The sequence below is a fragment of the Bacillus rossius genome, chromosome 16 (assembly GCF_032445375.1).
Source record: "Bacillus rossius redtenbacheri isolate Brsri chromosome 16, Brsri_v3, whole genome shotgun sequence".
In the NCBI taxonomy this organism is placed as follows: domain Eukaryota; kingdom Metazoa; phylum Arthropoda; class Insecta; order Phasmatodea; family Bacillidae; genus Bacillus; species Bacillus rossius.
This window is the reverse complement of record NC_086343.1, coordinates 6971340-7111054: the sequence shown is the minus strand read 5'-3', so window position 1 is coordinate 7111054 and position 139715 is coordinate 6971340. Positions and strand designations below refer to the sequence as shown.

The 139715-nt window shown below is 39.1% G+C and overlaps 8 protein-coding genes across 9 annotated transcripts; 3 read left to right on the top strand and 5 right to left on the bottom strand.

The window, feature by feature from the left end:
* Positions 1 to 7846: 7846 nt before the first annotated feature.
* LOC134539939 (serine/threonine-protein kinase TBK1) lies at positions 7847 to 15536 on the top strand. Its single transcript, XM_063382310.1, has one exon. The coding sequence runs from the start codon at positions 8719 to 8721 to the stop codon at positions 11002 to 11004; it is 2286 nt and encodes a 761-aa protein (XP_063238380.1). The 5' UTR covers positions 7847 to 8718; the 3' UTR covers positions 11005 to 15536.
* A 1314-nt stretch (positions 15537 to 16850) lies between these two features.
* LOC134539997 (uncharacterized) lies at positions 16851 to 23029 on the bottom strand. Its single transcript, XM_063382411.1, has 4 exons — positions 21970 to 23029; positions 20728 to 21177; positions 20059 to 20118; positions 16851 to 17191 (listed from the first exon to the last, which is right to left on the bottom strand). The coding sequence occupies exons 1-4, from the start codon at positions 22863 to 22865 to the stop codon at positions 16978 to 16980; spliced, it is 1620 nt and encodes a 539-aa protein (XP_063238481.1). The 5' UTR covers positions 22866 to 23029; the 3' UTR covers positions 16851 to 16977.
* A 5894-nt stretch (positions 23030 to 28923) lies between these two features.
* On the bottom strand, positions 28924 to 40223 carry LOC134539865 (receptor expression-enhancing protein 5-like). Of its 2 annotated transcripts, none has more exons than XM_063382205.1 (4): positions 40000 to 40223; positions 33601 to 33833; positions 30388 to 30514; positions 28924 to 29249 (listed from the first exon to the last, which is right to left on the bottom strand). In XM_063382205.1, exons 1-4 carry the CDS (start codon positions 40124 to 40126, stop codon positions 29176 to 29178), a joined length of 561 nt encoding a protein of 186 aa, XP_063238275.1. In that variant the 5' UTR covers positions 40127 to 40223; the 3' UTR covers positions 28924 to 29175. The 2 variants fall into 2 exon arrangements, with proteins under 2 accessions (XP_063238275.1, XP_063238276.1); XM_063382206.1 differs by lacking the exon at positions 40000 to 40223 and adding an exon at positions 36200 to 36290.
* A 2343-nt stretch (positions 40224 to 42566) lies between these two features.
* On the top strand, positions 42567 to 49724 carry LOC134540482 (bis(5'-nucleosyl)-tetraphosphatase [asymmetrical]). The gene is made up of 3 exons (XM_063383264.1): positions 42567 to 42732; positions 43600 to 43712; positions 47634 to 49724. The coding sequence occupies exons 1-3, from the start codon at positions 42609 to 42611 to the stop codon at positions 47844 to 47846; spliced, it is 450 nt and encodes a 149-aa protein (XP_063239334.1). The 5' UTR covers positions 42567 to 42608; the 3' UTR covers positions 47847 to 49724.
* A 616-nt stretch (positions 49725 to 50340) lies between these two features.
* LOC134540481 (cleavage and polyadenylation specificity factor 73) lies at positions 50341 to 67547 on the bottom strand. Its single transcript, XM_063383263.1, has 13 exons — positions 67320 to 67547; positions 65673 to 65736; positions 64540 to 64637; positions 63415 to 63543; positions 62436 to 62613; positions 62201 to 62290; positions 61090 to 61240; positions 59251 to 59426; positions 57628 to 58195; positions 55885 to 56069; positions 54444 to 54572; positions 53427 to 53549; positions 50341 to 51633 (listed from the first exon to the last, which is right to left on the bottom strand). The coding sequence occupies exons 1-13, from the start codon at positions 67388 to 67390 to the stop codon at positions 51529 to 51531; spliced, it is 2067 nt and encodes a 688-aa protein (XP_063239333.1). The 5' UTR covers positions 67391 to 67547; the 3' UTR covers positions 50341 to 51528.
* Positions 67548 to 67850: 303 nt separating this feature from the next.
* LOC134539789 (3-ketoacyl-CoA thiolase, mitochondrial) lies at positions 67851 to 86222 on the top strand. Its single transcript, XM_063382044.1, has 8 exons — positions 67851 to 68294; positions 70859 to 71025; positions 72594 to 72725; positions 75986 to 76250; positions 79442 to 79617; positions 81595 to 81795; positions 83777 to 83931; positions 85890 to 86222. The coding sequence occupies exons 1-8, from the start codon at positions 68276 to 68278 to the stop codon at positions 85972 to 85974; spliced, it is 1200 nt and encodes a 399-aa protein (XP_063238114.1). The 5' UTR covers positions 67851 to 68275; the 3' UTR covers positions 85975 to 86222.
* A 1356-nt stretch (positions 86223 to 87578) lies between these two features.
* LOC134540215 (leukocyte elastase inhibitor-like) lies at positions 87579 to 100362 on the bottom strand. The gene is made up of 8 exons (XM_063382808.1): positions 100274 to 100362; positions 98916 to 99049; positions 97239 to 97421; positions 95496 to 95709; positions 92480 to 92694; positions 90716 to 90895; positions 89112 to 89250; positions 87579 to 87830 (listed from the first exon to the last, which is right to left on the bottom strand). Exons 1-8 carry the CDS (start codon positions 100287 to 100289, stop codon positions 87709 to 87711), a joined length of 1203 nt encoding a protein of 400 aa, XP_063238878.1. The 5' UTR covers positions 100290 to 100362; the 3' UTR covers positions 87579 to 87708.
* A 3929-nt stretch (positions 100363 to 104291) lies between these two features.
* LOC134540300 (protein disabled) lies at positions 104292 to 136336 on the bottom strand. The gene is made up of 8 exons (XM_063382959.1): positions 136300 to 136336; positions 127027 to 127241; positions 115249 to 115392; positions 113316 to 113456; positions 112099 to 112662; positions 105706 to 108884; positions 105440 to 105663; positions 104292 to 104980 (listed from the first exon to the last, which is right to left on the bottom strand). Exons 1-8 carry the CDS (start codon positions 136334 to 136336, stop codon positions 104292 to 104294), a joined length of 5193 nt encoding a protein of 1730 aa, XP_063239029.1.
* Between the last annotated feature and the right edge of the window lie 3379 nt (positions 136337 to 139715).

Sequence of the window (139715 nt, the reverse complement as noted above, 5' to 3'; positions counted from 1 at the left end):
GTATTCGACAGCCGCATGGCCTGCGAACTGAATACGTAGGTAGGGACAAGTTAAAACCAAAATAACACCAAAAAAGAATGTCATAATACATCATACAGCACCAAAATGCATGTTAATACATTATGTATGTTATACATTAAGTAGCATTAAGTAGCATTAAGTAGCATTTCAACAAGTAATTTTAGTGTTTGAAATTTAAGGGCGGTTATCATTTCCGGACAAAATTTGTACCAGAGTGCATGGATCAGAAAAATAAAATTTTATTTGTTTCATTTTGCAACTCTTATTGAATCACTTTCAAAACACAAATGCTCACTAATTTGTTTGTATTGTTCTCTTGATGTATCTGTTTTAGACCAATTCATGAGAGATTATTTTATCGTTAAAATGCAGCACATCAATTTTACTACTATTTTGGTGCAGTGAATATTACAAAACAGTTATAAAAACTAAACCAATGACACCGAAACCCTGTTTTAAAAACAAAATTGGACTAAAAAATAAAACCCAAAAATCTTATCTCTAAGTATTAGTCTGGGAATTTTGTAATTTTGGTCGTGGAAATTTATAGATATTTTATTACATAATTGTGTGAACATCCTTAACATATTGTTGCTTAATTTCAGTTTATAAATATTAGGCTTTTCAATTGCTAAATAAATCAAGTGCAAGTGAGTAAGGTGATAAATATGAAAACAAATATTTTTGCCTTTATCATGGCTGCATGAGGCATTTTGATTTCTGCCCAGTGACAAAATTTTTTTGTAATCCGCCTATCCAAAGAAAGAGACAACCAAACGTCTAAAGGTTACGTGTTTTGAAGTCTATTGTAATTGCAAATAGTAGTTTTGCACATCTTTTAGACTAATGATTTTTTGAGTGACATGTGATTTTATTGATGTAATGATCGATTGATGGAATTTTCCATCACAAACCAAAACAGTATAAAATCAGAGATAAAGGATTTTTTTTTCTCCATTATAAAGGCACATTTTCAACCACACAGCAGCTCCGATAAGTAACGTCTGCTGCTCTGCTATAGGAGAGGAGAGGAATATCTAAAAATAAACAATCGGAGAGAGCAAGAGCGTGTGTGCGAGGCCATGTGGCAATGTTGACTGTTTTTCCTTCCTCTCTTTGTAAAGGTTCTGTGAACTGGCACCCACACACAATTAACATGTGTATCTTGACAGGTTTTCATGATGCAACTGTGCCCAGTCATGGTTTTTCAATGAGATTTCTCATTCTTTCAACTCAACGTACCGTGACAAAACTGCAGCCGTCGCTGGTGTTCATAAGAGCACCTTTCATATTCCTCCAGTCTCGCTGTTAATTGTGTGCTACTGACGAAGAGTAGCTTGCCCTTGTTTCTCTCCGCGGAAAGCTGAGAAAAGGAACACTTCAATTGTATCCGTGGAATTCTAGTGAAGGCAGGTATATGATGCTGTGACCTCATGCAAAGGGTCGACCCTTCTGAGGGTGAATCTTTTTCATCTAGTAATTTTGTATTATTGATGTGTCGTATGTGAACAGTAAGTTCAAATTTTACTGATCTTTGAGTGAACCAAAGCATATGACTCTTTTGGTATGTAAAGAATCGGTTCTTTAAGAGTTGAATTAACTCTAAATCTGAACATGGTTCGGAAGAAAATAAAATTCAGTAGGAAACGAGAGAAGTGATCCGGCCAGTTTGATTTGATCATAAAATGACTTGCTGTATGATGTTAAGAGTCATAGAGTAATCAGTAATCACAGTGTGGGCATGTTCAGCAAATGATAAAGTATAAATTGTTGAATTACAACGTAAAGCATCATGAACTGTGCCGTTGAGCTACATCTTCCACATGCTGTGCGGCTACCTGGTTGCAGATATAACATCAGTGCCGTGTTTCTTATGCGGAAATAAGCTGAGACACTGCCAATACAACTTCACTTGTATGTTATAATATGAAATTTTTATGCCCAAACTTAAATGTGCAACCTATACGCAGTAACGACCATTCTGCTGGTATATACGATACTTGTCATCAGAACTATTGCTTTTCCATTGTATATAAAAACATCAAACACACAATTGTTGTCACCTCAATGAAAATGAGTCGGCAAGCATTGAGGGGTAGAAAGGTTGATGATCGATCCTACCATGGCTGAAAGGACTCTAACTCGGCTATGGCTGCATGACCGTTTAACGTGCTGAATTTGATTATAATTACTCCCCTTCACCGCCAATTTTGGCTCCCTAGAGCCATAGGGAAATGGATACACCAGTTAACCTGTGGTCAATTTTAAGGAATATCAATCCTAAAGGCCTTTTCAAAATACCAAGATACGACGCGATCTGGCGACGCGATGTAGCGAAGGCAGCGACGTAAATATATGTCGCCAGCTAGTGCACTTGATAATAGCGCGACACGATCCCTTTTCTATGATCCCCATGCAGCGGGCGAAAAAAATCGAACCAGCCTGCACTCTGCTGGGAATATTTTACAACATGGTTGTAAACAAATCTTTTTGTCGGTAATATTCAGATTGTTGTTATTATATTTGTACACTGACTGACTGGTAGAAGCATTAATTTATGGATAGGAATCGCGAAGCCCATAATATATTTCTAACCAAGCATTATTTTCTCCGTCTGATTAAAATATTTGTTACTAGAAACATCGTACAAACACGGCTTTTTCTGAACTTCATCAATCAGACGCTCTTCAAAACTCATTTCAATTGAACAAAATCCACGTGTTGTTTACTAACATTACTTAGATGCATCAATACATCGTTTCTTACCTCTTGTTTCAGTTATTCTTCTTTACCACAATCTTGTTTCTGATTGGTTGTTATTTCTGACGTCATTAGCGACATCGCCGAAGCGACAAAATCGAAAAAGCCTCGTGCCAAGTGAGCTGTCGCGCATCGCTAGCGATGTAGTTGTGATTGGCTGGTTTGGTATGACGTCACGTCACATCGCGTCGCGGTGTTGTGAAAAGGGCTTAAGAGTTTCACGAGGACCCTAACCTAGTTTATCACAACTATGGAGTTCTTTAGAAAACCCAAAGAGCCTGTTATCTGGCCAAAGTGCATCCAACCTGTACTATAGCTTTCCAGGCTAGTGCATGACTGTTTAGCCACTCACTGCATTCGCCCTTAAACGAGGAGGGGACCCCTCTGGACGGGCTTTGATTAGAACCACCAACTGCCAGGGCGATTCCACACCATGTGACCTCGGCCGGTAGATAAAATTTCGGCAGAGAGTCCCAGTATCAACAGGGGTCGCCCCACGCTACTGCCAAGATTTTTTCATGCACTTTAGGTCTTCTACGATCTTTTAGCCTGTAAGCAAGTATGGTAACTGCCACTGTCCAGGACACAGGAGACTCCTCAGAAACTGGCCCCTGGGATACTCCACCGGCTCTAGTGCCCCATAGCTTACGTTCTTTCAGGCCTAGTTAGATTTGTTCCCACAGCAGAAGCCGCACCCAGACCCGGTTTAATAATTGTGGGGGGTGAAGGAAGGGGCAAGAGGGGAAAATGCTTAGTCCATCCGAGATGAATAAGAAGTTGGCATGGGAATCAATGGATGAGGGTTGAACAGTTAGTATATTTAAAGCAATAATGGTAAAGGGGCTGGGATCAGCCCGGGAGTTAGGGTGCACAGAGGTGGGTATAGACAACAGCATACACAGAATTTATTTTCGGGGGTGGGGTGTTAAAACCAATTTTCCTGCTATTTTGCTTCAATTTCCTTCTTTTTGTTGGTGAGAAAAATATATATTATTTACAGATTGTTAAGGATTATGGTGGGGGTGTGTCCTCCCATTCCCTCCCCTGCATAAACCCCTGAGTATAGAGAGTGGAGAGATCACTGGTGGAAGCTCTGGAGGGAATTAAGATGAACAGAAAAGAATAGGTAGGTACACCTTTTTAGTGAGGGAGTGTAAACGGCTAGATAAAGGAATGCTGGGGGTGAGAAATGTAATGGGCCTGTGGAGATTAATAAAATGGGGGTAAGGAGAGTTTGAAAAGTCGAGTACTACTTCTTGCCATCAGGCTGAGAGCCCAATTGCGAGTGAAATAAACAAAATATTAAATTGATTACCTCAATTTTGAAATTCGCCCTGCGAAACAGTCTATCTATGAGCCAGTGTTTACATCAGCTCTTCAGAGCCTCACATACGATCCGCCAGGGATGTTAGACGTACCAACTTGTTGGTACACATACCATTTTTCAGGGTCTTGTACCATGTACCAAGTATAAATTGTGCTGGTATGCAGAAATACCAACTTTGAACATCGACCATACGCGATGCGCCATGCATTACCAATTAACATTAGGCGTGGACGAATAATTTGAATAGTTGCGTTTTAATAATTCCATCTGTATACGTTTAATAAAACTGCATTTTAAGAGAAATTTTTAAGTGCTAATTTAATTGAAACCATTCATACTAGGTGCTAAAGTTTTTATGGCCATCTTATAATTTCAGAAGCTAGTTCTGTAGAAATTGATCACAGCGCCATGCCGTATTGCCGTCATGGCGTGCGGATTGAATAAAAAATAGGTTACCAACCTTATCATACTTTATTTGTTGACAATTGTGTAACCTTTTATGTTTCCAAAGTATATATTGTATTAAAGCAGTTTATATAAATATCATTTTTATATTATATATATATATATATATATATATATATATATATATATATATATATATATATATATAATCTATGAAAAAAAATCTACAGGATCTTTGTCAGTGTAAGATCTTGGAGTGTACCAGTTTTTCTTCTTCAGATACCAGCTTTTAGTGACATCTGTACCAGGTTCGTTGAGCCACTGTCTAACATCCCTGCGATCCGCTCCCAGTTCAGATTGACATTTTGAACTAAATTGATGCCTTCCACATGCATGATCAGCCTTGTTTTTGCTGGTGATGTTGTGTGTATCGTTTTATCGTAGGATATGGACGAAATGTTGGATGCTGGAATTGCATTTGCACTTTTAATTGAAAAAAAGAAAATATAGATAACCAAAGCAACCAACGAGTATAAACAAAAATGTCTCACATGAAATTTAGCTGATGGACTGTTTGTTAGGACTTTTAGTTTGGATTGGAAAGATGCTGTTTCCCACCACGGCAGTATTTTTTACTGAATGCTCTCGAGCCCACAGTCCGATTTTATGGAAAGCATCAGTTCATCAATCCATCGTCCTTGTCCACTCATGGCAGTTCCGAATGTTCAATTTAAAATGATAAGTCCGAACTCCTAACTATTCAGTTTCAATGACATGCATAAACCAGTCGAAAACATGCTTTGAAGACAAAATATTCTCTGTTAGTATTCTTTGGGGTGCGATTCTACTAAATTTTGTTTGTTACACTAGTTTTTTTTTTTCATCCCCAAATAAAACTACGCTGAAACATTTATGAAGTTTTAAGAGGCCGTGTCAGTAAATGTTTATTTCCAATATTCTGCTCTAGAAGTTCTCTCTTTTAACAGTGAGATTTAGTGGCTTTTTCAACCGAAGGAACTGTAGCCGCAGCGTGTGATAAAGCTACTATACCCTTATCACAGGATTAGTGGGAAGGTTGACAGCTCGAGTTTACTCGACGAAAAATGTATCTGGTTCCTCGACAATCTGAGAGGATGACAATCTGACCGGCGGCTCACAAGGAAATTGCAGATGCAGGGATTCAGAATCAAGAAACCTCACATTTACAACTGTAGTATCAGTCGTATATAAAAATTTTAATACTTTAAACGTATCGGAAAACAATTAATCTTCAAACATATGGTAATTATTGTTTATCTGTATGTAATATTCCGTGAAAAATAATGTTAGTTGACATTAAAAAGTATCTATACGAAATTCATCATGTAACGTTTTAAAAGGATAATAACATAAATTCATATGCTTAGATATTGCATAAGCATTACGCACAATCTAAATACAATCTCACTTAAGTCAGACTACCTAATTTTTTACAATGCACCATCATACAGTTTAACAGAGGTAGGTGAACCTCTTATCGACGTTGTTTCAAAGAATTTAAATTTACAAATATTACTATTTATCTTAATACGATATGTAGCCTACCTTTATGAATACGAACATACAAAAAAAATATTGAATTTATCACATTACACAAGACTAAAACACTAACAAAACTTAATTTTATACATTGCTGTAGCATATTAGAAGACGAAATAACTCACAAGACTAACATTAAGAGGGCTGCATTACAAATTTACTTTACAGAGAAGAAAATATCCTTTCAGGATATTTCATTACCTCATTGATTACATAATACTGCCGTTGATGTGATCGTAGATATAAAGTATTTAAAAAATATATTCCATTATGTTTATGTAAATATTTTGAAAACGTTATTGCTTAAAGATGCTCATTATTTAAATAATAACGAATCTTTTACTTTTATGTACTGAACAAACAAAATACTTATAAGTTAATAAGAATAAGCTTAGTTGAGTAACATCTTCAATTTGTATTGAATTCAATGTACATATCGAAAATCATGTACAATGAATGCAACAGATTGAATTCAATAAATATTTGATCTTGTGAAACGGCCATAATATTGATGTAGATTAGGGACCGGAAAAATTCGCGGTTTCGACGGCCTTCAGGATAGACTGCACATTCCCCTGTACACTCGGGCAAATAACGGCAGTTCATTTGCTGCTGACTTGTTAGTCGTCTCAGCTTGTTTGTCTGTGATTAGATCCTTCTTTGGTTGGTGTTTTATAATTGGTTGAGATTCGTCCAGATGAACAGTAAGCCAATAGCAAAATCATCTAAAAGGTATATGTATTTGACTTCTAGCCTATCGCCGAATGAATCCGCGAATTTTTCCGGTCTCTATTAATTATAGATGCTCACATGCATCGTGAGAGTCCGTATAAAGCCTATTACAATTCTATAAGTATACATTAAAATGCTTTTAAAATATACATGTGTAATATAATTAAAACTTGTTTAAGTAAGATCATCACAAAAAAAATGAAAATCCTTCAACAGTAAGTGATGTTTTATAAGATTTTAACAAAACACATCTTACAATAAGAGAATACTAATCATACCACATAATTCAACACAAAATATACATTCCAGTAGGCGCTACGTAAAAACAACTTCTATTTTTATGCTGATTACTCTGCATTGTTTTATATATATATCATTATTTCTAACTTTTAATATTCTCTACACATTAACTGAAATTACTTATTTACAGAGTCTTAGCTAATGTTGGTCTGTACCACATACAGTTCGTACGATATCTCTACGCAAAACACATACAGTTCATTATTAGTAATATCAATTATATTTCATGAACATAATGAAATTAGTATAGGCCCTAGGTTGTTCACTGTTAATTGAGTACTTCTGAAGTATTTTCATTGTGAGTTAACATACATACCAAATGCCATTCTTCCAGTAAAGTTACAAAGAAGACAACAAGATAATATAAATATGTATGTAGTACCATATTTTAAACTCCTATTAAATGAATAATAACTCAATCTCTATTCTGGACTATTAAGTAATAATTTTTATTACTGTTATTTATAACTTAAATAAAATGACAACTAACAAATTAGTAAAAAATAGAATTACGTGCGATATAGTGTGACATTTGTACTTGGACGGCAAACGAATATAATAAAATGTCTATGACAATGTTAACTTTACTCATTATTATGGAAAGAAACAAAATGGGCAGATAAGCATATTCTACGCTGACATTTAAAAATGCTCAATTCAAAATGAACATTTCTTCCCGATGACAAACAAAAAAGTTGTATGGTCGCGAATAATACATTCGTATGGCGTCACATCAGCGGAATATTCCCTTGGCATAAATGTGTGAAGTCTGTGGCACTTATGGAGAAGTAAACCTTCGCTCGAACACAAAAACAAATGAACGAACAGCTTTTTTTTTTTTGATAAGATGTGCAATCGGAGACCCCTGGGGTGGTTGAAGAGTGTCAGGTCCGTCGCCAGACCAGATAGTAAAAGCTCAGGGGCTGAGGATAGAAAAGGCATATCTCCAAATTATTAAGTATAAATGTTGTCATGTAATTGTTAAAGACTTGATTACACCCAGGTTTATAAACCCATCATGATCATGAAGACACTGATCGGAAGGTAATGTGCAATACATTTCAATGGCGTTTTCAGTTTTTGCTAAATAATTATAAATATAAGCAAAATTTCAATGTATCTGGACAAATCAAAATATTGATAATATTATTTTCATCACAAAAATAATATATGATATGATAACTAAATTTGAAAAAAGCGGTTATGTTAAATGTATTGTATACTTTCAGTAGGCAAAATTTCCGGCCCCTACCTCTTATAGACTTTGAGAAAAACTGTCTTTTAAAATAACATTGATATAGATAGGAGCGCAAATTTGTGACACGGCCTCTTAAGATATGCGAAGTACACACAAAGAGAGCTCCGATTTTTACATAACGCTTTTGAGCAACCAAAGTAGGGAAGTGTAGTTGTTTGTTGAAGGGAATTTTTGTTCTGTGCTGCTGTAGTTTGTGAATTACGGGACCAAAACAAAATTTAGGAAAGTACCGGAGTTAACGTTACGGTGTGTTTGTTGTGTTCTGACATGTTTGCTAACAATTATACCGTGCCCGTGTTTTTCCATTTTTATTGATATTATCGTTTCCTTATTAATTATGGCATTTCTTCGAGGATCTGCGAATTACGTGTGGTGTACAACAAGTGTGCTGGGCAAGGGTGCAACTGGTGCTGTGTACCAAGGGGTGAACAGAAATAATGGCGAGCCAGTCGCTGTTAAAACTTTCAATCAGTTGAGCCACATGAGGCCTCACGATGTGCAGGTTAGGGAATTCGAGGTGCTCAAGAAAGTCAAACACGAAAACATAGTGAAGCTTCTCGCAATTGAAGAGGAAGAGCAAGGTAGGGGAAAAGTAATAGTGATGGAGCTTTGCACGGGTGGAAGCCTTTTCAACATCTTGGACGACCCGGAAAATACTTACGGACTCCAGGAAGAGGAGTTTATTTTAGTTCTGGAACACCTGACAGCAGGCATGAAGCATCTGCGTGACAACAACTTAGTGCACCGTGATCTGAAGCCAGGGAACATTATGAAGTTTATTGCAGAGGACGGCAGAACTGTATACAAGTTAACCGACTTCGGAGCAGCCAGAGAACTGGAAGAAGACCAGCAGTTTATGTCGTTGTACGGCACGGAGGAATATTTGCATCCAGACATGTACGAGCGAGCTGTCTTGCGTAAGCCCGTTGGGAAAACTTTCGGTGCAACAGTAGACTTGTGGTCAATAGGGGTTACGCTTTATCATGTTGCCACTGGAAATTTGCCCTTTAGGCCCTACGGCGGTCGGCGAAACAAGGAAACGATGTACTACATAACAACAAAAAAAGCATCAGGGGTGATCTCTGGAACACAGACCTCAGAAAGTGGGCCCATTGACTGGGGTCGGGAACTACCCAATACGTGCCAGTTGAGTGCTGGGCTTAAAAAACTTATAATACCTCTGCTAGCAGGGCTTCTGGAAGTAGATTCTCAACGGATTTGGACCTTTGATAAGTTTTTTTCGGAAGTTACTGCAACATTATCATGTAAGCTAATTCATATTTTTCATGTGAATCAGGCACAGTCTATCAGAATTTACCTTCATCCGGATGAAGCTTACGATCAGTTTCAGTTTCTTGTCTTGGAGCAGACTGATGTCAATCCTGCTAATCAGATTCTCGTGTATCAGGACTCAGTTTTGCTTACAATTGTCGAAGAATCTACCACAGCACTAGGATATCCAACAACAACGGATGAAAATCCAATTTTGTTGTACAGTAAGGAAAATAATAATGTCGCATTGTCTCCTGAAACGGAGCTGCCAAAGTTCCCAACATTTCCCAATCTGATGTCGGTGGAGAACGACGCGAGCCTGGCGAAGACGGCGTGCAGCGCGGGCCACGAGTGCAAGCGGCGCGTGGAGAAGCTGTCGAGGTGCAGCCGCCTGATGCACGCCTGCGTGCGACGGTTCACGGCGGTCGTGTGCCGAGACTTGAAGCGTGTGGCCGAGAAGAGCGACAAGCTCAAGGACGTCGCGAAGTACCTGAAGGAGCTGGCGGACATGTCGGCCAGGAGCCAGCAGACCTGCGGCGAGCTGCTGAACGCGGTCGGGGAGTCCGGGAGCGTGCCGCGGGACGCGGGGCTGCAGGCGGAGATCCTGGCCCTGGGCCAGGAGCTGAGCGGGGAGGTCGTGCCGGCGATACGCCAGCTCCACCAGCGCTACGTGCTGGAGAAGGCCCTGCAGGGCGGCTGGTCCGGGACGACGCGGGGGATCCCGTGCCCGGCGGAGTCCCGGGCGCCCGCGAGGGCCCGCACCCTGGTGGACCGGCTGCGGGACTCGTGGCAGCACCTGCTGAGGGACCGGGCGACGCGGAACCTCACCTACAACGACGAGCAGTTCCACGTGCTGGAGAGGATCAAGATGTCGGAGACGGGGCGGCGCACGCGCGCCCTGCTGGAGACGGACTGCCGGCCGGCGGTGACCCAGCTGGCAGACTGCCTCGCCGACTGGTACAAGATGGCGCAGACGGTGTACCTGCAGACGGGCATCCTGGAGAAGGACGTGGGCGCGCTGGAAGGCCGTGCGGAGACGCTCTGCTGGAAGCTGGTGGAGAGCGACCGCCACTGCCACGACGCCCTCCGGGGGCTGCTGCGGAGGGGCGGGGGGCGGGAGAGGGTGGGGCCGAGCCCCCAGGTGCGGGGCAGGGACGGAGACAAGAAGCTGCGCCACAGCATACGCGAGATCCAGGTGGTGCAGGAGGAGATAGCCACCATCCTGAGGGAGAACTCCGAGATCGTGAACCAGTTCCACAGCACCACCATGGCAGCGGTGAACGGCGACGGCGTCGACGGTGACGAGAAGTTGAAGTTGCTCAGCCTGTCCGACTGCCCGGGTATCGTGTGAAAAAAATTATTGTTTCGACCGGGTATTATTACGTCTTTTGTTTCGAACTTAATACGGAATTCCTATGGGGGGCTTCTAGGGCATGCTTTGTTGTATTGCACAGTTTGTCTCTGATGCCTGGGTACCTTCGGGAGAAGTTTGCTGTTAAGAATTATTTTTTATAAAAAAATTGGTTACTTCCTTTAAATATTTACCAATCAGATCTTTTAAACCAGTATGAATTATCAGAGGTTTTTCAACACATAATGAGGATTCTGGTTTGAATTTCAGAAAAAAACTATTAATTTTTGAAGGCTTCAAAATGTATCCTTAATAGATTTCACCAGGGATATTAGACTAAAACGTGACTGGCCACCTTTAAGTCTGCAAACTGTTGAGTAGATACTTATATTGATGTGATATATAATTTATAGTGATTGCAGGGTTTCTACAAGTATAGAAAACCATAAAAACTGAAAAATTCAGGGAGAAGAAAATTTTCGGGGTGCTCTAAAAAAAACCTTAGGGGTATTGCAACATATTTTGAGAATTTGGTCTTGCGATAAGAAATGTGAAAAAATATATTTATACATATATGTGCTTATGTCTATGAGGCACCTAATAAACTGGTTAAAACGTTAATTATCGTGAAAATTGGTTTACTTTTCCTTCTTTACGTAAAATTATATAGGTTTGACTTTTACGCATGTTTATCACTTAGCCTACAAATACGCAAATAGATCTAAAATAGCGTTAATTGAGCAACCCAGGAATTTATTTTAATGTGCCTGCATTCTTGTCAGGAAGATCATGGAAACTTGACAATTCAGATTTAGAAAACCTGTAAAAGTCAGGAATTCGAGGATTCCAAGCTTGTAGCAACCCTGGATTTGGTATTAATCGATCAGACGCTACTCGGTTGTTGTAAATGAATTCATAAAAGACTTGGAAGTAACCAGGGGTAATTGTCACAATTTGGTGAGCCATTGCAAGTGAGTTTTAAGTGATACAGTCACAGATGGTTTTTAAGTTTGGCATTCCTGGCCTGAATGTTTTGCAGTTTAAGGTACTTTGGCACGGTGATTAATGCAATTTATCCAAGTCGTGTTTGAGCGAGGCATTGTATTATGTTAAGGTTTTGGTGTGGATTATATTCCGATCATTAAGCTTCAAGTCCTACAGCTGTGGTCACCAGTGCCAACATTTGAAAATTACTGAAGAGATAACTTTTGCTTAGTGCTAGTGCTGCATAGCTGAGTTATAGCGAGTTTTCCCAACTACTGAATTTTTTTTTATGTGGGCAAGATGTATAATTTTTACTCAGTCATTCAATATTGAATTTCTTGTTTGAATATGTTGCCACATCATCAGTCAGAAAGGTTATTTTATTTAACTTACAGCTGTAGAATTAAATATCTGTGGTTGTGGTTATAGGATAAACCATCCCCTTGTGGTTTTAGTATTGTAACTTGTTGCTTAATTTTGCACAATATGGCATCACTTGAGGTAACTGTTTGCGTCCGGGGGTACAGGCCAGATGAAACATTGCGAAACGACAAATGCTGTGAGCATTCGTTCAAGACAGGAATAGCGATGGCATTCCTAGACAAGACCGGATCAAATTCAGATGACTTAGAAAGCTGGCTTAGTCTTTCGTTTCTGATCACGAGTTAACTTTAAAAAATAGATCTTGCAGTGTTCAGCACCCAGCGGAACTCGCGTTGGTATTACTTCCTTAACACACTTGGGGTGCCACGAGCCGTCACCCCATGTAGGCGTGGGCGGTTCTGTTTCTCTGTGATACTAGTCTTAGGTGATTTGTGATACTAGAACTATCGTAGAAGCATACTTGTGAGGTGTAGTTGCATGTTTGGGACGTTTCCGTCTCGCTGTCCACACTAGCGATGTCTTCTGGTTGCTGGCATTTCACTGCGTGTGTCTTGTTACGGTGCAAAAACGCACTCGTTGAACACTTTTGAAGTGTATATATTTTAAAACATTATGTGTGGTCCATTGCATGGTATGGTGCGGGACAAACGTTTTGAAATCTGGGCTCCGTAGTTCAGTGGTAACATTGTTAGGAGCCAAAAAGTATGCAAGGCCTCGGCATAAACTGTTCTAAAAATATAAATCGTAATGACCCTGGTGCGTGTACCTATGTATCACTTGCTAAGCACTGCGTGGTTAACATATTTTGAATGGGTATACTACTTGAAGAAAAATGCCACACCCGAGTGTATTTGCAACCTCCTTGGCATTTTTCCATTGTTTTATAATTATTTCCTTCTACTTTCACTGCTTGATTCATCCCCGCACTTACAGATCGCAACACGTTTGGCCTGCACTAGAGTAGATACCTCCAAATGTATTCAGGAAGCACTGGAAATGTACCTGGCTCTTTGTATAATCTGTTCTGTTATGTCTAGTGTGTATTTTTACAGTGTATGCTAGGAGGTCACATTATAATTTGCCTTATAGCAGCATATTTATGTTCGTAAGAAACTAGCTTCTTGGCATACGTACAAGCCAACCAGCCAGTATTAATGTTAAAGTTGTGTTTTGCCAGAGAATAAACTAAACATATGCTGTGGATGTTTACTATAAAGTATGTTCGCAGTTTGTGATTGTTCTCCACACTCATTTTCTACTACACTCTGCAAAGATTTCTCAGTGTGTCGGAGGTATTTCCGCCAAAGGATATTGTATTTATGAGGTTAAAAGTGTAACAGATTTTTATATAACTTTATTTAAACTACTAAAACTTTTTTTTATTTTACAAATTTTTTTATAAATATAGTAAAACCAGTAATAATAATTCATGAGATACAAAAAAATTTTTGCATAGTAAATTTTAAAAACTAAACAATATGTACATGGCATACTGGGATTTGAAGAAGCGTTATTTTCGAAAGGTAATGCCCAAATGACCTTTGCCATGGGTAATTGTGTTAAAGAACTGACAAATGTTACAGCAGTACTTACTGGGATCCTGCATCTCTAGTTCATTCTTGGCCAGATTAATGTGTTTCTTATTTGAAAAAATAAAAAATTCATGGCCTTGCAATTTCTACTTGCATTTTACCATGCATGATTTCCTCAGCCGTTTTAAGAAATCTGTGTTATTATTGTGCATGTTGTAGCATTTTGCTGTAGAATTGATTCATGGTTTATTCATCCAAACTTTTAACTTATGTACTATCTGAGCGAGGTGTGGTTGTAAATGGCAGAAAAAATCTACACTGCCCTGTTGAAGTTTGGCTGAGCTCGGAGAAGAATAAAACTTACTTTTTAAATTATTTATTCATTAAACAAATACACCCTGAAATACTAATGCAATGTATATTCTGATAAGTTCTTAAATTGAGAACTACCTTCATGTCTGGTGTGTAATATCTTACTTTTTTTTTATTTTAAATTTGAGAGTAGATTGTGGTGGTCCTACAGTAGTTTGTGTATGAAATTTTTTTTTTAGATGCTCTTGAGATATTATTATTAAACAGTATATCTTAGCATATGTATTATTTTCAAAAAGTAGGTAAATTTTATTTAGCATATATGTATTTTCAAAATGTTGGTAATTTTTATAAGTATTAATTAGTATAGGTATTTTATCTTGAGCAAGCAAATATTTTTGTTGTACTTTTATACACATCTAGAAATGCACCAGTATCCAGGAACATGTTTGTACCTACTCTGTTGGGTAGTATCCACGAGAACTTTAGATCCGCTGTGAGGTATCTTACATTATATGCATGTATGTTAACTTAGATGAGGATTGAACTTCTCTTTTACTCTACTTATCACACTATCTTGTGGCGTACAAGTCAAGTTCAGTTTTGCTTTTAAGCATTGAAAGCATTATTGCATTTGTTAAAGCACAGATAATTTTTTTATTGTGTGTCTCATTAAGACTTGAGGACTAATTTACAAAAATTAAATTTATTTGTGTTGCTCGAAGCTTGGTAGTCTTTCCCAAGTGTTCTTGAAATATTATTTTTTAAAAACTCTAAGAGTATGTACGTTCATATATTAAATGTTTGGAGAGTATTATTCCAAAGAAGAAAACCGCTTACAGATTTGTTGTTATATTCAATGATGTGTATTGTTATAGTACCAATTTTATTCATAATATTATTCCTCCATTTCAGAGTTTTGTAGGACCATGCCAAAATTAGAATACAAAATTTGAGTTTTCTTAGACCAGTATTAAGACGTTAGAAACTGACCAAATATGTAGAGTTAGCTGGGGAGATTTATTTTCAAGCTACAGAATATATGTTAATGTTACAAATATTACTTCTTTGTATGTTCCTACTTTAAAAAGTTTTTGTTCTGTTTTATTATATAGTGATATAAAATTGTTTCCGTACTTTATCTTTAAGTAAATATATTACAGAATTTTTTTGTATGAGCAGGGTTCTACTGTACCCCATGTGTTTGGGAAGTTTCCAAAGTTTTAAATTTTGGTAACAGCTGTGTACAATTTGAAAATGACAAGTGTTTTGTAATCCAATTTTATACACTTTTTCAGCAAATAAACATTCTTTACACAACATATGTTATTATTCATTTCATAGAATTATTTTTTATAGCCCTTTCTTAGAGTCACACTTCCAATTTTTTTTTGGAAGCCTTTTATTCTGTGGGAATGCTAAAAGATAACTCAGTTGCATGGATGAGGTAAAATAAAGATAATGTTCTTTCTGTTGCAAATATGTCATATATTCTACAAGCAATATTTTTTTTTTATACTACTAAATTAATGCAGTCATAATCCTGCAAAGTATGTCTACTAATTCCAATAGTACCTAACTGTACACTACACGTGTCTTAATTATTTATGCCGCTGTTAACCATGTCACACACTGTCAATTCCTAAGATATTCCTAATTTTAATATTTTTAGTGTAACTTTTGTTAAATTTTTTGTGTGGAAATAATCTTACACTAGGATTATAAAGTATAATTATTTTATAATTAAAAAAAGTACAATAGAATTTATTTATCTCATAGCCATATAGTGTGATGTCCACTATAACGTAGGTACACAACACACATCCAAGGTTTGATAAACCTTGCGTATCATTTAGTTATAAATTGTCTACTTCAGTGGACAAATATTCTGAAAATGTTAAACTGGCTCCGGGAGTGAAGACACCATCATCCTCTTATGTCGAGGCACGAGGGAAGGAATTGGGGGGGGGTGTGGTGGATAAGGGCCTCTTTGTCGAGGTAGAGGGGATATTAGCCTCTGTCAAGGCAAAAGGAGATAGCAGCCCCTCAGGCGAACTAGTCATGGCAATAATTGCTGCCGTGGCTGGCCAATCCTCGAACAAAGCATGTGATGCATGCTATCTTTATCTTTTATGCGTGGCTTAAACCCAGCACGATTAGGCATAAAGGCTTCAGCCTGGGATACACTTAGTCTTTCCTAACCCAGACGCCTCCCAAACAAATACACTTAGTTTTAGTTGGGTTAGGAATTATTTCACAAGGGGATAACAGTCCATTTGTTGAGACACAGGGGGGCCAACAGCCCCTTTGTCGGCGATCTTCCCTCCGTGCCCGTCCGACGCGGACGTGTACCTCGACATGCCCGGGAGTCGCAGCATGTGTCGCGAACACGCAGTGCTCCGTTGCACTCGTGGAGCGCGTGACCTATCGGCTTTGCCACAAACTGTCGCTTGCAGAGGCTTAGGGGTCACACCGCGGCAAGAACACAACACTACCCTCCCTGAGATCCCTGGGAGTGACGTCTGGGGTTCGCTGGAAACTGTCGAAACCACCCCTACTTCAGCCATGACGACGGTACGGTACTAGTAAGCATCTATTTTCTCGTCAAAGGGTAGATAAAATAATAGTAAGACATTTTCAACACGCATAATCTGTATATTTCTCATTAAACAAACAATAAATAATATTTTTTAAGAATAAGCACATCTGAATAAATACCGCACGAATCACAAGTCAGTTGAGGTGGAACGTGCGCGGAACGTCACGCGCTCGTCGGGCCGGCGGGGCCCAGGTGTTGCTTCAGGATGTTGCCGACGCGGTCCTGGGCGACCAGCGTCGCGGGCAAGGGTTCCCGGGCCGGGACGCGGAACACGGACGTGCGCGGCGCCCCCGGGAACTGCCAGGACCCGCGCACCAGTCCCGTGCCGTCTCGCAGCTCCACCACGGACAAGCCCGCATCCGACGACACCGCGTTCCTGGGCGTGGGAACCAGGCGGGGCACCACAAATACAAATAAATACAAAAAAAAGAAACAAAAATTAATTACCTTAACATAATATAAAGAGCCACGGAATTTCCGCGCGTTTTTCAGTCGCGAGCTGGAATGCAAACCTCCACACTGTCGCACTGTGTTCGTGATTGGACCGCAGTTGTCTGGACACGCCCCTCTACGACCGTGAGCCGACACGCCCAGCCGGGAGAGAAGTAAGCGAATCAGGCAGTGCCAATTAACAAGGATAAAAAATGTTCTCGCTGAGAAATGAACCAACGGGAAAGTAAACATGGGTCGGGGGCACACCTATAACTTTGAATTCTATCCTGAGGCCAGAGGAATGCGCGAAATTTCCGGGACTCTAAATATAAAATATGAAAGAAAAAACCTCACATCCCAAAAAATACAATACATGAAAATAATCTCAAACAAATTCGTGGAATATTCACTTTAAAAAAAATCAAAATAAACCCACCTCTTCTATATACTCAACATTAAACCCAGAAACTAATTCAGATTCACCTTCAGCAAAATCAAATGGAGTACGATTAGTATCTGCCAATAAAGAAGAAAATAAAAAAACAATGAAAAAAAAACCTGAAAATAATAAAAATCAATTTTAAAACATCTACCACTTAAAACAATAAAAGATAATAAAATTAAAAATAGACTAACTTCACATGAAATAGTCTGAGCAACAGATCGTAACCCTCCTAATACAGAATAATTAGAATTAGAAGATCAACCAGCAATCATAATTCTATAAACATTTAAACTAGCACAACATTAAAAAATAAAAAACATTAAACCCAAACTATAAACACAAATATTAGAAAAATAACGTAACAAACTACGTGTTCACGGGACAAAGTGCGATCACAGGCAGCGCGAGGGTGAACGTGTTCTCGCGTGCCAGCAAGGTGCATTGTGGGTTCACTTTCAGTATGCAATGGGAATTTAAAAGAATGAAGTCCAATGCACATGCACGTTTCATCCAGTTGTGTTCAAATGCAAAAAAAATATACAACGTAGCACGAAGTTCATTTTTGGATGAAAGTAGGGGCGTAGCCAGGGGGTGGTTTTAGGGGTTCTAACCCCCCCCCCCCCCCCCCTCCTTAACCAACATTTTTTTTTCTTATCTGAAAGCAGGTTAGCTGAAAGCCTGGGTGTCTTACTGCTATCACCGGCCACTGCACTGGAGGGGAAGAGTAAGCAAGCCCTACCGATTCTCCTTCCCTTCCCCTACCCCTGTCCCAAGCAGAAGCTATAAGGTTGTGACGCCGTGACGGGTCCCAAGCTTTCAAATATCTTACACCTACTGTATTTAACCAGCGCGGTAACTATAAGCAGGCGGTGACTGGGTAACTCTTCAAGCTAAAGCTAATTGTTTCCAGGAATAGGCCAGTTCTGCCAAAACCCAACCATTTTTATTCCTTTTTTTTTTGTATTATCGAGCTTCGAGCATGATTTATGATTTTGAGTGGATGTGGACAAGGCACTTGGATTTATTAAAATATCTTTAATTAATTTCTTTCTTCATCACTCAAACAATTTTTTATTAAAAAATTAATAATATTTTTACCATTACAATATTTAAAGTTAAGTACCGAAAACTGCCCAAATAGCACTATTTTACACCTTAAAATCCAAATTGTTCCGTGGGAGGACCCCCGGACCCCACGCTTTAATGGGGGGGGGGGGGGATCATGCTTCTTAACCCCCCCCCCCCCTCCCCCCATACACAAATCCTGGCTACGCTACTGGACGAAAGAGAAAAAGTTTGTGAAACGAGAAAATTTAAACACGTAAGAGCAATTATACATTTTTTATATTGAAATAATAACTAGTATCCATTTTTTTTTATATAAATGCCGGGGAAAAAAAACAGTTTCTGCTATTTGATATTTTTTGTTCATGTTTGCTTATAATTAATTATTCACAAAAATTACCATTAGCACATGTGTTGATATTTACCACTTTGTTGGTGCTCTTTGATATGACTAACACTGCACTCTTGCTTCCTCTTGATAACTTAATTATTAGTTTTAAAAATGTAATGTTCTTATACTGGATTAAAAAATATTAATATGTATAATAGAATTTTATTAATCATATTTAATCTCTCCTTCACTTTCTATTGTTCTACTTAAACTTTTAATATGCATGTTAATTCTCTGGTATTTTAATCTTAAAAAGAAGTATAACTTCAAATACTCACTCATAAGTACACTCAAATTTTCTTTTTGGACACTAACGGGACAATACAAAACAGAATACTGGGGGGGGGGGGGGGGGGGGGGGGGGGGGGGGAAATCGACCATGCTGTCCTAGGATTTGCCTGGAGTATTTTGGAGAACCATGCCAAATTCACGATGACCAGACCGGGGTTTGAACCAGTCTTTTGGAACTCACGTCCCAGTGTCTTACCACTGAGCACACCAGTGCACAAGTCAGGCCATTTTGCCGAATTTGTACTGAAAAATAAGTAGAACATTAGCGTTGACTTGCTTTACCTTAAAAGTGTAATGCGTAAACTATAAAGTTTTGTATGCTATCTTATATAACTAAGGTCTTCGAGGTTGCTGCTTTGCAAGATAAGCATAACAAAAATAAGTGGTAATTAATCTTCCATAAAATACAAGCAACAGATATCTAACTAGAGACCCAACAAAGTCTATATAAAACTTGGTTGATAGAAAAGATAAATATTCTGACCCTGGAAAAAAAATGTCTAAAAGACACTTGGTGTACTAATACAGAAATTTGACAAATGCACGAATACTCTTTGCGTAGGTGATTTTTTTTTTTTTTCTTTCCCGTGAGATCCCCTTCCTAGAATGTGTGCCCTACCTTGTCTCATCGAAACTTATTTTTCCAGATCCACTTCGAGGTACTTCAGTGTTGAACCACCTAAAACAAATTAACGTCCTTAAAATTAACATTGTCTCATGAGATGCAATAATTGTTGGGGAAAAAAGAGAAGTTATGGTATTTTTTTACTGTTCTTCTAAGGGCCAATGATATTGCACGGTTGGGTCACACCCCACCAGACAAGTCAACTTTGGTTCGATTCCTAGCGGGGTCACACACATTATTTGTAAATGGGAAGCATGGCATATTTTGCAGTGAGCCAATGGGCTTTCTCTCGGTTCTCCAGTTTCCCTCACCGATAAACCCATTCCATCTATAGCTCATATCATCTCCGGTGTGCTGTGAAAGGGCTACAAACTGCAAGAGCGGTAAGGCAAAGAGTCTACATGAGCAGACAAACTAAATCACAGATATCGCCGACATTTCTGCCATACGACTAAAAAAGAAATTCCAAGCAACTTACAAATTAGTGAAATAAACATCACTGACTGTTTTTGGGTTACTACATCTCTCAAAGATTTTTACAATTGCTAATTGATTTTATTGTACGTGAAGACATGTAAAGGCTTTTCTTTTTTTTTTTTGCTTTGACAATGAAAATTGTAAATAAAGGGGTACAAATAAAACAAATCAAACTTTTTTTTTTACCTGTGAAAGGCAAGCAGCGTAGCACAACTAGTGCCCCAATACGTCATGTCAGAGTCCAACGAGTCACGTGTCGTGCTGTACTCATCGCACTTTATCACGGGTGCAATTTCCTGCCCACCGTTTCGCAGTAACCTCGCCATCTTGTCGTCACCGCGATTCTTGGTTCCAGGCTTGGTGGCGCCCTGGACAGAATACGACAGACTGAGCACCTTCGTGAAGCACACCGTGGCCTGGCGAACATCGCCCTTGTCTGCACCCCCTCTGTTCCCACAGAGTCCTCTGCCTGTGCTTTCGATGCGGTTTCGTTTCGGCTGCAGCGTGAAGACCAGGTTGATGTTGTCGAAACCGCGGCCCATGATTCCCGTCTCTGTGTGCCCAAGGTCGAACGTGTGTCCCAGCTCGTGGCACACGGAACCGAGCGTGGTCGCAAAGCACGCTCCGTACGTTCCCCTGCCACAGCAAAAAAAAAATTTTTAATGTTACCAGTTAATAAATTAAAACATCATAGATACATAAGGCGTAATACATCTGGCAACTTGACGAAACTATGAAACCACTCTAATATGAGGACTGGGCATTACAAATTTATTTCTTAAAATAACATGCAGAAAACACTAACCTAGACTAATAAACAGTTTTTTTCAGATATCATGTACCCACTCAGTCATTTCAATAAATTATGCATCTTCGAATTATACTAATTTCCATTATGTTCATAACAAACTACCTAACCATTATTAACAAAGGAGGAATCATGCCTGGATGAATCTGGGGTTATATCTTGACATAATTGTTATTAGAAATGAAAATGGGGTGAAACTGCAATGAAGGACTGTAACAGAGAGTATTTCAGGGGGAAATTGACAACAACATCCACGAAACTTCTCACTTGTCAAAGAGCCAGGTTTGATCCCACAGAGACCATTGCATAAGAGAGTGATTAATTTCTTAACAATTCATTCCCTCTACCACTTATCATAGTTGTTTTTTTTGTCTCATTGTGTTCCATGCATAAAATTACTTTACCAATATTTTTGTGCCAACTTGTACATTAAAAAGCAATATTTAAGCTACTGGATGCACTGAACACACCACTATGTCTCGCCCATTAATCAGGTTTCAAATCAGTTTCAAGTGATTCAACCATGAATCCTGGAATTCAATGTAAATTGATTTAAATCCAAATTGTATAAGGTTTCAAAGTTTAATTTAAACGCAATCAATAGAATGTCAAATAATCACCTGTAACAGCTATCATCCATGAAATATCTGCTATCCACAATGGTGGTATTTAAGAACCTTGGTAAAATCTCTTTTATATCTTGAGGCCAAGTGTGCAAGCATGCTGTCCCAAATATTGCAAGGCCCCCACCACCCAGTGCAACATGGGCTTCCAATTGTGCCAACATTTTCTCATGTGACTGTGGCTTTTCTTCACATTTTTTGTAATACGTACACGACAAAAATGCCAAAAACTTTCTGTCAGCATTACCCAGAGATGATGTCATTAGCTCTCTCGCAAAATACTCCCACAAGTCCCCTGGTTTCATTTTACGGGCAGCGTCAACATGTAGACGACTGTAAAACACGGTGCATTCTGCAGCTTGAGAATTTAAATCGTTCTCGAGCTGAAAAGCCTTGCGGCAAAATCCTGCTTCGTGTAACTTCTCGGCTGCAACGCACTGTATGACCTTCGCACCGACAGCGATACGCTTGCATGCGCTTTGCACGGAGTTCTCTTCCGTTTCTGGGGCATGAAACCTACCATTGTGGCCACGGCAAATTATGTAGACGGGCATAACCCTGTACGCTGTTCGTCTCGGCTTGAATTCTAATTTACAGATTTGCTGCACGTTTACGTATTTCAAAATTATTTCATTGGCGCCCCTATTGAGGTTAACCACACATTTGAATTGGTAATCAACAACTGGCCACTCTGTCTCTTGTTCTGTGCTGTCCACATAATGACGAACAGTTATGACATTTTGAACATTATTATTCAAACATTCTTGCGAATTATCGCATGAAATACAACCCTTTAAAAGAGCCAAAGAATAACATAGAGATTCCCCACTCTTTACATTAGTAACAATTATTTTATAGTTCCAATTAACACTTGCTTTCACTTGCTGATACATTCCCTGATTACGACTAATGAACAAAAAGTGAATCTATAAATATATATATTTGTATTTCACTAATCTGTCAATGTGTTAAATGCATATTATAAATATTCTCATGTTTAAAATGTTTGTTTTCAAAACAAGGTTGCCAACACATACGATAAAAGTATACACTGTGGAACGATTGTCACAAAATTACCGTGCAACTGGATAGTTGCACCATACTACTCTTCGATCAACGAGAAAACAGAAGATTTCCCTCAAACGTTGCAACATACAGGGACAATCTTTTTTTTCTTCCTAACCTAAATAAAAACTAAGTGTATTTGGGAGGGAACTCGTTAGCATGCAGGTTAATTAATATTTTTTAATGGCGTTATGTGGCCTACAACTTTCGCCCATAGCCAAAGGGTCATTATATGCAGCATGAATCTCAATTTTCCAGTCGTTATAAAACATGAGAATATATATTTTACACCCATGCCTTACCCGGGACTCGAACCCAGGACCCCTCGCACCATAAGCCGGTGTGCATCCGACTACGCTACAGAGGTCGGCCATGCAGGTTATGAACCATGCAGGAGAGGAAGCATGCATCATGTGCTTGGAGGTGATTGGCCAGCCATGGCAACATTTTAGCCATGACTAACTCCCCTCACTGACTATTCTAGGTTAAAACTAGATAAGTTGGGCCCAGGTGAAACCTGCATAGACACAGGGAAAACCCTGGGCACTGACATGCAGGATGCAAAATTTCATGCATTAATTACAAGCAGGTTGGTTACAGGAAACAGAGGGATGGTTCTGGAAGAAGAGTTGGACAGAGTAGAAAGACTACTATGTAAATGGGCGGGAGCTTGGACATTTTGTCCGCATTTAGTTTGATGGTACTGGTTGTTTCAGGGGCGACTTTGTCGTTTCCCACCAGGCTGCCAGCCAGCCTGAACTAAGTTAAGAAGGGGAAAAATTCGTGTACGCTGTTGAATTTGAACAAAATGTAAAGAAACATTAAATTAATATAAAAATAAACATTTAAAATATGTTTAGTTTGGTAGCTTTAATTTAATTGTGCTTTTTCGCGAGCTGGTGCATCGAGCCTGCACTCAGGAGTGGACAGAGTCTCATGTTGACCGAAGTCTGTTAGGAAAATTATCCAGTCCTTCATCGCGAGGCCCTAGCCTCAGCATCTACGCATTCGTAGGCTATGAAGTGTGTATAGGTGCACTGTCACAAGCTGGTGCATCAGACCTACACAGTGGAGTGAAGTGGACAGTCCGTAACGATTCTTATGCGGACTGGCGTGGGTCTGGCGCGTGTGCATGCGCCCAGGGCTAGGGGACAACTGAGCTCCGCGCGGGAGGTGGAACTAGTTTTACTGTAGTGGGGTCGCGCGCCGCGCGCTGCGATTGGCCGACAGACTCCTCGGCCACTCACGCGGCACTACGGCGGCCGGTGCATCAGGAGTGACTTCGGGCGTTTATACTTCTGTTCTACGTCCGGGTCATAGTTCCATAGTTCCCTAGTGAGGAAATGTGTGGATTTAAACTATTTACACATTTATCGTAAAAAGTCTGAGTAGTGTGGATGTAGAAGTCTTGCAGAGTTTCCAACCCGGTTTCACGAAACAATGTTTCGACAGGGCAGTACACTGGGGCGTCTGTAGTGATTCGAATGCATCTATTCTGAATTCGCTAGTTTTAGTAAGTGTGTCTTTGAGGCAGTGGCCCAGAAAGGGGCTGCATACGTGATCATTGGTCGTATGAGGGCTTTGTAGAGCAGTAGGCCAGTTTTAACTCAGCTTCCACATCGCCTACTCATAACTGGATACAAGGACCACAGTCTAGTTTGAGCTTGTGCTCGCTTGATGTCTATGTGGTGGCGCCATGTTAGTTTCCTGTCCATGTGAACGCCTAGGTATTTAACCATATCTTTGTGCGGAATGTGTTCGTTGAACAAACTCAGTTGCGGCCTGCGGTCTGCAGGCAGGAGGTGTTTGCGAGTGAATACAAGAGCTTCTGACCTCGTTGTGTTCACTTTAATGCGCGACGTCGTGCACCACTGTTCTATTTCAGTGAGCGCAACTTGCAGCCTAGTCGTGACCAGCTGTAGGTTATAATGATCTGCTATATAGGACAGTAACGTCCGCATAGCAGCTTAACTTGACGAGTCGATGTGCGAGACATGGCATGTCTCGTACATATACATTGAACAGAACAGGGCCTAGGATGCTGCCCTGTGGCACTCCTGCTCTAATCTGCTTTAGGTCTGACGTGGCCCCTTCAGTTGACACTCTGAAGGTTCTGCCTGCTAGGTAGGATGTGATTAGCTTGACATAGCAGTCAGGGAAATCATCAGCTTGGTATAGTTTATAGAGAAGCCCTGCATGAAACACTCTGTCAAAGTCTTTCTCTACGTCTAGGAACATCGCAACAACATAGTCTCGTACGCTAAAGGCACTAGTGATCATTTCAGTGAGACGCACTAGCTGGTGAACTGTCGAATGAGCGCCGCGAAAACCGAATTGCTCATTTGGCAGCAAGTTGTTTTCGTGTATGTGGCATTTAGTCGATGCAATATTATGCTTTCGGCCATTTTCGAAACAGCACTAAAGATACTTATTGGTCTGTAGTTCTGGGGCAGTTTTTTTATCTTTACCTGGCTTGTGGAACATGGTGGGAATATTTAACCCATCCCTCCATGTTTGGTGGAAAGTACATTGGTTGGGAGAGGTGAAAGGGGTGACATGTTGTATATAAGTTGAGTCTAATTTTAAACGTGGAAAACGGAACAGTAACAAAGTTTGATTACATAACTTACTATGTACAAACAGTACATTACTGTATCAGTAACAGGTTGGAACAGATACCGAAAATTGCTGTAACAACCCACCTCTAACCAGCACTGGATGCTGTTGCCGGGACACGTCAATTGTTTCATTGCTTTTTGAAAATTATATATTATTTGAAAACTAAACCTTAAAAACATTTAGTTTTTTTGTATGAATAACCTAAAGATTAATTCATCACACTAATCTATCATTATTGCATAAGGCAAAAATTTTGTGTGTCATTGCTAAGCTCTTTGGGCTACAAAAAATGCTTACATATGCAGTATTTCTGGAGTGTCATAGCTTTTAGGAAATACAATGAATGTAACTGGTATGTAGGTTTGTCTACCTACAATAAGATGTAAAATCCTTAAAAGTACCACACTTACTATTAAAATCACAAAATCCTAAAGTTACCTCATTTTCTATTAACATCGTTATGATATAGAAGCTCACATTAATTTGCCATCCGTTAGATTAGTTATCATAGTATTTATTATTTTGTTTATTATATAGCTTATGAGACCAACACGTGACAATGTTTTCAAGCCGGTGTTCCAAATGTGTACTTTCCACTCTCCTCTCTCACCAAGGTTTCGGCCAGAAATAGCCAAATAGCGAAATACATATGTACGTTAATGCTTCTTCTTTGAAGAACAAATGCCTAAGAGTACTTAACCAGTAAATGGTCCTCAAATTTGTAGCTCAAAACCGGTATGTTCACAGACCATTGACAAAAGTCTTTATTATATGATTAATTTTGTCAGTTGCTGGGTGAGTTTGTACGAGGTAAAATATTTTATTTCATACGGTACATAATACGTACAAAAAATTATTCTTAGATGAATTGTGAGGCACTCAATCAAATAAGCTCATGTTATTATGAACTACTGATGCCGACAAACTCCCTCTGCAGACCATTTTGCTTCGTCGATGCCTAATAAGAGGCATATGTAGATGGTTTAAGGCCATGCACTGTGCCAAACACTAGCCAGAATATCGGGTGTGATACCTTTAAACACCATGCTGGCTATCGCCCGAGCAACAGTCACCACCGGAACTATTTTCTTGAATTACAATTTTAGTTTGTAGTTGCAGGAAACATTTAAAAGTGGGCAACACACCACCCGTCTTTGTAAGTCATTTGCAAATTAATGAGAAGGGTTGTGTGTTTACGCAAACGTGACCTACACTGGCCGCCTATCGATGTGCATTTCCGGCGCAAGCTGCCCCGGGCAGTGGTGTCTGTCTGCCAGGGGAAGGCAGTTCCGGCCAACGACCGTATAGGTAAATTCCGGCTAAGCTCCTTTCGAGTAAGGACGTGTCTCATGACCATGGCGATCAAGCCTCTCTGCAGCTGACATCATGTGTGTTTGGTATTTTTAGTTATGTTCATTATTGGTACACATTATCATTTATTAAGCTTAATTAAATTCGGAGATATACTTACCCCTTTTTTCACCACATATTTGCTGAATTTTGCAAAATATAAAAATTATGGTTTTTAGTTGTTTGTATGTTTATTATTGGTATATCATTTATTGTGCTTAAAAAAGTAGGATCTATTATTACTCATCTTTAAAACATACTTACCCCCTTTTCACTCCTTAGGGCTTGAATTTCGCAAAATATAAAAATTGTGATGGTTTGGGTTTATCTTATTTATTGGTACCCAGTATCATTGATTACACTAATTCAGAGATATCATTACCCTTTTAAACATACTCCTTTTTCACCCCTAAAGGGTTTATTTTCGCAATATATAACATTTTTGGTTGGATGTCTTTGTATGTACCAATAATGGTACAGCATATCTTTTATCTTGATTAGTTTCAGAGATAGAATTAATTATCTAAAAACCATATTAACCTTATTTTCACCCCCTTAGGGGTGCAATTGTGTAATTACTGTATATATAACCTAGTTTTTAAGATAGCCAAAGACCTTTAAAATAAAATGTTCATCAAAATCAGTCTCGGAAGATTTTATTGACGCTGGAATAAACAGACAGACGAATAAAAATTTTAAGAACTATAATTTTGTGTTCTCGATAATGTAAATAGCCATTTCCAAAATTATTATTATTATTTAAATAATTTCATCCAATGTTCAGTCTTTTTTTTGCCTAAAACATTTTTATTATTTGTATAGATTAATGTAAATAAACAATGTGAAGTTTCAACTAAAATAATACTGATTGTCACTGCTTTGATTCATTGCAAGTTGGGGGGAAAAAACTTAAAAAATTTATTCTACCAAAATGACTATGTATTTTGGTAGGTAGTTACTATGCCCAAGCTTTTTTCTTCTGTCATTAATCCTTTAAAAATTAGTACAGTACAAATTTTTTTCAAGTCACATACATGCAGCAGTATCTGTTGCAGGGGCGTAGCCGGGGGGGGGGGGAATTAGGGGTTCAAACCACCCCCCTCCCCCTTAGCAACAAATCTTTAATTAATTTCTTATTCATCACTCAAACAAATTTCATATTAATATTAATAAAATTTTTTCCATTACAATATTTAAATTTAAGTACCGAAAACTGCTAAAATAGAGCTATTTTACACCTTAAAATCCAAATTTTCCCGGGGGAGGACCCCCAGAACCCCCGCTTTATTATGGGGGGGTGGGAGGAAGGCCATGCTTCTAACACCCCCCATACATAAATCCTGGCTACGCCACTGATCTGTTGCAACAAATATTTCCATGAAATTGAGTTTTGTTTCAGTATACAGTCCCCCTCCCCCCCCCCCTTCCCCAAGGGAAAAAACCTTTGTTGACACCCCTCATAATAGTAGAGTAATGTGCAATAATTGTAAACAAATAATTCCCCCTAATAAAGGATTTCTATGTGTATCACTGGTTTTCCAGCATAGAAATGTGTGTCAGAAGCAGATCAACTACAATAGGCTTTTTTTTTTTTTTTTTTTTTTTTTTTTACAGTGTGTGAAGTTATTCTTAAAATTATCATAATCAGTCTCTAAGAATAACATGGCCACATAAGGGATAGATTAATGTAGGGTGAAATGAAATACAGTACACTATTCAACTTTTACACGCCTTCAATCCATAATCAGATCCACCATTCCTCGCAACCACTCTGGCCCACAAATTATTTTTACTTTTCAAAATTCAACCACTGTAATCTAGCAATGATCAGCAAAATTATTAAATGACTGTACCATGTTCAACATAAAAGGATGGTGTAATGTGTAATTCTTCAGACAGTAATCAAACAAGGAAGTATCAACATTTCAGCATCAAAAATTTATTGCATTTAAATGCGATAGTAAAATACAGCGAAAACAGTTTGAAAACTTAACAAAACCGTGCTCTGTAATGAGAGATTTTTCAGATCCATGCAGCCTTCAGATATCAAAGCGAGTGAAAAGTTCATGGGACGATCATCACTTGGCGCGACTGCGCTAGGTTCACAAGAGTAGAAGAACGCTTTTGCGTGCCGAGACGCAAATACAAAATTCCCTCCTCCCCCCAGAATCACTCCTGTTTCCTGTCGGAGAGAAGGGCGGAGGTCATGGCTGCAGCCGCAGCATCTGCAGCTGCTTTTGCGGCTGAAACAACCTCAAATAAATCAGCAAACAATTTTTTTTTTAAAATTTTACTACACATTCTCTTACAATGTTATGATTAAATTTCTCGGAAACCACCACATACATATAAAATTCACACACACAAGATTAAACCATTATATTTCCCAAATTATGTAAGAATCAATTAAAAAGTTAACATGTAAACATGTAAAGAGCAAAACTTAAAAGTAAACTTAATGTATCACATACATTATCCTCAACTTTCATGGGATTCTAACCCATACGGCCATACACAACCACAAAGCAATGGTTAAGACACAAAAATTTCTAGTATGGACAGTTTGTCCGTAAAGTAACGATATTGGGTCTGGTAAAAAAAAATTATTGATCCACTCGGTACACATTGTTAAAATTCTTCGAAACAGTCTCTTGAGCGTCGATGCACTGCTGCCGATGCGATTCCTACGCTGGAAAGGCTCCCTGGATGTCGGCTGCCGTAACCTCTTTCAGAGAGACTGAGACAGCCCATCTATCACACTTAAAATACGTACTGAATCACTTTTCGACCACACGTAACATGTCAAATTAACCATAAAATGTTTTCCCTTGTATTCAGTGTGCACTGTTATCATTTACATTAGTGCTATGCAACCAGCACTGCCAGTTAGATTTATAAATCCACTATATTTTACTAAAATTTGAAACACCACATTCCTGTTGTGACCAGGCGAATGACTATCAATTTCTTCATCGTGCTTTATATCATTAAATCAATACACAGATGATTCATTACTTGTTGTTCTTACGTTTAATTAATGGGAACCCATCAGTTTTCAACTACACGTGAATTTGTGATTTAAGTACAGATGGGTTTAAAAAAACATGAAAGAAACACAATAGTATTAAAAAATTACTTATCCGGCTAGGAAATTGACATCTGTTTTTCCCAGGTTTTGAAGACACCTTTTATACTCCCTGTTTTCCAGGCTTTCCCAGTATGCGGAAACCATAACTGAGCTAACAGGTCGAACATTCAATTTTTTGCCTTACAGCAAAATATTTGATTTGCAGGACTAATCCGACATTTATTTCGATAAAAAATAATTATTAAATTAAGAGCTTACGTTTACAAGCATAAGGTGTGACTATAATACTTTACCTGCATCTTTGAACTCGGTAACCGTTCTATCCAACTGCCCCAGAAACCAGGGTCGGATTATCCGCTGGTAGATGATTTGAGACCCGTTATTTTCAATGGGCACGAAGCACCACAAGTGGAACATGGACTGTGAAAAACAACAAAATAATTCAAAATATTACATTCACTATTCACCCACATACCACAGATATAAAAAATAATAATATTTGGAACCTAATAAGGATAAATATTAATGGTTAACGTGATACAATTGCATTGCACATTAAAAAAAAATGTTTCGTGACAGCGAACAAAAAACACTACTGTAAAACATCATGAAAATAATTTAATTTTTTGAAGAACAAGGAAAAAAGTATTTAATTATGCCACTTAACTAAATCAATTTAAAAAGTTATATAATGATCATATAAAAAAAATATATTTAAATTTCTGACACTAAATAATCTGTGGTTTACGTTTATCAGACAGACAGCAATGCATGCATGCTTCTCAAAACGCACACAATGACAGAACGGTGCATTCCTAGCAGCAGCGGGATAGCAGCCACATAAACATTGTTAAAAGATGACTTGCGTTGGTAAGAAACAAGTTAAAGTTCCTATGTTAGTTCTTGCGAAAGAAAACAACATAAACCTCGAGAGCTAATTTTTACAAACCAAGCACATGCCCATTTCCCGGCATTCACACGAAGCTTTAATTAATGGTTAAATGACGGCTTCCCATCTCTCACACATACCAATAAACTCAGGAAAAAGCACAGAGGGAAAATGGCCCCTCGCAGATATGCACTTCACAATGTCTATACTGAGCAGTTTCTACATAAATACACAGGATGTTCCCAAACGCTGACAATGATAAACTGATGGTCTCTTGTAAGAAAATCACACAAAAACATTTTTAAACTTTTTTTTCCCCTCTTCCCAACATTTTTGGATTGCAGGTCACTGCCATCCGCAACTTTGCAGACTATTTTTATGACATAATGAATTCATTAGCATGGAAAGAAGACGATGGACTGCAAGATTTTGGTTTAGAACAGAGGGTCTTGCTTCAGCATTTGACATAAGCGTAAGCGTTTCGTCTTGAACGAACTTCACTACTAGGAAACTATGAAGAGACAGAAAATATAACTAAGCACTGTGTGTTGCAGGGAAAAAAATATTTATTTTGTGTGTGTGCACGAATATATGTGGGGAAATGAACTTTGAGTTACAATAAGTGAACTATTTTTAACCGACGTCGATCAGAACCAGGGTGAGTGTGTGCATTGGAAGTGGAAACCAGTTACATGAACCATTTTTTAACAAACATATGACTTTGCTGGTTTCGTGTAATATCTGAATTATCAAGATCAATACGGACCACGTCGAAACCCAGCTGTTTCATTTGTCGCAGTCTTATTATTGCAATAATATTTACATGATTCAAAAACTTAACATGCAATGTTTTATGTTTTTATATTAAAAGCTTAAAGATTTATGAATTAAATTTTACACTGTAATACACAAAAGTACCTACCTAGGTAGTTCAGGTGATTTTCGCAGCACTTAATTTTTTGACTTATATTTTGGAGTTGTTTCAGTTTTTATCACTTTTCACCATGTAATTTTGTCTATGTACCAGTAAAAGTAGTCTTAAGATGTCAAACCAGCCAGAAAAGAAAAAAAAAAAAAAGCGATGAAAGATGCTTTCCATGTGAGACAAGTTAGTAGCTCTGGTTATCAGATAACAGCTCACGATCTCCCGAGGATAGCTACCTACTGCAAGCAGCTGGGTGGTGTGGAAGTGAGTTCACCTTCTAGCCAATCAGCTCGCTCGCGCCGCGCACCAACGCCGCTAAAAGACACGGAGACTACATACTTCAAGTCAGCCGAGAAAAGTGTCAAATGGGTAATGCGAAGGCAGAATTTCGCCTACACTGAAACCACACACATCCATTCACACATAATTAATAAAATTGTTATCTGAACAAGCTAATCGAGTGAAGTAGAAAAATAAATTATAGGTAACACCCCCCCTAAATTTTTAAAAAGTAATTGTTCCAAAGTAAAAAATAATTAACATGTAGATTATACCAAAGGTTGAACAGTACATAGCCAAAACACTGCAATGCCAAAGTGAGAAAGCATACGTAAGGACTACTATCTATGCTTCCCACAAATCACACACACAAATCCATACAGATTTAATTCCTTCAAAAGATCCTGCTCAAAATTTTCTACAACTAAGTCAGGGCAAACCCACAAAAGTATGAAACTCTGTAGACACTAAGAGTGGCAAAATCCTCAATACTGTGTTTAAGCTGCAATGTCACAATAACAAGTTATTATATACAACACCTGCCAACTCTGAGGGTCCGACAAAGATGGTGGATCACTAGGCATGTGAGCGAATGAGTGAAGTCTTGACAACATTGGGGTCGTTGGAGACAGTGAGGGTAGTGATGAAGATGGGAAGGAGTTTCGACAGAATGAGTTGGGGCGGAAGTACCCTGGGAAAACCCACCGGCCATGACTACATAAATCACATTTCCCACTTGCTAAAACACTCCAGATCTGACCCCGCCAGAAATCAAGCTGAGATCATCTCGATGGGACGCGAGTGATCTGCCTTCTTGCCAACCTCGGAAGTTTAAAAGCTGACTCTAGCTCATGGAAAATTTTAATTACAGTAAAAAAAATTGTTAAATATAAAAAATGTATAGAGTATAGTTCACTTGACCAGTAGCCAAAATGGGCTAATTGATGCATCACTGCAAAATTGACAGCAAGGACGATGTAAGACGCTCGGGAACAGGTACACAAAAATATCCTGACTTCATTCCATCTACCATACCACTTGCTTTTCTTCAGACAATCAGATGGAAACACAAATTCAGTACGCAGTAATATTACACAGTGATACATAAATTTTGAACCGAAACAAGAGCCACAATTAATTTTCAGAAAATAAAAATAATTTGCAAATTTATTATGTGCCGCATTTGATAATTGTTTTAACTGAATTTATCTGGAAAAACAAAAACTGAATATATTTACAACCGGCCACAATATTACGTAGTTCGACCAAAACAGTTATCAAAAAGGTGGCATGAGGAGGAGGAAATAACTAAGTCGTGGGGGCTCGACCAAATTGTGAGAGTTGGCAGGTGTGGGTCTGACCACTTGACCACGACCAGGTCATTCCTGAAAGTCGACTGGCGCAGCAACTCACCTTAAGCAACCAGTAGAAGGGAAACCAGTGGAGGATGAAGCCCGAGAAAAACTCGATGATGGAGAAGAAGGCAAAGACAACCCAGTACGTGAGCCACTTGGTGTCATCCTCCTTCTTCAGCGTCTCCAGAGCCTTGATCGACGCGTAGGCTGGGTACACGAATCCGAAGATGTTGCACATCAGCTGTGCGGCATAGCCAAACAACATGTACAACAGGAAAAATCCCATGATGCCTGAAAAAAAAAAAGTATGGTGGTTAAAATATAGCAAGTGTAATTCACACATATCCTGAAAGAAATACATTAGTCTCTAAACTATACGAGCTAATGTGAGTAGGGAGATCGTAAAGGTTCTGGGACACTGTAAACAAACGGGCGCCATCTTCGTTCTGGCAGAGTGGGGCGAGGTGGGCGTGGCACCATGTGCTCAGGCACGAGGCGAGGGTTGTTGTCGTTGTCTGCTGGTGATGTCACAGGCGGCCATCTTGGTTCATTTTTCCAAAGCTAGAGAGCGCTGGTATGGTATTATTTTTCAGAATAAAAATATTTTATCGCTGCGACCACGGCCCGAACTCGGGGACGCTGATCGGCAGTCAGAGACACTAGCCACTAGTCCAGAGCGTCTGTTGAGGGAAGAAGAATTAAACACGGAACACATGCTTTCAGTTGGGTGACGGTAAATTCAAACAACAGAGGGTGCACCAAGTTTAAACTTATAGTATTAGTTGCTGGTGGCAGCCATCTTTATTACAGAAGGCATATTAAAAAAAAATGCTATAGTCTGCCATATTTGTCACTATTGGTGCCACGTTTAAACTACTTGTAGTTATGCTTAAAATTCTAAAGTCCGCCATCTTTTTTATAGTATTGGGTGATGGCGAGATATTCAAATTTAAAATGAATATATTTTAAATACTAAATACGCCATCTTGGATTGACATGTGCTGACTACCACTATAACAAAGCTATAGACATATTTATTAGAAGTATGCTTATAGTGCTAGCTTACAGCCATAATTTTTTTACTGTGTAGTATTCCTTTACCTATACTTAGTAATATTTGTTTAGTATTTAGAAAATATATAAGTAATGTTATTCATTTTAAGTATTTCACTTATTAAAGTATTTATACATAAAGTAATAAAGGTCTTCATTTCTTTTATACCTCTTATTATGTGTATGTGTTTGCTAAATTATGCAACTAAGGTTAGTTTTGCAACCAATTGCTCAATGAGTTCAATTTTAGAACAGACACCACTCAATAGACTAATACCTCCATGGTTTTACCCTCCAAACACCCTTTGTATTCAAACTAGACTATTTCACGGATAAAAAAAAAATGGTTGTCTGTAAAGTCGGTTTACGGAGGATAGTTTAACGTGACGTCATAACAAAACATTTATGAAATGATTGCATACTTTTATGCATAAAATTGAATCATTTTTATTGAATTATCACTGTTTTGTATGGATACAAAGAAGGAGTGAAATGAAATCTACAATTTAATTGATAAATTTACTTTTATTTGCACTCAATAATTAAAATAAGTTTATTACTTTAACGAAGAGATTATTTTAACTATAACTTTTATACATGTTTGCTATTTAACTTCTTCCAATCTGTGTTATTCTGTTAAGGATAGGATGATAATAGGAAAAGTAGGAAACAAATGGGAGTGTTTCAAGGACGATGTGAAGGAAAATGGCCTATCCTACACAAAAACGCAGTCAAAAATAATATATTTGCGCCACGGACTCTGCAGCAATGCTAGGAGGAACGGGTTAGCAAAGAGCAATGAAAATGTTACATTGAAATGCATGAAAACAGAATTATGCCACGGACTCGGTTGCAATGCTAGGAGGTTCAGGTTAGCAAAGAGCAATGTAAAATGAGCGTAACGGGGCACAGCGAAATGGGACAATGTGCATAACGGGACACTTTTTCGTGCGTGCAGCCGGCATCCATCGATTTATTAGACGTTGTCACGTCAAAAAAGGTAAAGGTATGGTATTACATAGAACTTCTTCGTAAAGAGGCTTATGGCGAAGGGATTTGAAATATGTGTAGGAACCAGCGAGATTTGATCCAGCGACTACGTGGTACCTAGACAAGCAAGCGATTTGATCTGCGGGCTCGCTCGAGTAGGAAATAACGTTCAGTCTACTTACGTCACTTAAAATTTCAAAATGGCGACTTTTTCAGATATGCTTCGCTATCTGACCCAATGGCTTTGTGCACTTTGTAAAGGTGATCTTCCCCTAAGTCAAGTAAGTGGATATACTGAGACCCAGCTACCCTGCCCTCTGTTGGTTAGTTTAGTTTATTGCATCCATTAGATCTTTCCGTGTGTACAAGTTTGTACAAATATACAAGTCATGTTATATAAAAAAATACGACAAAAAATAAAATAAAAAAATAAAAACTAATTAAATTTATACTATATTTAAGGGAAAAAACTCTTTAACACAACACATGTACCCAAAAAGTAATTCAAGAACAAATTGAGAGTAATAATTTTACACTACCAGATCACAGTTATGAACTTAAAAAATAACTTCAGTATCTATGGCTGACTTTCTAAACTTATTCCTCATGCCTACATGTAAGTGTGACACTCCACGCAGAGCTACCCGTCTCTCCAGACATGCTGAGTTCTCACTGCGACAGAACAGCCTGATTCACCTTATCTGTTTGCTCCTTGGTCTACCCATGGTCTTGCTTTGTCTTATCACAGCGCAAAGATTTACAGTTATCTGAACACACACACATACCAACATTACAACGTACTTCACAATACTACCGGCTGTCATGTCTTGAAGTAAAAGTGATGCCAAAGTTTAGGTTATGTTCAAAATGTCAACTTTTATTTCTATGACAAATCTAGTAGCATGAAATTGCTGCAAGGTAAATAATAACAACTAACATATTTTTACTGACATCCACCACCAATTGCTACGGCTAGTTATTTTCATGAAAATCATTTGAGATAAACCAGACTTTCAGGTAAAAACCATTCAAAATTTCCAAAACTTTTGTTTCAGCTCTCCCACAACAACAGTTACCTACATATTTAACTTTTTTGAATGACATAAGTAATATTCTTCAACTCTTGGCATCAAAATATCTTCGTTAATCCTTTACTACTGTATACCCTGTTTGGAATAATTTGTTAGAAAAACTATTTCAATTATGCATAAATGACAATACCTAGTAGTACTTATAAAACCACAAAACACAATTTACAAAAACATTTCAAAATTCTAAACTCAGAAAATTTTTGCATTTTTTATATAAAATGTAAAGTTACGAGACAAATGAAAAATTACCAATCATCATGAACACACAAATCTTATGGATTGGAATGACACTCTGTTGCAATATAATTTAAATGCAGTATATTACATTTGTTCTTAAGCCATCGCATACAAAACTATATAAACTATATTCCGGGTACTATAAACGTACCTACAACACATTGCATAATTTTATTATAAATGATGTTCTAGTCTCATTATTTCACTACATGCACATACAAACGGTCCAGCCAGTTGATTATTTAAAATTCACTTTGAATATCCTAATTTACATCGAAAATGGGCGAGCATTTGCAGGTTTCAACAACATGACGAGAACCATCATCTGATCGAATCTGATTTGCTGAAGTTTTCGCATAATGCTGAGACTACTTCAATATGAAGACATATAATTATATATATATATTTTTAAAACAATAATGAAATCATATCAATTTCTGAGTGTTCGTAACCTTCCGATGTGTGCGCACCAGTTCCTCAGCATATTTGAGCTCCTTGTTACTATTTTTATCTGTAGGGTACTCAAACATAATTAATTTGTCACTTATGTTATCAACGTGATTTCTTGGAGTATGATTTACCTTAATAATGCTCTATCTTTAAGTTTATCTCAGACGGATCACATCATCATGGTTTAAATCACCACCGAAAAAAATCTGGCTTAGGTCAGACAGTCAATCAAGCTCAACTCACAACCGATAAATCTGATCAACCAAAAATGGATGATCTAGTTAAATTAGTTGAAGCTCTTAGTGCACAGATTGACAACCTCAAGAACAACTCTTGCATTCTGAAAACCCTTATAATGGATTCTCATTCCGAATTAAAAAGAAATTGCATGAAATCAAACAAACTCTATAACACCAAAGTGGAAATTTTCAAGTCTTACAGCCCGTCTGTCAAGAACTCAATCATCGGGAAGCCTGCAAGGTAAGAAATTGCCACGTGGGCTGGTGAAAACTAAGGATGTTGCCGACACCAGGACAGCTGACACACTTTCTATTCAGCGCGGTAAAAACGCAGTCAGCGGTGACGTCACCTCCCGGCTTGTCAACCTCGAACTCGAAGGCTACATACCCGTGCAATACAGACGCAATTCCAGACACAAAGCTAATCGTGCAGAGAACAATGTTCACGAACAGAAAAAAAGCTTGGATGCAAGTGGGATCATGCCATCCGGATCTTTTGACATACTGAACAAAAACAGCAAGCATCATGTACCACAGGATCAAGCCAACAGGATCATGCGATCAGGATCAAGCCTTCAGGATCCAGGGATAAACTTAGATACATGAAACACCAGCCCCAGAAAAACTGCAAAATTCACGTGTAAGCTACTTCAGTGCACAGCATGTATTCCTCACTGAAAATGAATGACATTAACAATTCAATTCAAATTTTAGTCTCCCATTGAACTCATTTGTTTCAACATCGCTCAAAATAGTACGGTACATACTTTAAATGCAATGTAACAAAACAAACATTTCGTAATACAATTACATACTTATTCTAATAAAATAACAAACATTAAATACAACCATTAAAAATTCCTTACAACTGCTATACAGTAATTTAAATGAATTTTAATAATATAACGACACCTATATTGACATAAGTTCTCAAGAAAAAAAAATTTTTAAACCCACACGGTAAATATAAATAATGAATGTTGGCGATTACATGAATACATAGGTATTGTAATGTAAGCTGTACACTGCAATTTTTTTCACAAACCATTATGATTTAAGAAACCTTCCTTGCAAAGTTAATTCAGGAAATTCTCTGGTATATGAAACACATACATTCCTATTTACAGCGCCAGCGTAAAAGCAGAGGTATTGTAATGTAAGATATATAATTTTAATTTTTTCACTAACTAGTAGGAATTACCAAACCATCCCTTGGGAGTAAATTTAAAGTTGTGTGTAGTGTGTGATAAACCATAGGTTTGTTTGACTCGAGGTCTCTCGTGCTCCTCGGGAGTTGAAAGAGTTGGGAGCAAGTTGACCTGAGGGCAAAAAGAGTCGGTAACTTTTAATACACAAAGAAAACGTGATTTGTTGTAAAATAATGATGGCGGCAAATATAGCAGACATCGTGATGAGAAATTTGTTTGAAAATGAAGATTCATCTGAAGATGAAGTAGCTATTGATTTACCATATATTGGACTACAAATTATGAGAGAGCTTAAAGGGAAAAAATATATAAATATTGCTTTTTGACTTTAAACCGCCTGTGGTATGCATAAGCTAACCTGTACTAGGAAACTATTGCAAATCTTTTGATTGTTAAATAAAGGACGCCAAATAAGTTATATTGTAATGTTTTTCCGCTTCAATGTCGTCATCTATTAAAATATTACCGTCATCTACAAATGTAGCTTGATAACATATTGACTCCATCGTCAAAGTCGCGCCAAAACAACCAGCAGACGACTTGCCCTCGCAACTCTTCCTCGAGGGGAGGAGCATCGAGAGCATGACCTGAGTGACCTGAGAGCAACTTGCCCCCGCGAGTAAAACGACCATCCGCCATACTGCTTCCGGAAAAGGGCGCCCCGAGAGTTGACAGGTCAAAAAGAGACCTCGAGTCAAACAAACCTCATGTTTTTCCTATGTTTTTCTTTACGTTCTAAAAAGCTGTGACGTTCGATAATTACACTCCAATTTTTTCTTAGTTTTCTTAGCTTCCAACCACACCATGTTATTTTAGGTTTACCTTTTTTTTAAAAGGTAACCCGAAACGGAAAACATCGTGAGTATTCTTCTTAATCTATGCTACCAAAAAAAAGGAATAAGTTCAAGTTGTCCAATTTTTCGGGCAGATTCGGACCATCACCCACACCACCCATGACATCAAAGGAACACGTTGACCAATCAGCGATCAGTGTCCGTCGGACACATTTTGGGACATTACAATTGAAGACGGACTTTTTGACTCGGCAGCTTCACACACACATTGAAAATATTTGTACAGTGGTCACATCAGAAAGCTTGAATGGCTATAAAAGCTTTACACACAATAATTATTTACAGTGAACAAATTAATATTATCCTTTTAATACCTGGAGAGAAAAAAAACGTACCTATACATAGATAAACGCGGTCAACACCTGTTTTGTTTTCCAAAATATCAAAAATAGGAGTCCAGGGATGTTGTTTATCCCGAAGTCCTCGGCTGAATTTATCCTTCCAAACAAACAATTCAGACATCTTACTACGTTTGCTTGAACTTACAATAAAATAACGAAAACCAATTATTTTTCTCTATATACAATTAAATGCAAGGCCAAAGACACTACGATATGAAATTAAAACAAAAAAGGTAGTTCGTATACACTCTCAATATGATGCACTAGCGCTAACTACATGTTATAAACAAATATATACATTTTAAATGTATTTTTTGAATGAATATAATTTTTATCAAAGAATTAGATAGCTTTATTAAAGTGCATTTACTATGCACTAGCATAAGTCAAGAATGGGAGATTAACAGGAGGCACTGGCTAGACCAAGGACGATGTAGATAAAAGATTAAATGGTTTATGGAGGGGCTACTCATGTGAAATGTAGCTGGTTGGCATGCTGGAGGATTTGGTGAAAGGAGTACATTAGGGACAGCAGATCGATGCCTGTTTTACAGATGTTGAAAAAGCCTTCGATACGCTTCCACATAAGAAATTGATCAAAAAAGAGGAGGGTCATAAGGGACAGAAGGGTGGTGGAGTGAACAGGCGATTTCTTTAGGAACAGTACATAGAGGGTACATGAAGAGGATATTTTTGAGGAGGGAAGTGTTATGTCAGTGGTGCTGCAGGGCAGTGTGCTTGGCCAATTGCTCTTCACAGTAGTCTTGACGTCGACCCAAGTGACTCCCCGGCTCCTTCAGGCCGTTATGCCTCGCCAGCGCCATCTCTTGCGTGTGTAGTGCGACGCAAGTGAAGGTGACGTGCGACGTTTTGTTTCTGTACAGGATTTGACATATTATTTTATTGTAAATATATTTTTGTTTTACGTTTTTTGTATATATTATGCTTATATTTTATTATAATTAATTTTGTATTGAAGGGTATGTATTTGTGTAAGATTTAATTGTTCACCGGGCGCCAAGGCCGTGGCTTCCGCCAGTGACCAATCAGCGTGTTCCGCGGGCTCGCGGAGAGGGGAGAGACGCAGGCGCTCGTGCGCGCCAGGGGAGTAGAAGTCAGTCGTGGACCCGGCACGAGAGGCAACGGACGTGTTGGTGCAGGGCCGGCGCGTCCATATAAGCGAACTAGGCAACCGCCTAGGGCGCCAAGTAGCTGGGGGCGGCGCAGCACGACACATAACAGCTGATATAATATGTTTAACGATTATTGAAACTAGATGAAAATGGATTTTTGTAACAGTTTGGAATGTTTATATTGATATAAGTAATTATTTAAAGTCCACGGTGACCTGTTTATGATTTGTAATAAGTAAAAAAAGTAAAAAAAAAAACACAAGCCTGCTTACATTTGATTGTTGACAAAATCTTAGGCTTACGTGATGTATTTTGAGGCAAGGAAAATTTTTTTTGGAGTGTCCAGCCGGGGGGGGGGGGGGGGCAGGGGGCATTAAGGTGTTTCGCTTAGGGCGTCAATTTACGTTGCACCGGCCCTGTGTTGGTGACGTCGCTCCGGGACGGTGAGATCGAACGGGCGCGGTATTTGCAGTAGCTCTAGACTTTGCCGCGCGGAAGCGATTTCAGCTTTGCAGTCGAGTTTGTTACTTTGTCATTAAGTCGCGTGCTCTCATTTTGTCATTTTTACTCACGTGTGTTCTTCGCTTAATTTTTGCGAGTCGCGGTTTATTTTTGCAAACTGGACATTCGCCGTCGTATGTTCTGTGCTTTTACATTTCTTCCCGGTCATTGTGGTGTACAGTCAGACAGGCGTCCTATTGCGCGCGGGTCATAGAGAATTCTATTCCTTACAGTGTGAGTAATACTCGTCACGGGTGGGACGTCCCGTATTTTCATTACCATATTAGTGCGCGGTACCGGGCTTCGCCCAATATAGAAATAGTCACAGGCGGAAACGCGGCAGCCCCATGTAAAGTGTTCATCTTCTTGAGGATAAAGAAGCAGGAAACTTTATTCGATTTGTTCTCATTTCAATTCTGGAGACTAAGTCCCTCGGCCACGCGGCCCGGACCGCCCTCTACCGAACCCTGAGTAGCCGGCAGGATGGAAGCATGTCAGGGACTAGTCGACCAGCTTACGACAGTATGTTTTGGTAGGTCCGAGGCCAGGCTCCAGACTGTAGTGCCAATCACCATCTTAGACTGTAAAAACACGGCCCCCCTTTTGACCTTATTATTTGGTCACCACCTACCCTGGAATGAAGGAAGATATTTTTCTAATGAGGAAAAAAATGTGTTTGAGTACCAACCGCTGTAATAAACTGGCAAATGATAACTCGAAGTCGGATGCACACCGTCTCACGGTGCGAGGGGTCCTGGGTTCGAGTTCCGGGTAAGGCATTGGTGTAAAATTTGCATGCGGATATTTGATTGCTAACGAAATGATATAGCAATCGCATGCAACATATATGAACTTATGGTCGTGGGAATCGAGCCGAATGCAATCCCCTCCTCCACTTAAAATTTTTTTATTGTGTAATCTTTTATTGTGTAGTCTTTGTCATAGAGTAAATAAAGGTATTTGTGTGTAATGGCGTCTACTGTAAATAAAGTCAAAGCCGCTGGTTTTGTAATATTTAGGCGAATAAATGGGGAAATACAATATTTGCTCTTGCAAACCTCTTATGGTATACATCATTGGACGCCGCCTAAAGGTAAACAACAAAATTAACGTAACTGAAAGTACTGTTAAGGTTATGGTTGTTGTCAAGTACGAATCTTTGTCGCATTGGCGACGAATAGGGAAGGCGACGGATGCCCTCATTCCGAAGTGAAAAAATATATATATTAAAAAAAAAAGTTGGTTGTTAGTATTACTTTTAAAGAAAAATGAGATATTAAATAGAAATAATGCATCATCTCTGATAATTCGCGGACGCTGCTCCCAAATCACTGATATAATTTCTAATGATTCCGTAAAACGGCATTACAGATTTCAAGTAGTTTATCTGTCATCCCATTTTAATGGTGCGGTTAGTTTTACTATTTTTAAAATACTGTAAAAAATAAGCGAACAGTCAGTCAGGTTGTGTCAGGATGTTAATTAGCCCTACGTATTCATTGCTTATTTAATATGTTTTATGAATGCACCTGACAATAAAACTGGAATTTTTTTCAATATCTTAAATTATTATAGTATAGCCTTTGTTTGATTTGATTTTCAAATCCTCAATATTTTATGATAACTGTAATGCTAGTGAATAATCATTGCTTTGTAAAAATTCTTGACTGCCTTAGTACTAGTCAATTTTGGACTCTTTACCTAATTTAAAAAATTAAAGAAATTTTTTTTTGTCGTAACTGTTGCTTTTAAAAACAATGTTCCTCAACGTTTGATACGTATTTTCATTATCAAATATATTTGGTAATTATACAGCTTTGTATCACAAATACAGCCTATACTTTTCTTTATTTTAGTATCTTATTTTAAAATACAAAGTGTAATGAAATTTACTAAACCGGTTTTGATTTCTATGTAATATGTACTTTTCATTCTAAATTCTGTTTCATAACTGTTTTAGGCCATCTTGACCCCGGGGAGTCGTCCTTGGAAGCTGCAGTCCGGGAAACGGAAGAAGAAGCAGGCCTGAAAAAATCTGATTTCAAAGTAACTGACTTTGAGAAGACTTTGGAAGTAAGTTCTCAAATTTGACTATGTTTGGTTTCAAATACACCAATCCCTCGCATAGCACGTCTTCACTTAATGCGAATTCAGTTAGCACGATGTAAATTTTACTGCCCTAGTCTCGAATAGCACGTCTGTAAATTTCAGTTAGCACGAAATCGCCACAGGCTAAAAAAAATCTAGGAAACGACGCGACGTCAGGTATGGAATTCGAGGGGGGAAGAGTGGTTTGGAATGCGAGGGGAAAGAGATGCGCACGCAGATAAACAAACACCGGGCCTTACTGTTGATGCCCGGCCGCAGACCAGGCCCTACCGTTGATGCCCGGCTGCAGACCAGGCCGTACCGTACAGAAACCAAAGCAGATGAAATTGGACACGTTTTTTAAAAAAAAGCAAGATGATAGTGTTAATTTCACCCCAGAAAATATTTAACTAACTTTTATGTTTTGTATATGTACATATTGTACATACAGTAAACTCCCGGTATATCGCGCCCCGATTGATCGCAGAATCGGGTATATCGCGGGTCAAACCATGTCCCCCAGTCAGAAATGAATAATAATAATGGAATAAATGGTTGACAGCCGATTAGGATAATTTTGCGTTGTAACTAACAAACTAAGCATCGGGCAGAAAAAAGCCTAGGCGTAGAAAATGTCCGCAGTAAAATTCTAAACAAGATATCTCCGTACATTATTCCTCTATCTTGTAGGGTTTTCAAATTATGGTCCAATCCAGCCCAGTGATATTTTCTGAAACACTAGTTCTTAACGTCGCTTTATCTCACAAATGAAGCATCGGACAGGGGACCTGATAAAGCCCACCATCCAGCGACATTATCCAGCGTGACTCGGCTGGGGATTGATGTTGGATAGGCTTGGTTGTCGGCAAGCGCTGGGTAGGGAGAGGCTAGCCGAGAACATGGAGAGAGGTAGAGATTAGAGCGGGCAGAAACACCAGGGGGAGTGGGGGAGGGAATGTGTTCACGCAGCACACAGGCAGAGCATGAGTCACTTGACTGAGCAGCGTCGCTGCGTACAAGGCAAAATCAGGTAGTCCGGTGTTTAAAATTCCACTCCAGAATCTTAATTGGTACTTTACTGGACATCTGTATATAAATGTTTTGTTACAACTTAAACCTACAGACGTAATATTATTGGGTAATTCATTGTATTATACAAGTTCATCTTTTTACTTTGGTATAATGTTTTAACATTAAATAGTAAAGTAAATCGGCTAGCGTATTTTTAATCTTTGCCCAGGAATTCCCAGTGGTCCAATATTTACGTGAACCATACTGTACCACTTTTGCCGTGAGGTAGTAAACAAGTCCCGGAAATGTTTATGTGTAGCGGTCTCCCGACCTTTAAACAGAGGCTGGGGAATATAACACTTGCCGATCCGAGCCCCACACACTCAGCAACTCGACACAGCGTTTGGTGAAATAAGTAAAGACAAAGTTTAACACGGTTTTTAATACAGCGTCACTGATTGCGCTAAAATTAAATTGGCGCAATTTTTGTTTCCCATATGTGACCATTTATAATTTACTGTAAGCATGGATAATAAAGTTTAACCACTTGACACGATAGACGATTCTTTATTTTTTATTGTACGAATGCTAGAATCGGTTTTTTCCTGTATCTGCGGCCTGCTTCTACAAAAGACAAGCTATCTGTAAGTAAATCTAGAATTTTTATTTTGTCAATCAAACTCGGTACTTTGCGATTCATATTCGGTTTGAAGTATCACTACGGCCTTTCTTTTTAGAAGACTTTGACCACAGAATCGTGTGTAACCGCACACACTGCACTTACTTTTTTACGGACACTGACGAAGCAGATACTGTGGCTGACACCATGAGACTGGCAGCAGCTTGTGTGCCGCACGTGTGTTTGGCGGCGTTTGGCGCGCTCGTAGGCCGTGCGACAAACTGTGCGCGGCACGCGGAAAAATAAAAACAATTCAACATTTAATATTTATCTATAAAATTTATTATTTTTATTTTTTCACCCGTGTTTAGTGGAAACTGCGGATGCAAAGTCCGCACAAAGGCAGGCCGTCTATACTGTGCGTGCTTGCCGACCTATTAGAACACAGGCGGTGTTTTATGCCTTTTGACCTTGGTCACATCGAAACATCGCGGTTATGCAACAACGCGGGTAAAAGTTATGTCCCCCGACAACCGCGTTAAATAGGGAGTGTACCCGTATTTTAATGTTATGTTTGTGCTCTAGGGAAAATCTAAATCTGTTTATCTGTTAACTGATTTGTTTACATAGCCGCTTTTATAAGAGGTGTGCATTACAAATTAAATGTTTACATATGGCTGTGTGTTTTAAAGTTATATAAAACCGGTTCTTAATTTCATAAAAGTGTTTTAATTTTGTTAAGTTTTAAACGTAATAACAAAGGATCCAGCTGCTTGCAACAGCAGGCAGACAGACGCGCGCGCGTGTTGAAGGTCACGCCTGGGCGGGCAAGCCAACCTGCGGACTGACGGTAAATACTGTATGTTACCACTTATCTCCCGTTACACTGTGCCATGTTTTCTTTATCTAACGTATTCGGTGGTAGGCTTAAAAAGATAAATGATATGACATATGCATTTTCAAGTATTATTCTACGCATTTATATTATGTAAAGATTACTTCCCTACACATCTTGGAACACATTAAATAATTTAGCCTTATATTTATGGGGACTAATGCTTCAGAATACGCGATTTCGATTAACACGAACATTTTTAGGAACAAATTAGTCGTGCTAAGTGAGGGATTGGTGTATTCCTGAACTCAAAACATGGTTGTCAATAGAAACTCACTATATTAACCAAGACCAAGATTCATTACTCCTTTGTAACTGAGCACTTGTAAGTTCTTGCATGCTTCAGTCACATGCAGTTTTAGCCATGGTCAAAATTTTTGTCAGTTAATAGAAAAGATAACAAGAAGCCATCCCGTAAAAAATTTTTAATGTAGTAAATACTTGTTTAGTAGAAAATAAATATATTTTTCTGACACATTTAATATTTTTCCTACAATTGGGGAACGCTCAATGACTGTTTTATTTTACTGTTCTTTGTAATGCCGTTGAGATATCACAAAGATTTGTGGATGATTTTTAAACTCAATATTGATAAGTTTTAGCCAACTATGTATAACTGTTTTCCTTTCCATTGTGAAAATTTTTGAGCCCACCTAGTCAGGGGTATTTTTGTGTCAGTGAGGCGGACTGATAAGTGCTACATTTGCTAGTGCTTCTAGCGTGGTATTAGCTCCAAGCACAAGGCTTTGGACTGATGCGCAGTCTTCTCGTCGTACATAAGCCAACTTGAGATCTGAGCGGTAACGTAACATTATGTGGCAGATAAATAAAGATAAAGTTGTAATGCAAGTCTCTTGAATGCTTTTAAGGATCTGTACCAAAAAATCATTGGGGAAAAATTCATTTTAGCAATTTTCACCCTTCTAAAAATACAATTTAAAAACAAAATCTGAAAACAGAATAACTCATCTGTCCTCGGCGTACTCTTAAATGTTTATTGAAAACAGACCCCACTGGGATATCTTGAGCAGTCTCTAAGTTGTGTGGTTTCTTCTTAAGCTCTATATGCTGTATTAGTGCCCCTTAATGTTCAATCAGGTTTTTGTAATGATAAACATATCACTATGTGAAGTGTGCACTTAAATCTCACACCAGAAAGTTCGTAAAATTTATAATACAATGTGTGGTTGTGCAAGATAATACGAAAAGTCAAGCCCAATCATGATTTTGAGGCAAAGCAAAATGCTACTGAATTTGATAAACCTTCAAAGTTGGTGCTCATATTTTCCTTACCTGACCGCAAACCAGTCACTGTGTGTAATTTATTTCAAATTTTGCTACAATTGAGATTTTTTTTTGTTTTGTTTTGTGCGTGTTACAGTACGAAGCGCACGGAAAACCCAAGAGCGTCACCTACTGGCTGGCCGAGCTGACGAACCCAAACGCGGCTGTGAAGTTGTCGCACGAGCATCGGGCGTACGACTGGTTCCCGCTGGAAAAGGCGTGCGAAGTGTCGAAGTTCGAAGATTCCCAGCAGTTGTTGAGGGCATGCCACGCGTTCCTCACAGCGCAAAGTGGCTGTGCTTCACGTTAAAGAGTTATCTGCCCTGTACAGCGTGTGAAGCTGTACGGTCATTCCCTGTGTAAATTTAGATTGATCATAGTATGGTGTATCTTTAGTATCCATCAGAATACAGTACAGTGAAATCTTGCTACCGTCTTCAAGTATTTTAATAACGGCTCAGTTAAAACATATGTGGCGTTGGGAATGATGTAGGCATACAATCATGGAGCAGTTGTAATTCAAGTAAAATGAGGTTATGCAGCAACCACCAACTGTTAGTACTGTATGCCCCGAAAATAATTCAACGATTTGTACCAAAACTACCGGGTGAAGGTCGCATTATAAATGCAAACTTATATCTTGCCATTCGGAAAGGCGTCGTGTTAAAAAAACGACACACTCTGCGGCTTAACTGTGTCACTTATCCCACTTTAGACTGCCGTTGATTACTGCTTTCTGAACCTCCGCTTAGTTGAAAAATTATACAAACTGCTTGTAAACTCAGTCATTTAAGACACTTTAGTCATGGGCTTCCCGAACCTTTGCTCAGGCGAGACAGGTGAGAATGCGTGATGAGGGAGAGTTTGCCTGCAGGGTTTCTTCCACTTCTCTTCCCTTTGGCTGCTGGCAAAGGGACTTCACCCCACCCGGTGACCACTGTACATCACCACATTCCTTGCTTTCTGAAAAGCTTTGAACTACAGCCATAAAACTCAATTCCCCCCCCCCCCCCCCCCCCCCCCCTCCAACTGTGGCGTGGTGGTTTTAAAAGATGCTGTGTGAATACAGAGGTAAGTGACACAAAAAAAAAAAAGCTCTCGTAATTACGAAATAAATCTACTAAATTATTTAATTTTCAAATGCTATTAACTTGAATTGTGATTTCCACTCCATAAAGTTTTATTCCATAAGCTCGTAATAAAAAAAAAGGTTTGTGGTGGTATTATATTCAGAGAAACATTATTTTCGGGTCAATGAGATTAGATACTTGCATTTACGTATTTTGTGTTTTAACGTAATCAACGTAATGTCCGTACTGGACCCTAAACAAGAACTGGCCATCCCGCAGAGAGAACATGATGAAGTGGCAGTGTGCTGCGGAACTTTGGAAATGTTGGCTTAAGCTGAAACTGAAACCTGGATCAATTTTGTTTGTATGAAATTATGATTTAATTATGAAACTGGCAGTACACAGGATCTTCTTTAGCCTTGTGTTGATTCCCATGTCCTGTATTTATGCCAATATAATCTTTTCTGCATTTTGTTTTTGCAGTATTTAGCCCAGATTCATATCTAACTCTTACCCAACAATAATTATCCTTAAGTAAATACCGTGATATTTTATGCTAAACACTAAACAAATAGACTTTTTTTTTTTCCATTGGCCATTGCTATTCATTATGAAAGCCCAGGGGCTAGCCAGGGGGGGGGGGGGGGGGTGGTTTAGGGGTTCAAACCCCCCATCCCCCCCAGCACCAAATCTTTAATTAATTTCTTATTCATAACTCCAAAAAATTTCATATTAAAATTAATAAATTTTTACAGTTACAATATTTAAATTTAAATACGAGGGGGGGGGGGGGGGGGGGGGCAAGCTTCTTAACACCCCCCGTACACAAATCCTGGCTACGCCACTGTGAAAGCCTACAATACATGACAGTAAAAGAGTGAATTATTGGGTAACCAGTTCCATGAAAAATGTCTTACGAGAGAGTACATAGTTATCGATCGCTTCATATTTTGACTCCAAGGAAAAACAGAAAGTGAGACACTTTTGGTTGCAAAATGTCTTGTTCTTAACTCCTAGGCTTTGTTTGAATGCAACTGTGTGTTTCATGCTCCAAGAGAGAATTGTGATCCTACTGAAATTATGTTGATTCTTGAATAAAATTCATACAAGTTTTTAAATGTGTTGCATTATTAACATATACTCGCCCCTTGAAGTAACGCTCATTCATTTGAGGAAAACATAGTGTGAATTGAATAATTTTTTATACAAGTGTGTATGTTAATATAATACATTTTCCAATTAGATAAGGGTGCCTGCTAACCATTTAAATCAATACACTACTTCCGTTAAAATTACTAATATATGTCCAAGTACAATTGAAGTACATTTAAATAAATGTTAATATTGAATTTTGAGATTAAAAAAATTCTTGGGCCATACTGTTTACGTAACAGGGCTTGGGCATACTGTTATACCAAAGTAGGTGGTAGCAACATTTCTCAGTTATAAAATAATGTTATTACTACGGAATATGTTTTTCCATTTTAAATTACTACGGAATATGTTTTTCCATTTTAATAAGATTTAAGAAAGCGTAAATTTGATATTTTATATTAAAAAAAAAATATTTAACCTGTTAACATGATTCTGTTGTTAACCAAAAATTCCTTGCATAAGTTTCAGTAATACTGTGCATGTGATACATAAACAAAATTAAGGATTTTAAGGTTAACAAGCACATTATTTGGTCCCTTCATTACAGGGCTTTCCCACTTCAACACACAGTAAAAATTATTTTAATTCATTTATTAAAAAAAAAAAAAATTAAAACAAAATAATTTTCACAACAGCACAATTGCTACAATACAGTTGAACCTCGATTTTACGGCACTTACTTCACTCCAGCAATTAGTCTGGCAAATATTTGACCCACTCGCAAATGGAAGAAAAAAACAACTCAAAATTTTAATAATTTGTACATAAAATTGGTGAAAACATGGTCACCAGCTTTCAGTCAGAAGAAGACTGGTGGCTTTCCCTTAATCCCTGTGCCTGAAATGGAGATTTAAAAAAAGAATTTCTAGTACATATTATGATTTCCTGTCACGAGCGGTCTATGGACAGTCAGCCAAGCTCCATGGCCAATGGGCTAGTTCCCTCGCACCATGAATGTCTGGAGTGAGGTAAAAAAGCAGGAGAATGAACTTGAACATACATGAGCGGAGCACAACAGTTCAATCCGGATCCTTCGCGCTTGTTCAGCGGCTAGGCGGGTTTGTCGTCACAAACACGACACAGCAGACTTCTCCGCAGAGAACACGTGAATTGAGCAGCAGAGGGAAAAAAAATTTGTCGATTTGTGAAAATTAGTGTGCATGATCAGCGTAAAAGAATCTGTGCCTGCACCCTGATGAAGACTTTTCCTTAGTACAATTTAATTCATTAAATGTCTTAATTTTTTTTTCTTTTTCCAGAAAAGATGAACCACAGTGGCATTGCATATCATGCATTATGTTAACGTTTGTGCATAATGCTATCAAGTTTTTATTTAATAATTTAAAATATCAGTAATTATATCTACACTGCTTGAATGTTACATTTTTATTGCAACATGTCTACTTTTTTAAAAAAAAATAATTTAAAATATTTAATTCACAAATTTTCAGTTGTGCAGTTGGATAGCATTTTAAATGTAACATGTTAATGCATTTAATGAATCAACAATCTGTCTAAATTTTTTAGACACATGTACACATGATTTTCGAATGCTCAAGTAGAAGAATTAGCAAATTTTAAGCCAATTTAATGGTTCGTAGATCCAAAAGTGGGTCAAATATGGTTTTACTGGTTAATGCCGAAAACTTGCTCAAACTTCGAACTGCGTCGGTGAAATGGAGGTTTTGGCCACATTCACTTTCAGTGGTGTGCTTATGTACAAAGTTGATGGCATTAATATCAATATCCATGAATCTATGAATCTCTTCATAGTATGGCTTCAGTTCGAGGCGGGGACAGCGACTGATACAACTTTGTGACGGCAGTCTGAACAATCTGCTGGAACGTCTCGTCTTCTTCACACGTCACGTCCTGGAACGATTACCAATCCTCGTTACAATCCCGAGATGTTGGAAAGGTTCAGTACAACGTGACTACAGATGGCTCGTGAGGGAGATCAGGCCTTACCGTCTTGCGATTCCCAATATTTTGGTGCCACTTGCAACAAATCTATGCTAAAATATTTTTGGCTTTACGTGGCATAGGACTTAACATTGGATTCTCGGTGAAGTCCACACATGTGAACTAGTGTGTAGTCGCCCACATGAAGTTACATAAGTTATTTCCTCGCGGCGCTGACAGACTACAGCATGTTAGAAAATACGGGGTTGCAACAAAGTATAGAAGGTCTGTGTGATATGCTCTATGTCTTGTAAGGCCAACAATTTGGATAAATACATAGTTCAGAATTAGAATTACAACAAAAATATGGAAAAATCCAAGATGGCAGAGCCCAATTCCCCTCAAGCTATCATACCGTAGTGACTGTATTTTTTAACCAATCATATCACAAGTTATTGCAGACCTATCATTGCAATATAATGTAAAACTATAGTGTGTCTCAATCTTGGATTGCAGTGCACACTGGCATAATTCAAGATATGCTTTTAACTGAATCAAAAGGTGGATGCCTTAGTTTTACTTTATTTTGATTAAAATTTTAGTTTCTATCGTAAGTTTGCATCTCTAAGACTATTATACTTAAGTAAAAAAATTCATTTTTTGGACCATGAATCCATAAAATTTATAAATTGGTATTAACAAAGGATGGGTCAATAAAATCCTCTAATACCATCAAACCATCTACAACCCTATTCAAAGGATATTCCAGGAAAAAGATTTGAATAAAATTTTTAGAAGAGTACAGAAAATTAAAAAAACTCAACAATGATAACCTCTGAAGTTTACTACACCAACTTTTTTCCATCATACCTATCATGTTACCATTCCCCAAGATAGTGTACTTTTAACATGTAATTACTAGAGACCTGCAAAATTCGCGGATTCATTCGATGATAGGATAGAATTCAAACACATATACCTCTTAGATAATTTTGCTATTGGCTCACTGTTCATCTGGACGAATCTCAACCAGTTATAAACCCTCAACCAAAGAAGGATCGAATCACAGACAAACCAGCTGAGACGACTTACAAGTCGGCATCCAATGAACTTGCGTTATTTGCCCAAGTGTACAGGGGTATGTGCAGTCTATCCTGAAGGCCATCGAAACCGCGAATTTTGCAGGTCTCTAGTAATTACATTAATAAAATTACTGTATGTATTGATTCTGGAAACTTAAGTTAGTGGGGAAAAAAAAAAGTTTCAACACCATACTTAATATTTTCAATTTCTTGTATATTATTTAATTTTTGACCCTTGAGATTCAGATTCGAGGGGTATATTTAAAGTACTCTTTGGGATTGAAATTCGAGATTCAGATTTGAGAAAATTGAGATTCGACCCATCACTATAATATATTCATTCCAGCTGGTTCAAAAGGAGTGCTACTTGATCATCTTTATAAACATAATAAATTTGAATCTAAAATGTAGTGTGGTTGTTAAGAGCATGTTCCACAGAATATCCGCAACAAAAACTTACGAAATATTCTTGAAGAACTAGGGATATTGTGTACCAGGCTTAGTAATATTTGGTTTTAAAGTAACAAAACCATCTACATTTATCACACTAACTACCTACAATCAAACAAAGTTTAAATGGTTGGCTTAGTTGCTGATTAGTCAACAGCTTCCCACAACTTTCCATAAAGTTTTCCTTACGTTGTAATATTAAAAATACTAATTACAACATTACGCACTCACCAGATTCAAAAGGTCAATGTTTGCTTTTTTGCCGTCCACTGTAACGTACAGTTTTTCCCCTTTGAAGATCTTTGGAACGGAATCTTCACCAAAAATTTCTTGCAACATTTCAATCAGGCATTCCTAAGGAAACAGAACTATGAAAGAATGGCTATAAAACTACTTAAATTTTATAAAACATTTGTTAACTGGGAAATCATATTTAGGATGATTAAATTGAAGTAAACTTGACAAGTAGAATCTTAGAAGCTGTACTAAGACAGGGTTCAATAATCCTTTATAAACTTTAACACTGGCTGGAGAGCAAAGCTTGTAGTTGTAACAATGTAAGCCACACAACCATCATTATAATTCTTTGGCCGATCAAAGGCAGTTACCTATGCGTCCATAACTGTACCTATTTACATTACACCTGTAAGTTTCATGAAAAAGTTACAACTAAGATGATTCATTGAGACAAGATTAGGTAAATGGCGAATTGTGATAAAACAAAAATAACATCAAAATGCAACTAAAATTACAAATATTTTAATCTAGTTAATTCAATTAATATAATTTATCAGCATTAAGTTCAAAATGTATGTAATAAATATATCGGAAAACTAACAATCAATTTGTTTTTATCTTGCAACTGTTATTAGTAACTCATTTTTACATGACGTTGGTACATTTTTCAAACACACAAATACTGGCTGATTTATTTTTACATTTCCTTATAGTTCTGCCTTAGAAAAATTACCTTCATTGTAAAAGTGCATCATATAGCATTCAAAATGACACCATTTTGGTGAAATATGTATAGTGATACATTTTAACTGTCATAAATATTTGTTCAATAAAATGCTATATATATGAATATAAATAATTCATAAAAATTCAAAATAACAACACAGAAATCTATTTCAAAAATACAATCGGCTTCACAATAAAATTATAACATTATGTCTACCAATTGACTTTTAAATGTTATGCATTTGGCATGCAATGAGTAATGAATAAATGACTACCACACTGTACCTTGAAATGCATTCTGTCCATCTTCGACTGCACGGGGAAGAACGACGGCGGGGAGTCTATTATCTCAGCTTGCAAGACCGCAGCGAGAACAGCGTCCGCGAACATGTCGTTGACAGGTGTCGCCACCCACTGCAGGCAAAACCAGAATGCAGTGAAATCAACGTTTAACTGTTAGTTGAAATTATGTTCATATTTCTGTACCTCGACAGTAAAGAACAACATGTCCATTTTGTATGAAATTCAGTTGGCACAATGTCCATTTCTCGCTCTATATATTGGTATTAGAGCATCCATATTATTATGTCCTCAAAAAAGTGCAAAAACCTACAAATTATTTATATAAAAAAAACTTAAAACTATAATTTTTCTCTATTAAAGAAGTTTAAAAATAATGAGTTAAAGTTTCATATAGCAATCCCTACTACTAGCCAAGAAACTTGAAAATTAATAAAGTTTAATCACACCAAAAACTTGCTCTCCTGTAAAGGAACATTTTTGTGGCATGGTGTCTTATACCTCAAGGGTACCTACACATTTACAAAAAAAAAAAAATGTTTTAGATGTTTTAGATGCGAAGCTGTGCATCACAACCGAAGCTTCAAATAATATGGATAGCAAACTTCCTGGCGAAGTCAAAAGGAATGTTAAGAAGAGCTTTGGTTCATTCGTTTTTTTTCGAAGCTTCGCACAGGCCTTAACGCCAACCCTCGGCGTCTCCGCGGGTTACGAAGGCCGTCGGGACAAACGGGTCAACACGTCAAGGGGGCTGCAAAATCAACTTTCAAGTCCTGACGCTAACCCCTTTCTCCTTCCTCCGGAGACCGCCTCAGCCGGAAGGGACAGCGCGTTCGCGACTTCGAACAGGGACGGTTACGAGTAGCTGACTGCGAGGCTCGTCGCCCTTTGTACCAGGTTCATTATTCGTGTTGTGCACAGTTAGCGACATCCTGGGGCCTGCAACCGGGCTATCCTAGCGGGGCAAAGAAGTGAGTCTAACTGACGAAATATTACTTTTCTTGTTCACAGCGATCTCAAGTATTTTTTGCACAGTTTTTCAGTGTTATACCGCGGGTGTGTGCGGGGAAAAAAGGGGATACGTCGAAATTACTTAAATTAAGATATTAAACATTTAAAGTTCTTCCAAGTATGCAAGATCAGTAATTAATCATTCCAAAAGTTCAGTGCCATGGAATAACACACAAGGGTGCTAGACTTAACCCATTTGGACCCATTTGTAGAGCTTGTTCTCCTTTATTCCATACCATAAAAAAAATCCATTTTTGCCAACATTTGACTTATCCCCTTATTCCCGCGCACCCGCGAATTATTATTGCAACGAATATAATTTTCATCCAATATTTAAAACTGTTGTTTAAACTTTGGTAAAACATGATTAAATTTTTGGAATCTCGGCGCGGGGGAGCCGGCAGGGGAGCGATACCTCGAGCGTGACGACCTTCCCCTCGACGGAGACGTCTATGCACTGGAACGCGCGGAACTTGCGCTCCTCCGCGGGCTCCAGGGGGCCGGCCACCAGGGTCAGCATGTACTTGAGGATCTGCAGCGTGCCCGAGTAGTGCACGCTCTGGCGCTGCACCACCTGGCTCATGCTCATGTCTGTGTACTCTGCGGGCAGACACCGCACCGTTGCCGACAACGCCCTCTCGATCTTTCCCCAATTCCATAATTTTTACATGAAAATATTTTTAAAAATGGGATTGTAGCAGATGTCTACAAATACCTGGTAACAAGATCATACAGTGAGACACTTCTGGTGTCTTCATGCCAACATGTTTAATGATTAACTATGTTTAATTTTAATGTTAACTTAATTTTTTAGTTAATGCTTTCATATTTATTTTTATTCATGTCATCAAAAGTCCCAGTTAAAATTAATCAAAGACTTTGGATTTCCGTGCGGCCATTTACCTCTGTTGAATGGGTTTTTCGACGTATGAAAGAGGGGGAATTAGCGGAGGGAGGTGGATGACGTCACGGGAGTATGACGTATGCAGGGGAGAGACTGTTTGGACTCTTGCGAGGACAGTGGCTTGGGGGTGTTGACCGACGACGGAACAGCTGTGAATATGGGGTGTCGGTGTAGCTGCGTGCACGGGAGTAGGGATGCGACCCACACGGTCGTTGTGAACTGTTAACCCTGGAGACTGCTACGCGGAACTATCGTTGCCGCGGCCTGCATCCGCTGATTTTTATTTATAATTTGGAAGGAACGGCAACGTATTTACCGTAAGCGATTTTAAACTTTTCGTGAGACGCGAGTGTTAATGCACCTCGTCCCGAAGTGCGGAGACTGCTGCCGTTTGACTGTGCTACATCTGTCACCTACGCAGAGTCTAAAGCCCGGGTACTCGGAGGCGCTACAGTTTTGGTAAATTTCTACTACACGGCGAGAATTACTGTAAGTAAAACTTTAATTTGAATTGGTGGAAGAAGAAGTTGGTTTGGGACAGTAGGCAAGCTTTGGTGTGGACTCCCCTCTCCCCTGCGTCTTTCAAGAACGGATTTAGACTTATGCGAAGGCAAGCCCTTGGTGTTGTAGGTAACGTGATCGCTACGGCCGGGCATCACGTCAGGATTGTAATTTTTTATGTATTTTATACCACTTGTAAGTAGTCCTTGTATTATAATTTATCTTTTTTTTTTGTGTCAGAATAAATTTTACAAATGCTGCAATAATCTACTCAACACATAATCAAGCATTTTATTTTAGTTTTGCGTCCCTACCGTGTCTACATGACTAGCCATGGTGAAGTCAAAGTCAGCTGGGTTCAAACAGAATGATTGTAAAACTGGCTGTCCTGGTAGGGACGGACGTGGGCTGCTCGCCCCGGCGCGGGGTAGCAGGCTACAACAGAGAATTTCATTTCAGGGGAAGGTGGAACAGAACCTGTTTGCCTAAGAATTCTTTCCTTTTGTCGGAAAGGAAGTTACAATTTTTTGAATAATACATTACTATTAAAGTTTTAAGGATAAAGACAATGTGTAAAACAGAAACGAAAAGGACTTTAAAAAAAAAGACATAAAATCTTGTCTAGTCACCACACAGTTCATTCTTTTGTTGGGAAGAAAGAAGATACAATTATTTTGAAGGATAAAGACAATGCGTAAAACGGAAATGAAAGCCCACGAGATCTGGTCTGGTCGCAACAAGGGCGGGGCTCACTGGAGAGGTCGCAGGGGGCCAGCATGTGGTAGTTGAAGTTGCGCCTGACGAGCACGCCCGACAGCCGGTGGCCCGGGCGGGGCCGGTCCACCGCGAGCGCCCCCATCACCTTGGCCGTCTTCTCCCCGCGGAAGTACAGCTCGACGGCGGCCGTGTTGCGCGGGTTGTGCACCTCCATGCGCGTGTCGGGGTCGTCCTCGTACTCCCGCTGCAGCGCGGCCTTGAGCCGGCCCATCTCGTTCTGCTCCCCGTGCACCAGCACCACGTGGGGCGGCTTGAGCTGGCGCACGAACTCGCTCGTCTGCTGGTAGTCCGTGTGCGCCGAGAACGAGATGTAGTCCACGGACATCTTGAGCGGCAGCTTCTGGCCCGACGCCGTGGCGATCTCCTCCGGCTCCGACAGCACCGCCTTGGCCAGCGTGCCCTCCACGCAGTAGCCCGCGATGATCACGCCGTTCTTGGCGTCCGTGCACCACGTCTCGAACAGCTCGCGCGACAGCCCGCTCTGCATCATGCCCGGCGACGCCATCACCACGCACGGCCCGATGTCGTCGAAGTGGTCGATGCCCTGCGGCCAGGCGACACGCACGTCCCTGCTAGCGACAAACGATTATGAAGAGTTCGTACACAGACACTGCATTTCATCACTACCAATCAGGGTTGGGAAAAAACCAAACAACATGGTTTTTTTTTTATTTTAGGTCCACACCCCAGGTTTCTTCATTACGTTAGTTACCTATTTTTGTTCTCACCATGTTTGAATTAAAGCCATACAACATCCAACTTTCTGCCACTCATGTTGAACCAGAAAAAATATAACACCAATGAACTCTAGTTCAGAGAATCTACACATCTGACTGGGACTAAACCACAGCAAAAGTATTTTCCTACCGGAGGACTCTATAGAATAGGTGTTTCCACTGAATAGGAATTAATTTTTTTTATATTTTTAATTTTAGAGAAGTATTTGGCTGGATATGATTTACAACTTATTCAGATAATTTAAATGATAAGATAATGATTAATATAAATATTTTTTTTGTTCCTATAAGTCACTAGAACCGAGAATTGTGGTAATTTAAGTTAAGTTTTGTCAAAAGGTGTATATATTTGATATTTTCAGTTACATTTTGGTGCTAAATGGTGTATTAACTTGCATTTCTGTGTTACATGTTGTGAAGAATGAGGAATGGTGGAAGGATAGAGGAAGATGGAGGCACTTTACTTGGCTGACCCGGCCACAGGCCGGAAACAGTTGATGATGATGATGATGATGATGATTATGAAGATATGTTTTGTATTGACATACTTTGCTTTGCATTGTTATTTACCTACATATTTATCTACACATAACATACAACTTATAATAAGATTTTTTTTTAAATGTTAAAACATTCACAATAATTATTGATCAAAATATATTAAAAAGCAAAACTATTTAAGTGTTAAAATACTAAGTGCTAAATTATTTAAGTATTAATATACATAATATGCAACTCATTATTTACAAGTATAATAAAGTACATGTTAAATATTCATGACTGATTTAGATTTAATATACTACATTTAAATATTAAACACAAACTAAAAAAAAACTGGATCAAAATTCGTATCAGAACTTACTTTCAAGTTGGAAATATGCTTGAACACAAAAGGGTTGTTAATAGCAATCTGCCTCCTGATTTTATCATTCATGGCATTGACGTATGTCTGATAAACAGCCATGCATTTTTTTGCCAAGGACGATGCATAATAGATGGGGATATCGTACAGTTCTGGATGCAAGCTCCAATATTCATCTGGAAAAACAAAAGAACATATCAAAAATTCAGATTTTAAAAAAATCCCTTTCAGCACAGCATACAGGCATCGGTAGATTTTGAAGAACCTATTTATCCTGGAAATATTTTGGAAACTTCCCTAAACTTCTGGAACATTTTAAGAACTTAATGTACATCTACATAACATATTTATGTTCTCCAATAACATAAAATGATCAATTAAATATTTGCCCATTTTCCATGCAGCGAAAATATTACGAATATTTTTAACTCAATGTATCCAGCATTCAATAGTTTACAACGCAGCACTGAATAGCTTAGAACGAATATCATATTATATGCCAAAGTAATTATTAAATTTTTTTGACCTTCAAACACTATGTTGCACTAATAACATGGTCATATAAAAATTTTCTTTGCATAAAGGTTTAAGATAATATTAAGATGGTTTAAAAGGAATTCAAACAAAACTGATACTAAGAAAGTTTTCAATTTTTTTTTAAAATTTCAACCCATGTTTTCACTGTAATAATTTATTTAATTAAAAACTGTTTCAGCCAAAGTTTCAGATATCATCTTTTATATTTCAGATCACCTTTACATTCAAAGTCATTTTCCATTAGAAGGACGCTGTGAAGTCAAGATTGTAAACTAGAGGCAAATTATTTAGTGAATGGTGATAAAACTCAAATAACACCTAAAAACTTAATAAACTCTAAAATTGAAAGTAAAACAAAATGCAAAAAGATTTACGATTTACCTGATTCATCTAATTTTGTATATTAATATATAAAATTCAATTCATTAGTTTGGATCACAATTATACATACGAAACATACCTAATAAATTTCCCTGTTAATGAGTCTAAAATTATAAGTGTCTTAAGAAACTTCTTAACAGGGTTTTACCGTATATCATCAGGAAGATGTTTAAACCATGCAAAAACAAAACAAAAAAAATTTCCCTACACCTAAAAAATGTATGTAGGTTTAGCAGTTATAATAATAAAGGTTACAGTTTTGATTAGGGATGGGCAAATCAAATCCTCAAATTTAATCAAATCCTTAGTATTCGAAGGATTCGCCATTCAAGGAAAAAAGATTCAAAGAAAAATATTAGAGGAAGTAAAGTAAATAAAAAAAATTCAACACTGATAACCTCTAAAGTTTACTACTTCAATTTTTTTTTCTTCATACATATCCTGTTACAATTCCCCAAGAAAGCGTAATTTAACATGTACATAACTATATATAAATAAAATTACAATATGTATTGATTATGGAAACTTATTTTGTGAAAGAAAAATTTTAAAGGGTTGAATGTTTCAACACCATAGTTACTATATATTTAATTTCTTGTGCATTATTTTATTTCTTACCCTTGCGACCTAGATTCGGATTCGAGGGGGGTATCAAGATACTATATGGGATTCGAATTGAAGATTCGGATTCGAGGGGCGTATCAAGATACTATATGGGATTCAAATTAATAATTCTGATTATAAAAAAATTAAGATTCAGCCCATTAGTACACTTTTGATAAATAAAATGGGATGTATGCCACTATTCGAATATTTTTTTTACGTGTTTGTGTGTAGATGAGTACAACAGTTATAAAATTAAAGAAACGATAACAAAGGAAATTTTTTTAAATGAAAGTATCAGCCACAACTGCGACCTACCCAGGATGAGCAGCAGCTCCTGAGCTCGTCCCAGGGCGAAGACGGGGATGAGGCAGCGGCCCCCGCGGTTCACTATGTCGTGCACCAGCGTGGTGAACCGCGCCTCCCGCTCCTCGCGCTTCTCGTGGATGTGCGTGCCGTACGTCGACTCCTGCGACACGCGGGGGTTTCCGTGCACAGGGGCTGCCACAGTCACGACTCACAGTCCGGCTTAAAAATATACTTGTAAATAGTTCTGCTGTAAACCCTGCAAATCCCACTTGTTTATTCTGCTGCAGTGACCCAACCCCTGGCCAGCGACAGAGAATTCTTTCAATTTCTTAGTTTTAAACCTATTCCTTGCATAAACAGGTATGCAATCAACGAAATATACACAGTATACAATCATGACAACGTCAAGGCATCAACAAGGCATTAAGTTCTCACTTGTCTGCACCTTCTAAAATTTGTGTAAAACTTTGAATTTTAATGCACGCACGCACAAATACACATGTATTAAGAAATTGGCTACACTGTATTAGAGATAAATCAAAATCTAGTGTTGCGTCAATTTCGTTTCTGGAATCGGCCGGTTCCACCCATGCTAATCGTGTTGAAGGATTCAGGGTCCAATGGTTTGGAATAGAAGCTGGCTGAGTCTTCCCCTTATAGCACAATCTTGAAATTTGGATTTTTATTCTTCAATATTACTAAATGGATCAAACTTGATTTATCAATACTTTAAACACGCATTTCGTCTGACTAATCAGACAATTCCCCATTAATAAGCAGATACTCCACTCATCAGCATCCACTAATCCACAAATCAGGAATATTTAGACAAACATTAAAGCATTATTGTACCAAGTATATATTATTAGATGGAATCAGAATCAAAATCAAAGAATCTAATCCAAAATTTGAGGATCGAACCTGGAATCTGCATAGTTTTCGAATCGATCCAACATTATCAGAATCTAAATGAAAAGGTAACGGAACTGGTAAAATTCAAGGCCGGCAGTTTTAATCAGACTCTCCTTCTTTTAAGTGAATCCAACACATCCCTGGTTTCTGTAACGTCCACCAAAGACTGTTTCGGCAAAAAAATATAACAAACTCGGCCAAAACTCACAGTGATCAAGACGTCCGGACGTACGTTGGGTATTTCCGCAGCCATGAGATGTCTGTCTTCTTGCCGGGAGAAGTCACCGGTGTACAAGATCTGTTAGGAAAAAAAAATTACTTTGAAAACATTTTAGAGAGTTGAAACATTAGCAGACACTGGCGGGATTAAGATTTTCCAACCACTTGTTCAGGAAACTTCACAACCTGCGACCACGCAATTGGCAACCGTGCCATCAACCAACCTTGACACCTGCGATCTCGATCATGAACATCGCAGCTCCCAGGACGTGGCCGGCGTTGTACGCCCAGAACTTGATGCCGCACACGTCCTTCTCTTCGTGGAAGTTTATCGTCTCGATCTTGTCCATGCTCGTCTCCAGATCAGCTTCCGTGTACAGCATCTGCTCTGTGGATATATTGCTGCAACACGTCCCCATTATGACCAAGTTCAACATCCGTGTAACAGAGGTTTATTTTCTATTTAGATAACAAATGTTAACATAAAGTGCGAGAACTTACTCTAAAATCAGTAAAGACCTCTTAAAAAAATTTCCACTTAAGAAATAATATGCTTAAAAAAATTTAGGACCTCACTTATTAACACCGTATTTACCAGCAGGAGGATTGCCCCAGCGCTAGTTATTTAAGCATTTAGTCAACCACAGTAGTGCAATGCTAATTTTTTTTTCTACCAAGAATGGAAAGCTTACATATGGATTGCATTACATTTTATTTTTTAAAAAAATCAGCACGGAATGTGCTGCTACCCAATATGCGGGTAAATAAGGTACATACAATTTTACCCTTCTATTAAATTTTCTTTGTTAATAGGTTTAAATTTCTAAGTAGTACCTTGAGAAATTTCTTAACAGGAATTTTGTTCAGATCATATCAGTCAAGCCAGACTACAGATGTTGCTACTGACATGACAAAGAAACGAGGTGAACTGTACACGGAAGAATCTCCAACCGTTTACTGCACAGCTTTTATCTAAAAGGAACCAAGTGATTAACTTTTTTTTGAAGTACCTACACAAAGTGCATAAGAAACCTATAAAGTTTGTTGCATGAATAAAAAAAAGGCTCATTGTGCCTTGTGCTGCCATCTGCAAGACACCGAACCAACTAGCTGTTTTCTCAGTGCCGTGCACAGGTTGCTAGGTTCCTCTAGCATAAAAGACGTCAAAGCTGATGAGCTGGAGCATGCAGAGTGCGAGCGCACCTGACTTTGATGTAGTCCGAGAGCAGCCACCTGTAGATGGCCTTCGTTGCGTGCGTCATGAAGCATCGACCCTTGAAGCTGGTCCTCTGGAGGAACCAGGGCAGAGCACCGCAGTGGTCCAAGTGGAAACTAACCCAAAACAACAATAACAAACGTCACCAAGGTTGAACTACAATTATTTTCAAACACAGCTGACAGTGTAAATTTTTAAAAAATTTAAGGATATAAGTCATAGTGAAAACTTTCTTCAATAAATAATAGCGATGTGCCAAATTCCAATTTTCTTGAATCCAAATATTGAGTTTGAGTCCCAAAAATACCTCGAATATCCGTAATATGAATAGGTTTTGCTAAAAAAAAAATCTCTTTTTAACATAAAAGTAAAAGGAAGGATGTAACACTAGAAGAAGCAGAAATTTTTCATACATGTATTAAATTATATAAGAACTGGCATTTAGTAATCATGCTCTAAGTTCTATGCTTAATTACAAAAATTACATCCATAAAGTCCGTAGAAATTACGGTCATGTCGACTAGCGCTGTGTCGATCCGAGATCATTGTCACAAACCACCCAAGAGTGTCTGTTCAACTTTAAGTTTCCCACGATCTTCGCTCAGCACTCGAAATACAACGGTGCAAAAGAAAAGGTGGTCAACCCATGATCAAACTAGTTTATGAAACGAGATCACACCTGTACTCTGACATTGCAACTGACCACAAGTGGACTATCAGGAAAGACAACAGATACATCAAAATACACATTATTCATCAAAACACACTAACATTTTATAAATGTGTATTTGACTTATTTTTCCCCCTGGAAAATACTGTACGCAGTTTACCCCATTAAAGCTACTAATTTTAGATCAAAACTTCGAAAATAAATGTTACTGACAAGCTTCAAATTAATACACAGTTGTTTCTATAACTTAAAATTATTTGAAAAAAAAAAGTGGTAAAAACAGGGATGATGCTTTTACTAACTCACGAATTTATGATTAAAATACAACGAAATATTTCTGACACTATTTTGTATCCGAGATATCGTCAATTTCCCCGAGTTTTCCCTGATTCCCGTAACTTCCCCAGTCCGCGGGAACCCTGCTCAACTGCTGGAGGCTTACTGAGAGATAAGAAGCAAGTCGATCTCGTCCGCTTCCACCAGATCCACGAATGGCAGAGCATCCATGCCGGAGAGGCCCGGGTGGATCCCGCAGTCCAGCTAGAAAAACAAGATACATTTCCAATGCAGGCTCGCACCGTCGTTTAATTTCCCCCGCAGCCTTCAGATACAATACAAAAGTCTTTCAGGTGCACACCCATCCTACACTAACACTGAAGAGCATTACTTGGGAATAAGAGGGAGGAGGGGAATCTAAAAGACAGAAGGCAGACAGAGAAACTGGTGAGGGTGTACCGAATAATGACCGGGTGGGAGCTGGCTCCGATTTACAAACGGGCCAACCGGGCATTCGACCAAAACGACCGTTTCCGAGGAATGGTAGAGTTTGAGGTGCGAAAAAAAATTTTAGGAACGGGAAAAAGAGTTTTTTAACGCATGGTAATAATTTGATTTCCAAAAATACATGTCAACTGCCACAATTTAAAGAAAGACCGAAAGAAGAAAAAAAGACAAATGGCCCATGTCTTTAAAAAAAAAAAAAATAACCTCTGTATTTAGTTGCATAATGTGCTGTTTTAAAACTGATAATAAATAAGCTTGAATTTGTAAAATGTTATTAAGTTTGCGGGGAACTGGAAAAGGGCGGTCGCTAAAGATTATCTGCCCGGAGCACTGGCTGCCTGGAATATGGGACTGGGTGGGAGGGTGTGAAAAACTGGATCACACGACAGAGAGAAGATCCTAAAAACCGTAGGAGGGAGAACATAGCAAATCTTTTTTTTTTTTAAGGGACAAGAACTGAAAGGGGTAAAAATTGCTGGCTATAAGAATTATCAGTGACTGTGATAGTATGGATGAGGAATGTGTGCTAGGGACAAATGCGGTACAGTTAAGAGGGAAGTAGGCTTAACTGCCCAACAGCAACAGCAGAAAGATCCAATTTCAAAATAGTTTGCTTAGAACTTTTAAAATTCCAAACAAAGGCGCAAATCTGTCAGCACAAGTGGGAAAATGTAAGTTCCTTGGTTTTTTAGCATAACCATAATTTAATTTAATTTTTCACTGACAAATATGACGTAGGCATGTCAACACTTCCTACCGATGTAACACGGCAGCAAAAATAAAAGAACTCACCATGATCTTCTTCCCTTTAAATTCTATCATGATGCATGAGCGTCCAACTTCCTGTCCAGCGCCCCTGGAAATAAAAGGATTAAATCAAATTAAACATAATTCTGGATCAACAGTTATTAAAAAAAATCTGCATCCGTAATAACTGCTAAAACTTTGTGTGAAAAAAACAGTCAGATCCTCACATTATTTCTGGGTAGTTTTCTGTGTCCAAATTTCTTGAGAAAAATTAAAATAAATCAAAAAAAAAGGGGGGTGGGTGGGTGGTGTGTGTGTGTGTGAAATGACACTGACATAAACCCACCATCCTTCCGCATGACTTGTAATTTTTAAATTTTGCTGATGCAACATAACTTAACTTCCGCATGAATTCACTGTTTTTTTTTTTTAATGTCACTTTCAAAATGCTCTGGTTTACTAGAATAAAAACATGTTCGGAATCAAATAATGTTTACAGAACTTCAAAATTAATTATAACAACCAATATAAATTATTTCTGGAAATTGTTGCTACTATAGAAAAGTAAAATTTGTTTGGCATTAAAGTGGCTGAAAAAAAAAAATATGTTTGTGATATACTCCATGAAAGCAACACTTTGGAGGCTTTCAGAGGCCCTGGGACAACCTGTACGATAGTTTGCTCGGTAATTTATTTTTTTTATTTGATAGTCTAAACCTGTAGGAAGGTACCTATGTATCAGCTCTATCGTTACCTACCAATGGCCAAAGTGGCTGAAAAAAAATGTTTGTGATATACTTTATGAAAACAACACTTTGTAGGCTTTCAGAGGCCCTGTATGATGATTCACACTCTAAATTTAAATTTTATTGATAGTAAACACATGCATGAAGGTCACCATGTAACTGCTCTAAAATATTAAAACTTGGTTGGAAATTGCCGCATTCGCGTGGAATGACTTAAGCTGCTGTCGTCGGCCCAAGCTCTCTGTCCCGGACGTCAGGATAGATCAAACTTCGGCTCCGTAAAAATAGTTGGTTAAGTTACGTTAGCTACATTTTATTATTATTATTATTATAGCTGCAAATGGGTACAGAAGTGCCCGGTGGCAAGCATTCTCCCTACTTTCCCCGCATTCTTCTTCTGAACTGAGCCACACTCCCAGCCGACACACACTCCTCCTCCAGGCTATTCCATTCCCCTACCGTCCTCACGACCATTGCATTTTTTCCCTTTTCCTGTTCTCCTCCTCCTCTCTTTGAAAACCTTCCTAGTATTTTCCTTCCTACTTCTAGGCATTCCCATTTTGACTCGTCTCCCCAGCTCTCCCCATCCTCCCACTCCACTCAGCACTTGGCATATCTTGACCAGTCTCTCCTTCTGTCTTCTATCCTTTAAGCTCTCCCATCTCATTCCTATCATCATCTCTGTGGTACTACACTCCCCCTTCCCTTCTCTGTCCATTCTCCTCCACTTGCTCTTCACCCATCTAGCTGCTCTCCTCTGCACCCCCTCCAGCTCCCTCTCAAGTACTGCCGTGTATGAGTATATTGGTCATTCCTAACCAATAGTTCGAATGATTTTACAGTTTTTTTTTAACATGATTATTTTAAATCTGCCGTAGCTCCACAGTAACCTTTAAAGTAACAGTATACTTTATTAAGTGTAAATATTATACAGAATTGTACATACAACGGACGAATGAGTAATAGGTCACTTTCTTCAGCCGGAACTTGTGAATCACTTTTTCTTTTTGTACTCATGATTAAATCTTTATTAAAAATACGACTACAACATTTGCATTAAATCTACCCTGTTAAAAGAACCCGTCAGCTAAAAACGTACGAATTAAGCGGTATTTACTTCAATCGACAACATTCATTCAAACACACACAACATAGAAAATGCTAATGATACGTGACACACGAAAGCAAATTGTAAAGCACATGTATCGAATGGTTCATTCACATTCGTGCATCTTCGGTATTTTTTTTGTTAAGTTATTCCGAAATCAACATGGCGTAATAGATAGAACAAGAAAAGTATACGATGTGTTGTTTGAAGTTGTAATATATTAAAAATGTTTTCGAGTAAATCGTGAAATTATATTTGTAAATGTTTTAGAGGAAACCACATAATTGATTATAAATACAACTCTATCACGTGTGTTAAAATCACAAAAAAAAAAAGTCATGCAGGATTTTAATTAAATACTCTCTCTTCGATCAGCACTCTATGAAACATTGTAGTAAAAATGATAGTAAACTCATTGTTTTGAAATAAATAACCAAACTTGGTAAATAATATACGGAAATAAATTTAAATAGTCATTTGGTTGACGCTTCACGTTATTTTGTTTTCCTAATATGTACCAAATATTATATACCTATTGCAGCTGCACTTAAATGCTAATAAATTTATAACATTATCAATGACCTTTGAAGTTTGATCTGTTATTTTAGAGTTGATCTTGATACAAGATCACGCCCCCTCCACATTGCATTCGTCTATTTAGATAAACAAGAAACGCAAGTCAGCATCTCAGCTGTTACGATTGGTACATATATGTGAACGTGAAGAAGAAAGTCATCCTTTACGTTTATTGTATGTTGTTAACTGAATAAAATTAATATTCGTACTGTATCTAGATGGCTGCTATTACGAAAGGTAAAAATACTTTATTGCATTACCTCAGGAATTTTAAGTTGTAGAAAAGTAAACATTTAATATGTATATAATTATTTTGTTTTTCAAATATAATTTAAAGAAAAAATATGCTGTGTTTTCTATATTTTACTAACAAGTTTTTGTGATTAGATAATAGGACAATTAAAATATTTTCGTAGCGCAGGGAAGTTGGGTTAGCGTACGAGGCGATACAAAGCTATTAATTTATGTAATGGTTTGTATTCCAGTCTCTTATGTATTTTGGTCCATGGCTGGAGATTTGGGTTCTCCGTAAAAGTGACAGTGTAGTTCTTTCAGCCATGCTGACAGGCATACTCTTTTAATTCGTCCTTGTAATTGTGTGGTGTATAACCTTTTCTTTGAAAATGGGGGAATGAAATTTAACTTTATAGTATTAGTTAGCATGTAGCTTATTACTTTTAACATGAATAACTATTTTAGTTAAAACTTTAAAACAACAAAAATTCTTGGTTAATTAGGAGGGGGGGGGGGGGATGCCACACTGGGTTCGCCCCAGGCACTAATAATTTAAGCTACGCCACCAATGGTGGAAATATAAGTACCTACTATGAGAAACCCCTCCTCTAGAGTCATGGTTGTAAATCCTGGGGGTGCCAGCCATCTGTCTCTCTCCCCCCTGGAATCAATAACATGCCCCTCACTGAGGGGCTCGGCTTGTGATGGAAATATCGTAATGGCGAAACCCCCGGGAATCCTACAGATTTCACCTGCGTCTAGAGTCCACCATGTTTACTGCATGCAGAAGTATTGGTCTTGGGTGCTGCATAGTTTTGAACTTGGATTAGCCTATAGAGATAAGATGGTAGGTTTTCCCATCACATAATAATCAAAACTGTTCATGATGGATTAGCTGAGTAATCCAAGATGGCTTAACGTTATCAGTTCGGTGACAGGTTCAAGGTTCAAACTTTAAGGCCGCGAGGAGAAAGGTGGGCGTGGCATGGAAATGTTTTCTGCACGTGATAAAGTTCAACTACGTACCAGGAAACTCAATAGTCTCTCTCACAGCACACATACAATCTTAGGTAGCATGTATGCTTGTAGTTTAAAGTTGGGCTGAAAATTTTTTTGCAGATTCTTATACTCTGATGTAAGATGAAATATTTAAATTTTGTCTCTCAATAAAGTTACCTGTCAACATTTATCCCCCCCCCCCCCCCCTCTTCATACCTGGTTCACAATGTGGATATTTCAATCCCTGTTGCAGGTAATTGCTGACATCTTGTCCTGTTGGTTTGTGTAATGTCAATTTTCAGGAATAAATATATTTAAATGTCTATAGAGCTTACGTAAGGTTTTCACAGCTAGATACTATAGACAAATGAACTTCTACCCAGTGACCAGTTTCAATTAATATTTAAATAAATTTTCAATATGAACACATACTTGAAATTTTACATTTAGCAGATTAAAATAGCACATTATTACCCACCAGAGACAGAGAAAAAGCTAATACTGTTGTAGACATACACCAAAAATTGTATTTTCAATTCCCACATATTTTCTGTGTGGTTACATTTTTACAATTTATTTTTAATACTATTAGGGAATTGATGATCATTTATGGTATAGAACATTTACTTTGGTCAACTTCCTTCTGTAATAGGTTCGTTATAGGTGCCTGCATTACTGTATTATTTACATCTTGTCAAATTTGCAACATACAGGAAAAATAATTCCCTCTTTTCAAAGTGAATTTTAATTATATGAATGTGTGTTAACGGGTGGTGACTGAATTCAGCTTAGTTACTTAATTTTTTAATAGATGTACGCAAGAATTGGCTCAAAAGTAAGCTATTAATTCTTTACAGTTTACAATTTTACATTTTCACCCGGTGATCTTTCAAATTTTAATTATTATTTTTTACGTATATTTTTTTTAGGGGCATGGTCTGGTTTCTGAGCCCTCTATTTTTGCAGTAATTCATGCATTTCAAAACCTTACTATTACATTCTTTGATTCTCATGCTCTGTAAATTATTGCTATTACAGTAGAACCCCTCACATCTGACCTTCCCACAGCCGACTCCTCCTGATATGCGACCTGGTCTCTGTGGTTGGCGAGCCTGTTCAGACTTGAAAAAGTGACGCATCTGCATGTTTTCGAGTCGCAAACTGTCAGTTCAGCCGTGATGGTTGGTGTAGAATGTGCTCGTACTATAATCTTGTACTGTTATTTGTTTTTCAACGTCAATACTGTTAGTGGAGGGACACTTCCGCAAAATCAAGATTGACATAACTGAACCAATAATCCATTACAGAATTCTTTAAATAAGGTATGCTTACATTGTATTCATCTTCTCATTTATAATTTAACAGAAAGTAAATTTTTGAAATGTATACAGCAACATTTTTACAAATAAAGTTGTATTACTGTATGTAACTGTATAGCTGGGAAAGGCGTTTTTTTTTTTCCTACGGATATCCGACCTTTTGGCCGTTCCGACCATGGCCCGGTCCCATCATGGTCGGATATGAGAGGTTCTACTGTAGTTATTAGCGCTGTGTGTGTTTTTCGTCAGGCATCTTCATCGTTGCGGCCAAGCGCACGCCGTTCGGAACGTACGGAGGCAAGTTCGCGAAGACGAGCGCGACGGAGCTGCAGGTCGTGGCAGCAAAGGCAGCGCTCGCCGCCGGCGGGATCAAGCCCGAAGTGGTCGACTCCGTGGTCATCGGGAATGTTCTTGTGGTACGCACACCGCCATCGCAAGGCTACCTATTGTGTTGGGAATTAAGTACCTGGAGAGATTTGCTTTGGTTGTATCATCGGTACACTGCCAAAAGTGACCGAATTGAAAAGTGACAAAAACGAGATTAAATTACTATCCGCCTAATAAAGGGCAGAAGAAGAAAAAAAATTCCCAAGTCAGCATCTTGATCAGTTGACAAGGAGTTAAAATGTCGCTGCTCTTACCTAGTCTCGGTAACTAAAATATTGTAAAAAAATTGCTGGAGTTGACATACTTAGCAGACTTAGTGGTCACTTTCGGCAGTATAGTGACATACCTGGTGCGACGATGGCACACTTAAGTAAATCACACATTCTGACTTGGTACACTGTTGCACTGAAGGTGTAAATAGAACTTTTACCTAATATTTTGTGATAATCTTAGTAGTTGTAACACAACCGTGCTGAAGTAATGGAACTATAGAAACCTGGGAAAATATGAAGGAAAACATAATAAAAAAAATTTCTGAAATTCTTTGTTTTAAAAAAAAAAGTACCAACAAGAGGAACTGCCTCGCTGGTAATTAATGTGCCAAGCGCAAATTCTGCTAGACTTTCAAATTCTTGCTTTGCATGTTTTGCCTGAATTTCTTAACAGCAGAACGTTTTTGTGGTCTCAATTTTCCTTAGGTACATTAAAAAATTGGCTTAAGAATTTAGAACACTATATATACTATTAAAGACAATTTTCTGCTTTAGTATGCATTTTCTTTGTAACTTTACAAATAAATATTTTTTTGAAGAAACACGGAATGACAATACAAAAGGCAGAATTATGTTATTGTGTCGAAAGTGGGAACATAATATGGATTCCCAGAAAAATTATGTAAAATACTGAAAATCATGGGAGTCAAAGTATCAAAGTATTACATAAAAGTGGTTGTACTGTAGTTTGTTTTTTGTGATTTTAAAATTTTTATTGAGCTTTATTTCTGTAGTCAGCAGACTCAACAAAGACAAACGCACACGTTTTCACAGATGAAGGATTTTGGGGAAGGAATCGTCCCTGGTTTGTAATGACAGGGTTCGTACATCTTCTTGATATCCAAAAAAAAAAAGTCCTTCAGTTGTCTTTTTAAATAAGGTCCTTTGGAAGGCCTTAAATTTCACCAATGAACCTTTAAAACCTCTTAATAAAGACTGATAGCATGCAAGTAATGATAAAATGTGGGAAGTTTTATGACGTAATTTTTTTGACATCTTATAAATCGATGAACGCCGGCTGCACACACAAAAAACTGTCACGTTCCGCCTGAGCCGAGCGTGCAAGATCCGGCCAACCACAGTGCGAGAAAATCTTCTATAATAGCAAACAGGTTAAGGCAGGGTTTTAAACTAATTGTTCGTGATTATATTTAAACAAATTATTTAAATTAAAATTTGAAGAAAAAAAAACTAAATAATATTTGAAAATTAAAAAAGTATGCAATGTTTCGTCAGTGTTTTCTTATGACGTTATCACGTGAAATTAACGTCTGTAAACCGACTTTACAGACACGCCGCCTTCTTTTTTTTTTTAAATTTTCTAGGCATCGTCCTCTGACGGCATCTTCATGCCGCGGCATGTGCAGCTGCGTAGTGGCATCCCGCTGGACCGGCCGGCCCTCGGCGTGAACCGCCTGTGTGGCTCCGGGTTCCAGTCCATCGTCAACGGAGCGCAGGTGACGAGAGAAGCAGAACGATTCCCGCGTTGGGGAAGCGTCGGATGTACACCGTTGCTGCTAGCTCTCGCCATGTACGCCATTGCTAGCTCTCACCTAGTAGGCCGTTGCTAGCTCTCGCCATGTAGGCCGTTGCTAGCTCTCGCCATGTATGCCGTTGCTAGCTCTTGCCATGTACGCCGTTGCTAGCTCTCGCCATGTACGCCGTTGCTTGCTCTCACCATGTACGCCGTTGCTAGCTCTCACCATGTGTCGTCGAGGAAGCCTGGAAAACCGGACGTACGAAAAAACAAACATAAATACACAAACTCGCACAGAAAACCAAGGCAAGCTCGATCGTTTACATCGGCTGATTTTGGCTCGGTTTCCTGTTTGTGTTTGTGTATTCATCTTTTGTTTGTTCATCCTTCGGGTTTTCTCTATGTGACATACAGTGTGAACTAACAGTGGCACAGGTGCAAAATAATGTTTTTAAACACTTCAGCCAGAGTTCCGCGAGGTTACAAGTAGGCCTGTGTGGATACTATTTTTTTAATGCAAAGAAAATATCAAATAGAATGTCTCAAATATTTGCAAAGTCGAATCGAATTGCAAATATTGTTCCCCACGAAGTTGTATTACACTTATTTTATAAAATACAGTATTGAAGTTACAAAAAAAAAAATGGTTGTTTAACGTTTGTAATGTTTGAACTGATTTTAGTGATTAACCAATTGGGGTCTTCAATAAAATTATAAAATAATCATGCATAATATAAAATTGAGCATTCATAAAAACAATTGGAGCACCTTCTTTTGGTTTTTTTTTTCCTCTTGTGGGGAAATACTCTTTCTGTGGTTAAATCCCAGTCAGATGTGCAGATTTGCTGGACTTCAGTTCTTTGCTTTTATAACATTTCTGGTTCAACATGGGTGGCAGAAATCACGATGTTGTTTGGCTTTCATTTGAACATGCTGAGAACAAAACAAAAAAAAAAGTTTGTTTTTTTTCTCCCTAACCTCTGTTTTAAAGCATTTTTACCGTAGGGTTTCAAACAACCATGTTCATTTTAAAAGTGCAGGATCAAAATTAATTTTTGTAGTAACATTTTTCAATCTTAGAGCTCCCTCAGTTGATGCAAGCTAGGGTACGCCCATCACATAACGTAAACGTGTGTTTTGTGATGCGGGCATGCATGTGGTTAATTGTGAGGTCAATTCCAGTTGATTGGTTGTGATTGGTTGGCAGAGAGGTTGACTTACTTCATCTTTCTGTCTTGTTCGTGTGCTAGTGTGTGAATTTATTTTGTTCCTTCTAAACTCCTATTGACCAACAATCAGATAACTTGTAGAAACTTCTGTGGAAATAATGTGCTTTAATATGAGTTCACAATTAATTAATCACTTTTAAAACTGTTCCTGAAATATTATTTTTACTTTTTATAGTTTCTTAACTATATATAATTATTCAGTAATTTTTTTTTATGTTACTCAAGGGTTTCATATTTTAATATTCAATTCAATAATCAAAAGTGAAGATGTTAAATATCAAAACTACAGCATATATGTAACAAAATATTCTCTTGTGTCATAAAAGGACATTCAGAGATAACTGCCTGTACCATTTATTTTTACAAACTTCTGATAATATGTACTAAAGGATAATTTTTTTTTCCACATCTACTTAGTTTGCAACAAGGTATGTCAAGAAGAAACCAATTTCTGGTATTGTGTAAATGTATTATCATCATAGGCTTACAACATATATTTATTTTCTTTATAAGAAGTAGACACAATATTTTTTTTTGTAAATGTATTGTAGTTAAAGTCTTAGTTTTTACATAGATCAAAAGGTTTACTTTGTAATTAAGATTTGAATAACATCTTTAGTACTTTAACTTCTTTTGAGTACATTATGTATACGTATTATTTATTGTGTATTCCCAGTAAATTAAACAGCTAAATTCTAAAAATTCTTATTCTAAAATTCACAGCTGCTGAGCATGTTTCTGAATTTATCATGAACTTTTGGTTGTAGTAATAGCAATTTTATTGACACTGACTAAGCATATGTGTATACACTTAAGTTTTTCCTGCAGATGAACATCAAGTAATTTTTCGAAGTCAAATTTTTATGTTTGGAACTCACTTTGCATTTTCAAGGAATTGATAAGCCACTGAAGAATTAACGTGAAAGTACATCTTCAACCGCAGAGTGAGAGAGTTCATTGTTCAGAAACGGCCATAATCACAGACTTCTAAAATGGCTTGCTAGGTCCCTGTGTCACTTTTTTAGGTGCCAACTCCCTACTTGTACAGAACTAAAATACCATAATCAATTATGTAAATCATAAACTTAAACTAAATATAAATTCCTGCATGGTCGGATAAAATCTATACATAATTGTATACACGAAAATGTTAAAAAAATTTTTGCACCGTCAATGCCCTAGGATGTACCAATGTAGGTAGCAACTTGGTACAATATCAGTTATTAGAGGTAACTTATTGCAATTAAAATACTGTCATGGTTTCTTAGACCCAGTCATTAGAAATGGCTGATTTTTTTGTAAATCACAGCATAGTCATACCATGGTATTTCGACAGAAGTTAGTTCTCAGCGCCCCGGATTCGTAGAACCATGGTGAGATATGTTTTCTGGGTCGGGATGATGTGATCATAGCCAGAACAGTAAGGGGTCGTCCATTAATCACGTGATATTTTTTTAGCAAATTTTTAACCCCCCTCCCCCCTAGTGATTTGTGGTGAGGTTTCAGGCTTACCCCCCCCCCCCCCCCCAATAAATCACATGTATTTTTTTGGTACAAAATATTTTTAAAAATTTCAGAATATTATCTTTAAATATAGGTATAATATAATTTAATTCTGGAAAATTAAGCACAGTGATAAAAATGTCCAGACACACATTAAGGTTGCAGGTTTATTCTCACTGGCATAAAAATAATAAAGGAACAGCTTATATGTGATTTACGCGTGTATTCGGCGCCAAAATCACAGTCTTACTGGCGACTGGCAAGCCGAGCCGGGTGGGTTCATGTTGCGGCGGGCGGGGGGGATATTGTTGCCTGGCTACGGCGAGTCAGGGTCAAGCGTCGCTTTTCGGTTTAGTAGAAATTGCGCGAAAAAAATAAATACACATGTTATCTCTCTACACCCCCCCCCCTCCCCCCTTGTGATATTTCGTGATTTCCCCTCCCCCCCCTTTTCGAGCCTCACGTGATTAATGGACGATCCCTAAGTGGTATTATTTGGTTCCGCCAGTTCATTCTGAGCGGGGACTCCAAGATCGTCCTGACGGGCGGAACGGACAACATGAGCCAGGCGCCGTTCGCCGTGCGCAACGTGCGGTTCGGGACGGCGCTGGGGGCGGCGCACGAGTTCGAGGACACCCTGTGGGTCGGCCTGACGGACACGTACTGCAAGCTGCCCATGGCGCTGACGGCGGAGAAGCTGTCGGAGCAGTTCGGCATCACCCGGCAGGAGACGGACGGCTTCGCCCTCCGCTCGCAGACCTTGTGGAAGGAAGGTACTCGAACACTCCCCGGAGAGACTCTCGCACGTTACACGAGAGCGAAGTTTCGATCTCGTGTCGGTCAGCTCTCGTGTGCTACGCGGGCAGCAAGTTCCATTTATATCAAATACTAGCAGCTGCAGTACCCGGCGTTAGCCCGGGCTAAACACACGGAGCTTTATTGTCTGCGAGTGAAAGCAAACTGGATAGCGCTATATGTCAGTGTGTTGGACATAGAGAAATGTCACACAATTACTGTTTGTATGCTTATGGTCTATGATTTTTTGTTTACCCATGGCGATCGGTCATTTATTATTTATTATTAATTATAAATTATTAAGACCGTTAATCGAAATAAGAACTATCCTATCTCTAGAGTTGGAAAAAATTACACATAAATGCCAATTTTCATAGAAATCGGTTGACTTGGTGAAGAGTCCACTGTAAACAAACATCAGGACACTGGATTTTATAAATATTAAGATTTTCACATGCATTGCATAATATTACCGACTATTGTAAGGTGTATTTTTAATTAATTACAGTTTATTTTTTTTAACTACTATATACATTTTTTCTCTAAATTAAAACAGTGTAAATGACCGTGCACAAATTAATCACACTCTCATAAGTCCATTGTTTACTCTCCGCATTGGAGCTCGGCTTTACAGTAGCTCTCTCTGCTGTTTGTCTCTTACCACGCACGTAGGTCCTAACTCAATGCTTTGTGCCACTCGCTCGTCTGCCGCGCACACAGCACCGTCCCAGATGCCCCGATCTTCGCGCACAATGCTCATTGCTTGTCGCCCGATATTTTCCCCTCCAATGGGTCACTCAACCTCTTCACGTTATTCTTGTATATCCCCAAGGGTTCACCTGTAAGGGGTCATTCAACCTCTTCACGTTATTCTTGTATCTCCCCCAAGGGTTCACCTGTAAGGGGTCACTCAACCTCTTCACGTTATTCTTGTATCTCCCCAAGGGTTCACCTGTAAGGGGTCACTCAACCTCTTCACGTTATTCTTGTATCTCCCCCAAGGATTCACCTGTAGCATCACCAGTCTGTCTCACACCGCAGGTCGGCCCCTCCTCGTACAGCTGCCAAATCCCGCCCTGGAATGGTCTCGCGGCCCTCAGAAGTGTAGCGTCGTCTAGGTCCTGCAGCTTAACACTTGTAGCTGCGAGAACAATGCCGTCTAGTTAGCGCCGCTTCACGCGACAGCGCTCCGGGAACCTCCTGAACCCTCGAGAAAGACGGAGAGAGACACCCGAATTCGTGGGCAGAAAGGGGCCCCACTAATGGGGGGAGTTCTATGTACTGTTAGTGGAAAGGGCAGTAACTGTCATTACTCTTGAGTTAAGCAAAGATTTTATCCTGAGAGAAGCGTGGGCAGTGCCCCACTCCAGTCATCTCTGACCTCTTCATAAAACTGTTAAAAAAATAAAAAAAAAATTCTGAGCTCTCTAACTTTATAGCATACTTAAATATAGGAATGAGAATACATTTTCTAAGATTTTATTTATAAATTTTATTAAACTTGTCAGTCAATCACATTAAAAGCAGTGTGTAATGTGCTAGTCGTTATAAAGTGTTAATATAAACTGTTGCATATATATGTGTGTGTATGTATACATATATACTTATACATACACACATACATATAAATACACACACATATATACTCACACACATACATATATACACACACACATATATTTCAAAACACTCCACAAATGTAAGAGAAACTAATACAGCAAGATTCCAACAAATTGTTAGAATTCTGATTATTCACAATAAAATATGTGTTATGGTATAGTGCTGGCCAAAAGTCTTGCAAGGTTAGCATGTGGGTGTGTAGCTTGAAAGGTAAGCGAAACAAAAGAGTGAGTGGGAGAAGGGACTATGTATCAATGGAGCGCAGCCGATGAGGTTGAAAAATATGTACTTGGCCGCAACATTATTCCTTTAAGTGCTAAGAATTTGAACATGCAATGGCTAATGAGGTATACGTAGCAACACGTAACAGCCTCATTTCAAGAACTGATGTTTTCAGAACAGGTGGTCTGAAACAGACCCATTCAAACTATAAAAAAAATTATAAATTAGCGAGCATTTATGTATGGTTTAAAATTGATTCAATAAGAAAGACCTGCACAATAAAACAAATTAAATTAATTTTTTGTCAGGAAATAACGACATTCCTTGAATTTCAAGCATTAAAAGATTCCTTTCATTAATGATGATTTGAATTAAGTTCTGGTTAAATGCTAATTAATTCCATGATGTGACTGGAAATTCCTGTGCTATGTGGTGTATTAAATTACATTTCTGTGTTATGCTGTGTTTTGAAGTGCTGTTTGTCATTATTTCTGTTTCATCACAATTCACCACGTTATCTTGTCTGCAGCTGTGCCCTAATGAAGCCAAAAGTTAGATAATGAAATGAAAGGAAATGGTTATGGCACAGGGGTAGCAGGTTTCTGGCAGTTCTGACCTCTCCCTGGTATCGAGAGGCTGGTTTATGGCAGTTGTGACTTCTCCCCGGTATGGACAGGCTGGTTTCAGGCAGTTGTGACGTCTCCCCGGTATGGACAGGCTGGTTTCTGGCAGTTGTGACACCTCCTCGGTATGGACAGGCTGGTTTCTGGCAGTTGTGACATCTCCCCGGTATGGACAGGCTGGTTTCTGGCAGTTGTGACATCTCCCCGGTATGGACAGGCTGGTCTCTGGCAGTTGTGACGTCTCCCCGGTATGGACAGGCTGGTTTCTGGCAGTTCTGACCTCTCCCCGGTATGGACAGGCTGGTTTCTGGCAGTTGCGACGTCTCCCCGATATGGACAGGCTGGTCTCTGGCAGTTGTGACGCCTCCCCGGTATGGACAGGCTGGTTTCTGGCAGTTCTGACCTCTCCCCGGAATGGACAGGCTGGTTTCTGGCAGTTGTGACGTCTCCCCGGTATGGGCTGGCTGGTTTCTGGCAGTTGTGACGTCTCCCCGGTACGGACAGGCTGGTTTCTGGCAGTTCTGACGTCTCCCCGGTACGGACAGGCTGGTTTCTGGCAGTTGTGACATCTCCCCTGTATGGACAGGCTGGTTTCTGGCAGTTGTGACGTCTCCCCGGTATGGACAGGCTGGTTTCTGGCAGTTGTGACGTCTCCCCTGTATGGACGGGCTGATAAAGAGCTGACTGTTTGTTCTGTTTGCCAGCGAACGACAAGGGCTACTTCAAGGAGGAGCTGGCCCCGGTGCAGGTCAAGGTGAAGGGCAAGGAGGTGGAGGTCTCCGTGGACGAGCACCCCCGCCCGCAGACCACGCTCGAGGGCCTGCAGAAGCTGCCCACCGTGTTCAAGAAGGACGGCGTGGTCACCGCCGGGTCTGCTTCCGTGGGTTACCTCGTCCCTTTCCTGCCTTTTATTGTTTACGGAAGTTGCACATTTGTGAATTAATAAGTTAAGGCTAGGGACACCTGTATTTTGCAAATACATTTCGTGCCAAGATATTTCACAAAATACTGTAGCTTTTCTCCTGTGGTTATTGGCTGAGGTCGGTGAGAGGTGTCGTCCCGCTCTTGACGGGGGCCAATCAGAATGTGGTCACCGTACTGCTGCACGCTCACAATTTGCCATGACTCTTAGAAAAAGCTACAGTGTTTTGTGAAATACCTTGACACAAAATGTATTCGCGAAATACAGGTGTCCCTAGTTAAGGCTTATCATCTCAAAATTGAGGTCACATGTGGCAGTGAGGGGTGATTATGTGAGAATGGACAATTGTTTTTTTTGATGGTATTTTACGTCTCATGGTTAGGCACAGAGGCTTTAAGGGGAAGAGATGTGTGAAAAAGCACGTTTCATTTCTGCCGATTCCTGTGGTTTTAATATTACAACTAAAGAGGGGAAAAAAAAACTTTAAAACATTTAAGTTTTACCGTTCACATTTTTTTATATTACAATTAAATAGATTTAGGGTTTTTGGGAAAATTATTTTGTACAGTTTTCCAATTTTATTTCGGTTGTATATATACATGTCCTTGTGCCCAACTTGTTGTCAACAAACTATTTTCTAAGGAAGCACTGCAATCTAATCTGATTCAATACGTGCACGCGATCGAAAGTGCACCATTTTTAGCGGTTCAAGCTCGGACTATTGACTGTGGGGTAAGAAATGTTCACAGGTACATCTTAAGCAAGCACTTTGTTCAGCATACAAAATTCATACAAAATAAAGTTATTTCACTACTTTCCTGAAACGGTAGCAATGTGAATCTTGTCCGCAGTTAAAAATACAAATTTTAGACTTATTAAATGCAAAATAAACAGTTATTTGCTTGTTTCATATCATAATAAAATGACAATTACTAAGTAGGATATTTGCTTAATTTTATATACAGTACATTCCTCCCAAAAATTTTCCCAAACCACATTTCCCTATCTTGCTGAGGTCTAGTTTTGGTAGCTTTCTGTTTACAATATTTGTTTTTTAGGTTAAGTATTTTAATGTCATCAATGTTTCTAGATAATAAAACTGCTAATGATGTTACTTAAGACCTACAGTAGTGGCAAAACAATATCATTTTTCTCTCTTTCGATGTGTGAGTACATGTTTTCTGTCATTTCTTACAGTGCAGTGAGATAAACAAAATTGCCCAGCATTTATAACTTTGCTATCAAATTGATTTGTTTCAAACTTCAGTTACGAACCCCGCTGTGATATTGGATTCTCTGTCGACTTGAGTCTTTGTTAAATGAATGTGCGATGGAAAATTCGAATCCATTTTCAAACTGCCACTGTCAAAGCTATCATGCAAGTACAGTAAATTCTGCGCATGCTACGAAAACATACAGCACATATGTAATTCTGTATTTTATTACAAGTAAGCAAATTTTAACTCTACTGACAAGTGTATTGTGTGCAGTATACAGTAAAACGCCACAGGCCTTCTCGGAACTCACGCAGTAGGCTGGCATGCGTTTCTATGTTTGTCTCTGTCGCGCTTTGTTTCTATTCGTATGGTTGAGCACTTTTATGTTTGCATTACTGAAATGTATTGTATGTTAATTATTCAGTCAAATACTAAAATTTTAGCATCTTTTAAATATTTTTACTGTTAATTGTAACTTTTACTGTACATAAATTTTTAGATTTTTAAGTTGAAATTGTTTCTTTTTTTTTTTCTTTTTTTTCATTTTCGGCTCTTTTGCGGATTATCCGCGATTTTCACTATCAGCTGTGGCCCTGCCACATAATTTCGCGGATAATCGGGAGTGTACTGTACATACAAAGAATCCGAATTCAAATACTGCGTATGCTCCTGCCGGAGCGAGGCGGGCGTGTCTGGAAGGGAAGGGGACGGCTTGCAGGGGATCTGCGACGGGGCGGGGGCAGTGGTGCTGGCCAGCGAGGACGCCGTGAAGGAGCAGGGGCTCCGGCCGCTGGCCCGGCTCGTGGGGTACTCCGTGGTGGGGGTGGAGCCCAGCATCATGGGCATCGGGCCGTCCCCGGCCATCAAGAAGCTGCTGGCGCTCAGCGGCCTCAGCCTCTCGAACATCGACCTGGTCGAGGTAACCACCTAGTCCGCTTCTTCGCTTCTTCCCTCCGGTACCGACGACTGAACGTTACGATTTATTAAAAAACAAAAAAATAATAAATCGTCGTGTGGGGAAAAACTACCAGGTTCGTAAACGGATAGCCCAATTAAAGATTTCACTACACAGTTTTATTGATTGCCAATGCTAACGAATAATCTTCTTAAAAATGCCCAATAAATCAATTAGTAGAGACGTGCAAAAATTCGCGGTTTCGATGGCCTTCCAGACAGACTGCACATACCCCTGTACACTCGTGCAAGTAACGCAAGGTCCATTGGTTGCCGACTTGTAAGTCGTCTCGGCCGGTTTTTGTCTGTGTGGTTCGATCCTTCTTTGGTTGAGGGTTTACAACTGGTTGAGATTCGTCCAGATGAACAGTAAGCCAATAGCGAAATTATCTAAGAGGTATGTGTGTTTGAATTCTAGCCTATCACCGAATGAATCCGCGAATTTTGCAGGTCTCTATCAATTAAACTTAAAAATGTTTATTCCACGGTCACTCGGTTTTTACACACCGCACACAAACAAAAAAAAAACTGCAACATTCAGGAGTGGGGAACTCGATTGGGGAGGGACATTAAAAAATAAATTAGAGAATCAGACAACTGTAAGACTCGTCACAAGTTTTTCATCACCGTATATCGTACGATTGTGACCCTCCACTAGGTACTTTATTTAATGAAAATTCATGTGTACCCACTCCTCGAAGTAACGTTCTAATTTGTTCCCATGAAAAACAGAGTGCTAATCAAATATATATTTTTTTTTCCATAAGCGAGTATGTTGACTAAAAGAATTTGTTTTCTAATAAGATAAGTGTGTCTGCTGACCACCATTTAATCAAGACTCTACTCCCGTTAAAATTAATTTACAGTACAGAAGTAATTTACTGTACAGTGTAACAAAAATTCCAATCGAATGAGAGGAATGGTGAGGTATGTGGTGGGGGAACCGGAGGAGGATGCGGCAGGGGAGGGATAGAAGTGACGCAACATACTTGCGCTCTTACATGCTCGCATACTTTCTTACTTTAAATTTCACACCTGCCTACTTGCATACTTTCAAACATGCATAATTTAGTGCTCACGTACTTGCGTATTTTTGTTTTGATCTGCGACCTCAGCCAAGGAGAATTATGTTTACTATACCTATTTTGTGTATAGTAAATGTATTCACTGAGGTTATATAATTATGTAATTAATATTTCACTAAGTAATTTGTCATGTTATCTTGTCCTTTAGGTATTTATGTCTTTTCTGTTTTTATGTTTTGTGTATATCCTGTGATGTCTCTATTTTAAAAACAAAATTGCACTAAAAATAAAACCGTAAAATCTTGTCTCTAGTAAGGGCAAGGGTTCTTATAATTGTATGCACTCTTCCCATCGGAATTGAGTAGTGATGGATTATGTATACTCTCTGTACCCAAAAGTTTACATGGAATTGAGTAGTTATGGACTATATACTCTCTGTACCCAAAAGTTTACATGGAATTGAGTAGTTGTGGACTATACTCTCTGTACCCAAAAATTTACATGGAATTGAGTAGTTGTGGACTATACTCTCTGTACCCAAAAGTTTATATGGAATTGAGTAGTGATGGACTATATACTCTCTGTACCCAAAAGTTTACATGGAATTGAGTAGTTGTGGACTATACTCTCTGTACCCAAAAGTTTACATGGAATTGAGTAGTTGTGGACTATACTCTCTGTACCCAAAAGTTTATATGGAATTGAGTAGTGATGGACTATATACTCTCTGTACCCAAAAGTTTACATGGAATTGAGTAGTTGTGGACTATACTCTCTGTACCCAAAAGTTTACATGGAATTGAGTAGTGATGGACTATGCTCTCTTGTAACAAATGCCAGATTTTCGAATCATCCCCACTCGCGAAAATGATAGGTTTGAAACCTTGGCCACCGTGCCTGAGTGAACGACCTGCGTTCCAGATAAACGAGGCGTTCGCGGGCCAGACGCTGGCCTGCAGGAAGGACCTGGACCTCGACGCGGACAGGCTGAACGTCCACGGCGGAGCGATCGCCCTGGGACACCCGCTCGCCGCGTCGGGCGCGCGCATCACCGCGCACCTCGTGCACGAGCTCAGGTGTGTTTTTGCAGTGAGACTCCCAGAAAATATTTACGTCATAATCTTGATTCCCACACCGTAAAATATAAATTTCACGCCTCAAAAGACTCGCAGTTGTTCGGACGACAAGAGGACAGTGTGCCAGTTCCAAGCCTAGGACTTGGAGGAAACACTGCACTCTAGTGAGCGTCTCAATCATTCGACCTCATTGACACAAATAAACCATGGCTAGATGGTTAGATTTCAAAGCACGGAGTAAAAAAATCTGAAATGTTTTATCATTGTGATGGTTTAGTCACTTTCAGGAGACTAAAATAAAAATTTTCAAAAAAAAAGATAAACTTGTAAAGAGGACCGGTATACTACGATAATATATCTAATCAGTAGGGAATAAACACCTGACCCTATCTCTTTATTTCCTGCTGTGATTTCTGCTGTGAAGAATTTTTTTTTTAAAGCTTTCGAATTAATTTTGATGTTAACGTTTTGTGATGTTTTCTTTTAAGTCTCGACCCCATTTTGTGTTTGTGGGTTTCAGACGTGCTTTTGGCTCTGGAACTGTTAGTATTTTTTGGGCAGAGCAATTTTTTCTGCATTTAGATAACTTTTTTTTTTTTTTACACGTTAGTACCCGTCTGGGGGCGGGTATTGTGACCTTTGGGCTGAAAGTGATGAGCAAAGGTTACACACCCGGAAGAGCATGTCAATGCACTGTGCGTAACACCGACATTCAAGTTAATACACCATCAAAGCACCGAAATGCAATTATAAAATCATGAAACTAATCATCACTTTCAATAACAACTTAACTCTAAATGACATGTACCTAATCTTTTTAAATGTTAAAACAATAAAAGTAATTTATCAAACATGACTTTTGTACCACAATTTAATTTTTAAAAGATTTGGAAAAAGTTAACTGTTTTTATTTTTCCAACTGTTATTAGTTACTTATTTTTACATTTCAATCTTAGAACATTTGAACACAGAAATACTTAACACATTTATTTTATTTGTTCTGAAACAGTTAGAAATGCTTAATACAGATTAATATACTATTGAAAAAGTGTGTATGTGTCAGTCAAAATGACACTATTTTTGGGGAAACATTAAAGTGTCATATTTGCTCAGTAATAATATGTACATATAAATATTTTTAATAAACTTTAAAAACTGTTTTCTAAACGCTATGAATTGACATTTATGAATTTTTTTTTGTTTGTTCTGAAGAAAGTACCTTTTTTCCAGAATAAAAAATAATTCTAAAATGCTTTATCCCTCCCCCCCCTCCTCCATCCCCTAAATCAATAATTCTCTAAGAGGGTGTTTTGAGACCAAATAGTTTACAGTTTTAACGGGTGGTTGGGTACTTTAAAAGTTCTATGAAATCATGTGAACGGTTGGTTAGATTACTAAATAAAAAAAAAAAACTGTTACATGGTATGATTGGGTGGTTCGATTAGATACATTAAAAATGCTATTAAATATTAAGGTTGGTTGATGAGGTTCAGTTAAATATAGGTAAATTTTAAATTGGTAATTCATAATGATATTGCAGTATTTTAATGTAGCTAACCGAACCTACACAAGATTTTGTGTGTCTGCCCATTGTTACTACTTTGTTACTCATTGTTACTTTTCTGTTACCCATTGTTACTTCTTTGTTATGCATTGTTACTACTTTGTTACCATTGTTACTTGTTTGTTACCCATTTTTACTTTGTTACCCATTGTTACTTCTTTGTTACTCATTGTTCCTACTTTATTTAAATTTTACATGTTAAATGTCTTTGAAACGTGTTTTGATAAGTATTTTCAGTGTAATGTATTTATTCTATGTTACCTTAAAAAAATTGTATTTATGATGCAGGGGAAAAAAGTTTTAGTAAGGACATGGAAGGAAAACTCAGGGAAACTGTCTGTATGTAGTAAGGAGCATGGGAACCGTGTGTTGTTACTGTGTTTGTGTTTTGCAGGAGAAGGAAGGGGAAATATGGCATTGGATCAGCGTGCATCGGAGGAGGGCAGGGCATCGCTCTGCTGTTGGAAAGCATCCACTGAACCGCGGGCACAACTCGCTCCCGAGACGTCGCCTTTTTTCTTACACCACTTGCCACAATCAGGGTACAAGCTGCGTTGTCACACACTGCGGTTGCATGAAGGAGTCATAATACACTTGAACTATTCCATGTTCGTGACAATGTCAAATTATAAATCACATGATGTTAAAGACTGTCAATTTTTAAAAATATTTTTATAATTATGTAACTGAATGGTTTTAGAGGAATAAAATATAATTATTTTTGAGAGTGTTTATCTCCTTGTATAACATCATCAGTATTCTTTATGATCTTTCGAATGATTTTTTTATTTGTTTTACTTTCCTTTCAATTGTTTTCAGCTCCTATATCTCATTCATCTAGACCTTAAATTCTTAGTTTTCTCGTAGTTATTTTTTTTTCTCCTTTTATTATCTTGTTATTTTAATTGGCTTAATCCAGTTTGAACATATACACTCATTATTTCTTCTAGTGCACTTTAAATTTAAATCTCTCAACAAAAAAAAAATGCTGATTACTTCTTAATCTTCTTGTATCCAAATAAAAATAATTTAAAAAAAAATAGGAATTTTATTTTTGTAATTCATGCACTTAACACACTTGTGTCATCCTTTCTAAATGAGTTGGGATGAAACAGTTGGACCTTACATTAATCAAGCTAAGGGCATATCCAGGAAGTGATTGTGGTTGAGGGGGGGGGGGAGGATTAAGGAGCTATGTATAGAATAATTGATGTTCACCTTTTGTTATTGTTTATTATTGTCTGGCATCACGGGTGCTGTTCCCCCGATGAAAGTTTGAATTCTGAATCTAAACTCGTTCTGTGTCACATGATAAGCTTGTTTATTACGATTAAAAAATTTGACTGAATCGTGTGTGTATGTTGATGTGTCATTAGCGGAGCAAGACTAAAATGTCCCTACATGTAATAGAGATTTGCTGATTTGGCAGCTAACAAGTTCACATCCTTTGGCGGTATTACATGTGTGATTCGATTGCATATCCTCTTCTGTTCTTTGTTTACGACGGGCTCAGGTACGTCAGGGGCATTTTAACGGCACTGCGTTCCCAACATCGGCGTGGAGCAGATATGTGTGTGCTTTGGATGTACTTTGCTACCCAACGAGTCCGTGGATACAGTCATTAGTAAAAAAACATCCCATGTGGCTTTGGACATACAAGAACTAATTGGACAGTTCAGTTGCAAGAGAGCCTCGAACGTAGACGACAAGAATATGGTCGTATCATATCGTCGACTGATTGGCAAAAGGGCGAATGTTACATTTTTTACGATTTTTAATTTTTATGTTGGTAAAATTCTTTAAAATTTAATACACATCTTGGCAAAGGGACTAACTACATATAAAGTAAACTGGTGTTTTTATTCCGATGCCTCTTTTATTGCCTATATTGTATTTGTTAATATTTTAACAGTTTTTGGTTCCTCCTGTAAAATTACGATTTTGTAACATTCGTCCTTTTGCCAATCAGGTGGCGATATCATTAGTCACTGTCCACTGTGATCTGATGAAGTTAGTAAACGCTCGCATGTTCGCAAGCAGGGTTAGAACTGTAAGTGGTCCACACTAATGAAAAAAAAATTCGTTTTTTTTTTTGCACAGCCAAAAACTGGATTTATTTTTCGAGCGTAACTAGGTACATCAGTTTACGGCCATATTTTTTCGATCTCCGACTTGAGAGAGCAGCGGTCGGTGTGGCGAGCCTCCCGGCTGCTTCAAGGCTTCGTGTACCTGCCGTACATGAGCACAGAGCTGCTGGGGACGTGCTCCAGCACGTACAGGAATCCATGGTCGGCCTTGAACTCGTGGGTGAGGACCGCCCCCGGCATGTCGACCTCTGTAAACATTCAGTAACAACATTCAGGTGGAACACGACATTTCTGAGAGAAAAAATAATATTGGTTGTCTGTAAAGTCGGTTTACGGACGATAGTTTAAACGTGAGAACGTCATGACGAAGCATTGATGAAATGATTGCATACTTTTATGAATAAAATTGAATCTTTTTTTTTATTGAATTATCACTATATTTTGTATGGATACAAAGAAGGACTGAAATGAAATCTACAATTTAAAATATATATTTACTTTTATTTGCACTCATTAATTCAAATATGTTTTATTACTTTAACGAAGAGATTATTTTGACTAAAACTTTTATACATGTTTGCTGTTTAACTTCTTCCAATCTTGTGTTATTCTGTTTAGGATAGGACGAATATAGGAAAAGTAGGAAACAAATTGGGAGTGTTTCAAGTTTAATGTGCCTCGAAAAGGTCAAATCGATGGTTATTCCAATCGAGTGTAAGAGAGATAGATGCGGCGCAAGCGTACAATGAGCGTAACGGGACAATGTGCGTTACGGGACACTTTTTCGTGTGTGCAGCCGGGTTTTCTATTTATTAGACGTCACGTCAAAAAATTTAAAAAATTCTTTATGGAGTTTCCCGTACATGTATGTGGGCTTGTAACACATTGTGTGTCAAATAACATTAGTATCTCTCAGAAATTTTACTGTTTCAGTTGTAATCTAATTACGTAAAATGGGTTGCTGGTATGTGTGACATTGATAAACTCTGAAATCATTTGAACTATCGCCATGAAAGTTGACATTGAAGTGTTTTTTTCAATGGAGGAGGTTTTTAATGCTATGCATATTTTTTTTTTGTAACTTTCCACTTTACATTTTACTATACAGTATTTAGTGAGCCTTTTAAAAAGTGTATTTTATGTTTATTTTTTTCTTTAATTTAAATATTAAATATAAATTATTGTACTTTAAAAAGCTAAACAGTCCTCTAAATTAAATTTAAAAGTAATATAATGTAAATTTCGATCATATTATTTAGACTGGTAAATTTTTCCTGACACATGTATTGGTGAAATGGTTTCATGCCCAAATCTATATTGCGGGTGAAACACATCTACGAGTGCTCCTAGCAAAATGGTAACTCCTTGGCCAAATTCTTCACCGTTTCATATTATAAACAGGTATCTTATGTCTTTGGTCACTGTGGGTTCTTTAAACACTTGAAAATATAATTTCCTCTTGTTTTGACACAGGTTTCAGATTTTGGCCGTTGGTAATATTAATGGCGTGTGATAACGGTAATCCTCACCAGTTGCAGCAGCCGCCACAGTGCCGTCCTCGCTGACTTCGATGGAGGCCTTCTGTTTCACTTCGCTGACCGACAGCTCACCAGTTTCCGAAATACCAGTCAGATCAGCCTCGGAAGTGAAGAGAGTGGTGATGCCAAGCTACCAATTAAAAACAAAAGGGGGGGGTTGTATGTGAAGTCGGTTCACGGACGATAATTTTACGTGATAACGTCATAAGAAAACATTGATGAAAAATTCATACTTTTTAATTTTCAAATATTATTTACAGTTTTTTTGCAAATTTAATTTAAATAATTTGTTTAAATATAATAACGAACAATTAGTTATATAAATAAATTAAAAATCAAATCAATGTCAGTAAATTGTTAATTTGAAATGACGAAATTGGACAAAAATCAAATTTTTTAAATTGCTGCTTTTAAAAAGCCAACCTTAACCTGTTTGATATTATAGAAGATTTTCTCGCACAGTGGTTGGCCGGTTCTTGCACGCTCGGCTCAGGCGACACGTGACAATGAGTCATGCTTTTTCGTGCGTGCAGCCGGCGTTCATCGATTTATAAGACGTTATGACGTCAAAAAAATTAAAGTATTAATCATTTCACATAGATTGAGCCCTTGTCTTGAAAAACAAAGGGCATATGAAGAGTTAAAACGTCTTCTATAATAACCAGTTTCAGTTAGGTTACTATTAAACTAATAATCAGGAATTATTAGCCTATTATTACAATCATTTAAGATATAAAACAGATAAAAATTAGAAATATATATAAATCTTGAAAAAAAGATACAGACATTGGTTACTAAATAAGAAAATTCAATTATAATTTTTTTTAAATAACTATTTTGAGATATAAAACTTGTTTTTTTTTTTTATTTTAGCAGACTTGGCACCTACAGAACGAAACAGTAGAACTGGCTGTATAATGGTTTTGAATATATTATATAATTTTTTTTTATCAGGAGATAAAAATAAATAAATTCTTTTATCTTTAAAACATGATAAAGTATTCTAAACAGCCATTTTGTTCTTTATGATTAAATATTGTTCCCATATAGAAAGATGAAGGCCAAATTTTCGCTTATGATTATACAGCATTGAAATAGAATCTCTTCGGTCTTTCTTTTTTTTTTTTTCCTAGTATGAATGTGCAGTTATGGTAGCCTACATTTAAATCGAGATTATCCAGTCATCCTTCATTGATTACATTCATTGAAAAATGTGCTAGTCAAGCAATATGCATTAGTAGAGACAGGCATTTTTCGCGAATAAATCTGAATGCCTGTTAGACTGCAACAAGGTACACCTGCACCAGAGGTTTCTTCCTTGTGATTGGCGGCCGCTTGCGAGAGAAGTAGTTGACTTATTTGGCTGAGCCACTCAGGACGCATTTGCTGCCGCAATGAATTACTGTGATTGGCGTTTTAACAATTGACTTGTACCTGAAAGAAACTCACCCAATCACGAAACACAGACGATGCTACAGTGTTTTAACTTTCAGCCAGTCTCGGAATCTTTTTGCGAAATATGCATGGCCCTATGCATTAGTTTCATGAATGCTATATTCCCCACATGAATAAACTGTTAAATATGGTCCACCCACCTCCTGCAGAACAGAGTTGTAGTTGAGTTCTTGTTCGATGTTGAACTTGGGCAGAGTCACTTCAACGCTCTCCGGAAAAAGGCCGGCCTTGATCTTGTCCAGGCTGCTGATGCTTGACTCCAGCTCCGCCAAGCCGTCCACTTTGTTCGGGAGAACAATCAGCATCCTGGCCTCCTTCCCCTGGAAACACGATGTATTAAGATCACTTCATCTGTCATTTAAAGCTCTGCATGTTTACATCCCAAACCGTGGACCCCACAAGAGTGGAGCTGGGTGGACTCCGGGACCCAGCCCCGTTTATTTTTAAATGTTTAACTATCATAATTTTTTTTTACCTACCAGAAAAACATACTGAATATTATTTTATTCAATGAAATTTCAGAAAATACTACAACCTACAGCTAATTTTATTTTTCTGTGACTACTTTCGTTTTTTATCTCAGTGTATGAAATAAATATACATACTTGCTGTGGTTACTTTAAAGTAAAATAATTTTATAAATAAACCTTAGTTTGGACTTATAAAATAGTAATCATAATTATACCATATATTTTCAGGTTAAATAACATTCTAAAAAAGAGTGTAGGTAAGAAATGACCATGCAATTATAATGTGGCACGTGACTGTAAAATTGGGAAGGGGTTCTGAGCCCTGTAATCAAATGTGAGGGCCCATGTCCCAAACTGCACACAATATCATTCTTTAAAACAAACACCTATCAGTACATTCAGGTGTGCACTTTAAAACCGGTAGCCTATGGGGAAAGAGAATGGTGAACATTTCAAAATTTGCACTATCACTAGTTGGTAGATGCCTGATAGTTAAAAAAAAAAAAAAGGGGGGGGGGGGTGGTTTCTGTAAAGTCGGTTTACGGACGATAATTTTACGTGATAACGTCATAAGAAAACATTGATGAAAAATTGCGTACTTTTTTATTTCAAATATTATTTACAGTTTTTTTTGCAAATTTAATATAAATAATTTCTTTACATACAATCACGAACAATTAGTTAAAAAAAACGGCCTTAACCTGTTTGATATTATAGAAGATTTTCTCGCCGTGGTGGTTGGCCGGTTCTTGCACGCTCGGCTCAGGCGGAACGTGATAATTTTTCGTGCGAGCAGCCGGCGTTCATCGATTTATAAGACGTTATCACTAGAGACCGGAAAAATTCGCGGGTTCAATTACCTCCAGGATAGACTCCAATATCCTCTACACACACTCTGGCAAATGCCAACTGTTCATTGGCTGTTGACTTGTGAGTCGTCTCGACTGGGTGGCGGCCTGTGATTCGACACTTCTATAAGTGAGGGTCTCTATTTGGCCCTCAGTCCTCAGTCCTCAGTGGACCAATGGCAGAAGCAGCACCAAGGTATAATTATTTGAATTTTAGCGTTACACGAAATTAACTCACGAATTTTTCAGGTGTCTAATCACTAGAGACCGGAAAAATTCGCGGATTTATTTCACGATATGATAGAATCCAAACAACTGTACCTTTTAAATTGCTTCTCTGATTGGCTCACAGTTTATCTGGAGGACTTTGAGCCAATGGAAAACCTTCAACCAAAAAAAAATTGTATCGAATCGCAAGCGTCCCAGTTGACAGGTGACACGAGTCAATAGCCAATGAGCAGGTGGCATTTGCCCGAGTATGTAGGGAATGGTGGAGTCTATCCTGGAGGTCATCCGAAGTGTGAATTTTTCCAGTCTCTACTAATCACGTCAAAAAAATAGTTGCATCCGCGGTGTGCTGCCGTACCTTGTAGTCGAGCGCCAGCACCTTGGCACCCAGGTCCTTGTTGACGGCGAAGCTGAAACCGTCCGTGGTGGTCATCATGTCCGTCTGGACCGAGGTCTCGCTGTCCACGCGGAACGCCTGCTTCTTGGTCAGCGAGCTGTTGAAGCCCTTCTCCCAGGTGCCCTTGAAGTACAGCGTGTTGGCCAGCACCACCTTGGTGCCCGAGGACACGTCGCCTGGAGAACGAGGGAACCACACATCACTTAGAAACACATAACTTAGAACAGTCATTACTTAGAAACACACAACTTAGAACAGTCATTACTTAGAAACACACAACTTAGAACAGTCATAACTTAGAAACACACAACTTGGAAACACATAACTTAGAACAGTCGTAACTTAGAACAGTCATAACTTTGAAACACACAACTTAGAACAGTCATAACTTAGAAACACACAACTTATAACAGTCATAACTTAGAAACACACAACTTAGAACAGTCATAACTTAGAAACACACAACTTAGAACAGTCATAACTTAGAAACACACAACTTAGAACAGTCATAACTTAGAAACAGACAACTTAGAACCGTCATAACTTAGAAACATTCAACTTAGAACATTCATAACGTAGAAACAGACAAATTATAACCGTCATAACTTAGAAACACTCAACTTAGAACAGTCATAACTAGGGACCGGAAAAATTCGCGATATCAATGACCTGTAGGATATACTCCATGATCCTCTATGCACTCGGGAAAAATTACATCAGCTCATTGGATACTGACTCGTGGGACCTGTTAACTGGGACGCTAGTGATTCGATGCTTCTATTTTTTAAGGTTTTTCATTGGCCGAGCATCATTCAGATTAACTGTGGCCCAATCACTGATGCAGTATAAAATGCAAACGTTATTGGATTCTAGACTATCACGAAATGAATCCGCGAATTTTTAAGGTCTCTAGTCATAACTTAGAAACCTCGAGAAAAAAAAAAACAAGTAACTTAGAACTGTCATAAGCAGGGACCTGAAAAATTCGCGGTTTCGATGACCTCCAGGATATTCTACACAGTCATCTGTATAATCGGGCAAATAAACGCCAGTTCGTTGGCTGCTGACTTGTGAGTCGTCTCAACTGGTTTGCCCGTGATTCGTTACTTCTTCGGTTGAGGGTTTCTTATTGGCCCAGAGTTGCCCAGACGAACAGTGAGCCAATAGCAAAAGCAGCTTAAATGTATAAGTATATGAATTTCAGACTATCGCGAAATGAATCTGCGGATTTTTCCGGTCTCTAGTCATAACTTAGAAACCTCGAAAAAAACCACGTAACTTAGAACTGTCATAAGTTAGAACCATCATAACTTAGGAAACACGTAACTTAGAAATACACAACGTAGAACTATCATAACTTAGAAACACACAAGATGGAATCTTCAAAGTTGTGTGTTTCTAAGTTATGTGTTTCTAAGTTGTGTGTTTCTAAGTTGTGACAGCACCCGGAGAGCGAGAGTAGGAATAGAGCTTGCCCTTTCTGCACGTCAATTATCACGAGATAACTTAGCGACTCGTACACACACGTTTTTTTTTTATGGGAGTTGCGCTAAGTTTTTACTTATAATAAAAGTCCTATGTTGATATAAATATCTAAATATGTAAGTTTTTGAGGTATACATTTTGAATTCAATACAAAGAGATATATAATTAATATATTAATACATTGCAATAGAACACTAAATTATCGTGCTTACTAAAAGGTATTCTTGAAACGTAACCAGCAAGTCTGGTAGGAGCGACCCCACCTCTGTTTTGGCAGTTAGATTAAGGACATCGTCATGAAGATATTGTCTTCCATTTACAGTGTCTCTGCACAGGTTATTCTGGGTATAGTTTAAGCCCATCTCTTTGCTATGTAATAATATAAACAAATGTTAAGTGCAAATGGTTTGAAGCAGGGGCGCAACAACTAAATTTCCAATTTACAATTTACAATTTCCATTTATAAAGAATCATCGATCCCCCCTATTGAAGCGGGGGGTCCAGGGGTCCTCCCCCGGGAAAATTTGTATTTCAAGGTGGAAAATGGTGCTATTTAAGCAGTTTTATTATCTATAAATTGAATACACAACACTTTCTTTGCCCCCGTTTGCCCCCACTTCAAGAATTCAGAGGGGGGCAAAATACCCTTGCCCCCCCCTCCTGTTGTTGGGCCCCTGGTTTGAGGAGCCTATGATGTACATTCTGCATTGCACATACCCGAACAAGCCCGAATATCTACCTTCGGCCAACTTCGTCAGTTTTTTTTGTTTATTACTTTACAAAATTTTGGATTTTTGGTTATGTTAGGTTTAGTATAGCTACATTAAAAAAACTGTCAAATCATTTTAATGCCGACGTTATGGCCGAAGGTAGATATTCGGTCTTGTTCGGGTCTGTGCAATACATAATGTACATCGTATAGGCTTCCCAAAATGGTTTCGGATGCCAGGGGTGCCCACAAGGGGAGGTAACGACGCAGACTGCGTCATTAAAATTTCAGGAGGGGGGGGGGGTGGTTAAAAGACGAGAAAAATGTATATATTATTTACATAATTATAGCTTCTAATGTGAAAATACTTTTCTGGTGCTTTGATAATTGAAAGGGATCTTGTAAATCAAATTGGCAACCCCGCACTTTCCTCAACAAAAGCAGTTTGGCATCTGTCGGTTCAGGATGGAAATATTACCTGATATGACCAAAATTATTATTAGAAAATCAGTTTTAATTAATGCAAAATGTGATAAAATATAATACTAAAAAAGTATAATGTTATAAAATAATTGAGTAAATCATTGAGAAAATGGCATAAAAATTTTACGGGGGGGGGGGGAGGGGGCGCATCATTAGGTTAGGAGGGGGGGGGGGTGAGTCATAGTGTTTGGGGGGCGGGGGGGCACCTCTGCGGATGCAATACGATACACGCAGATGCAAAACTACTCCATGGGACTTTTAATTTTTTTTTTCTTCTGTATTTGAAAGACGAGCTCGTACTTGAAGAAACGAGGTTCCTGATCTTGCCGGCGGTGTTCTCCTCCACCCACTGGTTGATGGCGGCGATGGCTCCGGTGGTGTCGGAAGCGAAGTCCAAGGACTCCGTGTCCGCCCTGAAGCTGGAGCGAGCCACCTCCTGGAAGGACTTCTCCAAGGAGAATGTCTTCTCCACGAAAGCAGCGTCCCCCAGATTCAGAGTGTAGTTCGCATTGCTCTGTGGAGGCACGACAAAAACACACACCGTCTGGCATCACACATGAGTAGCGACGTGAAAAATTCGCGGTTTCGATGACCTCCAAGATAGTCTACACCGGTCCTCGGGGCAAATAAACGCCAGTTCGTTTGGCTGCTGACTTGTGAGTCGTCTCAACTGGTTTGCCCCGTGATTCGTTACTTCTTTGGTTGAGGGTTTCTCATTGGCCCAGAGTCGCCCAGACGAACAGTGAGCCAATAGCAAGAGCAGCTTAAAGGTATACGTGTATGAATTTCAGACTATCGCGAAATGAATCTGCGAATTTTTCCGGTCCCTGGGCATTACATACAAACACTTAATTGAGAACAGTAATTGTTGTGTTCATCTAACGTCAATTAGTCAGGAATGATAGTTATGCATAGTTCTTATAATGATCCAAAAAAAAAAACCAACATGCATGCAAGAAATTCTGGACTTTTATCGTGCAAAAAAATATATCACACAGTGCTTTCTTCAAGGTTTCAGCATCATTTGGAATGCTTGAAGAGAAACGTTTTTGCATTAATTTTTTCTTGAAGGTTTTTTTTATAGTAATTTATTATTTATATATATGTATATTAATGGGAGTCAGATTTCGGGGAGAATAACTATCATTGTCATTATAGTTAACAAACCGTGCATGGAAGTGAACTGTCGAAAAGTAACTGTTGTTAGTTGACGCATGGACCCCTACAAGGGTGGGTCTGGGCCCGGCCCTGTTTATTTTTATCCCAGTGTGTGAAATACATAGACATACTCGCCGTGGTTATTTTTAAAGTAAAATAATTTTATAAAATAAAGCTTAAGTTTGGATTTATGAAATAGTAACCATTATTTTATCCTGTATTTTCAGGTTAAATAACATTCTTAAAAAAAAGAGTGCAGGCAAGAAATAACCATGAAATTATAATGTGGCACGTGTCTGTAAAATTGTTAAAAAGGGAAAAGGAGGGGGGGGGGGGTGGCAGTGGCGTAGCTAGGTGACTGCCGCCCCTGGCCAGACTTGAAAATGGCGGCCCCTCATGGGGGGGGGGGGAGGGTTCAGTAACCGCGAAACCGTCGTGGCGGCAAACCCCCCCCCCCCCCCACTCCTTCCCTGTGCGCCGGCGCACCTGGCGGGAGCCACCCCTGCCACCCGCTTGCTACGCGACTGGGGGCAGGGGCGCAACAACAGAGGGGGGGGGCAGGGGTATTTTGCCCCCCCCCCTCTGAAACCTTGAAGTGGTGGCAAACGGGGGCAAAGAAAGTCCTGGGTAATCAATTTTCAGATAATAAAACTGCTTAAATAGCACCATTTTCCACCTTGAAATACAAATTTTTTCCCGGGGGAGGACCCCCGGACAACCCGCTTCAATAGGGGAGGATCAATGATTCTTTATAAAAAAGGTATGTTGCCCCCCCCTTTGTAAATTTAGTTGTTGACTTGGGAGGGGGGAGGGTAGTCTCCGATCCTGGGTCCAGGGGCCCCGTGATGGAAATGTGTGGATGGCCCACGAGTTGGCGACGCTCACGCGCATAGGGGTCAGCAGAGTCCTGAAGCCTGCGCGGGTGACCTCGTCGTCGCCGGGCAGGTAGGCGGCCTTCAGGATCTGCTGCTTGGTGGAGCCCTTGGAGCCCTGGGACAGGAACCCCAGCGCCGCGTGCAGGCTGAGCGGCGAGGCCACCAGGTTGTCCTTCTGGTCGCCGCCTATGGCCTGGCGAACACACACACCGTACAGAATATCACATTTATACCTACAGACAAGGAAAAATTCGCAGATTCATCTCGCGATAGTCTGAAATTCATGCACACAGGGACGTCGGAACAGGGGGGGGGGGGGGCAGCAGGGGCGAGTCGCTCCCGTGCTGTTATACATGGGGGGGGGGGCGAGAGTAACATTTCGCCCCCCCCCCCCTCCTTTTCCCAGAATAAATGTTTGGTCCTAGTAGTATTTTTCTCAAACAGTAGTTAATACAAACGTTGCATTGGTGATCACATTGATTAGAAAATCAAATTTATGATTGTCAATTTATTGTGAAACGATTGCCAATTCCTAGATGGTATTTTATTTAAATTGTACTACGTCTACTGTCAGAGTAGTATTTAATACATACTACGTCATCAAATTCTTGGAATGGTATATTTAATATTTTGGTTCGGAAACTCATTAAATATCACAATTTTGCATCTAGGACTGAGGTAAGTGTGATACATATTTCCCCCCCCCCCCCCGACCCTCCTTAACACATGAAAACGTTCCGACGTCCCTGCATACACATAAACCTTTTGGCTGCTCTTGCTATTGGCTCACTGTTCGTCTGGGCGACTCTGGGCCAATGAGAAACCCCTCAACCAAAGAAGTGACGAATTACGGGCAAAACAAGTTGAGACGACGACTCACAAGTCAGCAGCCAACGAACTGGCGTTATTTGCCCTGAGTGTACAGAGGACCGGTGTAGACTATCCTGGAGGTCATCGAAACCGCGAATGTTTCAGGTCTCTGTTTATAGCTAGAGACAGGAAAAAATTCGCGGGTTTCGATTACCTCCAGGATAGTCTACACAGTCCTCTGTACACTCGGGCGAATAAACGCCAGTTCATTGGCTGCTGACTTGTGAGGCGTCTCAAATGGGAGACTCGTAATTCGATAATGCTTCGACTGAGGGTCTATAGTTGGCCCACATGTGAAAATTATTACTATTAGAAGCACTTTAAACCTTTTTATGCAAATGTAACATTGCTACATAAGTGTCCAATTTAAACTTTTACTCATGTAGACTTTCACTTCTGCCTCACGATGAGTGATTATTTTTTTAAATGTTTAAAGTTATTTTTACGTACTTTTATTCATTTATCTACACCAAGTATCTGTCATACTTCAAGCTCTACTCATTTTTTGTAATGCGATTTTACATGTTTAGCCTGCAGTTCTAACATTTCTTGTATGTGGGGACACTATAGTTTGTTTGCATTATAAGTACATTGAATTGGTGTATTGGTTCCGAAACAAATGCGAATTCATAAAGTAGTACTCTACTAATGCGTGTGTACGACTGGATATTTATCCAGTAATTAAAAATTAATTGATTTTTTTCATGACATTGATTTTAAAACCCTGGTCAGAGACAACTTTGTAGCATGCCAGATGCGAACACCATTATTTTGTCGCAACCTTGAAAGTGATAGTTCTATGTCTCAGTATGCCTACCTTCAAGAGATCAAAGGAGAACTTTGAATTTCCGTTTGAGACAGTTTTCAGGGCAGATATGCTGTCGACATTGCTTCTCTCGAGGACAGATTTCCCCGTCACGAGAATTGCCCCAGCCAGCAGCACCAGTACTCCTGTTTTCACACACACAAAAAAAATTATTTGGGTTTTCATTATTTTAGAACATAATACTGTTAAAGAAAAATAATACCGAACATACTAAAAAAATGGCTAATTTTTACATCGACGATTTCAGGCACTTAAGGGGGTGCCTCGCATTTCAGATCAAGATTTTATATTTACAGTAATTACATATAAACTTGTAGACTTCTTCAATAGTTTAACTTTCACGAAATGAAAAATATGTACAGCGCATACTTTTGCATAATTACCTGCCAAAGTTACATTTTTAACGTTTTTAGGTTTTACAAATAAAGAGAATTTATTTGACTGCAGTACTGAAACTTTTTAGGTCTAACTGGAATGCCTCAGGCTACTTCAAGAAATGGTTTGAATTTCTTTCAGAAAACATTAATTAATTTTACCTGGCATTTCAAAATTCTCAAATTTGTTATGATTTTGACACATTTTTCAGTCGGTTGTACAGATTTTACGATGGCAGAGTAAATATTTTTTTTCTATTCGGATTGCTGTCTTTATCTTTTATACGTCAAACACTTATCTTTGTCAGCTTCAATTACTTTATCTGGTCAAGCTCAAACAAAGTCAAGATTCGAAGATGGTTACAAAAACGCATAACTTGTTAATTTTCTGAAGTTATAGTACTTAATAATTAAATAGCTTACAACATACAATTAAAATGTATCAGTGGTTCCTCTTTCCAGTTAACCTTAAACCTCATATTGGCCAGAAAAATCTCAATTTCGTAACAGGAAGCGAACCTAACTTCTGATTGACAGCAAACTATCTTACTTTATTTTTCAAACAGTGAAAATTTATTGTTTATATTTATAACTAGTACCACTTGAGTATAATTATTTGTTCATGTCATCATTAAGTATAACTAGGGACCGGAAAAAATTCGCGGATTCAATGACCTCTAGGCTGGTAGCCTCCATTATCCTCTGCATTTCTCAAGTAAACACGCGTGTTCATTGGGTGCTAACTTGTGAGGCGTCTCCACTGGGTAGCTTGTGATTCGACGCTTCTTTGGTTGATAGTCTCTCATTGTCCCAGAGAGCTCCAGTTAAACTGCGAGCCAATAGCAGAACCAGCAGAATTGTACACATGTTTGAATTTCAGCATATCACGAAATGAATCCGCGATTTTTTCCGGTCTCTAGGTATAACATAGTTTAAAATTAATATTAATGAATAATAAAAAAATATATACAGTACCTGAAAATTTTTGCATTATGACGTAGTAGCGTTCACGATCAACTGTGTGCCTCTCTCGAATGTGCTGTTCCACTTACACAGTTACATTTTTATACCTGTCGAAGACAATGAGCGGCATCGCAAACAGATATGATATCTGATCAGCCGATTAGCATGTTGCCGGTTTCTCTCCCCCCCCCCCCCTCCCCCTTCCCAACCCCCAACAAAGCCATTTCGTAACTGTTTGCTGAGTTGGATATTGAAAATTTTTATTTTTAAAATATTGCGCGATTGACATTGAATGCGTGGGATTTTTCCGTGCGTCAAGTGTGTTCCGAATGACTTTCCCGTCTTGTCGGTTTGTCGTCACGGACAGACGTGACACGGTGGTCAGAGTCTGGACATTCTGTCCGGAGCATCTGAGTTGTACCCATGTCCGTGTGTCCCGATTTCTGTTCCCCGTGGTTCACCAAAACACTCCGCGCATATACTACTTTTTTTTTTAACGATTATTTCGCCGATGTCTTTCACTCGTGTTGTGTTGTGTTGTTTTTTTTTTTACAACAAATTTCGTCCGGAAGGTGTAGGTAATAAGTAGGGACAGTAGGGACATGCATATTTCGCGAAAAGATTCCGACACTAGTTATAAGTTAAAACACTGTAGCATCGTCTGTGTTCCGTGATTGGGTCGGTTTCTGTCATGCACTCGTCTACTGTCACAGCACCGATCACAGTGTTTCAGCGCGGAAGCAAACGCGTCCTGAGTGGCTCGGTCAAACGAGGCGACGACTTCTCTCGCAGACGGCCGCCAATCACAAGGAAGAAATCTCTGATGCGGATATGTCTTGTTGCAGTCTAATAGGTGTTCAGATTTTTTTTTTTTTTCGCGAAAAGTACCTGCCCCTAGTAATAAGTTAAGCCAATGTAATAACTGTAGCTGTGCTGATAGCGATGCTTGTGTGAGATGTACCTATTAATTATTCAATTATAATTTTTACAAAATTTTTCCCGTTGTTTTCATTGCAGTTATATTCACTTTCTCAAAAAAAGTACAAAATAAATAAGTTTTTTTTTGTATCTTGTAGACATAAATTGAAATTATCGTAAAAAATACTTTTGGAAAGCACTGCAGTGGTTTAAGGTAGAGTTACTGGCTTTAATCAGCTAAATATTTACTGCAAGCTAAATCAATTACATACCCAATATCTTACTTCTTACCACATTTGCTGTAAAGATTAGTTTCATTTTATGAAACTTAATTTTTCCTTTTCCACCCTTTCAGTGGCTGTGTTTCTAATTTATATATAGCATATGCAGTAATTCTAAATATGGTTCAACTCTGTTTAAAATTTAATTTAAAACGGTTTAGTACTAAAGACATGATTGAGTAACAAACATATACATTCATAAATTCCAAAACTTTCATATTTTAACATTATTATATATATGAAAATTTTTTATTTTATATTTTTTTCGAGTTACCGTTCTTAAAGTTAGCCGGTTAAATTGAGTGTGAAATTGAGGTGTAATCTGGTGAACACACTCTGACACACTTGTGTTGCGTTTCAAGAGCGGTCTGTCTCCCGCGCTCTTCCCTGTGACATTTGACGTCCGTGTGAGGGGAAGCCTTCATTTCACAGACGAGAGAGCCACACCCGAAGTTCCCCGAAGTTCACGCTCGCTTTCCCCCCCCCCCCCCCCCCCCCCCCCCCCCGTTCCATCTCATTGTATAAACCGGTGTGGCATTTAATTTTGCGGTCGATTAGGATAGGTTAGCTACATTGTAAATACTTTAAAACATTGTGGATGGTTGGTTATATTAGGTAAGTATAGCTACATTAAAAATACTGTAAAATCATTTTGTGGTTGCTTAGCAAATAACTTTTTTTAATATGTAGCTATCCAGGGCTAGGAAACCGTTTACATGATTTCACAGTATCTTTAATGTAGCTATCCTAACCATATTCAACCGTCCACAATGTTTTAAAGTATTTATAATGTAGCTAACCTAACCTAATTGACCATTAGTTATCATGAGTTGTCCAAAATAAACATTCACATAATATGGGGCGCCCCGAGAATATTTGTGGAAGACAAAGACTTCCTAGATTTTATACGGTATGAAAAATATGCAAATCCACGAAGTACGTTTCTTCAATTAGGTATTTTCCTCTAAAAACAATTCCAAATAAATACCGTTGCATTGTTTATGGTATTTCCTTTTATCAACACCACCATATTTATTTACAATGAACAAAAAAAAAAAAAAAAAGACCGAAGATGCACGATCGGGAGTTTGGCTCTCTCGTCTGTGAAAAGAAGGCTTCCCCGTGTGAGTGGTCGTTCAAACCATGATCACTCAGTTCAAATGCTGATGTAGCAGCTTTCTCGTCTGGAGGAGACATTGCCGCTGAGACAGTTGCAATAACTGCTACCACCTGTATCTCCACGACCACTGGTTTGATTTGGGGGGGGGGGGGGGGGGGGGGGGGGTGAAATAGAGAGAGATAGAGAAAAAATATTTTATTTTACGTTCATTGCCATTTGGCCCAAGATAGGCAGAGTACGTGCGAAACAGAAACTAATTAACAGAAAAAAAGTTTTTGAAAAGATTCTAACTGTCGCAGAAGTGTGACGTCTGCTGAGAAAATAATTGTATTTATAAACATACGTAACGCAGAGACCTGAAAAATTCGCGGGTTCCGATGACCTCCAGGATAGTCTACACAGTCCTCTGTACACTCGGGCAAATAACGCCAGTTCGTTTGGCTGCTGACTTGTGAGTCGTTCAACTGGTATTGCCCCGAGATTCGTCACTTCTTTGGTTTAGGGTCTCTAATTGGCCCGGAGTCGCCCGGACGAACAGTGAGCCAATAGCAAGAGCAGCTTAAAGGGTTATGTGTATGAATTTCAGACTATCACGAAATGAATCTGCGAATTTTTCCGGTCTCTATACATAAGAAAAAGCTAAATAAAAACAGTTTGAAGATCCTACGAGATGGTTCTGCAAGTTGTATCAATCACAACTCATTGCAATCATGAATTAATTAAAAAATATTTATATCATAAGGATACAGACACATCTAAAATGTGTTGGGGTTAAAGGCAATCTAAAATATAAATAAACTAAAGAGAGAAGCGTTAAATTGTATTCTTAAGAGCGACGGTTTGTCAAATTTAATTTGCTATGTATTTTTCTACTTTTTTTAATGCCGATTTAAGATAATTATGTTGATAATATTTAGGAGCTCCAGTTACAGACATACGCGGAATTATTTATTACAGAAATTGGTTTTCTCAATGAGACAGAATGCAAATAGTAAAATGTTTTTATGCAAAATGTATACAAAGTTTCGCGGATGTAGTAATTTATCAGGTTGAAGAATTGCTTTATCTATGAATAAGCAATAAATTATTAAAAATTTAGATTTAAATTAGCAAAATACGTGACTCTGAAAAGTGATACAATTCAATAGATTTTCCTCGATTATTATATGTAAAGGGAAAGTTTTGATGTGTTACAGCTATTTCATAAATAAGAATATGGTACCACATGATTCCAACATTTATTAAATAACAAAATGATGTAAAAACTTTCTCATATAACACATTATAGTGGCTCTCGACTCAAAATATCTCTTGCGTCATCATACATTCTTCCTAATTAATAACACCAAGTTTTCACTTTAAAATGTTTCTTTTAATTACGGTTAGTATCACTGTCTGTGTCAATAACACTTCCATCTCTATAAACGAAACAAAAGCAAAGCTACACGCAGCATTTGATAACCTTCTGCATTGCAAGGAAGCAACAGCTTAAAACTGTTAAAAATATATAGTATTTTTTTTAACATTTCCGTCTAACAAAACAATTTTACACTGCTGTTCACACAGCTTGGATGATAAAAATGTTACTCGTCCATCACATGAAGTACTAAAAATGTCTATATGCTAGGTAGCGCAGATGCTACAAGTTACCATTGAGCTGCGTCGCTTCCAATCAGTATCGCGATGTAATACAAATCTTAGCACCTATCCATCACTGCCCTTCTTCGAAGTCGAAAAAGTCGAAAGTCTTGGTCCACTTCGTAGCATCACTGTTCGCCTTAGACCTGTCTCTTCTCCTGCTGTCCGCCCCCAACGAAGATGCCTCATTCGTGCTGAAGAAGTCATCGTCAAATGGATCGGTCTCGCGGACGAAGATATTGACAGACTCCGACTTCCTCAGACTCGAAGATGAGTCGGCTCTCAGAAGTGACAGTCTGGTTTTCATGTGGGTCGTTGATTTTTCACCCCTGCTGGAATCCTCGCGGCCCGTTGCTTGCTTTTCAAGTGATCTGTTTCTAACCATTGCGTTATCCTGGAATGCTGCGTCTTCTCTGCGAAATTTAGATGCGACAGACAAGCCTTCTTGCGCATTATCCACGGGAAGGAATACGTCGTCCGTTTCTTTTCCATTCTTCGGGTCGAAATCGCTGTCACACGCCGGTTCTTCTGCGACGCTCTCGATACGGCCAGTGAACTGAGCTTCCTCGAAAGGAGACTTGAGGTAATCACTCACGTCGCTTGATAAACTGGAAGCGCATCTTTTCGCAGTATTCGTGTTGTATGTCTCAGGTAGCGTGAAGTCGTCCTCGAACGGAGACTGACGCTGCGCTGGAGTCCTCGTCGTCTGGGGCTTCCCAGCTCCTTCGTTCTGTTGTGATTCTGCAGCTGCAAACTGATCATCTGCAATGTTGGAAGTATCGAATTCCGGAGTTAAATCTGTTTTGATTTTCAGAGGCTCTTGTGTTGGCGTCACAGGTGTGTCGTGGATCATCTCTTCGGAGCTTTTCACGCTTTTGTCGGAGGCATCAGGACATGCATCTTTTGAGCTGATGTCTGGGATTTCAAAGGACTGAAGTGAAAAGTCGTCGTCGAAAGGCGACTTCTGGTTGTAACCATAATCATTAGGTCTCCTGTATCGTCTATGACGCCTCATTTGTAAAGTCTGTGATCGCTGATCATGTCCCAGCATTTTTTCGCTTTTGTGTGGTGGCCAGCATTCGTATTCTTGATCAGAATTGAAGTAACTTTCCCTGCTACGAGGCCTTGCCCCTTTGTCTCTATATCTCCATTCTGAAGTGAAAGCTTTATCACTCACTTCTACTTTCCCCCCACATGAAATCTGCCTTGGCTTATAATCACCAGGTGAATGTTTTTCTGCAGTTCTTCGAGTTTCTGAGGCACTATTTGGTCGCACAGGCCAGTTTCTTTTTCTGGACCTGTAGCGCATCGATTCTTCACGATCGTTTTCGCCGTATTCTTCTTCCCATGGTGATTCACGAGATCTATCCCTGTAATTACGATGTCTTCTTCGACCTACATACTCACTGTGGCCATAGTCTCCTTCCGATCCTCCGCTGTATTTTCTGCTACGACCATAACACCGGTTTCCGTTATCTGCCTCACACCGCCGACGATATTCTTCTTCTTCATCATTTCGTAACCATCTGTCTGCGTATTCCCGCTGCGAAAACCTATCTTCTTCATCCCAAGAACCGGATTCCCAACTACCTCGCCTTTCTCTTTCAGCTCTCCATGGTGATGGTCTCTGCCTGGGTCCATATTCATATCCATCTCCATCGTATTCTGCAGAGCCATGTCTCCTCCTCCTTTCCTCGTCCCACGAAAGTCCCCTGTGCCGTGGCCTGCTTCTGTTGTATTCGTATTCCTCTTCGTCTTCTTCTTCGTCCATGGAACGCTCTTTACACCTTTTCCACGTTCCTTTCCAGTGCTGCACCTCCTCGCCTCTTTTCTTTATTTCCAAGGATGGAACATCCCTACATATTTTCCTGTCTTTCCACGGAGATGTCTTTTTCCTTCGTGGTCGTCTGTCCTTCACCTGCACCATCTCATCATAAAAGGACTCTCCATCACTCCAACCATTCTCATGCTGTGGGTGTTGAGTAACATCTTCCCAAAATTCTTCACTGTCTTCTTCCTTCCAGGGAGAAGTCCTTTGCTTGTATTTGTGGCACTTTTCTGGTTTTGAAGAAAACTCTTCTTGCCATGTAGCTGGGATTTTGATTAAGTCTTTACCATCACTAGACCATGGAGAAACCACTTCTTCGTTTGAAGTTTCATGCCTTGGTCGCTCAAATCTTAGTGGTTTCATATCAAATTTGGCCCAACCTATTACAGGAGACTTCGTTTCTTCTTCACTAGTTACTACAGTTTCATCAGAAATCTTTTTTATTTCATGATCAGAAGATATGATACCAGTGTTATCAGTCTGAACAATTTGATGTTCGTATTTTGTTCCTGGAGAAGTTATTTTGTCCCCAGATACATCCTGTTTTTTAGTTACACTTAGTTTTTCTGGTAAATTAGTGTTTTCTGATTCAATAGTTGTAATATCCTCTTCTTCGATAGTTGTTTCAATAATAGATGTTGGTTCTCTAGCTGTGTTGGTCTCAAAACTGTCTGTATCGTCTATATGTGAAATTTTATGCAGAGTATCATCTACTTGTGTTTCTTCTTTGTCACTGCTTGTAGAGATGGCTTCTGATGCTACTTTGTCACCATTGGCACAAATTTGCCTTAGTGCTGCATACCTGTCTTGGTCGTATTCTCCACTCTCAGCACTTTCCTTTAGAGTTACATAAATGCCTTCTTCAGTATTTTCTTCTAGTTCTAATAATGTTGTTTTGTTATTTTCAGTTGGTTCTGCAGATTCTCGTTTGGATTCTTGTTCGATCAATTCACGGAAAACTGCGTATTTATCAAAAGATGGGTTTTGGAATACATCTTCAAACTTTTCATTTCCTTGAACATTATCAAAATGGTCTTCAAATTCAGCTTTGAACACTGGCTCTTCATCAACTGATTCCCTAAGAGTTAAGTATTTTTCTCTTTTAATATTTTGTATTTCAGATTTATTCTCTTCGCCATTGTCCTCTACACTTTGACTGAATGCAGTCAATTTAGAAAGTTTATTGGTAAAGTCTTGGAGGGTCATTTTAGACAATTGATCAGTGGAAACACCAAGAGTTTGAGCAAGGTCGTTTAATCCAGTTTTAGTGAGTTGGCTCAATGTTATATCAAGCGAAGCTTTTTGGTGTGCCTTTTTATGCTGAGTCTCGTTGGTTGAGCAGGAGGTTGAACTTGTGGAAGTCTGTAAAAATGATTCTATTGTGGTGACAGCTGCAAAAGAAATTTTTTCCGTACTAAGTGGAGAAAATTTCGTTATTTTTTGAGGTAATTTTGGAAAAGAAGGCACATATTCTGTAGGTGCAGCAGACGACTCTTTCTTTGGTCGACGTGGTACTGAAATACCACCGTCAAAATCATCAAACTGAAGAGTTCCTACAGGGATGGATTGTGGCATCTTGTTTATATCTTCCACACCACGCAGCTCTGACGATATATTATACTCGTCGATGTAATCATAACCAGAATGTTCATCAACATGTGGTGGTCTTGGTGGTGGCTTGACGGCTTCGTTCGTCTGTTGTCTCTTTGGTGGCAATGGAGGAGGTTTTATAGGCATAATGTTAGTTGTAGGTCGTGGCGGTGGCTCTGGTGCAATTTCTTTTTGATCTGTCCTTGAGATTGGCATGATGGAGGAACTATCAATGTCTGGACTCTCAGGAAAAGAAGCAACCTTAGATTGGAAAGAACTTATTATTTTGGGTTCACTTTCAGCGTGGGGTGGAGACAAACTTTCAAGAGAAACTGGTAAAGGTGTTACAGGGGGTGTCGGACTAGAGGCTAATCTAAAAGATGAAGTCGCGCTGCATAAGTCCAAGGACTTTTGCCTGGTTAAATCTGCTAGCATTTGATGCGTTTTTGGACTTGGCAATCGGATGATATCAGAAGTGGTCATTTGCTTTTGAAATTTATTCGCCCGACTGCGTATTCTGCTTAGACTGACTGAAGAGCTTGTTGCAGGGCTTGCAATGCCGATGATTTTTAAGTCGGGAAATGCCGCAACTGGTACTTCGACATTCTCCTTCTCCGGTGGGAGAGATACTCGCAGTGGTCCGTGGAAATTCGCTTTAGAAGCAACTGATTCAGGACCTTGTTGAAGGATCAGTGTTTTCTGCTCCGTATCAAATTTTTCAGTAACCGTTTGACCAGGACTTTCACTTGAAAATGCTGTAAAATCGGCAAAATCTGTATCGAAAGGATCACTTGCACTAACACTAGTTGCAACGCTGCTAATTGAAACGAAATTTTCATCCTCAAATGGATCAGTCTTAAACATGTTGCTGGTCGGGAACGGCTCGACTTCCGGTTTCGAAGGCTTCATTGTTTCCGTCGACACTGGGAGGTTGGAGGAACTAACAGCTTGGTTTGCAGACGCCAATACACCTTCACTGGGGAAACCGCGATATGTCTGAATACTTGCTGAAGGTTTCACGTCAAAGTTAGCTCTGAAAAGCGGAGCAGTTGCCTCGTTCGGGGCTTCAGTCACTAAGTCCTTGAGAACCTTCTTTGGAGGGTTTTTCAGCTCTTGAAAAAAGTCTTTCCGGTCGACGTAAGGTTTATTGCGTCCTGTGCCCAGAGGATCGAGTTCCATAAAAACATCAATATGGCTGCTTGGCTGCTGTGGCTTTGGTGGACTGATGTTTACGGTCTGACCAGGTGACTGCAAAAACAAATAAGTCAAAACATAGTGTTAGACATTTGATAACATATCACTGTTATACTTTACAAGTTTTTCTAAAACACAAAAATTTTCTTAAAGTCATTCAAAAATCCTTTGTACATTTAAAGTAAATTTATCATTCCCTTAAATATTCCCTGTTGGTTGACCGAATAGTTTGAACGTTCGAAATCTAGTAACTCATTTTATATTTCAGTGTTAATGAGATTATAGACATTTTAAAGAAACCTCATTTAAGATCTTTGAAAATTAAATGAGGCAAAAATTTAATGTATCTAATGCTTTGGAAAATCTTAATTCTGGAATTTCAGCCAAATAGAGTGCATCTTACGTTTTAAAGGAACACAAAATTCATGTTAATTTGAATACGGTGGTATAAAGGTAACATTTTAGCAATGCAATCCAAAATGGCTGCATCTTTTTTTTTGTCGTATTAACTGTTATGCTACATGGAGATAAAAATTTCTTATTCACGATTCCAGCAAAAATCAAGCTGCAGAAATTTTACTTCCTCCAAAAGTGAAAGTGTGTATACGACAATTAAAGGTTAAACGCAATACACCCGTAATAGTCTCGAAATTCCATCGTTGCATGAAATAACTTAGCAATGTATAAAAATAAATTTAAAACAAGCCGAAATAATCACCAATGATCGATGTCTCCAACAAATTTAATTTTAAAAATTCAAAATAAAACACACACACAATCCCATAAACCAAAATGTAGAATATATAGTAAAAATAACACTAAAAAATGATCGAATGCTTGATACACTGTCAAAAAATACTGTTTGATCAAATGAATTTTTTTTGTACATTTGATACCTATCCATTAATTGGATCCATCAAGCTGGAAAGAATGAATTTTAATATATTGAAGTATTGCCTTTTTAATACATTTATTAGTATCAATTTAAAACAAATCGTAGAAGCAATATACTGATGGAGAAATATAAACATAATGTATACTTATATCTTTCTTATGCTTGTATATCGAATTGAGTTTCCAGACCACCACAAATGATTATTCCAACTGAAATTCAAGTCATCCTCAGGTTATGCAGTGATCTTGAACGATGGAACAGTTTCGTGTGCCGATATTATCTTGTAAACGAACATGGTCTCGAATCGGGATTGAATTTCCATTCGTGCAACTAACTACTCTATCTAAGGGCAGGATAGTTTAGTCAGGCAATAACTTGACAAGACCTGGAAAGAGGTGTAAAGAGAAGAATATAACAAACAGCAAAATAACGCAATAACACACTACAGTGAGATGTTGGGAGTATCCTGGAAGGGTAAGGAACAGTCGAGGTCAAGTGTAACAGAGAAGAAGAGGGGAATAGAGGAGAACGAATGAATCAAAGAAGACACAAAAAATGCTGGAGAACAAAAATTCCTTGAAGCACGAGGAGGTTGCCAAGACTAAACGACAACCACACGTGACTGTACTGAGAAGTTGCATGCAAGTGATCGGAAAATCGAGAATGACTTGATTTGTATGTCGGGAAAATGAGCCCTGAATGGCTGAACAGACCTGGGTTATCATGCCAGTTTCCCGACATGGCTCCCAAGACCCGAAGTCGAACTAAACCATCGAAAGCTAAACACACCCAGGAGATAAACAACCGAGGAAGAATTACACTTCGAACTTCTGTATCACTACACTAGCGACCTTCCCCGGTTTCGCACGGATACGATCTACTAATGTAGTGTCCTTTAGATTTAATTAAGTAAGTACTTATAGGTTTCAAGAAATTCTCTAAATGATGGTGGAAACAGCATGAAAATCCATTGTGTGGTTTAGAAGAAGTAAGTGAACAAACAGACAGAACGCGGATAGAAATTTTTTTTAATAGTATTTAGAGAAGAGTTATGACACAGAAGTCAAGCACAGAAATACATCTGCCTCAATATTCGAGAGAGAAAAAAAATTACAGGGTATGAGGTATGACAGACTATTTCCAGTGGTCAATAAATACCAGAACAGAAATGATTCGGATGAGAGTTTTTAAGAACGACCACAGGCAGAATCCCACTGTTAAAAGATTTAAAACACGTTGTCCCGGATGAGGTAGAGCACAGAAAGTCCACTGGTTTAATCGAGCCTGAAACAAACGTGCACTGCAATAGACTTCGTGTGAAGATGTTACCTTGTCGGCGGCAGGAGGGAGAGCGTGCAGAGAAGCGACCCTTTGAGTTGACCGTTACCTTGTCGGCGGCAGGAGGGAGAGCGTGCAGAGAAGCGACCCTTTGAGTTGACCGTTACCTTGTCGGCGGCAGGAGGGAGAGCGTGCAGACAAGCGACCCTTTGAGTTGACCGTTACCTTGTCGGCGGCAGGAGGGAGAGCGTGCAGAGAAGCGACCCTTTGAGTTGACCGTTACCTTGTCGGCGGCAGGAGGGAGAGCGTGCAGAGAAGCGACCCTTTGAGTTGACCGTTACCTTGTCGGCGGCAGGAGGGAGAGCGTGCAGAGAAGCGACCCTTTGAGTTGACCGTTACCTTGTCGGCGGCAGGAGGGAGACCGTGCAGAGAAGCGACCCTTTGAGTTGACCGTTACCTTGTCGGCGGCAGGAGGGAGAGCGTGCAGAGAAGCGACCCTTTGAGTTGACCGTTACCTTGTCGGCGGCAGGAGGGAGAGCGTGCAGAGAAGCGACCCTTTGAGTTGACCGTTACCTTGTCGGCGGCAGGAGGGAGACCGTGCAGAGAAGCGACCCTTTGAGTTGACCGTTACCTTGTCGGCGGCAGGAGGGAGAGCGTGCAGAGAAGCGACCCTTTGAGTTGACCGTTACCTTGTCGGCGGCAGGAGGGAGAGCGTGCAGAGAAGCGACCCTTTGAGTTGACCGTTACCTTGTCGGCGGCAGGAGGGAGAGCGTGCAGAGAAGCGACCCTTTGAGTTGACCGTTACCTTGTCGGCGGCAGGAGGGAGAGCGTGCAGAGAAGCGACCCTTTGAGTTGACCGTTACCTTGTCGGCGGCAGGAGGGAGAGCGTGCAGAGAAGCGACCCTTTGAGTTGACCGTTACCTTGTCGGCGGCAGGAGGGAGAGCGTGCAGAGAAGCGACCCTTTGAGTTGACCGTTACCTTGTCGGCGGCAGGAGGGAGACCGTGCAGAGAAGCGACCCTTTGAGTTGACCGTTACCTTGTCGGCGGCAGGAGGGAGACCGTGCAGAGAAGCGACCCTTTGAGTTGACCGTTACCTTGTCGGCGGCAGGAGGGAGAGCGTGCAGAGAAGCGACGGGCGGAGACCTGAGTTCGTCCTCCTCGAACAAGGACTCGGTCTCCCTGTCGAACCAGTGCTTCTCCGGGTCCTCGACCGGCGGCGGCGGAGTCTTGCTCGGGGGCGGTGGCTCGGAGGCCGCCTGCCGCGCCGCCGCTGCCGCCGCCGCTGCCGCGCGTCGCCCGTGGGGCCGGCTGCCGAAAGGATCCGCGGACGAGTCCTTGGACGACGGCGGGGGCGGAAGGATCGCCACGACGGCCCGCTGGGGCCTGGGGGCAGCCGCCGAAGATGACGGCGGGGACACGGCGGGCGCGAAGGAGTCGCCGAAGGGGTCGCCCTTGGCGAACGGGTCGGAGGGCGTGATCCTCTCCATCTGGTGGATGCCCTGCTGGATGCTGTTCAGCTCGAACTCCAGGTCGAGCAGGTCGGCGATCACCTCTGAGGTGCGCTGCGCCGGCTTGTCCGCCGAGGACGGCGCGGGGTGTCCTTCGTCCTTGGCGGAGTCCTCCTGGATGGTCTTCATCTTCCTGAACGGCTGCTCGCCCTGAAACGACGACAACACCAGTCCTTGCGAGGTCGCGGGACTTTGCCTCGGTCCACCACAACACACCTACCGTCCCAGGCATTCGCCCGAACACTGGAGTGCCTTCGGGAAACCGAAATGAGGATTGCCGGACTGGTTAATAGATTTTTGAAATTTTCCTTCCGATAAATCATATTATTATTGTTTTCTATCCATGTTTATAAAACCAAAATCTAACAAATGTAAAATTTTGACAAAAGAGCACAGAGTGCTGGCGTTTCAATATGTATTGTACCAAAACCATGTCAAGTGTACTCTATGCAAATAAAAACTCTTGAATTGAATTGACCGGAATTCGAACACGGTTCCTCCAGATGCGGGTCCAGTGTATCATCATTTGCGCTACCCAATTCCATTAGGGTGGGGGGGGGGGGGAAACCTAATTCAATTCCCATATCGTCAAACACAGGATCGTAGCTAGGGTTTTAATTCGGGGAGAAATAATTTTGGACATTAGGCTTTCTTTAATCACTCCTGTAGTTGAAAAAAAAAAATGTAACATAATTCAATTTCATCAAGAATACTGGGGCTTTCGTGTTGATGTTGTACAAAAATTTGTTTGTTTATGCGGGTGTGTGTTTTTGTTTCCCTTTTGCTGCGAAAAACATAATTACTTTTGAACCTGAGGTGGTATCCGTGGGCGGATCTTCAGCTGTCTTCTGCTGGTGTTGTTCTATGTGCTGCTTGGCCATCTCTATCTCCTTCTTCTTCAGTTCGAAAACGACTTGGAACAGGTCCCGCATCGCAATCACCACCTGCAGTTGACAACATGGACATAGTCTTAGTGCTTGCGCTGTAAAAAAAAAATTTAAAGTTATGAAAAAATAATGAGAGTGAATTTTTACGATGCGCGTGCACCAGGCAACGAAATATTTACAGGACCACATACAAAAAAAAGAGCTACATATAAATATAAATTATGTAATTTAAATAATACTTATACTTTAGTATAACTTATTGATGGCATATACTGGTTCATATAAATAAAAACATTTAGTTATTGTGAATATAAATGATATAAATTGTGTTTATAAACATTTTAAAGTGTATTTTCAAGTGTGTTTATATAAGTGAGGTTATGTTCCCGTGTGTATAATTTTTTTGCATTATAAATTCTTACATTATTATGTATTAAATAATTAAAATTAATAAATTATATTGAACATTAAAAAGATTAATTTTCGTTATTAATCATAATTGGGCTTGATTATTTTACTATATTAGATAATTACTTTTATACACATGTTTATATTAATATTGAAAAATGTATATTTATTTGAATTGTTTGATTTGATTGAATTTGTACTTTACCAATCGCATTTACAATATCACTCCAGTTATATTATAATTTCATTTATATTAATTATTCGCATGCAAAATTAAAGTTTTTTTTTATCAAGTCAAGTAAGTATAAGTAATTTCTAAAGCGTTTACACGACCCTATTTTTTTTTGTAAATTTAACTAAAATTTTCATGTAAAATTACTGATATTTGTACATTTACATTCATAAAAGCAAATGCACGGGTATTTAAGTGATGTTCTAGTACCTGCATTAGTTCCGTGAATAGCTTTCGGTACCACCTTAAATGCGCACATTAATAAGCATAATGAAACAAAATATTCCGAGTATTTTGGTAGGCCTGAAGGGAAAGAGAAAAAAAAATATGTAGTCGCTGTGTCATGGACACGGCCGTGAGTTGTACGTGAATACGTGTACGTAACAGGTAATAACACACAGCTACTTCCCCTTTTTTTTAAATTTTAACACCATATATATTCACTGTAACAATTTTACACAATTTTTTTATACATGCAATCGATCGATTTTGACTAGAGCTGACGATTGAAACTGAAACGATCGTCGTAGCTTCTCCGAGTCAAAAGTACACTAAAATGGAAATCTCGAAACGCAGCAAAATGACCTCAAAATGGCGGCGCTTACCCCCTCCACCGCGTGCGATGCGTCACAGTCCTTCACTTGGCGTAACGAATTCTTTGATCCTTTAGCTATCCAGGTTGTGCGATTAAATTTTTGATGGAGATGATAGATATCGACGGCTTACTTTCAAAACCTCGTAAGTCCGCTTTTGGTCGAAAATGAGTTAGGTACGCGCACAATTAGATTCAGAAAAACCTGCTCCATAATTCTAAAAAAACCTCGCATCTCGCTTAGACTGCGAGAGCCATCTGTGGTCAAATAATGAAACCTCGTATCTTACAACGCCATAGACATGAACACAAAACCAAGTATGTCTGAAACTATTGCTTTTTTGGAGAACATTGCATCTGGTGTATTGTCCTGTGTCGTTGTTTAATTTGATTAATGTAGTGCCCAAACATAGAAGAAATGGCTTCAGAATCCCGAGGGAAAAAAAAGGTATTATGTAGCTGCAACACCAAACTGTATCCTCCCGATTTTGTTATCATTCTTTTTTTTTTTTTAACTGCCTCCCACTATGGAAGCCATTTCAAAGACGTGTTCACGTCAAAGGGGGAAGGTGCGCCGTGTGGAGTTGTCGTCGCCAGAGGTTCAGGAGGACTCTGACCTGGCTCGCCGCCTTGTCCGTCTTGATGCCGAAGAACCGGTGGCCTGTGTCCGGCGACCCGAAGATGTAGCCGAACGCCCTGGAGTCGGACATGTCCTGCGCGATGAACGAGATCTTGTGGACCGGGTGGTGGTACAGGCAGTCCTGGAAGCAGGAACAACCACGCACCCACTGCAGTCGCGGCCACGCCGTGAGTTGTTTTTTTTATTTTTTGACGTGACAACGTCTAATAAATCGATGAACGCCGGCTGCACGCACGAAAAAGTGTCCCTTAACGTTGTGTCCCGTTACGCTCATTGTACGCTTGCGCCGCATCTACCTCTCTTCCGCTCGATTGGAACAACCATCGATTTGACTTTTTCGAGGGCACATTAAACTTGAAACACTCCCATTAGTTTCCTACTTTTCCTATCATCGTCCTATCCTTAACAGAATAACACAGATTGGAAAAAATTAAATAGCAAACATGTATAAAAGTTATAGTTAAAATAATCTGTTCGTTAAAGTGATAAACATATTTGAATTAATGAGTGCAAATGAAAGTTAATTGATCAATTAAACTGTAGATATCATTTACTACTTCTTTGTATCCATACAAAATAGTGATAATTCAATAATTAGTAAAAGTGTGCAATCATTTCATCAATGTTTAGTTATGACGTTGTCACGTAAATATATCGTCCGTAAACAGACTTTACAGACAACCAATTTTTTTTTGTCAACGGAACAGTAACATTCGTGTCAAATGAAGTAGCTTGGCTTCTGGGTTCTAGCCGTGTCCTTGGCAAATAGTTCACCAACGTTTCGGTCGACATTGCAGTCGCCATCATCAGGGAGCAGTTATTTTACAGTAGGTAACTGCTCCCTGATGATGGCGACTGCAATGTCAACCGAAACGTCGGTGAATTATTCGCCGAGGACGCGGCTACAACCCAGAAGCCAAGCCTTCAGACAGTGAACCGTGAAAGCCTGCGAACATTATTCGTGTCAAATCACAGATGTTTCTACATTTACATGAAAACAACAACTGTGTTCGCAATTCTCACCCGGGAATTTATGCTTTGTGTTGTCCCAGTACCTACAGTTATTTGTATATCGTTCATTGAATAACTTTGCATATTAATAAGCATAAAAAATAAAGTTACAATTATTGAATAATGGATTATCTTTTCCATTTGTATCATTGCAGGACAGTGCCTTCCCCAATTTTTCTTTAAGTTTTTATGAATGAACTGTTTTAACAGTAATACAGTATGTAAGTTGTTTAAATAATTTTCAGGCATAACCTAACTTTGGTAAATGTAGTAAATCATTGAAACTTACATTGAATCTTTTCAAATAACTTTGATAATAATATTTTACCGTTTATAATTGTTTTGCAGGTTAATATTTATGTTTGCTTATGTTTTATTAATGTACTCTCTCAATTAATTACCGTTTCTAATATTGATGTATTGTTTAAGCCTATTTGCTTTATTATAAAACAGCCATGTACCTAACTGTAAATTTATTAAATTCTACCTAAATAATTACATTTTTATGTGTTTAAAAATGGTTTTTTATTCTTTAAATATTTTGAATATATATATGCGCAAATGCACTGTAACGTATTTTTCTTTTGTAAATTTTGTCCGTGGAATGATGAAATCATGTGAACCAGTTGCGTGGCAGTTAGTAAGAAAGAAAGGCGTGCGTCGACACAGTGACGCCGAGACGATAAAACGATAATGATGCATCCTGTGTAAGAGAGAGACAGAGCAACTAGCGTGAGAAAATATTCTGGGAGTCCCCGATTATGATGTGAAGTTGAAAATAGACATCAAGGGAAGCTCCGAGTTGCGTGTGTACAGGATTTTTTCATGTATTGTAATTTGTTCTGTGATTGGCTGGTGTTGGAAGGAGTGCTGGATACTGTGCTGTGATTGGCCGAAAGTTACGTCATGGTGCAATCCTTGGTCTCTCCTGAGACCAGTGTGTCGTTTTTAGAGGTGTAAAAGTAACGAAAAAATGTGTACCCGTATGTATTCGTTACTATAACAATTAGTACTCGTTACTTTCGTATCGTTACTCGTTACTTCTGATACCGCATGACATGGCACATGCTATGTTATGTAACAGCATCGAATCGAGTCGTATTTCGCACGCGTACAGTATGACGTCGCGTAAATAAAAATAAATCGAATATAAACAATTAAAAATATTTGATAATTAACAGCTTTTGTTAACCAAGAAACAATTAACTCTCATTAGAGCGGCTTTATTATAATATATCTTTTAAGATAAGAACATAAAACGTGAAAATACGCGATTATAAAAAACAAAAACATACATATTTATAATTTGTAAAAAATACTTTCTTACGTTGTTTCTGTTCGAATCTAAAACTTTGTCTACACACACAATACCTTTAATAAACAGTAAAAAAATTGGACGACGAATTTCCAAATTATACTTTTATTAATAAACAAACATCGTTCTTTGTAACGAATACGCGCGCGCATGCGTGAAACATACGAAAGATGCGAGTAACGAAATGCATTCGTGTGTAACGTTTCGTTACTCGTTACTAGATGCCGCACCCGTTACTCAGTAACGAATACATACGGTTTGCTACAGCTCTAGTCGTTTTGGTTCTTCAGTCATCTACTGAACAGCGACTGAGGAGGTGGTTAGTTGAGTAGGTGGCTCACAACTTAATTATGCAGATTTAACGAGTAAATTTCGCGGCTGTGGTCCGGGTGTCCAGTGGCGTAGCGTGGGTGGGTCGGAGGGGGCGGCCCGCCCCGGGCGGCAGCCCGCGGGGGCGGGTCGCCGGTGAAGCGGGTTGAGATCTGATCTATGATTCATTCATAACATGTGTCAGACACACTATAATGTTCCATTTTTATCTAAAATTTTGCGCACCATCTATTTTTTTAATATTTATTTAAAAGAAAAACTGCGAAATCACTGACAGAGCTCTTTATAACGTTTGTTTGTTTACATACGAACGGCAACATCGCATCACGCCGCGCCGCCCGGCGCGCGCGAGCCGAGTTGAGCGGCACTCCTCATTATGTTAATTACTCATACAAAATCTTTTGTTTCACGCGTCGGCCCGTGTCGATGCCTCTCTTTCGCACTCATTGAATTTAGTACTGCGCATTGTACTGTAAAGTTTGACCTTAACCCAGGGCAAACCAAACAACTTCCGCAAACCGGGACACAGTAAAACTCCTATATTTCCCCGTACCACGAGCGCAGTTAAACCCAAAAAAATATTAAAACCCAAACTAATAGCAGGCTTAAAAAATACTAATAAGGTTGCGAACAGTGAGAGGAGGCAGCAAGTTAAAAAGACGCAAAATTTGTATGACAACATTTAATAAATATATATATCATAAAATCGTTTCATCACAAATCGGCGCATCCATCATAAAATACATACCCTATTACTACTTATAAAAATAGCTATATAATAATACTAAAAAAATACTTTAACAATTCCCCCAAAAAATTATAATTTGATCATATACTTCGGAGCTCCGAAAATTAAATATAATTACCAAAAAGGCATTAAAAATATATAAGAACATATTAATACAAATACAAATACAAATATAGATACGCACCGGGCGTATCACCGCTGTAAATACCAATTAGCATAGGCGAAATCTAGCAAAAAATTGACACACCTTAACATGCAAATAAATTTACCAAAAATTTAGCAAATTACAAATTATGGGTTTACAAGCCCTTCTAAGTTAAGTCATTTTCTAACGGTCGACGCCTTTTATCTTCTAGGTCTAACAGGGATTGGGTGAAACACACTGAACGTAAAATCCCAGTTTCAGTTTTATTAGTCCGTTAATTTAAATCCCAAAAATCCACAAATTATAGTTTCGTTTAGTTGGAGCTAATAAAAAATTACCTCAGATCTACTATGAGCTCCGCTAGACTATCAAACTTGGCTATATTGTCGATTGAACAAGAATTGGATGCTAATATTGATTTTGACAAAGTTATTTCTGACTTCGCTGCTCATAAGGCCCGTAGAATCCGCTTGTAAAATCGCTCATCCTATTTTAACTTCAATAAAAGGTACCTCATTGCATGTGAAATTTAATTTTAATTAAGCACCTATAGAATGGGGGCGGCAAATGGGTCTCCCGCCCCAGGCGCCGAGATGGCACGCTACGCCACTGCGGGCGTCACCGGTTTTATAATCTACCTTATTTTCGTTTTTTTCGACACAATTAGAATTTATTGACTACAGTCGTCGGTAATCGCCCAAAACAAGACTTACCAAAGTTCGTCACTGTTTCCAAGGACATTGTCCTTCGGCATTGTACAGAAAGTTGAGTGCAACTGCGGGACTTAACTTCGAACTGTTTTATTAATTCAATTTTCGGCCAGTCAGTGCGTGATCCAAATTAATGAAGCTTATTCGTTGTAAGGAAAATATTGTTTCAACTTGTAAATGTTGTGGTCGCAAGATGGTGGCAATTGTCTCATGAATTCGTAATGTATAAGTAAATAAACAGTAAAAAAACATTTTTGTGTACGAGAGACATCATTGAAATTAAACATCGCCCATAACTAATATTCTGAGGGAAACATAACTTCATTTTTCTAGCATCCGAATATGCAAGTGTATACCTTGTGAGTTACCCTTCGAAGACCAAAACGTAAAATATCTGAGCTAGTCCAGCGGTCTTTGGGGTGTAACACATTGTTTAAAAAAATATATGCTTGAATGAAACATCAATTAAAAAATAAAATTACGCGCCCATTGTAAGGAATACTCAGTATTATCCCGGAAAAAAGTATTTCATGCATGTAAAAATAACCATAGCCATGCGCTGTACAAAGTTACAATAACTTTCTTGTCAACTGGTTCCCATAGGAATCGTTTGTAAAAATACAAAATAATATTTATCTGCAGAGTGACCAACTATTTCCTGGCTTCCTGGGCCCGACGTTTCGGCATGCCTTCTTGCAGCCATCTTCAGGGGTGATTTCTGACTAGAAGCCTGGTGTTGCGGCCAGAACCTCCTCTAATCATGGCCACCCTCAGCCCAGCTGCGAATGGACGTCCTGTATGAATACTGTGCCAGAACGCCATGCATTCAGTTTTTCAACACAATTGAAGATGGCCGCGACAAAGCATGCTGAAACGTCGGGCACACCGTCTGTTATACTAGCTTGGTCTCAACTCAAGTAGTTCAAAAAAATTTGGTGCTGCATTTAAAATATATTTACCAAATAAGTAGCGCACAAAAAAGAAAACACTGGAAAGCAACTTTCTGCAAAAATAAGAGACAGCACTTTTATAGTATAATATTATTTTATGAATCTTATATTATGCATAATTATTTTCGTATCTAGCGAAAAAGTAAACAGTATTCATTCAATTGTGTGAAATGCAGGAAACTAAGTTTAAAAATAAATATTGAAAATAAAATAGGAAACAACTGTAAGGTAACAATACACCAAGCGGTATGCAAACAACATTGTAGTTATATTCTTAATAAACACACACTTAGAAGCATCTGACACGTCCATTAAAAATCAATCGATCTCACAAAATCTGTTTCGAACCTGTTTTACCCTTCCTTCTTCTTTGAAAAACGAGAACAGTTGCTAGTTTCTTAGAAACCCCACCCTGACTGTTAAAGAGGACGTGTCCGTATAAAAGAAGAGTTCGTCTTGTAGCCCTAATACAAAAACTTTGTTTTTATTAATAACATTGTGTATAGTCTAAATAAAGATTATTAGAGCCGAACATGTGTTCTTCTGTGCTGTTGTTGTACTGTCCATAATACCTGTTTAATGTCATCCTTGGATCCACCTGTTCGCTATGTTGGCCAAGGTTACTTATTTGGCATTCCTGAAATTTCTCCGTGACAAACAGTGCAAAACTGCAATGGCGTATGTCCAAAGAACTGTATTAATTTAAAAAATATATCCCCACTACATTAATCATTTAAAGAACGTTTCTGTAGCGAAGTTGGACGCATACAGGCTTTTGGTGCCAAGATTTTGGGTTCGAGTCCCAATTAAAGCGTGGTTATTAAAGTAACTTTTATTTAAATTGGTCACATCTTGTCGAGCAGTCAATGCGCTGTCAAAATGAAAACAAAAATGTTACGAGAGGCGTACCTACTACAGTTTTTCATAAATTTATTTCCCCCCTCTGGTCCTTTGTGAAGGTAGTCATGGGTATCCAGTGAAGGGTTCCACTATTGGGTAGCATCGCTGGCGAAGGGGACGACAGCTGCGCACATCACTGCTTCAACTATTGACCAATAGGAAGGGAGTGGGTGGCTACGTAGGCCGACTGTGAAGACATGTCGTATGACAGTTTGAATTTTTTCTGAACAAGACGTTGTAGGTACATGACCCGCACGTATTTTCCTAAACCATTTCAGAGTTATTCACCGCATGAAGAAACCGAAATTTCACGAGTTATTAAATTACCGAACTGTTGAGATAAGTATCACCTAGCATGTAAACATCACTCGAATCGGATGGGTTTTTCGCAACTGCATGTGTGCCTGAGAGGCCATTATCTCCTTCTAATTATAACTTACATGACTACCACCTGCCATCATTGGACCATATGTCTTGACCACTCCAACATGTTATTATTAACTTTCGTACTTTTCCCGTTGCTTCACTTCTGACGTAAGTGATAAATTTTCTGTTATCTGTAATCAAATCATCTATGCAGGAGCGAGATAGGGTTTATGTTGTAGAATTCTTTATTTCTTTTTTTCTCTTGAAAAATATGTTATTCGTGCAGACAGGTGAACAGAAGTTTGATGACCTAACCGAGCTTTGCGTAGATAATATCTGATCATAGTTATCATTGGCAGTCTGAGCCTCCACCTGCACACAGCTGAAAACAATTACTTCCTTATCTATCAAAGATTGTATTATTTAAATCAGCAATTTTCAGTTGAAGATAAGATATACTGTCAATAAAAAATATACTGTACCTAGGTGTAAGTGCTTTTAGAAGAATAATGGCTACATTGTTAGAAATTACAGTAGATACCTACCTAAATTTACGGACTTTTCAACGAAGAATTAACCTCAAACGAACGAAGAATTCTTCTTATTTTCAAATAACTGAATCTTCTTAGAAACTACGCCGTAATTTGATTTCCGAGTTGTATGTTTCGTTATAAACAAAGATAAACTAAAACGTGGACAACAGAAGACTGTTATTAAGAAGTTTTTTGAAAGGTTTGTTAATACACCAAGAATATTCTTATGGATTCATGTTCAAAGAGAGTGATCTCAGTATCTCAGTGTCCGTAAATTTATCAAAAACCCTGGATAATTTGTAACCAGCGTTCTTCGTAAATTGAAGGTGACAATTTTTAACAGTCTTTTACACATATCACGGTTTCAATAGCCGGAAGGACTATGATATACAATAGCGTATGAAACACAACAGTTTGAAATGTCACACAGCATTTCAGAGAAAGCTTTTTTTTAATCATTTACATCCTCCTGAACCTGGCTGCTCACTTACATGAACAGGAAAGAGAAAGATATGAAGGTTTGCATTGTTGACACTGCGGCAGTACTCGATTTATACTTACAAAAGGCTCTTAGCAAATATCGTAATACAACGATATGAGAAACTCTGGTCAATTATCATTGGCGAAGCGCGAGACACTTTATTGCATTGCTTTCAAGCTCTTTCACTCCACGCCGCTAGATGCCACTACTCTCACGCACTTAAACAAATTGGACAGAAAACGTAGTTACACTCCACGCCGCCAGGTTCGCTGACATCGCTGTCTCACGTATTTCTTACGAGTTTCCTGTATTGTCCCTATTACAATATTAGCTCATATAACTAGCTTGATTACCTTGAAAAGTGCATCGTTACTGTGACATCACAATGTGCCACTTTTATGATTCACGCGACGAGGAAGAATGCAGAATGGGACATGACAAAATACACTTCTCCATCGCTAAGGTATTTCCATATAAATAACTGTTACGTTTCGTACATTTTTGTAGTGATTCCCGCGAATGTATGCTATCATTTGTGCGACATTCATTATGGCTGACAGTAAGCGGAGATTGAAATGCAATTAAGCTTATTATCTACACTAATATTATAAAAGAGAAAGAGTGAGTTTTTTATTTGTAAGAAGTAAACTTGATGACTTCTGAAACGATTCCACAAATTATTTCACTTTTATTAAGCTACATTATACCAGATGGACATAAACTAAGTTTTATCTTAACATTATTTTGTATGTTTCTGTGAGATACAGCAATATTTGAATTTTTAACTGAAAAAAAAAAAGGGACAAACTGATTGATTTCTTGGCTTACGCTAATTTATCCGTTCCAGATATAACATAATAAACATTTCGTGCCGGCACTGCCGAAAGATTATATAGTTATATCTTTTAATGTATATTATGTATCTTATGTAGGATATCTAGGAAGTGAAAAAAACTTTCTGATATTAATCTAATCTTTCTTTAAGTATCTTTGCCATCCAATAGACACGGCATTGGTTAAATAGGTACCTACACTTTTATTTGAAGTCCAAATACAAAAAGAAATGTAACTTGACATTAATTTATCTGTCTTGTGTTTTATTGTAAATTATGACATAAACTTGCTCTGCTAAAAAAAATGTATCCACCCGTGCAAAGCAGAGCCCCGCAGCCAGTGTTGAGTAATATAATTTTTCTTAATGCTTTACAAATTTTGTTTATTAAATTAAATTACGGACTGGTTAAAATCAGTAAAATAACAAGTATACATGTCCTATAACTCAAAGTCAAGCTGAGAACAGTTGATTATGTCAATCACAGTGTCGTATAGTTTTCGATTTAAAGTTTTTTTTTTCAGACGTTTTTAAATCACCATTCTGCAACGAAACTTTTGCTGGCTAATAAATTATAGGTATTTTAGAGTTGCTATTATATTTTGTTGTAACTGACTATTCAAGTTTACAAAAAAATATTCCAGGATAGTTTCACTACCGTAAAGTTTACTTTGGCACTTGAATACACTTAGTACATCTAGGGTTACCAACTATTTCACCCTGACCATAAGGGACACTGAACCCCACCTAATAGAGCGGGGGGTCCGGGGGCCATCCCCCGGAAAAATTTAAATTTCTAGATGGAAATTGGTTTTTTTTTTTAGCAGTTTTCGTATGCCGTATCAATTTGGTATTACAATTAACATAGAGCTAGTTCAGATGCTAGAACAGAATTTTGATCGCTAGTGCCTTGTTATACTAAATAACTGTTCATCTTAGTTTTTTCACTCGCATTTGCTTGTTGAACCGTGTTTCTATGTAACAATGTTGAAGCATGCTGTTTTACATCGTTTTCGCCGCCGTGTGCTATTGAAAACTCTCTTTTGCAAAGTACACATTTGGCTTTGTAACTATTATCACTACATGTTAGCCACTTATAGTTATGTTCCTATCGAACTAAATAAACGCACAGCCGTTTCTTTTTTCGCGGTGGCGAATCGCACATTTTTTTCAACTCAACTTTACCCGATTTACTCAAATTTACCCGATTTACTCAACTTTATCCGTTTTCAACTCAACACAATATCAACATAAACATGACAGACTAAGCGCGGACGAGTGATGCCACCTGTCGGTGTCAACATGAACTATTTGGTGGCCAGTGAACTGCGGAGTAAACGGAGCCTCGCAATGTAGCAATACATATAACAGGTGGTGCGGCGCAGGCGGGAAAATACTTTTTCAATTTTATGCAGGTGTGTGAATTGAACTTTAAACAAGATACGGGAAATATCACGTCCCGTCCTGCCTACGTACGGGATAATTCTTTTAGTCACGGAATACGGGAAATCCCGTACAATACGGGACGGTTGGCAACCCTAAGTACATCCCCCATGGGTCCGCCATCTTGTCGACTTCGGCTTGTGGCTATAGCAGTTTCTGCATGCATGTCAGATTTCCGTTGTGTAATGCGCGCTTATTTCATTGCAATTCTGGTGCGTAGTAAAATTTCGCCCACAACGCGCCTAAATAATTATATCCTCAAAAACGATATTTGCCATTTTGTTAAACAAAATCATAGTTAGGGGTTTTTTTAAACAAAAAAGGGTGGAGGGGAATTTTTACCGTTTCTCTAAAATGAATCATTTTCATGGTAGCCTATTTATCACACTCGGCATTGTTTTAAAGCATTTTACGTTAAAGTTGGTGTCCGAGTTATATATCATAAAGTGTATTTGTAACATTAAAGCACATGAATTTGCTCGTTACCGAGGTTATGTTCGCACATCAGCGGCGAGTACTGAGAGACTAGCTCACTCGGCTCGATGCTGAGCTACGGGCATGGCCCCCACCAATGGCGGCTTCAGGATGACTTTTCGGGAGGGGCTATCGCACAACGAAAGGTCGTATTTGCAAAAAAAAAAATGAAAGTGGTCAGATATTGGCCTTGGAATATTATTTACAAATTACAGGTTTCAAATACAGAACCTTAGTAGCTCCATGCAACTTTTGATGAGATATAAGTTTAACATATGAAATTAAATGTTTAAGTAAACATAAATATACACTAATCAATAAAATTGGTCTCGGGAGGGGTTGTCGCCCCCACCGCCCCCCTTCTGGAGCCGCGCTTGGGCCCCCCACAAGGGTGGGGATGGGTGGACACCTGGAGGGCCCAGCCCCGTTTATTTTTATCTCAGTGTGTGAAATTAAATATACATATTCGCCGTGGTTATTTTTAAAGTAAAATATTTTTATAAATAAAGCTTAGTTTGGACTTATAAAATAGTAACCATAATTTCACCCCGTATTTTCAGGTTAAATAACATTCTAAAAAAGAGTGTAGGTAAGAAATAACCATGCAATTGTAATGTGGCACGTGATTGTAAAATTGTTGTGGGAAGGGGAGGGGCCGTCTCCGATCCTGGGTCTTGGGCCCGTGATCGAATATGGAGGGCCATGGCTACGGGATCGGGGCAGCTGAATTGTTGCCCCTTGGAAGGGCAGCCCTTCAGGATTTTTCTGGCAATGGTTTGTTTGTACAACGACTGGAAGGGCAGCCCATCCATTTCTTAAAACATGTTTCTTTAAGTGTTTAAATAATCCTGAAAACTTGCCCCTTGGAAGGGCAGCCCATCAGGATTTTTCTGACAGTAGTGTTTTTGAAAGGTTGACTGAATTGTTGCCCCTTGGATGGGCAGCCCTTCAGGATTTTTCTGACAGTGGTTAGCTTGTAAAGTGACTGGAAGGGCAGCCTTTCCTGTATCTTAAAATGTGTCTATTTTCGTAATTTTATAATCCTGAATTGTTGCCCCTTGGAAGGGTAACCCATCAGGATTTTTCTGACAGTGGTGTTTTTGAAAGGTTGTCTGAATTGTTGCCCCTTGGAAGGGCAACCCATCAGGATTTTTCTGACAGTGGTGTTTTTGTAAGGTTGTTTGAATTGTTGCCCCTTGGATTGGCATCCCTTCAGGATTTTTCTGACAGTGGTTAGTTTAGGTTAGGTCAGGTTAGGTTAGGTTAGGTCACTTTACAACCTAACCACTGTCAGAAAAATCCTGAAGGGCTGTCCATCCAAGGGGAAACAATTCAGGATTATAAAATTACGAAAATAGACACATTTTAAGATACAGGAAAGGCTGCCCTTCCAGTCCCTTTACAAACTAACCACTGTCAGAAAAATCCTGAAGGGCTGCCCTTCCAAGGGGCAGCATTTCAGTCGCCCCGCGGGATCAGCGGCGGGTGAAGCAGAGAGGGATATAGAGGGTAATTACCCCGGTCTTCTCGTCGCGCAGGCGCAGGCCGTCGATGGCGATGTTGATGCTGATGCGCTGCTTGTGCTCGCCCGCCGCGCGGATCGCCATCTTGAGGTCGGCGAGCGCCTCCTGGCACATGCGGTCCCCGCGCGCCTCGCTCACCTCCAGGATGCCGATCAGCTTCGCCTTGAAGCTCACCCCTTCTCCCAGGAACCGCGATGGCTCATTCTTGTCTGCACGGCACACGAACACACTCGTGTTAAACACAACACAACACAACACAACATAACCTAACTTAACCCCTTCTCCCAGGAACCGCGATGGCTCATTCTTGTCTGCACGGCACACGAACACACTCGTGTTAAACACAACACAACACAACACAACATAACCTAACTTAACCCCTTCTCCCAGGAACCGCAATTGCTCATTCTTGTCTGCACGGCACACAAACACACTCGTGTGGAACATAGCGCAACACAATATAACCTAACATAACCTAACCTGACCCCTTCTACCAGGAACTGCGTTGGCTCATTCTTGTCTGCGCGGCACACAAACATACTCGTGTGCAACATAGCGCAACACAATATAACCTAACCTAACCTAGCCTAGCCTAGCCTAACCTAGCCTAACCAAGCCTAACCTAGCCTGACCTGACCTAACCTAACCTCTTCTCCCAGGAAACGCAATTGCTCATTCTTGTCTGCACGGCGCACAAACACACTCGTGTGGAACATAGCGCAACCTATTTTTTCAGAATAATTTTTTTTTTAGGCGTGAAACATTCGGCAGAGATTCAAGGAAGCACCCAAGGAACCTGCATTTCTCCGCCGTGTAATGGCATGGTTGCCGCTCAGATCTGACAGCTGTTAGGCTCGCGCCTCGCTGTCCCGGACATGCCGAGGACTGGCTGGGATCCACTGCTGGAGCAGCTACGTCGACTATCGAATCGTTTTATTCGCAGACCAGAAATTTTAAAACATATAATTAAACTTAATAAAAGTGAAAAAAATGGGGGGGGGGGGGGGGTTAATCTGTAAAGACGATTTACGGACGATAATTTTACGTGATAACGTCATAAGAAAACATTGATGAATAATTGTATACTTTTTAATTTTCAAATATTATTTAGAGTTTTTTCAAATTTAATTAAATTAAATTGTTTAAATATAATCACGAACAATTAGTTATAGAAATAAACTGAAATCAAATCAATGTCAATAAATTGTTAATTTCAAATGACGAAACTGGACAAATAATTCAAATTTTTTTTAATTGCTGCTTTTAAAAAGCCCGCCTTATACTGTTTTTATATTATAGAAGATTTTCTCGCACGGTGGTTGGCCGGTTTATTACACGCTCGGCTCAGGCGGAACGTGACATTTTTTCGTGCGTGCAGCCGGCGTTCATCGATTTATAAGACGTTATCACGTCAAATAACCTAAATTTACCCGACGCTGAAAGCGCTTCTTTTTTTTTTTTTTAATATACCTACCTTTACACGAAACTCCAATTTAACCCAATTTTTAATGGTGGGCTCAACTACTACTAGCGCCGTTAGTTCGCAGGCCGCCGCAAGCTTCGCTAAGAGGACGGAGAATGAAGGTTAAGTTTGCCGGACCTGTCTAGTATGTACATGACCGTGGTGGAGAACAAGGACGAAGACTCGAGGGGTCGATAGTGACGCGAGGCGAGAGCGTGAAATATTCACGTAGCCCCGGGCTGACGGAGTGGCTTCCCGCTCTGGCGATTAGAGGCGGATTCCCCGTCCCGCTGGGAGGGCGTGTATAGTGTCGACCACGTGACCAGCGAGCGACCCGCGGCCCGTTAGCAAAGTTCCTCGTCGAAATAAAAAAAAAATACTAAACCCATGCTTTTGATCAGAATTATCAAGTCTTTTTTTTGACGTGATAACGTCTTATAAATCGACGAACGCCGGCTGCACGCACGAAAAAGTGTCACATTCCGCCTGAGCCGAGCGTGCAAGAACCGGCCAACCACCGTGCGAGAAAATCTTCTATGATATCAAAAAGGTTAAGGCGGGCTTTTTAAAAGCTGCAATTTAAAAAAAATTTGATAAGACGTTATCACGTAAAATTATCGTCCGTAAACCGAATTTACAGACAACCCCTTTTTTTTAAATTTATTTTTAAGTTTTATAGGGTTTTGATACGTTGTAGTAACTTGTGACTTTACTCGCAGATCGTATTCCAGAACGTGTTCGAACCCAATCCCTGTAGGGTAACGAAAAAGCAACAGTTTTAATAAACTGTGCCCCGAACGAAGCTAGAAATTGATTTCACTGCATTCTAGCAAACGTTTGGCAACTATGGATACTTCTTCTACGCCAAATATCCTACATAAAGCAGCACTGTCGTGCGAATTAAATTGTGTAATTATAAGTTTCTCAAGTACTTTTAAAGTTTCTATTATTTCTTGTTTTGGCCATTAAATTGTACCAAATGTATTCCAGGCTAGATTCGTCACCATAAAGTTTCATTTGGCACACCAACATGCTTGGTACGTCCCCTGATGATCACAAACATGACTATATCCGAGTCAATGGTGTCTGATGTGATTCAGCGATCTAAACCTAATCATTGAAAAAAGTGAGCTCTGCGCGGATATGACACCAAAATCGGTTGCCTAAAAATAAGGGACTGGCTGAGCCCTATCGTGCACTAGGAGTACTTTTAGGGTACAGGTGTAGCATATTCAACCCCTAAACCCTTATTTTTGTGTCTTGGAATACCGGCCTAAGAGTGAGATAATCTTTACCGTCGCGTCGGCAGCTACAGACTTAACGGCACATATCGACCTATCCTTGTCTGCTGCGCATGCACCGAGAGAAAGGTTTGTTTGCTTCAACAAAATATTTGTTTGTATATGGCGAAATAAATATATTTTGTTAATTGAAACAAATATTTTGTAGTAGGAAAGATTCTGTTCACCCAGCAAAATTATTTTGTCAACTCAAATGTATATTTGGTTAGGTGTAACAAATCATTTTTGTTACTTACCGAGTTTGGTTAAGCTTACAAAATATTTTGTTCCACCAAGTAAATATTTGTTTCGCCATATTATATAATCATATATTTGTTTGATTCAATCAAACCTTTTTTCTCTGTGTGGGGGGTAACTTTGGCTTACGGTTTGCTGATGTTTACAAATGGCACCCCGGCGCACATACTTGGATCCCAACAGGATGACCAGTGTCAGGCGAAACAGGGAAAACTCGTAATGGTCAGGGGATTTTAATTTTTGAAAGAAGTCAGGGAATGGTCAGGTACAGGACCCCCACATGGCCGGTGCTACCGTTGCTATGGCAACGGGGCCCATGGGTCTAGGGGGCCTGCGAAGGAAAGAAAAAAACTTAAAACAAAAAAGTAGACCATTTTAAATAAATCATAGAAAACAATTAAACAGTAACAGGCCTAAATTTAGTTACCGATGAGATATTACACCAGAGTATTATTATTCGGAATATGCTGTGCCTACAGAACGTGTCTGAATCTACAACTGTGAGTAACAAAACCACCACCAATTGGACGTGACACCATGTTGACAGTGCGGAACACTTACACTCATTTATTTGCCATTATTCAAAATCAATTTACGTTGAAAATCGAAACACTGACTTAAAACTAGTTTTAATGTGTTTTAAAAATAATTGTGAAAAGGTTAAAAAATATAATTAAAACAATATACATAAAGGAAAAAACATTTTTTTATATCCGTTAAAAAAAGGGGGGGGGGGGGGGGGGGCGCATCATGACTTCTAGCAACGGGGCCCACAGAATGATGTGGGGGGTCTAGTCAGGTAAATATACGTTACCAGCTGCAGTACCCGGCCTTGCCCGGACTAAAATCATTATAACATAAGGAACATCACTACCGGGTTTCAATTCTGTAGGACATATCTACACTTGGAAAACGGCAAAATTCTGACTTTAAAATCTCACTTATTGCACAATGTCGGTGCATGAAGGCTTCACATCAGCAAAACCGGGGTGAAAATCTTCAGTTTCATTTTGTGGAAAGGCAGGCAAACCCATAGGCAAAAGAAAGGTGCGTTACGAATTCAAGGCAATGCCATATATTGGCGACATTTAAATCGTTTATTAGCACCTTCGGTTCACTGGCATCTGCGAACTTCACTAAGCGGATGGGTTTCGCCAAGGAGAAGGGTAGGAAGTTGTCAGACCTTACTATATGACCATGTGGCCAGACATAGAGAAAACCACTGTTTGTGTCTCTATGACCTACGTCCTATGATTTTCTATTGTAAAACTGAATTTACCCTTTTTTCAGGCCCTCTAATTTCATAATTATGTGTAGTCTCACTCTCTAGCTCATAAACGTATATATATGCAAAACATTTTGTCGACCCATTGCTCCGTTGCTGTGTGAAAAAAGGACAAGCAGACAAACACACTTTCGCATTTATAATAGGTATTAGTAATATTAGTAGGGATGTCAGGGAATTCTAAAGCTCTGGTTCTACAAAGGCTGGGCCTGTGTGGCGAACCCATTAACGATGAAATTGTGGCGCTGCAGGGGGTGATCACGTCTTGCAAGGTAAGTGCGTGAACCTTTTTTTCCTCTTCAGCTAATCGTTGCGCCATATTGGTTAGACGCCCAAAACATTGGCTGCAGTGAAGCATTTTCAGTGTGGAAACAGTTTTAAATGACTTTTCATGTTCTGCGCCATATTGGTTAGACGCCCAAAACATTGACTGAAATGAAGCGTTTTCAGTGTGGAAACAGTTTGAAATGACTTTTCATGATCTGCGCCATATTGGTTAGACGCCCAAAACATTGACTGAAATGAAGCGTTTTCAGTGTGGAAACAGTTTTAAATGACTTTTCACGGTCTGCGCCATATTGGTTAGACGCCCAAAACATTGACTGAAATGAAGCGTTTTCAGTGTGGAAACAGTTTTAAATGACTTTTCATGATCTGCGCCATATTGGTTAGACGTGCAAAACATTGGCTGCAGTGTAGTGTTTACACGGTGAAAACAGTTTTAAATTAGTTTTTTTTTATGAAAGTGAATGTTTTTAACGTTGGAGATTCTAATTCAAATTAATTACTAACCAACATCAGACGTCATTAAGCACCATTTCCGCTATGTTTTGGGCAGGTTAAAAAGTCACTTCAAATGCCTACGTCACAGCAAGTCGTATCCTGACAATTCGTAACTCCGTGCCACATTAACTGTACAATTGTGGTACCTAGTATTTTTTTTTTTGCTTATGAGGCTGAATGCTATTTCTGATGATACCTGGGAGTGTATTTAAAAATCACCACCTCGTGCATATGTTCCAGCTTTTTTTTTTTTTACTTTGTTCACAGTTTTGCCACGACATTGAAGAAGCAGTGACTAAATTAACTAGAGGAAGTAGAGAAAAAAATTTATGTTTTGGTTGTTTTCTGAATTATAATTAAAATAATATGAGCACGTGTTTCACAAACATTTTTAATTAGCTACCTTACGTGGTGCAAATGAGGTAAATGTAATTTCATCAAGGTAAAATGTAGGCTACATAATTTTGGAATACACTAAAACGGGAGTTATAAATTCGGGAGACTTAATTTTAACTAAAAATTAAACAGGCATACGCATTGCCACAACAGAAATTTTAATATTTTCGGTTTTTTTAAGAATTTAATCTTTTATACTCCGGACCTTTTTTATTTTTAAATAAATATATTTTATTTTAAATGCGATTTATTCATATATATAAATAATTTTAATTTTATAGTTTGACAGTTTTCTTAAACAAGTATCTGATGACTATCAATTATACATTCCTGCTATTATTTTATAGTGTTATATTTGTATATTCAAAGATATAACTCTAATTTCTAACCATATTTACGCTTTTTGTCTTAAAAAGCATTAAACAAATATGGCAAAATATGGTATCCTTTTTTTTCCCCTCTAAGGAGTTTATAATGTACTAGTGTGTTTCTATTTTCCAAAATACTTCAAAATTCAAAAATAAATTTTTATAATATTAAATCCTGGATGTGAGGTCTGTGTCTTAACCTTGTGCTGTATTTCTTTTTTAATGTTTTTTTTGTTAAAAAGTTTGGAATTAATCACATACTTTTTTTAAAGTGGTAAAATATCAGCAATACCCTGAAATTGCGAGAGATAAGCTACGAGTTATTAGGTAGTAAATGAGATGATTACATGAGATTTTAGATTTCAGCAAACAGTCATAAAATTGCTCGTGAAATCAGTCAAAGGTCAGAGAATTCTGTTTGTGGTATTTTTTTCTGGACAGCCTTTTAAAGAAGTTGTGCATGGTAAGTGGTTTTATTTTTATGCAGTAGTAATGAAATATCTAACACTTGGTTACAAGGAGCTTAAGCTATTTAATTAAAGGTCTTTAAACCGGCATTTTAGGAACCACGACAATGCCGCATTATCATGTCACTATAGCTTTAAAGAGAACTTAAAAATGTAATACTACAACGGTATTTAAAATCAGATTAGCAAGCTGCACTATAGAAAGAAAAAAATCACTACGGAACTGTACACTGTTTTTTTTGTTTAATTGAATAGAAATATTCATGCAAAATTACACATGTTCGTAAATTTGTACTTTAACGTGTTTTCCGAGTAGCTAAAAAAAAAAAAACTGTGCTTCAACGCCACGATGCCATTCCAAAAATCTGCAATGTTCGGGTCCCACCAAAAGTATAAGACTTAGTTAAGTTCTTGTATAAAATGTTTATTAACAGCAGTATATTTTTTTAAATAAATATTTAATGGTTTTTGACGCCTAGGTGTGGCATATTTTATAAAAAAGTTAATTAAAGGCGATAGTAAAATGTATATTAACAGTTGTTCGCTTACATATCTTACTTTAATAATTTCAATTTTTTTTTAAACAAATCACTGAGAGGTTTTTCTTTTTTACTTTATACAGGTTTGTCTAAACATACAAAATTCACATAAACTCCACTTATTCTAAAACCTTTAAAAATCATTAATTATACTGTACGAAAGATTTTCTGTATCTGAATTACTTATATTTTATTAACAAATAATTTCTTAAACTAACGAATAGTATTACGTTGTTTGATAATGTTTTTTTAATATTCAAAAAATTGTGATCTTTGATTTAAAACATTTTTTTGGACGTACGCCTTTGCTGGTTTACACTGTATGTCATGGAGAAAACTTAAAGAATGGACAAAGAAATAATTAAAACAAACACAGAAAACTAGTCGAAATTAGTCAACGTCATAATGTTAAATGTACAGATGGCACAAATAATTCGGTCGAAGGTGTTAGTCGGGGCAATATCACAGCACGGATTAATACAGTGGGTTGACAAGGACGAGACAGATGCAACAAGAACAGTAAATACAGGCAAACAACAACCTTGGATCACACAGCGACGAGCAGAGAAACCCAACGATGATACCAAACCGATATTCTGGCAACTATACGACGACAGTACAGATGAACACAGTAAGACAAGAAAGTTTCGACGTTTCGGGAACTGAGATCTTGCACACCGCTGTGTTAGTCTGTGCTGTGACACGGAATTCTCCGTGCCGTCTTTAGGTGCATTTAACATTCTTTTTTTTTCTTTGTCCATTCTTCAGGGTATACTTTTTTTTTCCGTGACATGCAATGTGAACCAGTGGTAATGTTTTGAATCAATACTCCTCTTTGCAAGACTCGTCCCAAGAATGTGTCATGATCAGGGTCCATGCATATTTCGCGAAAAATATTCAGACACTAGTTACAAGTTAAAAAATACTGTAGCACCGTCTGTGTTTCGTGATTGGGGTGAAGTTCTCTCAGGTACATGTCGATTGATAACAACACCAATCACAGTGATTCATACGTCCTGAGTGGCTCGGTCAAAAAAAGGCAACGGCTTCTCTCTCAGACGGCCGGCAATTCTCAAGGAAGAAACCGCCGGTGGGGGTATGCCTATTGTTGCAGTCTAACAGGCGTTCGGATTTATTCACGAAAAATGCCTGCCTCTAATTACTAGAGACCGGAAAAATTCGCAGATTCATTTCGCGATAGTTTGAAATTCACATACTTATACCTATTAGCTGCTTTTCCTATTGGCGCACTGCTCGTCTAGGCAACTCTGAGCCAATAAGAAACCCTTAACCAAAGAAGTGACGAATCACGAGCAAACGAGTTAGACGACACACAAAGTCAGCAGCCAACGAACTGGCTGTTATTTGCCCCGAGTGTACAGAGGACCGGTGTAGACTATCCTGGAGGTCATCGAAACCCGCGAATTTTTCAGGTCCCTACTTATTGCGATCTCTGATGTACTGATGGACTGGAAGTCTCGGTGCGACTCGCAGACTGTCGCCGGGCGATATCGCGGACGCAGCCCCACTCTGCCCCCGTCATCGATCCTCAGCTGTTCCCGCAGGAAGGGTTACACTAGGCTGCACCTCGGGGGCTTCGCGAATTGTACCTGGGACCTGCTTACCGTAGCCGGGGGTGGAGGGGTTGATGAAACCCCGGGTTATTTATTATTTTAACATCACCCGTTTTTTTTTCTCTCTCTAAAATCATCCATTTTGTGTGGATTTTCTGATAACGATTTTTTATAAATCAATGTTAAGCCTATCAGTAGAGACCGGAAAAATTCGCAGATTCATTTCGCGATAGTCTGACATTCATACACGTATACCTTTAAGCTGCTTTAGCTATTGGCTCACTGGTTTACTCTGGGCCAATGAGAAACCCCTCCAACCGAAGAAGTGACGAATCTCGGGGGCAATACCAGTTGAGACGACTTTACTAGTCAGCAGCCAAACGAACTGGCGTTATTTGCCCGAGCGTACAAGTGGACCGTGTAGACTATCCTGGAGGTCATCGAAACCCGCGAATTTTTCAGGTGCCTACCTATCAGAAACATTCTGTTCAGTTGTCTACACTCTCAAAGTACCTGTTTATCTCGTGAATTTCTAAAGGGGTTAATTATATCTTAAACCAAAAAAAAAAAAAGTATTTTTTTTTTTTTAATTTAATTGTCTACTCCTCGAGACGCTCGGGCTTCCGGGGGTCGCGGCCGCGTATAAAAAGGGCGAAGACATCTATACGACGTTTCGGCCCGAACTGCGGTCGCCGCCATCGTCAGGGGATGATGGCGACTGATGCAGCAGCGCCGTTCGCGGAACGTCTCTGCGATACGTTTCCTGCCTCTTTATACCTGTCTCGGCCGCGACCCTTCTCGGACACAAGCTGCGATCTTTTTTCGTCTCACTTCCGCGGGGGCGGACGCACTCACACTTGCACGGGCTGGTCTTCTTCCGCAGGGTTTGCATCGGCCACCGGCTCCACCGGCTCCACCGGCTCCACCGCGAGCACTACCACCGCGACGTCGACGTCGGCGACCAGCGCCCAGCAGGGCCTCGCCGGCGACGGAGAACGCCGCTAGTCGGGCCTGCACCGCGCGCGATCGTCCCGCCTCGTCAGGCATTGATCCCCGACTCCCACTGCCCGTCGCATCGACCCTCGACGGGGGGAGGGGGAAGAGGGCCACCCTTCTCTGCGCGCGCGCGCGCCGTGGGGCCTCCGGTGATCAATACGCGTTGCTCGCCGCGCCAGCTCTTCGGCCACAGGCACAGAACTAAAATATACCGCGCAAAAGACAGGAAGGGAAAAAAATACATATTATTAGGGACCGGAAAAATTCGCGCGGGTTCAATGGACCGCTAGGATGAACTCCGCAGCTCTACGTATACTCGGGAAAATGTCACCCACTCATTGGCTGCTGTCGGGTGAGACGTCCCAAACGTGGTAGCCTGTCAGTGATTCGTTACAGATTTGGTGTTGGGTGTTTCTTTCCTATCGGCCCAGAGTCGTGAAGATGAGTTGTGAGCCAATGGCAGAAGCAGCATAGGTGTATAACTGTTTGAATTTTAGCATATCGCGAATTGAATCCGCGATTTTTTTCAGGTCTCTGCATATTATATTACTAGGTACCTGAAAAATTCGCGGTTTCGATGACCTCCAGGATAGTCTACACAGTCATCTGTACACTCGGGGCAAATAACGCCAGTTCGTTTGGCTGCTGACTTTGTGAGTCGTCTCAACTGGTTTTGCCCGTGATTCGTCCATTTCTTTGGTTGAGGGTTTCTCGTTGGCTCAGAGTTGCCCAGACGAACAGTGGGCCAATAGGAAAAGCAGCTTAAAGGTATAAGTATATGAATTTCAGACTATCGCGAAATGAATCTGCGAATTTTTCCGGTCTCTAATTATATTACAACCCCGAAATGGAAGTAGCTTTGGCTTCTGGGTTTGTAGCCGCGTCCTTGGCGAATAATTCACCGACGTGATTCGGTCGACATTGCAGCCGGCATCATCAGGGAGCAGTTAACTAGTGAGTTAAGTAACTGCTCACTGATGATGGCGACTGCAATGTCGACCGAAAACGTCTGTGAATTATCCGCCCAAGGACGCGGCTACAACCCGAGAGCCAAGTTACTTCAGACGATGGCCGTGAAAGCCTATGCACATCATTAAGCCCGAAATATTTCCCTTCGAACGATCCTTGCCTTGGGGTGGATTCATTTAAAAAAAAAAAAAAATCATCTCCGGTTTACACTGCACATCGTAGAGAAAACCTGGAGAATGGACAAAGAAAACAAGCCTTCCGTGGAATTCGTTGTGTTGTCTTTGACATTGACTGGGTATGGCTTGTGTTCTCTGGATTTGTCCATTCTCAGGTTTTCCTCGATGACTAAAAATAACACTTTAAATCAAACGCAAACGATGTCTCTGATCGCAGAACTATCTATCGTGTGTCATAGAGAAAAACCTTCAGAACTGTCAAACAAAAGATAATTTCACGAGAATACACACACACACACCGAAAACCAAGCCAAAAATTAGCCGATGTCAAATTTCATCGCTGGGTTCGCATGTGGGTCGCTGTGTTGGCTTGTATTGTCCAGTTGGACTGTTTTTATTTTGCATCATCGTTGGGTTCCTCTGTCACCATGTTGTCAAATGTTGTTGTTTGTCTGTATTTACTGTTCTTGTCTCATCCGTTCCATCGTTGTCAACCCACTGGGTTCGTCGGTGCTGTAGTTATGTTCTGGCTAATTCCTTCCAATGAATTCTCTTGTACTGTCTATGCATTTATCTGCAGATTTTGGCTTGTTTTCTTTGATTTGTGTATCTTTTTTTTCCTTGTCCATTCTTCAGATTTTCTCTGTCACATGCAGTTTAAACCGGCAATGGCATATGTCCAAACTAATACTTTAAATCCATATTCTCCGTTGCAAGAACCATTCAAAGAACTTTTGTGGTTTGCGAAAAAAATTATGAGCTTGTTAAGCAATGCTACAAAATCCATTACGTAAATAATAATAGAACATTTTCCCGTCATAGAAAATCAACCCAATGATTGTATTTGTCATAAATAAATGTACTTATACGTATAAAACGAAAAATTTCTCGGATTCATTACTCGATGGGCTAAAAAACAGATATAATTCTGTGAGGTCCTGTGATTGGGCCTCTTGTTATATGTATGTGGAATTTAAGTCAATAAAAACCTTCAGTGAAACAAGTGTCGAATCAAAGGCATCCCATTCGACAGGCCTCGTAAATATAGACAGTCTAAATGGTAAAGGTTTGTACACTGAATGACTCGTGTCGCTAGAGCACAGCTTTTTCGACACGCCTTGAAGGACCAGAAGCTAACGACTAACACCTACAAATCATGTGAGACCAGGAGAGGAAGTGAAATGTGTCACCAGCCAATGAAAAACTTAGACGAGACTTATTTTTGCACGCGTTTGTGGATCCTAAACTGGTACCGGAAATTTTTTTTCGAATTTTCAGGTTCGTAGTAATAATTATTTAGCCAATGAGCAGTAGAACCATTTTCGCCCGGACACGTAGAAGATTTTGGAGTCCAACCTAGAGATCAGTAACATTCGAATTTTTCAAAGTGCCTAGACATACACCTTCGCCAATCATTTGTCGGTCGCAGAAAAACCAAGCCAAGGTTAGATTTCTTTCAATAAGAAATATGGAATTTTAAGGAAAGAATTGAGTCGGTTAACCTATACTTATATCAACAAGGAAATAAACTGATGGACGAAACAACAAAGGCAAAGTTCCTGACATCAAGAGACATCTTTGGACGGCACAACACATACAACACAAAAGAACACAGCAAGGGAAAAACCTAATTTTCCGTACTGTAAAAAATTAATATATATTTAAACTGTCCATAATTGTATCCTGTAGTTAGGGGCATGTATGTTTCGCGAAATAATCTAATCGCTAGGGACTGGAAAAATTCGCGTTTTCAATGACCACTAGGATAGACTCCACGATTCTCTATGTACTCGGGCAACTATCACCTGGTCATTGGCTACCGACTCGGGACACCTGTTTACTGCGATTCTTATGATTCGATACTTCTTTTGTTGAGTGTTTGCCATTGGCTCAGAGTCCTTCAGATAAATTGCTGTCCAATCAATGACGCAGCATTAAGCTAAACGAGTTTGGATTCCAGCCTGTCTCGAAAGGAATCCGCGAATTTTTCCGGTCTCTACTAATCGCTCTTCAGACTGCAATAAGCTATGCCTGCGCCAGCAATTAGTGCCCTTGTGATTGGCGGCCGTCTGCAAGAGAAGCCATTGCTCTGTTTACCCGGGGCCACTCAGGACGCGTTTGCATCCTTAA

Excerpts from the sequence above, each read along its gene's own strand:
- LOC134539939 (XM_063382310.1), top strand. The coding sequence starts at position 8,719 with ATGGCATTTCTTCGAGGATCTGCGAATTACGTGTGGTGTACAACAAGT.
- LOC134539997 (XM_063382411.1), bottom strand. The coding sequence starts at position 22,865 with ATGTATCAGCAAGTGAAAGCAAGTGTTAATTGGAACTATAAAATAATT. Across the intron at positions 20,119-20,727 it reads ACGCTGCTTGCCTTTCACAG|GTGGTTCAACACTGAAGTAC; the intron begins GTAAAAAAAAAA and ends AATTTGTTTTAG. Across the intron at positions 17,192-20,058 it reads ATAAGTTTCGATGAGACAAG|GAACGCGGTGTCGTCGGATG; the intron begins GTAGGGCACACA and ends TCCCACGCCCAG.
- LOC134539865 (XM_063382205.1), bottom strand. The coding sequence starts at position 40,126 with ATGTCTGAATTGTTTGTTTGGAAGGATAAATTCAGCCGAGGACTTCGG. Across the intron at positions 33,834-39,999 it reads CCGCGTTTATCTATGTATAG|GCATCATGGGATTTTTCCTG; the intron begins GTACGTTTTTTT and ends TTTTTTTTTCAG. Across the intron at positions 30,515-33,600 it reads CCTTCTACTGGTTGCTTAAG|TCCATGTTCCACTTGTGGTG; the intron begins GTGAGTTGCTGC and ends TGTTTTTCACAG.
- LOC134540482 (XM_063383264.1), top strand. The coding sequence starts at position 42,609 with ATGGCGTCTACTGTAAATAAAGTCAAAGCCGCTGGTTTTGTAATATTT. Across the intron at positions 42,733-43,599 it reads TCATTGGACGCCGCCTAAAG|GCCATCTTGACCCCGGGGAG; the intron begins GTAAACAACAAA and ends TAACTGTTTTAG. Across the intron at positions 43,713-47,633 it reads ACTTTGAGAAGACTTTGGAA|TACGAAGCGCACGGAAAACC; the intron begins GTAAGTTCTCAA and ends TGCGTGTTACAG.
- LOC134540481 (XM_063383263.1), bottom strand. The coding sequence starts at position 67,390 with ATGAGTACAAAAAGAAAAAGTGATTCACAAGTTCCGGCTGAAGAAAGT. Across the intron at positions 65,737-67,319 it reads CTATTACTCATTCGTCCGTT|GGGCGCTGGACAGGAAGTTG; the intron begins GTATGTACAATT and ends TTTTATTTCCAG. Across the intron at positions 63,544-64,539 it reads GACTTGCTTCTTATCTCTCA|TTTCCACTTGGACCACTGCG; the intron begins GTAAGCCTCCAG and ends GTTTTGGGTTAG.
- LOC134539789 (XM_063382044.1), top strand. Across the intron at positions 76,251-79,441 it reads GCAGACCTTGTGGAAGGAAG|CGAACGACAAGGGCTACTTC; the intron begins GTACTCGAACAC and ends TCTGTTTGCCAG. Across the intron at positions 83,932-85,889 it reads CACCTCGTGCACGAGCTCAG|GAGAAGGAAGGGGAAATATG; the intron begins GTGTGTTTTTGC and ends TGTGTTTTGCAG.
- LOC134540215 (XM_063382808.1), bottom strand. Across the intron at positions 97,422-98,915 it reads TCTCCTTTGATCTCTTGAAG|GCCATAGGCGGCGACCAGAA; the intron begins GTAGGCATACTG and ends TGTGTTCGCCAG. Across the intron at positions 87,831-89,111 it reads TGTGGCGGCTGCTGCAACTG|AGGTCGACATGCCGGGGGCG; the intron begins GTGAGGATTACC and ends GAATGTTTACAG.
- LOC134540300 (XM_063382959.1), bottom strand. The coding sequence starts at position 136,336 with ATGCAAACCCTGCGGAAGAAGACCAGCCCGTGCAAGT. Across the intron at positions 112,663-113,315 it reads ATACCACCTCAGGTTCAAAA|GGCGAGCAGCCGTTCAGGAA; the intron begins GTAATTATGTTT and ends TCGTCGTTTCAG. Across the intron at positions 105,664-105,705 it reads GAAGAAGAATATCGTCGGCG|AAAATACAGCGGAGGATCGG; the intron begins GTGTGAGGCAGA and ends TGGTCGTAGCAG.